Source organism: Pholis gunnellus (assembly GCF_910591455.1).
Source record: "Pholis gunnellus genome assembly, chromosome: 7".
NCBI classification, from domain to species: Eukaryota; Metazoa; Chordata; class Actinopteri; order Perciformes; family Pholidae; genus Pholis; species Pholis gunnellus.
In genome coordinates this window covers 25,016,729-25,157,103 of record NC_136533.1, presented here as the reverse complement: position 1 = coordinate 25,157,103, position 140,375 = coordinate 25,016,729, and the positions used below count along the sequence as shown (strand labels likewise).

Below are 140,375 nucleotides of genomic sequence, written 5' to 3'. Positions count from 1 at the left end.
TGCTTGGTCCAAAAGCCTCTCATCTGCATCTTTGACTTCTTATGAACACACACACACACACACACACACACACACACACACACACACATCGCTGAACACTGGCCACCTAAGGTGCCCACCTGAAAGCTAAAGTAACTTCAGAGCTTCACACCACCAACAGATGAATCTGGCAGTTAGAGCCTCTAGGCTGCCTCTTTCATCTTTGTCTTTCATCCACTGCTTTACCAATCACACACACACACTTGAGCAGATACACACATGCATGCCCATGAATCAAAAACTCTCCATTCAGCCAAGAGCACTCTGGCAGTTTCAGCCGACTCGTCTAAGATATAAATAATGCATTGGATCTGAAATATTAAGGCTCTCAGTTCTATGCTGCTTTCAATCTTGTCTAACTCACTGTCTGTACGTCTCACTTCCATCTTTCATCTCTCTCATTTTGGCCCAAAAAGGAGGCAGTCGGTTGTTTTTTTGTTTTTTCAAAGATGCAACATGGGGATACACTTTATTTTAAAGGAGAAAAAGTTCATACTCGGTTCGTGGTTTATTATTCAGAAAAGGACATTATTTTGCTCATACAGTCTGGAACACCTGTGTCACCTTGAAGTTTGTCTCCTGGGAAAAGATTCTATCGATTTGTCTCTGTCACGTATTGCTAGCTTAGTATTTGTGTATAAACTCTGTGAACTGTAAACATACACTGTGTTTTACATTTGTCTTCACAGAGACATTTGTGAGAATCGAGCTGCAGAGCCCAGACTAGAAGAAAGTATCTGCTTTGAGAGGTACAGAGAGAAAGTGTTAGCATGTTGAACTACATGTACATGTGACTCCTTAGATTTGACGGGGTTGCCGCTGTGTTACCACAGTGATCGCGTGGCAGTAAAAGCGTGGGTTGCACTTGATAACTGTAGATGCAATGTGGCAGAAATTTAAATCCTGATGACAGGATGTTATTATATACTCCCTTGGACCACTATGTGGTCAGCAATAGAGTGGCGCTGTCCGTAATTCTGCTCGTTGACTCCACGGAAAGTGAAGTATATGCAGATCATAGGCGCTGGAATGTTGGAATATTCACCGGTCAGGACTGTATGAGGATATGCTGATTGCCAGGTACTGTGGTACTGTGGTACTGTGGTACTATGGTACTACGGATGTGTGGTCAGACAAAATGAAACACCGAAGGAGTCCACTTCAATTGTGATTCATTGTAGACAGCAGGTGGTAGGCAGAGATGGCGTGTACAGCTGCCATATTCTCAAGGCTTTATTTTGACCAAACCAGAGTAGGCCATTGTTGGAAGTGGAAAGACTCGTATAACTAAGACAATTTGGTGGAGTTTTATTTTGTTTCGGTCGAGTTTGAATGAAATTACAATCAGCGAGATAAAATTACTGTTTTTCAATGGTTTGGTAGGTTTCAGGAGAGCATAACAGCTGTTTCTTTTCCCACATAACTCAGTGAATTACTGCTTTATTTGGACCAAACCAGAGTAAGTGATTGTTGGAACAGTGGAAAGAGCTAGAGACAGTTTTGATGAGTTTTATTTTGTTTCTGTTGAGTTTCAATGAAGTGAGTCTTTGTCAGGTAAAATTGCTGTCTTTAAATCGAGTCTGGTGGCTTTGAGGAGAGCATATTAATTATGTTTGTAAACATTATGATTTTATTGATTCTGTTTATAAACTGATAGGGCTACATGCTTTGAATCTGTGTATAATGTTTTGAGGAATGCAACATCAATACTTGTAATGTAATGGATCTAAATAAAGTCTGTAGACCAGCACAAGGCTGTTCCAATGCGTGATCTCGGAATGTTAGAAAGGAGTCTTGCCTTGTCTCTATAGGACCCGACTTCAAAGCACCCATCCTACCAAGAAAGGATCCTTGACATTGAGAGACACCCGAACAATACTGGATGCCCTTTCTTCTTGCATCATTAAAACCTTGATAATGCTTCATTGTGAAGATTGTAAGAAGTTATCGAAGGGCGGCGACGTGGCGGCTCGGCGAATTTCGATCCTTCGCAATGAACGAATTAACTGATGTAACTCAACTCCACAACATCAGATCTTTACCAGATTTCACATGTTTGATTATACTGCAGGCCTGAAGACATCTGCAGGCCAATTTTTAATCATAATCATAGCGCCACCTATTCGTAGCAGTAAGTTAAAGTCTTTATACTTTGCCTTGTTTCTCTTACTAGGTAAACCAAATCAACATCAAACTACTTCCACACAAATGTAAGAAGTTCATAATGCCAGTTCATGAAGCTTTTGATGTTTTGTCAAACGCCGTTGCCGTGGCGACGCAGTCTTCGGCGTGAAAAATGAAGGTCATTTTGAGAGGCTAAAAAAGCTCGAAACATAAACAAACTCTGCACGCAGATTACAAGCCCAAAATGTAGATATATAGTATCATTTTATTGCTTCAGAGGGGCAAATCGGCTCAATAGCGCCCCCTACAAAATTTCGAAGAAGCAGCCCTCGCAGTACGTTTCACATAGACTTACACAATTTGGTGGGCACATGTATCACATGTGGACTTAAAAGAAAGTCTATTGGGACCATGCTCTAAACCCAACCGGAAGTCAGACATTTTGAATTTGTTATGAATTTCTAGTGTCGTTTTTGTCATTTCCAGGCGCTGCACTTTAACGAACTCCTCCTAGGGAACTAATCGAATCAACTTCAAAATTGGTCAGTACAATCTAAAGACCTTTGTGATGAAAAGTGACTCAAAGCTTGTTGTTTCGTGAAAAGCTGTTGCCGTGGCGACGCATTCTTCGCCATGAAAAATGCTCAAAACATAACAAAACTTGCCAAACGCATTTAAAATCCCGAATGTAGTTATCTGATGTGACTTTAATGTTTCACAGTGGCAAGTCGCTGCTGGTCGACACAGGAAATATCATCTAACTCTTGCACGCAGGGTTTGATGGTCACAGAAATGCATGGCCACGTCAACCAGAGCCCTGCCAGTACCCTCAACGTGCGTGAACGTGCGAGGGCCCGACCAATGCTGCTCGCAGCTTTAATGTTGTGTGTATTCCTGGCTATCCATAGCAGCTTGGTATCCCAGGATGCACAAAATTCTCATCTTTGGGTTAGGTTGAGGTGGGGACGTGACCTCCTGGTGAAGGTCACGGGGGGCATGGGCACAAGGGGAACATTGATCTAAAAGATATACGAGTGTTCTTTAATTTGGAGCATAGTTTTTGCTAAAAGTCCGCCCATGATAAACGACATTCTAAAAGAATAAAAGTTTAAAAATGGGGTAACATTAAAAAAAATGTTAAAAGGATTAAAATCTCATAAAACAATAAAATAATAAGTAAATTATTAAAAGGGTTTAAAAAGAGCATCAGAGCAGACGCAAGCCGGGCATCGGGAGTAGACCCTTAAAAGAAACCCCGGGATCTACAAAGTCCGCCCCCCGGTGGAGGTTCCTATAAAAGTCAGACAAATTAAAGGCACCATCCAACAAATTAATACAGTGTTTCCTTTATAAATATATAAATAAAACAATGATATAAATGAATAAATAAAATAACAAAGTATAAAAAGATAAATACACATAGTATATATATACACACACCACATCTAAAACGTTAAAGGTAAGTGCTTTAAAGGGGTAAAACATGTAAATAAAACAACAACAAGATGAGGAAACACTGGGTTAAGAGAAATAGTTAAAATGGACGGTCCTTTATTTAAAATATTTTCCGTCTGCGTGCGAGAACTAAGAATATTGTAGTTAAATATGTGGCAACCCCACCACCGTATATGTCTAAAAGAATAAATAAAGGAATATAAATTAATTAAACCATGCAAATATATATATATATATATATAAAATAGGAACATGCAAAAAGCTAAGTTTGTGCTAGACTCCTGAAATTTTGTGTGTGTATTCCTGGCTATCCATAGCAGCTTTGTGTCAGGTTTGGTGGCTCTAGCTTGTTCTTTTGGTATTGCTGTCATAGACTCCCATTGCCTTGGGCTGGGGGCGTGGCCTCGATGGGGGCGTGGCTTCGACCCCCTCCCCTTATATTCTTATGGCTTGCTTACGAAAATTACGTCACAAAACATGGCCGTGTTTGGTGTCCCAGGATGCGCAAAATTCTCATGTTTGGGTTAGGGTTAGGGTCAGGGTTAGGATCAGGGTAAGGGTTAGGTTAGGGTGGGGTCGTGACCTCCTGGTGAAGGTCATGGGGGGCACGGGCACAAGGGGAGCATTAATCTAAAAGATCTTGAAGTGTTCTTCCATTTGGAGCATAGATCTTGCTAAAAGTCCCCCCATGATAAACAATCTACTAAAAGAATAAAACAATAAAATAAATAAATTATTAAAGACAGAACATCAGAGCAGACGCAAGCCGGGCAACGGGAGTAGACTCTTAAAAGAAACCCCAGGATCTCCAAAGTCCGCCCCCCGGTGGCGGTTCCTGTAAAAATCAGACAAATTAAAGGCACCGTCCAACAAATTAATACAGTGTTTCCTTTATAAATATATAAATAAAACAATAAAATAAATAAATAAATAAAATAAGATAAAAAAGGATAAATATACATAGTATATATATATTATATATATATATATATATATATATATATATATATATATATATATACACACATGCACACCACATCGAAAACTTTAAGATAAGTGCTTGAAAACAAGAGGGGGGTCAAACATATAAAACAACAACAAGGTGAGGAAACACTGGGTTAAGAGAGATAGTTAAAATGGACGGTCCTTTATTTAAACTATTTTCCGTCTGCGTGCGAGAACTAAGAAAAGCTATAGTTAAATATGTGGCAACCCCCCCACCGGATATATCTAAGGAATAAATAAATAAATAATAATTAATTAATAAAAGAAATGAAATAAAAGAAATATAAATTAATTGAATCATGCCATATATACAGTGGCTTGCAAAAGTATTCATACCCCTTGAACTTTTCCACATTTTGTCACATTACACGCCACAAACATAAATATATTTTATTGGAATTTTATGTGAAAGACCAACACAAAGTGTCACACAATTGTGAAGTACAAAGAAAATGATACTTGTTTTTAAATTTTTTTCACAAATAAAAAACTGAAAAGTGCAGTGTGCAAAATTATTCAGCCCCCTTTTCTCTGAGTGCAACCAATTGCCTTCAGAAGTTGCCTGATGACTGCTGAATGATTGAATGTTGACCTTATGACTAAATAGAGTCCACCTGTGTGTAATCTAATCTCAGTACAAATACAGCTGTTCTGTGACGGCCTCAGAGGTTTGTTAAGAGAATATTGGGGAGCAAACAGGACCATGAAGTCCAAGGAACACACCAGACAGGTCAGAGATAAAGTTGTGGAGAAGTTTAAAGCAGGATTAGGCTATAAAAAGATTTCCCAAGCTTTGAACATGTCACGGAGCACTGTTCAATCCATTATCCGGAAATGGAAAGAATATGGCACAACTGCAAACCTACCAAGACACGGCCGTCCACCTAAACTTACAGGCCGAACAAGGAGAGCACTGACAAGAGATGCAGCCAAGAGGCCCATGGTGACTCTGGACGAACTGCAGAGATCCACAGCTCAGGTGGGGGAATCTGTCCACAGGACAACTATTGGGCGTGCACTCCACAAATCTGGCCTTTATGGAAGGGTGGCAAGAAGAAAGCCATTGTTAAAAGAAAACCATAAGAAGTCCCGTTTGCAGTTTGCCAGAAACCATGTGGGGGACACAGCAAACATGTGGAAGAAGGTGCTCTGGTCAGATGAGACCAAAATTGAACTTTTTGGCCTAAATGCAAAACGTTATGTGTGGCGGAAACCTAACACTGCACATCACCCTGAACACACCATCCCCACTGTCAAACATGGTGGTGGTAGCATGATGCTCTGGGGGTGCTTCTCTTCAGCAGGGACAGGGAAGTTGGTCAGAGTTGATGGGAAGATGGATGGAGCCAAATACAGGGCAATCTTGGAAGAAAACCTGTTGGAGTCTGCAAAAGACTTGAGACTGGGGCGGAGGTTCACCTTCCAGCAGGACAACGAGCCTAAACATACAGCCAGGGCTACAATGGAATGGTTTAAAACAAAACATATTCATGTGTTAGAATGGCCCAGTCAAAGTCCAGACCTAAATCCCATCGAGAATCTGTGGCAAGATCTGAAAACCGCCGTTCACAAACGCTCTCCATCTAATCTGACTGAGCTTGAGCTGTTTTGCAAAGAAGAATGGGCAAAAATCTCAGTCTCTAGATGTGCAACGCTGGTAGAGACATACCCCAAAAGACTTGCAGCTGTAATTGCAGCAAAAGGCGGTTCCACAAAGTATTGACTCAGGGGGGCTGAATAATTTTGCACACTGCACTTTTCAGTTTTTTATTTGTGAAAAAAATTTAAAAACATGTATAATGTTCTTTGTACTTCACAATTGTGTGACACTTTGTGTTGGTCTTTCACATAAAATTCCAATAAAATATATTTATGTTTGTGGCGTGTAATGTGACAAAATGTGGAAAAGTTCAAGGGGTATGAATACTTTTGCAAGCCACTGTATATATATATATATATATATAGTAAACCATGCAAGAGTTTAAAAGCACACAATATTGGTAAAATGAATATTATATACAATAACATAATTAATTAAATAAATAAATAAAATAAATATTGAAAAAATATAATTTAAATATTACATATGACTGCACGGTGGAGGGGTACCTAAAATAGTAAGGGGGGAAAAAAAAGGAAACAGACATAAATAGGAAAAGAAAAATAGTTGCACAGCAGAAGGAATTGCCGGTAAAAGGACCAGTGAGGGTGGGACCATGGAGATCCGGAAATGGTTTATTTCCTAAAAAAGGTTTTAAAAAACCTGGTTAAAAAATGGACACACGGTTAGTATTTTTCATTTAGACCTTCAGGTTCTATTGTTCTTAGTCTGTGCATCCATTTCCTCTCCACTGCTCGCCGCTGCGCCACACTCCAATGTCTGTTGCTCTCAAGGCCCACACTTTGTACATTGTGTGAGCCATGGAGTTTAAAATGTGTGTACAGGACGCTCGTGCCATTACCACTATTGATCATGTAGATGTGTTGTTTGATTCTAAGCTGTAACTCGTTACCTGTCTCCCCCACGTACAGTTTGTGGCAGGCCCCGCACCTGACAGCGTAGACTGCGTTTGTAGCCGTAGGCTGCAGGGCCTGCTCCAGATTAAAACCAATCCTCGCATGAGGGTTAAAAACATGGGGGAGACGAATAAAACCGATCTCCGAGCCTCGAAGCGCCTCCTTCCTGGTCCTCTCTTTATTGAGATCCGTGTGGACCAGGATATCTTTCAAGTTTTTATTCCTACGGAAGGCGGAGATCTTTCGGGACACCCACTCAGGGCGGCACAGTCCTCCCTCATCCCCTGAAAACTGTTTCTCAGTATCTTTAAAAAGTTCTGTGTGCAGTCTGAGAATGTTAAAATGAAGGGGACAAGGGATAGGTCGGACGGCCGCACCGGGGTGTCGTTGTTGTTAAAGGTGCCGGTGACCTCCGCCTTGGTACTTCTGAGGAAGCGCTTCGAGTACCCCCTGAGCCTCAACGCACCAAAGAGGGTGCTGGTAGCCTCCTCCACATGCTCCGGGAAGAGGCAGATTCTGTGGAAGTGGATCAGCTGGGACTTGATGAGACCTCTGTACGTGTGCTTGGGATGGTAGCTAGACTTGTGGAGGAGTGCGTGGCGGTCAGTCTCCTTGAAAAATACTTTCGTAGCCAGTGTTTTCTGCTGGTCGCCGGAGTCACGGAAGAAGGAACTCGACCGTGTGTTCCTGAATATTGTGTTGAAGTTTGATTCTGGGATGGTGTGAGTTGAGGGTGTCCAGAAATGTATGAAAGTCCTGTTCTGTGTGATCCCAGAGGCCGAAGATGTCATCCAGGTACCGGAAGTACAGAAGGGGTTTGTGTTGGATTTTGGTGAATACTTCCTCCTGCCAATGGGCCAGGTAGATGTCGGCATACGATGGTGAGTATTTCCGGCCCATTGCACAACCGCACGGCTGGAGATAGTGCTTATTGTTGAATTTGAAGTCATTCCTGGTGAGGGTGATTTGTAATAACTGTATGATTTCTTTGTCAGGTCTGGCTGGCTCTGGGTGCTTATTGAAGATGTTTTGAATGGCAGCAAGGCCGAGTGGTGTTTCAATGTTCGTGTAAAGGGAAACTATATCTATGGAAAAAAGGAATGTGTGACCGGGTACTTGAAGGTTTTTTATTTTATTAACAAACTGGTAGGTGTCTTTGAGGTAGCTGGGATGAAGTCTTGAAAGTGGGTTAATGAAATGATCTATGTATTCTGTTATTCTATATGATTCGGAGTTACAGTCACTGACAATGGGGCGGCCGACCGGAACAACAGAGGGGACCGTCCAAGTCACAGGAGGCTTATGGATCTTGGGGAGAAGGTAGAAGAGGCGAGGCCTGGGTTCATCTGGACCGTCCAGGTATTGCTTTTGTTTTGCGGTTATATGTTTGTTATGGTGTAGACTATGTGTAATGTTCCTTACAAGTTGTTGTGTTTCTAGTTGTATAGAATGTGTAAGTGGTTTATAGTATGTGTTGTCATTTAACTGTCTTTCGGCTTCTAAAATGTAGTTATGTGTGTCCTGTAAAACTATTTGTCCCCCTATGTCTGCTGGTTTAATGACTATGTGTTTGTTGTTACATAGTGTTTTAATGATATGTTAATGTTCCTGGCTAATGTTGGATTGCGTGTGTGTAGATGGACGCCATTGTGTGAGTGTTTGTAAGTTAGTGTGAATTAATTGTGTGATAACTGGTGAGATGGTGTCCGAGCGTGGTTCCCAGGTGGACGGTCCAGTGAAGGGCACAGGCTCCCGCCTCTGTGCTCCCCAGAAGTGGTCGATCAGTTTAAGCCTCCTGTGAAAGGTGTGGAGAATGTGCGGCCGTGAGGGAGAAGGTGGAACAGAGGTTGGTGATGTTGGAGGTGTGGGGAGATGTATGATTACATTCCTCCCCAGTTACATGTTTAAATGCTATTTCCAGTACCTGAGCAACATCCCGGCCGTCTCTGCTGTCCAATGAATGCCGTCCTTTGGGTTGACGTGAAACAGAAGTGGGTTGATTTCTGGAATGAAGTTGTATTTGTTGCTAATGAAGGTGTTCAATTGGGTGAGAAGTGCTTGTTTTCTAGGTGCCAGTGTGTCCGAAAAGTTGATGATTGGAATGTAGATGGTGGCGTTGGGGAAAGTGAGTTCGCTGGTGCGCCACAGGTGTCCGAGTTGTTTTTGAATGGTGAGGAGATGGTTCTCTGCCAAACAGTTGTTGAGGCCTATTGAAAGAATGATGTATACTGGGTCTAACTGAGGGGGGGAGTTTCTTAAGGATTGCTGTGATATGGTAAAGGGGTAACTGTCTATCTGTATGTGTGGATGTCTGAATGTTGGAATGCGTGGGAGGTTCGAGTCCCCAACAATCAGGGTCATCTTCCGCACGTCCAGCGAGTCTTGTAACTTTCTGTGGGTGTGGGGTTGTTTGTGGGGTTCTAGCCGTCCTGGGGAGCCAGGTGGCACCGTCGAGCCACTGCTGTGGTTTGAGGTGGACAACTCAGGTGTTGGGGATGAGGTCAGCTTTTCGCTTTTTGTTGTTCCCTTCATCATCATGGATTTGTTGTCCACCTCAGTGCTTGCCTTCGTATTAGCAGGCCCGACGGCACACAGCACTGGCTCCCTCTGCTGTTGGGGTGTTATTTCTGTAGATGGAGAGGATGAGATTGTGTTTCTACATGGTAGAGCAACATTACTGAGTGAGTGTGTGTGTGAGGAAGAAAGGGGGAAGGAGGGGAGTACGGGTGGGCCGACAGAACGGACAGCCCGTGGACCCAGTAGACGTTGGAGCTGTCTCTGGGGGAGGGGATGGATTTGCACTTTAACCTCTCGTCCAGGGTTGCGTCTGGGTTGCTGGGCTGTCACCACATCAGTCCCACCCGTGGCCCCTCCAGGCGTACAGAGGTCTCGGGGAGTTGAAGTGGGATTGGATTGAGGGAGAGGAGGTGAGGAAGTATGAGGTGGGTGGGGGGAGGAGGGGGCAGTGAGTAAAGTGGTGGAGGAGGGAGTGTGAGATAAGGAGGTGGAGGGAGAAGATGGGGGAGAAGGTTGAAGAAGGTGGGGTTGCTGGAAGAGTGGGTTGGCTGGTGTTGAAAGTGGAGGAAAGTCCTGGAGGGAGAGCGAACCAGGGGAATCGGGCTCCTCCGTTAGCGGGACCTTGGATGTGATGTCCCGCAGTGTGTTGATGGAGGAGGGGGTAAGCTTCCTCCTGTATCTCGCTCTCCCCCACTGGATCGCCTTGTCAAAAATGACTTGGTTAAACAGAGGGATTGCTTCCAGTCCCACAGCAATCACCGTATCGTAGTGTTCCCGTATTGTCATGTTTGTGTGCATCCAGTTATCTGTGTTCTGTTGAACCTTAAGATATGTTATTTCATTTGGTGATGCAGGCTTGATGAAAGAGGTAAGTATATTCACCTTCCTCATCATGCCCTGTGGAAATGTGTTGGTGTTAAATGTGTTGTTAAGAATTTCTGAATGATGGATGGCTTGAAGTATTTTAAAGTAGGTTTTGGTATGTGTGTGAATGTCTGAGGGTGTCTTGTGTGTGTGAGAGAGAAGGCTGTTGGTTCCAACATGTCATAGTGCATTTTGAGTTGTTGGTCTGCACGTGTCATAGTACATTTTGAATTGTTGGTCTACACATGTCATAGTGCATTTTGCATTGTTGGTCTACACATATCATAGTACATTTTGAGTTGTTGGTCTACACATGTCATAGTGCATTTTGAGTTGTTGGTCTACACATGTCATAGTGCATTTTGAGTTGTTGGTCTACACATGTCATATTGCATTTTGAGTTGTTGGTCTACACATGTCATAGTGCATTTTGAGTTGTTGGTCTACACGTGTCAGTGCATTTTGCATTGTTGGTCTACACATGTCATAGTGCATTTTGAGTTGTTGGTCTACACATGTCATGGTGCATTTTGAGTTGTTGGTCTACACATGTCATAGTGCATTTTGATTTGTTGGTTTACACGTTGCATAGTGCATTTTGATTTGTTGGTCTACACGTGGCATAGTGCATTTTGATTTGTTGGTCTACACGTGTCAGTACATTTTGAACTGTTGGTCTACACATGTCATAGTGCATTTTGCATTGTTGGTCTACACATGTCATAGTGCATTTTGAGTTGTTGGTCTACACATGTCATAGTACATTTTGAGTTGTTGGTCTACACATGTCATAGTGCATTTTGAACTGTTGGTCTACACATGTCATAGTGCATTTTGCATTGTTGGTCTACACATGTCATAGTGCATTTTGAGTTGTTGGTCTACATATGTTATAGTGCATTTTGCATTGTTGGTCTACACATGTCATAGTGCACTTTGAACTGTTGGTCTACACATGTCATAGTGCATTTTGAGTTGTTGGTCTACACATGTCATAGTGCATTTTTATTTGTTGGTTTACACGTTTCATAGTGCATTTTGCATTGTTGGTCTACACATGTCATAGTGCATTTTGAGTTGTTGGTCTACTCATGTCATAGTTCATTTTGAGTTTTTGGTCTACATATGTCAGTGCATTTTGCATTGTTGGTCTACACATGTCATAGTGCATTTTGAGTTGTTGGTCTACACATGTCATAGTGCATTTTGCATTGTTGGTCTACACATGTTATAGTGCACTTTGAACTGTTGGTCTACACATGTCATAGTGCATTTTTATTTGTTGGTTTACACGTTTCATAGTGCATTTTGCATTGTTGGTCTACACATGTCATAGTGCATTTTGAGTTGTTGGTCTACACATGTTATAGTGCATTTTGAACTGTTGGTCTACACATGTCATAGTGCATTTTGAGTTGTTGGTCTACACATGTTATAGTGCATTTTGAACTGTTGGTCTACACATGTCAGTGCATTTTGAGTTGTTGGTCTACACACGTCATAGTGCATTTTCCATTGTTGGTCTACACAAGTCATAGTGCATTTTGAGTTGTTGGTCTACACATGTCATAGTGCATTTTGAGTTGTTGGTCTACACATGTCATAGTGCATTTTGAACTGTTGGTCTACACATGTCATAGTGCATTTTGAGTTGTTGGTCTACACATGTCATAGTGCATTTTGAGTTGTTGGTCTACACATGTCATAGTGCATTTTGCATTGTTGGTCTACACATGTCATAGTGCATTTTGAGTTGTTGGTCTACACATGTTATAGTGCATTTTGAACTGTTGGTCTACACATGTCATAGTGCATTTTGAGTTGTTGGTCTACACATGTTATAGTGCATTTTGAACTGTTGGTCTACACATGTCATAGTGCATTTTGAGTTGTTGGTCTACACATGTTATAGTGCATTTTGAACTGTTGGTCTACACATGTCATAGTGCATTTTGAGTTGTTGGTCTACACACGTCATAGTGCATTTTGCATTGTTGGTCTACACAAGTCATAGTGCATTTTGAGTTGTTGGTCTACACATGTCATAGTGCATTTTGAGTTGTTGGTCTACTCATGTCATAGTGCATTTTGAGTTGTTGGTCTACTCATGTCATAGTGCATTTTGAGTTGTTGGTCTACATATGTCAGTGCATTTTGCATTGTTGGTCTACACATGTCATAGTGCATTTTGAGTTGTTGGTCTACACATGTCATAGTGCATTTTGCATTGTTGGTCTACACATGTTATAGTGCACTTTGAACTGTTGGTCTACACATGTCATAGTGCATTTTGAGTTGTTGGTCTACACATGTCATAGTGCATTTTTATTTGTTGGTTTACACGTTTCATAGTGCATTTTGCATTGTTGGTCTACACATGTCATAGTGCATTTTGATTTGTTGGTCTACACGTGTCATAGTGCATTTTGAACTGTTGGTTTACACGTTTCATAGTGCATTTTGCATTGTTGGTCTACACATGTCATAGTGCATTTTGATTTGTTGGTCTACACGTGTCATAGTGCATTTTGAACTGTTGGTCTACATATGTCATAGTACATTTTGAGTTGTTGGTCTACACATGTCATAGTGCATTTTGCATTGTTGGTCTACACATGTCATAGTGCATTTTGAGTTGTTGGTCTACACATGTCATAGTGCATTTTGAGTTGTTGGTCTGCACGTGTCATAGTACATTTTGAATTGTTGGTCTACACATGTCATAGTGCATTTTGCATTGTTGGTCTACACATATCATAGTACATTTTGAGTTGTTGGTCTACACATGTCATAGTGCATTTTGAGTTGTTGGTCTACACATGTCATAGTGCATTTTGAGTTGTTGGTCTACACATGTCATATTGCATTTTGAGTTGTTGGTCTACACATGTCATAGTGCATTTTGAGTTGTTGGTCTACACGTGTCAGTGCATTTTGCATTGTTGGTCTACACATGTCATAGTGCATTTTGAGTTGTTGGTCTACACATGTCATGGTGCATTTTGAGTTGTTGGTCTACACATGTCATAGTGCATTTTGATTTGTTGGTTTACACGTTGCATAGTGCATTTTGATTTGTTGGTCTACACGTGGCATAGTGCATTTTGATTTGTTGGTCTACACGTGTCAGTACATTTTGAACTGTTGGTCTACACATGTCATAGTGCATTTTGCATTGTTGGTCTACACATGTCATAGTGCATTTTGAGTTGTTGGTCTACACATGTCATAGTACATTTTGAGTTGTTGGTCTACACATGTCATAGTACATTTTGAACTGTTGGTCTACACATGTCATAGTGCATTTTGCATTGTTGGTCTACACATGTCATAGTGCATTTTGAGTTGTTGGTCTACATATGTTATAGTGCATTTTGCATTGTTGGTCTACACATGTCATAGTGCACTTTGAACTGTTGGTCTACACATGTCATAGTGCATTTTGAGTTGTTGGTCTACACATGTCATAGTGCATTTTTATTTGTTGGTTTACACGTTTCATAGTGCATTTTGCATTGTTGGTCTACACATGTCATAGTGCATTTTGAGTTGTTGGTCTACTCATGTCATAGTTCATTTTGAGTTTTTGGTCTACATATGTCAGTGCATTTTGCATTGTTGGTCTACACATGTCATAGTGCATTTTGAGTTGTTGGTCTACACATGTCATAGTGCATTTTGCATTGTTGGTCTACACATGTTATAGTGCACTTTGAACTGTTGGTCTACACATGTCATAGTGCATTTTTATTTGTTGGTTTACACGTTTCATAGTGCATTTTGCATTGTTGGTCTACACATGTCATAGTGCATTTTGAGTTGTTGGTCTACACATGTTATAGTGCATTTTGAACTGTTGGTCTACACATGTCATAGTGCATTTTGAGTTGTTGGTCTACACATGTTATAGTGCATTTTGAACTGTTGGTCTACACATGTCAGTGCATTTTGAGTTGTTGGTCTACACACGTCATAGTGCATTTTGCATTGTTGGTCTACACAAGTCATAGTGCATTTTGAGTTGTTGGTCTACACATGTCATAGTGCATTTTGAGTTGTTGGTCTACACATGTCATAGTGCATTTTGAACTGTTGGTCTACACATGTCATAGTGCATTTTGAGTTGTTGGTCTACACATGTCATAGTGCATTTTGAGTTGTTGGTCTACACATGTCATAGTGCATTTTGCATTGTTGGTCTACACATGTCATAGTGCATTTTGAGTTGTTGGTCTACACATGTTATAGTGCATTTTGAACTGTTGGTCTACACATGTCATAGTGCATTTTGAGTTGTTGGTCTACACATGTTATAGTGCATTTTGAACTGTTGGTCTACACATGTCATAGTGCATTTTGAGTTGTTGGTCTACACATGTTATAGTGCATTTTGAACTGTTGGTCTACACATGTCATAGTGCATTTTGAGTTGTTGGTCTACACACGTCATAGTGCATTTTGCATTGTTGGTCTACACAAGTCATAGTGCATTTTGAGTTGTTGGTCTACACATGTCATAGTGCATTTTGAGTTGTTGGTCTACTCATGTCATAGTGCATTTTGAGTTGTTGGTCTACATATGTCAGTGCATTTTGCATTGTTGGTCTACACATGTCATAGTGCATTTTGAGTTGTTGGTCTACACATGTCATAGTGCATTTTGCATTGTTGGTCTACACATGTTATAGTGCACTTTGAACTGTTGGTCTACACATGTCATAGTGCATTTTGAGTTGTTGGTCTACACATGTCATAGTGCATTTTTATTTGTTGGTTTACACGTTTCATAGTGCATTTTGCATTGTTGGTCTACACATGTCATAGTGCATTTTGATCTGTTGGTCTACACGTGTCATAGTGCATTTTGAACTGTTGGTTTACACGTTTCATAGTGCATTTTGCATTGTTGGTCTACACATGTCATAGTGCATTTTGATTTGTTGGTCTACACGTGTCATAGTGCATTTTGAACTGTTGGTCTACATATGTCATAGTACATTTTGAGTTGTTGGTCTACACATGTCATAGTGCATTTTGCATTGTTGGTCTACACATGTCATAGTGCATTTTGAGTTGTTGGTCTACACATGTCATAGTGCAATTTGCATTGTTGGTCTACACATGTCATAGTGCACTTTGAACTGTTGGTCTACACATGTCATAGTGCATTTTGAGTTGTTGGTCTACACATGTCATAGTGCATTTTGAGTTGTTGGTCTACACATGTCATAGTGCATTTTGTACTGTTGGTCTACACATGTCATAGTGCATTTTGCATTGTTGGTCTACACATGTCATAGTGCATTTTGAGTTCTTGGTCTACACATGTCATAGTGCATTTTGAGTTGTTGGTCTACACATGTCATAGTGCATTTTGCGTTGTTGGTCTACACACGTCATAGTGCATTTTGAGTTGTTGGTCTACACATGTCATAGTGCATTTTGAACTGTTGGTCTACACATGTCATAGTGCATTTTGAGTTGTTGGTCTACACATGTTAAAGTGCATTTTGAACTGTTGGTCTACACATGTCATAGTGCATTTTGCATTGTTGGTCTACACATGTCATAGTGCATTTTGAGTTGTTGGTCTACACATGTCATAGTGCATTTTGAGTTGTTGGTCTACACATGTCATAGTGCATTTTGAGTTGTTGGTCTACACATGTCATAGTGCATTTTGCATTGTTGGTCTACACATGTCATAGTGCATTTTGCATTGTTGGTCTACACATGTCATAGTGCATTTTGCATTGTTGGTCTACACATGTCATAGTGCATTTTGAGTTGTTGGTCTACACATGTCATAGTGCATTTTGCATTGTTGGTCTACACATGTTATAGTGCATTTTGAACTGTTGGTCTACACATGTCATAGTGCATTTTGAGTTGTTGGTCTACACATGTCATAGTGCATTTTGAGTTGTTGGTCTACACATGTCATAGTGCATTTTGCATTGTTGGTCTACACATGTCATAGTGCATTTTGAGTTGTTGGTCTACACATGTTATTTTATACATTTTAATGTATCCGGCAATAAAGCCTTCAGAACTGTTTTCAAACATTTAGTGATTTATTACAAATACTTGAATTAATACATAAGGGGTGACCGTGGCTAAGTGGAGAGCAGGGCCGTCCTTCAATCAGAGAATCGGCGGTTCGATCCCTGGCTCCGCTTGTTGCATGTCAATGTGTCCTTGAGCAAGACATTTAACCCCAAATTGCTCCCGTAGATGTGCCTATGGTGTATAGATAGACACTGAATTGTAAGTCGCTTTGGATAAAAGCGTCTGCTAAATGATTGTAATGTAAGGTTGTAAAAGTTCACTTTAACTTCATATGTAATACTTGAATTAATACATAAGGTTTATATAAAAGTGTGCATTCATTTTATTTAATCAAATCACATAAGGATTAGTCAATTTATTCAGACTGACTCAACGTGATAGAAAAGCATAGTGTTTAACGGGACCCTTTACATTGAAGTTATGTCATATAATTATTGCTTCAAAATACACAGTCTCATTAGTTTTAAAGATGATTTCAAGTATTCAAGTTGTTCAACAAAAACGTACTCACATAAAATACTTGTTTTATACGGGTTTTCTCTTTCCTTTACACTTTTTCTACCAACTTTCCAAGAACTTACAGCACACAAACTGTCATTACAACATTCATCCAGTAGGCGTCACTTTGTGGCTGAAGTAAGAAGGAGCTGCCCCACACCATCCTTCCATCAGAAATACATGTGATACATGTTTCTTCAACTACTTCTATCCTAGTGTTGATGAGACCTCTACCACTTCTATAGCACTGTTGGTTTTTTTCTTAATCCTGTTGTGAAACTGCCACACACATTACACATTATATCGATAATGTCACTGCTTTCTTTGCTACGTTTATCACTTGTGACATCCGAAGCAAGGCATAAGAGGAGAAGTGAATTAGTCCGTGAACAAAGGTTCTTTGTCTTTTCAATTTGTACTCGCATACATTTCTGTGCACGAACTATAACTCATTTTCCATTGTTCACGTTGTATAATGAACAATGTCAGTTTAGGGGCATTAATAATCTCATTAGTCTGCTTGTGTTAATGTAAATGTATGTGCTACGTGTGAGGTCGTTGTCAGTGACGTGTGACGTGCGGTGATGTTCGTGACTGGTGAGGAATTTACAAATATATGAACCCAATATAGAGTAGCTTAAATCACCATTCAATTGGCAGCTTGCACATTGACTACTGGTTGGTAGGTACGGTAAATATTTGATTGCACCAGCAGCGTGTGAGCCGCGATCTGCGACCTGTCCCACCGACCTGTTTCAGAATCGGAGCGCTCGCGGGCGCCACCTGCAAAAATCGCGAGCGCCAACTGCAAAAATCGCGAGATCCCACAATAATCTGTGTAACAACCATGGATTTATAAAGAGAACAACAAGTGAACAACAAAAGGTTACTTTACCTGTCCGACGTTGGATTGCTGTTGATTTGGTCATATTTCCCTGTTTTTTGAGAATTGTTAAAGCTTAGATATTTAATCTTCAATGTTTGCAGTCAAAGCTAAATATAAGAAGAAGAGAAGTGTAGAAGAAAAGTAACGGAACTACAAGCATGAACCCGACCCGTGGGCTCTCGCACGCCCCCTTCATTGAGGCAGAGGTACTGTGCTTCTTCACTGCTGTTTCTGTCAGATCAGCAAAACTAAATATGTTCTACACATACATGAAATACATGACCTATTCTATGGAAAGAAAGGACATATAATACAAGTGTCAACAAATGTTACAATGGTGACAAACAATGAGAAAGCAAAAGGCGCTCAACCCAGTTTGTGAGGGATTGCGCAATCTGAGATGAGGCACAGCTCGTCGCTGCCTCACCTCGCGTGTCTCCTCTCTGTGTGAACAGGACATGCGTGAATTCAGCGATTTTGACTATAAAAATGCTTATTTGTTTTTTACTTTTTATGACGACAGGTGAGGCTCTGCCTCCCCTGCCTCCCCTGACGGCACGTCCCTGGTCGTTGTTCATAGCCGATGCTGCCTAAACGCGGTTAACGCTCTGTTATTGTCGCATTGAATGAACACGTGTAGCAAAACATCAAAACATCAAATCTGTTTGTTTAGGTTTTTTACATGAATGAATGGCTGAGAAGTTTGTATTTACAAGGATATTGTTTGCATCTTGCAATAAATATTGATATGTTCTTGATCACTTTGTGTTGTGTCTATTTGCCTTTTCTGTTGAAAAACTATGGGGTTTGAGGCAATGATGTCACGATTAGGCTTTGCCTCTGTGTTCTTTGTTTCTCTACCCTCCTCACTCTACCTGTCAGTCACTCCCTCAGCCTATTCCCTTCACCTGCCTCTGATCACTAATCAAGCACTTCCCCCTCATCAGCACAACTCCTCTCACCTGTTCTTCCCCCTACATAAACTCCTGCCCCTCAGTCACTCCTTGCCAGATTCTTGTATTGTCTACCCGCCCGTTCGGCTTGTCCTGTTCCCGGTTTTCCCGTCTGTCTTCCCTGTCCTGCTGGAATTTCCTCCCTCGTCTCTTGTCTGTTCTGTGGATCCCCTGCTGATTCCTGTATGGTCTGCTATTGGTTTGTTTTGTTCATTAAATATACCCTTTTCACACTACTCTGCCTGGTCTGCGCTTGAGTCCTCCACTATGCCCCGTGACAAATGATGGTCTTTCATTGTCATTAATAAATGCTTTGTAAGGCATAAATAGTCCTCACTTTAGATGAGGTCACACAAAATACTTTACTAATGATTAGTACTAATTAATCATGAATTGCACTATTAATACGCGTTTATAAAGCATATTCCCTAAACATTAGTGCATATCTAAATCATTATAAACACATGAATAATGTACATCTAAATAAATTCTTAATCCTTAACTTGCACTTTAAAAATGATCTTATTAATCATCTACAACTCCTCAATAATTGGTTTGTAATATATACAATACTTCATTTACAAATGGGGAATCCATCATTTATAAAGTATGAAAACACAATCATGAAACATAATAGACAAGCTTATTAATCAAGAATAAAACATTTATAACTGTTATGAATTGCATACTAATGAGTGTGTAATGTAGGAACAATGCTTTATAAATGATGAATTAAATGTTTACTCATACTTAACTAATGCTTCATAGTGTGTAGTTATTATAAAGTGTTACCAATTATTTGTATGTAATGATTCATTAAAGCAGTGGTTCTCAAACGTTTTCTGTCACGCCCCACTTTGGAGGAAGAAAAATGTTCATGCCTCACCGCCCCAACAAAATGGTCCATGTTGAACTATTATTGAAATAACATTTTGTGACGCCATATGCTCACACATACCAGGAGCATTTTATTTTAAATGAGCTTTAAAATGTAGCATTCTGCTGTACTCTGAGAAGAAAATTAAGTTATAAGACATTTACTTTAAGCAAAAAACTCATTTATTATTCAGTTATTAATCAGTATTTCAGCTCTATTATTATTAACCTTTAAAAGTTTTAGTCATATAAAAACAAAGATAGCAAGAGTAGCGAGAACCATCGCCTGTACAAATAAAGTGATTAGTTTTCATTACTGTATGTCTTCATATTAACTTCTACTGTTATTGTACAGCTGTTAGGATTGTGGCCAATCTTCTATTTGCAATTAATATGCATTCAATCCAGTTCAATTATTTAAATGACAATGATAATCTACTCTGGCTAAAGTAGCTTATCAAGAGTAAAATAATAGCTGTGATTTAACTGCACGTGGGACTGTTGGGACTGGAAGTCCACTGGCTGTGGTCATTACAGTGAACAGTGTCTGCAGTGTGATGAGAGGACATGTGAGCCCTTGTTGCTGTACTTTATCTCCTTGGAGCAGAGGCTGTATTCAGCATACCCTGCCTTATCAATGTGTTTAAAACACTGTGACAGAAGGAAGCTGTACTCACGTCTGTTTAGACCTCCACCTTTATCCAGGCCCAGCTCCTTCACATCTCAGCCCTGCGTCAAGCTGCGCTACACAAACAGCGTCCTCTTCCTGAAGCTCTTTGACCTCATCATCTCATCAGTATCTGGGCCTTTCATTCTACTTTGAGTTAAAACAAACAACCTGCAACCAGATCCGCCGGTGTTCGGGTTTAACGTTAACGAGTGACCGCGTGAACTGAACCGGAACACGGGGGGCGGCATGTTTGATCACGTTATGTTTTTTCCTCCTAAATCGCGATAATGACGAACATTAACAGTCCACAAAGTTCCGCATGCAGTGAACGTTAACTTAACCCAGCAAGTCTGAACTGTAACGGAACATGACGTAACTTAAACTTTAACGGAGGGAAAGACGCTGTAGACATCTTAACGCTGATTGGCCAAGACTCGACACGTCACATCAAAGATGTTTTATTGTGAAGATCACAAGGTCACCTTTTCTCCTCGTCTCACTCCAATCTGAGAAACGCTGGCTGGCCAGTTGAACCCCCCCCCCCAAAAAAACAACTCTACGGATCTACACGATTCACGTGGATGATATATTTTGATTCAAAACGGCGAATTTCACCGAAAAGCGACAAGTTTGCAGGTATGAATAAAATTCAGCATTTCCCCTCACGCCACACCTGCAATACCGCTGCGCCCGACTAGAGGGGCGCGCCCCACAGTTTGAGAACCACTGCATTAAAGCATCAATTTATTTATTTAAGCAAGGCTTCTTAAATTATTTGGGTGAATGTTTCAGGCTGTAGTGTTGATACGTGGGATGAGTCTGACTGTAAAAAGTGCTGACGGGACTCCGGTCTACGTGGCCGAGAACGTCTGTGACCATCGGACAACGTGTCCGCGAGTCCAAGGTTTTTTCCCCCACATGGACCGTGTGACGCTGGAAATGATGCTTTGCAAATAGTGCACCGCTTCCTGTATCCGCTGTGTGGTGCTACAGAACACGCGCAAACATGCATTATGTTGCTCTATATCAAGTGGAAACCACATTGTGTGAAATTCATGCGAATCAGATGCTGTTTGTCACAAAAACACAGATTTCCTTTCTCCAGTAGGTGGCGCTGTGAGTATTAGTGAAAATGAGCTTGTAGACATCCTCAGGCCATGAGTGTTATTAAGCATGGGAAGTTTGGGACCATTTAGAACAAGTCCAGTTGAGTTATATTAGCTTTTTGATGGGGAATCACGTAAAGTAGTCGCCCGCTACGGCTAAGCCATTCAACCAAACTTAAAGCTTTGAATACTTTTTAATCACAAAGGTCTTTAGATTGTACTGACCAAATTTGAAGAGGCTCAGAGAAATTCCCGAAGAGGAGTTCGTTAAAGTATAGCGACTACAAGTGGGCAAAAATCTATTGAACAATGACACAAAAATGTAAATGGTTTAGAGGTTTAGAGCATGGTCCCAAGAGACTTATTTTTAAGTCTTAATGGAATACATGTGCCTACCAAGTTTCATACATAGCTGAAACGTAGCACTGGGGCTGCTCTTTAGAAATATTGTAGGGGGTGCTATTTAAAAAGGTAAAAAGCCATATCAAATATGTGTTTGCGTCACCTATAACACATGTACAAAGTTGAGTTTTTGAGCATCCCAAATCACAGAACCATCAGCCTACATTCATGGCGAATGATGCGTTGCCACAGCAACAGTGTTGAACAAAAAGTCACAATATTCATGATGATGTGATATTGTGTCAAAGCTGCCATTTCAAATTGATCTGGTCAACTGGCTAGGAGTAAATGTAAGTATAAAAAGTCCAGCAGGGGTCCTGTGATGTCCTTCAGGTGGGTCAATACCAGTCTCTCAAAGGATTTCATGACCACAGACGTGGTCATTTAATCCTGTTCTTGGGGACCAGGCTGATTGTGGAGCGTTTGAAGCAGGAGGGGACTTCATCCAGGTTCAGAGATCGGTTGAAGATCTGCATGAAGATGGGGGCCAGCTGGTCACAGACTTTCAGGCAGGAGGGGGGGACACCGTCTTGGCCCGGTGTCTTCCTGATCTTCTGTCTGTGGAAGAGCCAACTCACATCCTCTTCACAGATCCTCAGTGCCAGTGGGGGGTTGGTTGGGAGAAGGAGGCAGGGGGTGTAGGTGGTTGTTTGATGATGGGGCAGTTGGGGAGTTGGGGGGTGTTGAAGTGGGCTTATCAAACCTGCAGTAGAAGGTATTCAGGTCGTCAGCCAGTTGGTGATTGTCCTCAGTGGGGGGAATGGTCTCCTGTAGGTGGTGAGTACTTGCAGGCCTCTCCACACTGACGAGGGGTCGTTGGCTGAAAACTTTTTCTCCAGCTTTTCAGTGTAGGTCCTCTTTGCTACCTTGATCTCCTTTGTCAGTATGTTTCTGGCCTGGTTGTACCGGATCCTGTCCCCACTTCTGTAGGCCTCTTTAGGCCAAAGCTGCCTGAGTCTTGCAGTAAACCAGGTTTATTGTTGTTATATGTGCAGAAGGTTTTAGTCGGCACAAATATGTCCTCACAAAAACTGATGTATGATGTCACAGTGTCAGTGAGCTCATCCAGGTCTGTAGCAGCAGCCTCAAAAACACTCCAATCAGTGCAGACAAAGCAAGACTGTAACTCCAGCTTTGCCTCGTTGGTCCATATCCTCACAGTCTTCACCACAGGCTTTGCAGATATTACTTCCTGTCTGTAGGTCGGGAGAAGATGAACCAGACAATGATCAGAGTGTCCCAAAGTGTAGCAGTGGTCCAGCGTGTTTTTGTCCCTGGTGCTACACTTAATATGCTGTCTGTATTTTCTTTGCTGAGGTTTGCTCTGTTAAAGTCCCCAAGAACAATGAACAGGGAGTCTGGATGTTTGTGCTCCATGTTGGTGATCTGCTCAGCCAGGTGTTGGAGCGCCTCACTCACACAGGCCTGAGGTGGGATGTAAACACCAACCAGAATGAACGAGGAAAACTCCAGCGGGGAATAAAATGGTTTACAGTTGATGAAAAGTGTTTCTAAGTGAGGGCTGCATGATTCCTTCAACACTGTGACATCCGTACGCCCACCTTCGTTAATATAGAAGCAGATTCCGCCTCCCCTCGTTTATCCCGATAGACCCGTTACACGTTCCAGTCAGTGGAATTGGAGGCCCGGCAGATGTAGTGTGTGCGCTGGACGTTCGCCAGATGGATTGATGGCAGCGCAGTTCGGAATCCCCGCTGATGCAGTTTAACGAGTGCTCCTGCTCGCTTCCCCCATCGACGTCTCCGGCAAATCCCGAGGAGAGACGCTGCTCCTCCAACCAAAACCTCTGTAAAATGTTCCAGTTCAATGAAAAACACTAAAAAGGTTTGAGTACTGGATTGATGGGTGTTTAAAAGTTCCTCCCTGCTGAATGTGATCAGAGAGGGAGAGCTGAAAACGAGACAAATAAACCAAAACAGAAGCAGCACCGAGGCTGCCATCTTGCTGTAAGTATGTAAATAATATAAATATTATTGTTGATAATGTCAATTGCTGCTCCTTTAAGGCCACTTCTCCAATTGTTGTTGTTTAGCACAAAATACAACTACAAGAACCATACACTGCTCTTTGAACCTGAAGGAAAGGTATTTTGTCATATTCTCTTCATTTCTATTTTCCCCTGATCATTTTACTTGTAATCATTTACTTAAAATCATTTAGTTTAGCAAATATTCATTTTTATATTCTGTTGTACTCATTGGGACCGCCCGGGTAAAAACCCGAATGAATGGGGGGAGAAACAAATCCAGATTTTAACAAATGGACACAAAGGCTCACTGAATGGTTTGATTAGTATTACATTAATGTGATTCATATTCTTTGGCCTTCACACTAACCAGATCTCAACCTATGGGAGATTCTGGCCCAACATGTTTGAATGTCATTCATCACCATCACAAAATTCCTGAAAGAATGTCCAGTAGAGTTCCACAGACTTGAAGCAGCATTGAAGCTGTTCTGGGGGCTCAGCACCTTACGCCCTTTACACATCTTGGGTGTTTTTTGTGTGTGTGATTAATTCAATATATTTTTTCTCGAGGTTGTTTCTGTCATAAGTACATACATAGATATAAAACAGTTCATGTGACATGTTGTAATGACTTTCCATCCCGGGATGGAACCCTATGGCGGCCATCTTACCTGGGTCCAGTATTGAACTTGCTTAAAATGGAACCTATGAAAGAGGCTTATATTGTCTCTATAATCCTTGTATTTTTCTACCAACACACAATACAATACATCACAACTGTAAAGCATCGTAATTGTTTTCTAAAATACTTTTTTTTTTAGCTTTCTTCATGCCTCAAGTTCTCTGACTAATACATGTTAATAATTGATTCTTTGTTTAGTTTACTTTGAACAACTTGCACCCAGGCATTGGGAACCACTGGTGTAGCCGAGGGTTATGACTTGTTCCCCTTATTTGTTGTTTAATAGGTCTCATATTACATTCGTAATATCTGTTAATATGTGTTCATTTTAGTACATCACGCTGCCTTCTCATGGAAAGCAATAATTAGATGAATAGTGACCTTGGCCCCTCTTTGTACACACTGTTACATTTATATTCTGAAAACTTGCCATGCGTGTGTGTGTTGGTATGGGTATGTGCACACCCTTACCTGGAAGCGGTGGCTTTGTATTCAGTGCTGTGATAAAATGCACTGTGTGTGAGAGAGTTAAACATAGTTGTAAATGACTGTACACAAAGGTCTCGGACAATGAAGCAGCTGGTATTGCATTAATTAAAGTTTGAACCTGCATTACATTGTAGCTGAACATGAAAGGACACAGTTGTGATCAAACATTTGCAGAGTTGGAGGTTTTCAAAGTGTGGTGGCTCTAGAAATGGGACGTGAGCTTCTGATGTTTTATGGTGGTTACATTCTAAAGCAGAGATAAACAAGCCCCGACCTCCGCACAACCCTGAGGGAAAGCGCTGCATTGCTGGATTTTGAATAAATGCAGCCGAGGCTCTCCCCTTCATTCTGTCAGTTCAACTCCGCCGTGGCCTCTCTGCTCTGCCTGTGTGTGTGTGTGTGTGTGTGTGTGTGTGTGTGTGTGTGTGTGTGTGTGTTTGGGGGGGGGGGGGGGTCTTGGTCAAATAGACACACAAACCTACAGCTCTTCATAAATCCATGACATGACAACATGACAAGAGAAGAGTAACCTGGTTAAAGTCCCAACCTAACCTGCGCACTGTTATTGGCCTGGGGCTACACACTGCCCGAACGCTGAAGGCCAGAAACGGCCTGAAAGACAAAAATCAAACAAGTTATTACAATAACTTTGTTCAATGCTTAAAATCCTTTCAAGGGTGCGTTTGCACAATCCCACATGAAGTATTTCATGTGTTGTAAAGCCACGTTTAAAGTAGTCTTCAATGTACTCACAATACATTTCCATTTCAAATGTGGAGTAACCAGCCAAAGAGCTGCTTCTATGACTGTTTAAGTATCTCATAATTATGACTTTCTATCTCATAACGTCTAGTTTCTATCTCATAATTTCGACTATGGGGATATTTTTATTATCAAGTCTAACTTTTAATTATTATTATTATGTTTTTACTTTTTTTTTTTTTTGCTGGCAGATTCGCGGGCCACATAAAATGACGGGGCCCGTGGGCCTTGAGTTTGAGACCCCTGCTTTACACAGTAGCAGTTAAAATACAGTTAATGTTCTGATAATAGATATTCAGCCGGTGTTCATGTGTGTAAGAGATGCAATTTGAAATATACACCTTGAAAACTGCAAACCTATCTACGTCGGGTTTTTCGTTCTTTCCTTTTGAACTCTAAAAAGATAATTTAAATTAATCATTTATTTTTTTGGTATTTTGGTATGGGCAACGCTGATTACCGTAATATGTGTGGTATTTGTTATAAATGTACGTTGGTACATAGAGGGTGATAAGAAGCTGTACATGAGGGACTTAGGACTCAGGGGAATGTAGGTGAAGGAAACAGGAAAAGACGGAAGAGACGCCACACAAACAGCTGTTCAGCACTCGCTGTCGGTTCTTGTGTTAAAAATGTTCGCTTAATAATAAAAAACTGCGTTAACGCGAGACAAAATAATTGTCGGCGTTAATTAATGAATGCGTTAACGCCAGCACTAATTAGAATATATAATTTTCTATAGGTAGACATTGTTTTATGACAACAAATATATATTGTTCTTGTTTTAAGGAGAAACAGATATAAGCTCCTGGAGTACAATTATAAATACAATAATTATACTGACAATAAAATAAAATATTTTCCTAACAAGAATACATTGTTGCCATTGTGTTCTCAGTCAAGGTTATTTTACAGGTTGGTTTGTGTGCACTGATCTCCTCTGGAAATTAAAGATGAATCATTTTGATTGTATAACTAGAAACAAAATGCAACTTCATGCAAACTGATCTAAACTCAACATAGATGTGCACAACAACAAAGACACATGCCTAACATAATATAAAGAGGAGATAAGTGGAAATAAGAAATCAATACTTTTGCTATGATTCATCAAATCGGATAGTTCTGCACTATTTGAGCTTCTGGAAAAGGAAAATGTTTTAGACTCTTCAGACACAATATTTAATAAATACTTCTTTATTTGAATTATCCGTGGAACGTTTTTTTTCCTGGGCCAGCTCTGTCCAGAAGGATTTTTTGGTTGATCCTGATATGGGATTTTCCATGCCATGCTTAATAGTTCCTGTAAATAGTCTTGTTTAACTGTTCAGTGAACTAGTCTTCTGACATTGCCTCGAGCTCTTCCTTCTTGGTAAAGGTCAAACACAGCATAAAACCACCCCTAGCAATAACGCCTCCTTCATACAGCTCAAATAACAGAATGGCCTCACCTCGACAGCTGTTGAAGAAAAGATTTGACACAAAACTTACTGTCTTAGCTGTCTTTGCAGTTGCAATCCACTTAAATACAGAAAACACAAATCTGCCATTCTGAATGGAGTTACCAGAAACCAGCGACAGTGTTCACCTGGCTGCATACAGACCCAGACTTCCTATGTCAGTAGTCAATGCGAAGGCAACACCTGGAGGGTTTGATGAGTCGGGCTACTATCACTGCTATGGTGATGGGAGCAGTGTAGCATCTCTTGGATCTGATGCTCTAACTGGCTATGAGACTCTGGACGCCCCGCCACACTATGACTTCTACGCCAACACAGAGGTGTTCGGCCGACAGAGGCGCTTCAGGCCATCTCTGTACCAGCTGCATGCCAACCCTGAGGTGAGGAGTCTCTGCATTTCTCTGCTCTTCTCAAATTACTAAAGTTAAGAAAAAGAATAACAGAAATGCAGGTTGAATAGTCAGTAATAATATAGTATTTTTGTTCACAATTTTAGTGTCTAATTTCCACGGAATATACTTCAAATGGTCTAAAACAAATTCTGTTCTAGTGATACATTATTTAGGTTTCAGGTCATCTATCTCTCCTTGACCTGACAATACTGCCTCCATTACTATAAACAAAGATGATTTTAGCCCAAGTTTCTGTTGTAAAATAGAATTGTGGGTACAAGATTACAACTTGCTACTAACTGGTTACTAGAAATCATTTAGAAAAGTTTGTAATTCATAAATCTAGTGTGAGACGAACTGAGGAAAGGTGTCAGTGTAGTCCTAGTCCTGCTACCACAGTACCTTCTGTTTGTATGTGATAGCATTTTAAGTTTGGACATTTCTGTGTTCAACCAGTTTAATATACTTTATATATTTTATTATTGTCTGCCAATAGCAACAGACACTTTTCTTCAAACACCATGAAAAACTAATTAAATATTAACTCAAGTTTGGGATGAACTCTAGCTTCGACCCACAGCCCTTTGCTGCATGTCATCCCCTCTTTCCTGTCATTCTCCCTGCTGCACTATAGTAAAGAAAGTACAAAAGTCACCACAAATATTAACAGATAACTATATATCTTTAACTAATTTGTGTCATTGTTGATTTCTGTGACAATGTCTACTTTCTCGAGTGTTGGTTATCAACTAAATCTCAATGCAGAATTGTGCTCTATTCACAAGGAATTTATTCTTTCCTGTTTTTTGGGGGGGTTGTGTGTTATTATCTGAATTTGGGTTCAAGATAAAGGATGTTACTTGTAAATGTGTGATTCATGATTTTAGACTATAAAGATAAAAATGTATTTGACTTTGCTTGACTAGGTTGATTCCAGACCTCCGTTGTATGAGGAGACAACAGCTGAACAGATGAGAGGAGAAGACAGCTCAGAGGAAGACGAGGAGGAGCAGAAGGAGCCACCACCTGAACCTACTCGCTTTGGCTGGGTACAGGGAGTCATGGTAGGCCGGGGTAGACTAGTATGGGATCTTTGGATTTCTGCAGTTGTGCACGATTGACTCACTGGCAATCATTTTGCACAATCATTAGATCCGCTTCCGTTCAACTTGCACATCAGGTAATTCATGAAACAAACATTAACGCCATATTTCTGTCATATTTTTCACATTTTTTCCACTATTGTAAGTTTCCTGCTATCCTTGTAATATTAATAGGCTACGTCTTCTCGTTGCACCCTCCTTTTAATGGGGCCAGACTGAATAATTGGCACCACCTGTTGATCATTTCGAGACACTTAAATTCTAATATTCGCATAGCGGCAATGGATGGAAAAGCAGTTTATCTGTAAATGGTGTTGAAACTTGCTCTGCATTTGAATTGAAACCTGTCTAGTCTTAGAGATGTGAATTCGGAATTCGGTGCAGTTTCATCAGCTGAAATTTAATCTGAGCACAATTCTCCTTTGACAGGAGAAAAAAAAACATGGAAAAAGGGGCAATATGTAACTTGTTGTGGATAGATTACAGTAATACTATTCCTAAACCATTTACAATAAAATGAAGACCTCTGAATAAATCAGTGTCTCACCAGGAAGGTTCAAATATAATTTATTGTCATTGTACAACACAGCGTTGCCCAACAAAATGCAGTTGTAGTCCCATTTATTAGAAATGTATTATTATATATTATGTTCAGTCTATAGTCTTGTGGTAGGGCAGCTCATTCTGTATTGCTTGCCACCACCACCCATCCTCTCCCAGTGCAGACTTCAGGTATATTGTCGTGGTCTCAAATTATTATATATTTTTTGAATGTGCTGATGACAGCTAAAAGAGATACAAACCACAGGTTAGAGCAATGTCAAAAATTCTTTGTGTGAAAAAACCTGTGTAGTGTACATTGTTGCCGACAATTTCCTGATCCTGGACCAAATTTGTTTATGTAGAATCACATTTTAATCACACTTTGTATGTTACCAAACGCTAAGTGTGCAAACTCTTATGAATTTCTCTGCAAAAAAAGTATTTGCAAAGTAATCACACTTCACCCAAGTATGTCACTTGGCTAGCATCTCCAACCGCCTTTTTAGCCAACTCGAAGAACACTTTGATCTATAATTGGTCCAAAACATGGATGGGCCGATAGACAACAGCTGATGTAGTGTCAAAACATTTGCAGTTTCCGATGACACTTTTGTCCTCTAGGCGTAAAAGAAAAACAACAATGAATTCAAAGACAGCCAATTGTATTTTGAAGCAATTTGGGACTACTTGGTGAAACTTCATGTCATTTGGATAAGCACAGTCTGAATTATCACACTCACAAATACATTCCATTTACATTCATCTTGGTCATCATGGCAATTTGGGAGACTTCTGAAAAACACAAACAGATTTAAGTTTAAATATTGAATGCTGTATTTTGGTTTGAAAATCACAATTATCATAATTTATCAATTATCAAGTATCATTAATATAATTTACAATGGGTAAAAAAGAGACATGGGACAAGTTATCCAAGCTACATACAAGGGGGGCAGAGTTGAGCATCCAGAAAGACTTAACATCTCGCCACATTAATCCGTCGCACTTCTTCAAAACAGGCAGGGGTCTGGCTGTGAAACCAGAAGAGTAGCCTGTCCACCTGTCCCTTATGAACATGCCCACCTGTCCCTTATGAACATGCCCACCTGTCCCTTATGAACATGCCATCTACACATGACACAACCTACAGTATGTGTCATGTACATGATTTCTGTCATAGCCCTGCCACTGCATAATCATGCTCCACTCTCATATCAACCATTTGTCATACAGAGTCAGTCTAATGACAGAAGGAAGTTTAACCATTTAAATGAAAATGTTTTTACATAATGGCATTGTTAATTAATAATAATGACCTACCATTAACTACTACTAAAATAGTTGATGTATACTAAGAGCTGGGTTCATTTTTATTTTCTTATAATATGATGATGAGATATGTCAATAATTAGCAAAAGCTAAGATTTTGATGCATTGTTATTTTTTCTGCAATGTAGAACTTAAACATTTAGTGGTAAGGTCTTGGTACTTTAAAAGACAGATACCCCTAAAATACTATATACTGAATGATTGTTTTTTGAGGTGATGACACTATGTTTTTAGATAAATAAAAAGCACCAATAAAATTTATTTTCTGTATGCCTAATTTTTTTAATTTTATTACAGTTTGATATAAGTCAGTGATTAGCAACAATATTGATTTTAATGCATTTTCTGTGCAGCATTAGACTAAGAATCTTTTTCTTTAAAGCATTTAAAAAAATGTTCACTATTGCTTTTTTAAATTCTTCCAATTACCCTCCAAAGTTTTTACCTTCTAATAGCCCATTGCCGTAATTTATAAACAGAAATGTACTGCACCTCAAAGGTATAATCTATTCTATTGTGTTGAGTTTGAAGTCCTTCATGTGCATTCATGTGTGAGTGGGTGGTCGAAGGTGTGTGTGTGTATGAGTGAGTGAGTGAGACAGACAGACAGACAGACAGACAGACAGACAGAGGCACCATGAGACTTGCAGTACAATAACATTTCTCTTTCTCTGGCTCACACACAATGTTAGAGGGAGTCGTCCTTCAATCAGAAGATTGGCGGTTCAATCCTCGGCTTCTCCAGTCCATGTTGTGTCATTACTTTAATTTTTCAATTGTCTTTAATCCCTTATATTGTTTATATCTATACAACAGAAAAATTCTGTTTGACAACTATTTTGGTGTGGATTAAAGAAGATTCTTCAAAGCTTATTACCAAGCAAGAAAGTAGATCCACCACCATGTTATACTGTCTCTACCTTGTACCTCTACTGATCAAGCTGCTTGCCTGTTCAGTCGGCTATAATTTCCATATTTAAGAAAGCACCATTTCCGCCAAATTAGGTTAGGCTACACTACAGTCGTCATAGTGTGTTAGAGCTCAGGCTGGAGAACCTTTTGTTTTTTTAACACTAATGTATGTGGCCATCTTGAGAAAAGGGTCTTTTTTCAGAGCGACTTTTTCGTGTAGCCGCTCTGACTTGTGCCAGAGAAAAACACTATAAAGACATTCAGGCTAGAAAGAGTCGCTTCCTCTTGAGGAACCCCTGGCATGCTTTATTGGTGTTGGTGTTGCACTTCAAATGCTGTCTTGGTTTAACCAGATCTTGTGTATTTGTTAAATTCTGTCCATAACTGTCTGATTGTAGATCCGTTGCATGTTAAACATCTGGGGGGTGATCTTGTACTTGAGGTTGTCTTGGATCACTGCTCAAGCTGGTATAGGTATGTCCAACAAAACCTGTTTGTGTGCTTGGTCCATTGTAGATGCAAATTTCACCAAAACATTTCTTTGATATGTCAGTCTATGAGAGAGTCAGTCTGGCTCATTGTCATCCTTTCTCTCTTTCTCTGTGTCTTCATGTCAGGTCTGACCTGGGTGATTATCCTGCTGTCCTCCTGTATAACTGGGATCACTGGTCTCTCAACCTCAGCCATCGCTACCAATGGCAAGGTCAAAGGAGGTCTGTTCCCTCAGTGACTCAAGTGTGACACAACAAACTACTTAATAAATTACAAATATTTCAAAAATACAAAGGATATTAATAATGATCAATATGAGAAAAACAAAACATGTGGGCTGTATCGGACATATACAATTTCAAATGCCAGTGATTCCTTACACGATGAACACGTTTCCCATGCGCACACTTTTTCCTCCAGGTGGGACTTACTTTCTGATCAGTCGCAGCCTTGGTCCAGAGCTGGGTGGGTCCATTGGTCTGATCTTTGCTTTTGCCAATGCTGTAGCTGTGGCCATGCACACTGTGGGCTTTGCTGAGACCGTTACAGACCTCATGTATGTAAGTAGGATGTGTGTTAATATGTACGTGGAGCAACTTTTACAATGATACTGTACAGCAGTGGCGGGCCATGCATTTTATACCTGGGCCTTCACTTCTGAAATACCACCTTATAACCACATGATGGGGCCACAGCTTTGGTTATTATTCGTTTCTTGGGCTGTAACTATATAACGTTACGTATTACAATTACAATTAAACCGTTCGGTACGAGGCTTACAAACCGAACAATACGTTTGAATAATACTAGTGCATTTGGAAAATGCAGAAGCTTAAATTGTAGGAAATATAATGTTTTCTGCGCTCACTAGGAGACAGCGGTCTGTGTGACCTCTGAACCGGAACAAAAACAGCTGGGGCTCTGCAAGTGTTCCGGGAGGCTAGGCTAACTAGATTAACGGAAAAACAACAGCAGTAACACGCATTCTGCTACACACTCAAGGGCCATTCAGATGTTAGATGTAAAAAAACGAACCAGTTGACTTACCAAATGCTGATCACATCCTCTTTTCTTTGTTGACAAAGAGTTTAATCCCACAGTTAAATCCCAACTCACAAATCCGTTTCTCTTCCAATTTCAGCCATTTAGTGTTAAAAAACAAAGCTAGGTAAAAAAAAAAAATCTACACCAAGCAAAATGCAAAAAATATAATTTCATCCATATCTTTCAATTTGAACTATACTACTCCGACGAAGCCTCTGCTGTAAGTTTCGTTTCACAATAGTCACGTGCTCGCCCACTGACCAATCACAGCACACGCTGCACCTCACTGCAGAGCTGCTGCTAATGCTGACGTAGTTGTAGGCCTGCAGGCCACTCTGGCACATCAAAGAATTTCAAACTAAAGATCTGATTGGTTGAAGACTATGACAATCAACAATATCGTCCCCATTCACTTAAACTGCACATGGATTCACTTGTGAGTCTGCAGGCCTGGGGCCTCTCTTCTTACCTAGAGATACAGAGGTGAAATCTGATTGGATAAAAGCTCTACTTAAAACAAGCTGCACTGGAAGCAGAGCAACTGAGGAAGACAGTAGCTGTGCAATGAGAAAATAAGATAATGGGGAAAATATTTGTATAAATTATAATATATGTAGTGTATTTAAGAAAAATTATTAAATTATAAAATAGCTTTAACTTTGTGATTCTGTTTAGGCCAGCAGAGAAGGCTTTGCAGGCCCTGACGGCCCACCACTGCTGTACAGTAATCACAGTTTTCTTTCTCTTTAAACACACCTGGAATTTCTCTGAAACACACTGACATTTTTTCTTTCTCAGGAAAATGGAGCCGTCATGGTGGACCGAATCAATGACATCCGCATCATTGGCATCATTACAGTCACATGTCTACTCGGCATCTCAATGGCTGGCATGACGTGGGAGTCAAAGGTTAGCTCAACCAAATATATGAGACCATTGTGAATTGCCATCGTGATTAATGACAAATTGTTGGGATTTTAAAATGTACATGAAAAGACTTATCTGATGTGCTGAATGTTTTATCGCTGCAGAAGTTACAGAATTAATTATTTCTTCTATTTCTTGCAGAGAATCAGATGAGTAGATCAATACCACTTATACCTTTATAAAGCTGGAGCCAGCAGTCAATACTTAAGTTAGCATCAGTAGACACATCAGAATGTTCATTATGTTTATTTCAAGCATGCTTGGTAGCTAGCATGTTCATCCTATGATAAGACCAAGGTTATTTATTAGTGTGGTGAGATACATTAGCTTGTTCTTGCATGTAAATGTCTGTCTGCATATGTTTACCGTATATTGTGCCCTCCACAGGCGCAGGTTTTGTTCTTCCTGGTCATCATGGTGTCATTTGTCAGTTACATTGTTGGAACGATCACTCCTGCTTCACCACAGAAACAAGCCAAGGGTTTCTTCAGCTACAGAGGTGACTGTTTAGTCCTTGTTCAGAGTATGATATTGCTGCAAGCCAGTGCAACGTTTCCTCTTTCAGTGCAGAGCAATTTAATATGTGTATGGTGGTTTATACAAAAATCAAGGATAACCAATCTTCGAGTCTTTCCCTTTAGGAGCTCTTCGATAAACTAACTATTTCACCTTCAACAGCTGATATCTTTGCTGCCAACTTTGTACCCGGCTGGCGGGGACCAGAGGGCAGTTTCTTTGGCATGTTCTCCATTTTCTTCCCCTCCGCCACGGGCATTCTGGCAGGAGCTAACATCTCAGGAGATCTGAAGGTATGCTCATTTGTTTCTTTCTCTCTGTTTATTTATTTTCTTGTAAAATCCTGAATTTAGAAAACACCATGCATTGTTGTCAGTGGTATATAACATGCCCTGCCCTGACATCATCTTGTTCCTGCACATACATACACACAAACCTCAATATGTATGTAGTAATCCGCCCAACCACTTTTTCAGCTGAAAACTGTTGTTGATGGATTCAGATCCCAGACTTTAGTGCAACATATGTGAATTCTACATAATGTATCTTAAAGATGCAGTTCATTACTGACTTCTACTGGTTAAATCCCGGCTATCGCAATACATTTGAGCTTTTGGTTGATCTGGAGGTTATGTACATGAAGGCAGCTTTCATATGAGAAGTGGAAGTAGTCATCATGACATCACCCATTAGTTTGCCAACCACAAGCGACACGACTGAGTGGAGTACAACACTGAATAAGACATTTTTAGGAAATCAAAAAGGTTACAGGTAACTTAAAACCCACTGTGAAAGAATTTACGCATCAACAACACCCAGACCGGACAACACCGTGGTAGTGACCTGTCAATTACAAGCTAGCTACGCCCTAAAGTGTATTTTACTCTAAATGGGGCCATCATTTTCTGTTTTGAAGAAGACTTAAATCTAGCAATTACAACTTCAAACTCCTGTATAAAATGTTTACTGAGGTAATGAATCAATTGAACAGTAGGGTCAAGAGTATCATGAACGCTCATTTACAAACAGTCCTACTAAATGTTAAAGTAACAGACCAATCCCAGCAGTTCATGTGGTGCTTTCATGTTCTGTAAGTGTAGCATTTGAAATCATGGCAGAATTAACAAGTTAGCTAGCTTTCAAGCCAGCTGCTAAATTAGTAAAAATGTAACAACTTGTAAAATGTTTAATGTTAAGCTGCAGGCCATATTATATGGCCAGAGAATTGTTTGTTGCTGCTGTTGACGTTACTCGTGATGCAAATTTAAAAAACACAAGGCGCACTACCTTTTTTCTTGTGTTGTGTGTTTCTTGTGGAGCAAATGGGCTGCTGTGTTTCACTGAGCAGTCTTAGCTGTGTTGCATAATGACAATAAATTAGGAATAGGATGATGGCAAAAATTCAAGTCTACAGGAAAAGAGAAAAAGGTTTGTGCTGTGCAGTGATGGAATGCTACACTTGCTACACACTACAGAAAATAAGCCGAGGATAGGATAGACGCAACTGCAAATGTATCTTACCTCGTAGACCGCAAACATCATGTCAACGCCGCACTAGCTCTTCAACAGCATTTACTTCACTGCTTCTGTCTTGTTCGTGAATTTCCAAGCGTCGAGCAGCAAATCTTTCTGTGGACTGTGATATGTGAGTATTCCTGATCTATTTCTCCATCAATATTGATGCATATAATTCATCATTTTGCACTGAATCTGTACTCAAACTATAGGCCATTTTCATATTTTAAGTAAGGTTATCATGGTAATGTAACATTTTATAACTGTTTACAAAAGGAATGTGTTTGTCTTAGCTATAACAAAAAGCTAATGTTAAAATGTTCCCATATCTGTTTTTGTTGCTTAAGTTTCCATTTTAGGAAGCATGCAGTATAGTAACGTTACATTGTTTTTATGTGTCATGACAGCACCAGCTGTAAAGGTAAGAAGAGCACTACAGCTTTGAATCTAAAGACGCATGCTATTTTTAACCACCTGGGGGCAGAACTGGGACTGGACAATGAGTGACACTATTCATTTTTTTGCCGGAATCTATTATCCATTATTGGCAGACAACTCCAGAGGCAAACCACAAACTACAGGCAGCCCATCGAAACCAAGCAAAGGTTTGCTGCTGCAATCAGGTAAGATGATGTTCAAAGCATATATTCATTTCCTCTCCAAATAACTGTGATGTAGGAACATTAATTAAAATAATCATAATTTCCTTTTTTCAAGTTATATGGTTCTCAACCAAAAACACATTACTCATAAAGATGCTAAATTTAGACCAGATATGAAACTGCATCTAATATATATATATCTTTTATATATATGTACACAGTCATGTAATTAATTTAGAAAAAAGATGAAGGCATCATAAAAGCACAAAATAACTCCTTACACGGCTAAATAATTATTTACATGGAAAACATTTACATCAAAGGGAACCACGCAAAGGACAATTCGCAGAGCCTTTAGAATTTCCCACAGTCTTTGCTCAAGTCATTTATGTTCCAGTTAGGCTGATTTGGGTTTAGCAGTTGGCTTGTCATGGGTCCTATCAGAGCAGATGGGTAGCTGACCGAGGAGGTACTGGGAATTTGCTGGACGTTATACTGTTGCCACTGTTGTGGTGGTAGGCAGGAACTTGAACAAGGGTGTGGGAGGATGACTCACTTTCATCCAGCAGCTTCATCCTGGTCTCGCCTCCTGTTTCCCGTTTCTTTTAAGTGGTTCTTGAACAATTGTAGGCAACCTTTGCTCCATTGTTTCCAGTGCTTTACCTGCCGTGCAGAAGTGGAAGGAATTCACAAAAAGTGCTTTGGTGGCCTGCTTCAGCTCAGATGGTTTTGATGCAGATGATGTGCTTTCCTCATCGACATCCTCTTGTCCACCGGGGCCTGTAGAGTTTATGGAGGCTGTAGGATTCTTATTGAGCTACAACAAAATGTTGATATAGGATTACTACCAATTCATAAATACATACAAAGATGGAGAGACAGAGTGAGCGAGAAGTGTGTTTATATATTTCAGGATGTTATAATCAGTGTTGGGAGGGTTACCTTTGAAATATAAAAGGTAACAGATTACTAGTTGAAGTTCGAGTGGAGCAATAATTCATTACACATGCATGATGAGATGAATAGTAAAGAGTCTTTGGAGATAAAACTATAAAGTACATAAAATGAGGTAGCGATGCTGTGGTTAGATCCGGAATGTTCCCCCCGGAGTCTGGACACTGGTGGTGGTGAAGGGAGTTGCTGAAGATCAGATGATGGGATGAGGAGCAGGACACTGGATATGATGGAGACTGGAGATGAATTGGGTGGAGGGTTGCATCGGCTCTTACTGAAATGTGAACTGACAGCAGCAGAGGGTTAAACAGTTTTAAAATTGACAGCAACTATGTCAACGGTCGTGGCTGAATATAGTTGGTCAACTTAGAATCGAACGGCCATAATCAGCTGATTAGAATTAAAGCGGAAGAGAGAGACAGAGAGACAGAGAGACTTCCCTCTGTCGGGGTGTGGGGGGGGAGGGACAGACAAATAGTATGATTTATAACATAAACCAGCACAAAACTGACAATTACCCACATAAAGCACTACGTTCTAAAGAGACACAATTCAAACTAACACTGATAAAAAGTAACATTTGCCTTTTAGTACATAAAACAGCAAACTTCACAATAATCAGTCAAGCACTGCATGTTTGGAATTGTAGGCTGTCGCTACACAGCAGCACCGGCCACCAAATAGCCCTTTTCCTGGCTGCAGACTGACTCGGTGATGTGCCATCACTGAGACCGTACCCTGGCCATGTCTTTAAAAAGCCATATCTTTTACCACAGTCACAAATAGTGGTTGAGAATGAATTTGGCACCTTGTCTTCAAGGTGGAGAGCATTCTACCAAGGAATCAAGATGGGACATAATAGAGTGATCACACTTGTTATGGCTGCTTGCCTCCTCCATAGCTTCTCGCTGACACCAACTGACTCACAGAGTCAAGACTATTGAACGAGGGACAGGGACATCTGGAGATGCAGATGCACACTGTCAGGAACGAGGGGGGAAACTGGGGCAGCCTTTGATGTAAGGGAGATCTTTAGTGCTTCCATTAACTCACCACAGTACAGTGTGTCATGGCAGGATCGCATCTTATAATAAGTGGAATGTATTGGCAGAGGGATTGATGACTGCTGTAAATATTTAATGGGACTGTTTATAAGTATAGTGTTTGTAATGTGATTGTCTTGCCTTTTGTAATCATCCATATTGTTTTCTGATTTATTGCCATAATAAAGTTGTTTTTTGATATTTATCTGAGGTATTTTCTTTCTTCGCTATACGTCAACAAATTGTCATTTGCAAAGGTTGGACATCTAGTGCTATTTTGTTTCAATGCTGTTTGTTGCTTTGCTTAACTATTATTAAATCGACTATAACAAAATGACAGGTAGTCTCTTCACTGAGCTTCTTTCTTGGTATTGTCTTTGTAGAATGTGTTCCTTGGGTCAACAACACTTTGAAGATCAATTTCATACAATTCCATAGTAGCTTATTTTTTAGAGATTGTTAGTTTTCTCTGAAGTCCTGCACTAATTATTTTGATGGCAATCTCACATTTCTCACAATAGTCACACTTTTAAGAAATGTATTTGTATATCACTATTCAAAATGCTCTGCATTAATAAATAGACAGCAATACATGAGAAAACATGCCGAGGGAAACAATCAAATCAAAGAACAATACAAGTTTACAAAAAATAAAGATTATACTCTAAATGTTAAATTAATATGATTAAATAATGATTAAATCCTAAAATATGTAGTAAATTGTAGTATTGGGAGTGTAGTGGTTCGCACTGCCCATCACAGCAAGAGCAAGAGGTGCATGGGTTCAATCCAACGACATGCAGCTCAGGTTAGTTATGACTCTAAATTGCCTGTAGGTGTGAATGTGTGCGTGAATGGGGTTAAGTTACTCTTTAAAAGTGTTATGTTTGTGTCTTTTGTCCTTACCTTCCCAGAATCCAACAGTGGCAATCCCCAGAGGAACACTAATGGCAATATTCTGGACCACCATTTCTTACCTCATCATCTCTGCAACCATAGGTACTGTATGTCCCAACATCTATAGCTTAGACTGCCTTCCATCCATAGAGGGAGTTGGACTTTGAATCACCGTGTGGATGTGATTTTGCAAAAATGATTAACTCTTTGTACATTTTTCCTCTTAATTAATGTCTTCTTATCAAAAGCTTTAGAAGATTTAGAGTTTGAATCAGTGTGAAATAACTGCAACATGGTGCAGCATGACCAAACACAAGAACATCTTACAATCACATCTAGTTAACAAGTAGAGTAATGTTCCTTATTAACCAACTAACTGACTAATGTTAAGTGATCACTCCGTCGTGGCTGAATCTGAGCTGATAACCTCAAAATGAATCTGCAAGGCAAGAAATGCACGCTTGAATCCAGACAGACCAAAGCTCTGGAAGTCTCTCTTTATTCTCTCACTTTCAGTAGTGGCTGCCTACCGCTGTCTAATGCTTTGTTTAGGCCTTTGCAGATGGCACGCAAGCTCTGAGCATGCACGGAGGCTTTAATGCTCAATGTGCCGTTTGTTGTATTATTCTAAAACACGTCAGAGGACGGATAAACTAAATGTTTGTACTTCCTCTGACTGTTGAGAATCAAAAGTACAAGTGTAACCAACAAAATGCCATAAACTAACCTTCACAACGCAGAGGATGGATTGTAATTATCTGTAAACTCATATCTCATTTCTATGGACTACTTTACTGCCTTTGTACAAGCCCTGTGAGGAAAGAAGTTGAATATTAAATGCATTATGAAAAAAGGAAGATTTAATATCCTGTAAACAATTCGATTTTTAAGACCTCCTGTTTCTAAAGCATCTAAAAACAAGTTGGCCTTCTTTGTAAAATCCCTAGACATGGAAATAGTGTTTTCATCAGTGAACTATTTGTGATAGTCAAGTGATAGCGGGAGCCAAGTTGCACAACCAAGCGCAATGTAGCGTAGGGCTTTCTCTCAATTATTCACAGTAGAAGTTGGGCTCCAGACGGGAGAATAATAGAAATTCTACCGTCAATTTAATAAAAATATGACTTTGAACAGTTGGAGAGCTAACCCGACTAGCCTGCTAACCTGGCTACAAAATGCAACGTGAGCAAAACCCAAACAACTAATCACGTTTTTCATTCGAGGCAATTGTATTTTACGCAAACATCATAAATCAAATCAAAAACGGATGTTTTCTTTTTAAATACAGCATTAAACACAAAAGGTTCATTAAATCAAATAAAGCACATTACCGAGTCCAGATATACAAATCAAACATCCATTGAGTAATCTCAAAGGAAACGAGGACTCGTTGGTTAGGTCTGTTCCAAAGCTAAAGGAGTAGATGGCAGTTCACTGGGTGTAGTGCGGAGGAAGGCCGTTCATTTCAGGGTCTGTGGGTGTTTCAGGGAGAACAGAAGGAGAAGCCTGGAGAGTTGCATTTAAAGGGACTTATCTTGATGAATCCCCGAAGTCAAGGAGGCCCAAGCTGGTCCAAGCTGTAGCAGAACACGATTCCTCTTCAACCACCTGCTCCCCGGATCAGCACACTAAGGCCTTGTCCTCCAAGAAAGCTCCGTGTATCCAGCCGGTTCATGGATACTTGCTGCTCCGATTTAGTTTAATCTACTTCAACTATTTCTTAGTTTGAACGTAACAGGTCCTGAAACCGAATAATACTTTCAGTAGTCCTTCTTCGTTGTAGTTTCGCCACGGCAGACCTACGTCACAGCGTTAGAAAACCCTCTAGTGACCTGAAAGAAGTTCACACAATGTAAATTTAATAAGGATTTAAAAAAGCACGACTTGTGTTTAGGGTTTTGCAAAAAGAGTGTGAAAAAGGTGAATTGTGCTTTACATTGGTCAAATGAGTCTGTGTTGATAGCTAATGCTATGATTTGGGGTGTTTTCATATGTACAGTTTTAGTCTGCAGGGATTGTGAACAAAACAAACTAACTGCTTGAAGTTGAAGAAGTTGGGAATCATTTCAATATATTTTGGGGTTCTTCTTCATGAAGTTACTTTACCTTCTGGCAGATCTGGGAATAAACTTAATTAGTATTATTTTCCTGGAAATGTATTAAATAGATTACCAGCTATTTATTATTGCATATTGGGAAATAGCAGAATATGATTATTAAATAATATTGGCGTTAAAAAGTAATTTCAAAGAAATTTGAATGACATTACTTGCTAATTATCACCTACTAAACAAGAAGTTTGCAGACCTGTAAATTAAATGTTACCCAAAAGTTGAATTTAGTCATTTGAATAGAATGTGGATATGGATTGTTTGTTTGGACATAGATTTTATTTCTACCATTAACCAGTTCCAATAATTACATACAATATCCAAAATATATTTACGTTCAGGATTTACAACATTCATTTAATTATTTTGGGGATTTGTGGTTAAATAATCTTGTGTATGCATATTCTTTCATGCGTTCTTGTGTCCTCGTGTGTTTATTCCCTCCCAGGATCTTGTGTGTTGCGGGATGCGTCTGGCCTGTTAAACGACACCCTGTTGCCATCCTCATCTAGTCAGGATTGTGTTGGTTTAGCTTGTCAATATGGATGGGACTTCACTGAGTGTATCAATAACACATGCACCTACGGCATCAGTAATTACTATCAGGTCAGCACAAGCCCACTCACAGGACACACACATGAGTTAACTGTGGCTTTATTCTGCACTGTTTCAGCGTAAAACCCTGTTAGATATGGTCTATAATTATCCACAAGGTTTACAGTCTGCAAAGCACAAGACAACTCTTTACATGTTTTCTGGCTGAGGAATTCCTTCAGAATGTCAAACAAGCAACCTTTACATTTACCTTGTGAAGCTACTTGGGGTCGCCAAAAAATGAAGCTTTCATGTCAGTTCTCTGACATTTATTTGACTTTTCGTTCCATGAAAGAAAAAGCTGAAAATATATGATGATTACACTGACAGCAACAAGCCAACAATAATGTCGTTCTGCATACATCGAGTCCCCCTCTGTAATAATCAGTAACTGTAGATCACCTTTCTCCTCTGGTGAGAGAGATGAGACCAATAAGTAAACAGTACATTTCTGTTTCTAGTCGATGAGCCTGGTGTCAGCTTTCGCCCCTCTCATCACCGCTGGTATATTTGGAGCGACACTCTCTTCTGCTTTGGCCTGCCTGGTGTCTGCTCCCAAGGTCTTCCAGGTACACTCACTCACTCACACACACACACACACACACACACACACACACACACACACTTTCCTTTGAGGGTGACTGTGGCTCAGTGGTCGACCCCAGGCTCCACTAGTCAATGTCGATGTGTCCCTATAGGTAAGACACTTAAGCCCAAATTGCACCCGAATGCTGTGCCTGTGTATGTGATGAATGGTTAGATCGTCCTGATGGGCAGGTGGCATTTTGCATGGTAGCCATGGGTGAATGACATGAAGTGTTAAAGCACTTTGAGTGGTTAGAAGACTAGAAAAGCGCTATACAAGTACACACACACACACATACACACAAATACACCAGATTAAATAAATGGTAAATGGACTGTGCTTGTATAACACTTTTCTAGTCTTCCGACCACTCAAAGCTCTTTAACACTACATGTCGTCATTCACCCATTCACACGCTGATGGCAGAGGCTAACATGCAAGGTGCCACCTGCCTATCAGAAGTAACTAACATTCATACACTGTAGGAACAGCCTATGGGAGCAATTTGGGATTATGTGTCTTGCCCAAGAACACATGGACATGGACTAGCGGAGCCGGGGCTCAAACCGCCGATCCTCTGATTGAAGGATGACCCTGCTCTACCACTGAGCCACAGTCGCCAAAATACCTTTTGTGAATGCTATTTCTTTTCAAATGTCAGTGCAACCGTTTCCATATTCCTGCGCATGTTTAAACACAAGCTTTTATTCATTATTTTCTCTGCTGTGACTGAGAAATAGGATTTGTCTTGTAGTGTCTGTGTAAGGACAAACTCTACCCTCTCATCGGCATCTTTGGAAAAGGTTACGGACAGAATGATGAACCGCTCAGAGGCTACCTGCTAGCGTACATCATCGCTGCCTGCTTCATTCTCATTGGTGAGGCTTTGATGAGAACCTCTGAACACAGGAGAAATTGTAGCAATCATAGTCTTATTGGAAATGGGAATGTCCTGAAATGTCTGAATGAGAATGTGAACTGGAAAATAAGTAAACCAGAACTTCAAATGGGAAAACTTGCTCCAAGACAGCAATAACAACTGTATATTGTATGCTGATGAGATGGAAGCTCTTTATCCAACAGCTACTGTTGCTGCTTGTTCGACCTTGCAAAAATAAAAACACGATGCCCCATATCGCCAAGTCTTTTGGCAAAAACATTCGTGACATATACATTACATTTCTTTTGAATGCTTCACAATATAAGTCACATTAGGTTTCACCAGTATTATGAAGCAGCAGTAGTAACAATATTGGGTTTGCATTAACATTAACTTAATACAACTCTGATACAGTGTCAGGAGAATGAACAGTAAAAACCGAGGCTCAAATCAATCAGATACATTTACAGCCATCCTGGATTACATGCTGCGTTGTTTCCTGTCAGTCCCTTGTGTGTAGGTAGGCAATTTAAATTCAGTGTGGGAATGGAGGACAAACAATGAAAGCTATTGTATAAACAGTGATTGTGTTTGGGCCAGCAGAGAAGGCTTTGCTGGCCCTGACGGCCCTCCACTGAATTACAGCATGTAGATACATTAAACTGCTATTGCATAAGAAAGCGTCAAAATTGTGTTTCACTTTCTGAAAATCTTTTGGGTAATAACTGCGATTTTCCTAAATTCTGTCGTTCCTCTCCATCAGCCGAGTTGAACACCATCGCTCCCATCATCTCCAACTTCTTCCTCTGCTCATACTCTCTGATCAACTTCAGCTGCTTCCATGCCTCAATCACCAACTCACCAGGTAAGAGACTCCTGCCTGATTTATATTTCTGCAGTACGCATATACATTCTGAGTGGGCTAGTGCGGGCACCTCCAGCACACGCCAGGCATATATGGTACTGCGGTGGATTGCGTATAGCATGTCATTTATTTTTTAACCACGCTTGCGGTCTTGAAATCCTTTGTCATGTGGTCATTGATATACTTGATAGGTGTGATTCAATAGTTCCATATAAGTTTGTTCCAACACAACTCCGTGGCTGAAAAAAGATTCTGGAGAAGTTGGATGATGAGGAGGAGCTCCTGTGCATAGAATAATAAAGGTGAACGTTGTAACAGGATATGAGAGGGAAACCCATCTCCCTGCTCTGATGTTCAATCAAACCTCTGCTTTGTCCGCAGAGGATGTATTCAAAGGCCCAATCCCATCGTCACAGCGTTACCAGGGGAAGCCCAGAGGCGTAAATGTGTTCAGCCTAGTATATTACATTTATACAGAAACAATAACAATGAAGATTTAAGATGGTACTTAAAAACACATGAAAGCGGAGGAATGCAAGCAAAGATTATATTACCACCTGGTTTATCATCAACTGTTTCTTTTCATTGAGCTTAATGAAACTGTTTTGACAAAAACAAGTAAATAGATTAACCTCTCCTCTAGTAATGCAAGAGCCTGGAGGATGTTCAAATCAGGACGTAAAAGTGTGAAATTGTGCAGCCCCTGCAACCTCTCACACTCACCCATTAGCCAGGTGACATCAGAGGGTTCAGGGCTGGAGGCTGTACAGAGGACTTTGGGTTAGGGTCACATTTTCAGGAGGCCTTTGCAGTTCTCTGAGAGCTCCGCAAACTATCTCTGCAGTTCTGCTGGTGCTCCGAGCAAGCTTTTCTGCAGAAGTATAAATTAGGCATTGCTGCTTGATCGGGAGAGTGTGTCGACATTGTTGTTTGTACGCATGTGTGTGTGTGTGTATCTACAGGTTGGCGTCCGTCCTTCAGGTTCTACAGTAAGTGGCTGTCGTTGCTGGGCGCTGTGGTTTGTGTAGTGATCATGTTCTTGCTGACTTGGTGGGCAGCCCTCATTGCCTTTGGCGTTGTATTCTTCCTTTTGGGATACACACTCTACAAGAAGCCTGGTAAAGTCAAACACAAAGCCTACAGTTATACAAACCACAAACAGTGTGCTGTCAGAAACTCCATTCTCCAACTCTGCTGCTCTTCTCTGTGCTTAGCTGTAAACTGGGGCTCCTCAGTTCAGGCAAGCTCCTACAACATTGCTCTGAGCCAGTGTGTAGGTCTCAACCATGTGGAGGACCATGTCAAGAACTACAGGTCAGTGACAGAACCACACTATATAGATTGTCTTCTCTAGCCTACATTTTGAACAGAAATGTTGGTTTTGTTGCATTGTATTTGGAATTAGGGTGGGGGGGGGAATGTGATTGTCGTACTTAAACTGAGCATGATAGCTCAATATCTGGTGATGAAGAAAACAGCTTCAGTCAAACGTGCTTAGGCCTACGTAGACCTTCTAAGTAGTGTCTTTCAAATGAAACTATCAATTCCATTATCTTCATAAAACCTTGCATTTTGAGGATAATTCCCCGTAGTGTTTGCGAATTGTGATCTTATTCCAAGGAATTTAAATGTTTCTTGGAAAAACACTTAATAGCTTGTTTGCAATCATGTGACTATTATAATGCGCAAAAACCAGATGGAGGGCAGGAAGTGAAGAACCTATGTACTGCGCAAATTGGAACTGGAGGAAAGTGAAAATATAAAAGGGTTGGTTGAACCTGCACACAACAGTTATTGTCACAAAATAAAAACACATATTGGATGTGATCCCTGCAAAACGAAGAAGAGCGATTTTTCCCACAACTTTGGCCAATGTGGAGGTGATCAACATTACAAATGACCTCGTCCTCCAGACCTAAACACAATGACAAAAACACAGAGAACGCTAGTTAGCTATCTACCGGGAGATTTGTTTTTAGCGATGCTAGTGGGGGAAAGCTAGTTAGCTATCTACCGGGGGATTTGTTTTTAGCGATGCTAGTGGGGGAAAGCTAGTTAGCTATCTACCGGGGGATTTGTTTTTAGCGATGCTAGCTACCCGGGCAAAAACAAGACAGCAGTCGTTCAATGATACTTTGGTTCCGAGGTCGTGGACAAAAGCGCTCAAAAAATAGTTGTAAGCCTTCATCATGGCGTACCACCATGGTCTGTGTTTTTCGTCAGCTTTAGCTAGCTATGTAATTAGAAAATGACTCCACTCCTCCAGACTTTAGACGGAGGTTTTGATCTATGTCTGTCACTGTTTCTTATGAGTTTTTTAAACTTCTCACCTTTTGTTGTACAACTATTTTCGGTAAACAGCGCAAACCATAGGCATTACTGCTGCAGTGCTGAACATGCCTCCAGTTGCACGCAGATGTGTGACGTCATCAGCAAATAACCTATTGCTTTGCTGTCTGAAGTTAGATGAGAAGATCCATCCTCATTCCTGTGATCAACAATGTCATTTCTTGGATCAACAAAAGTGTACATGTGTGTCCAGGAGCTCTGCACTAAACTGCTCAACATCTACACTTTTCAGACCCCAGTGTTTGGTGCTAACAGGTCCTCCCAGCAGTCGTCCAGCTCTGGTGGATCTCGTCACCTGTTTCACAAAGGATCTTAGTCTCATGATTTGTGGCAATATAGTCACTGTGAGTCCAACTAAAAATGCACAGATATACACACCAGCCAGTGAAGTTTACATTTTGGATAAACTAAAACACTACAAAACTTCTACAGTTGATGACTGACATTATTATTTGTTTGACCCTGTATTTGTCAGGCTGGTTCTTCCCAATCAGTAGTGGAAAAGGTGAGCAGCGACAGTTATGTGACCTGGCTGAACCAACGGAGGGTCAAGTCATTCTACAGAGGTGTGGTGGCTACAGAGCTTCGATCAGGAGTTAACATGCTGCTACAGGTCAGATTTACAAGGTTTAAAGGTTTGTTTATTGCTATTATACAACCCAGGGTTGTTGTCACATATCCTACATAAGAAAAAAGAGCAACAACAACATTCTATAGTGGAGGGTGGAAGATGAATTAGAAAGACGGCAGCATGAACAGGCTGGGGCTGTGTGGGTATCGTCTTTTCGTTTTCTTTGGGCTCTTCGCACACATTTCAACTCACTTCAATGATGTTCTGGGCAGTTCTAGTCCCCCGAGGTAGAGCCCTCCTGTCCTGGGCCGTGCACAACTCATGCCAGTGTTAAGGTCAAGTTATATATTTGAGTTAATGGGAGTTAAGTTTGCAGAGTTAATTGTTAACATATTGCAGGTGTAAATACAATCATCACTGACTGAAAAACAGTTACAATAATCTGCTGAATCTACCTCTGTGGATGTCCTCCCAGCTTCTGATTGGTTAGTTCAGTCATATGTGAGTTGGGAACAAGGAAGTGTTCCTGCTGTTAAGCTGATCTGGGGCCTATACTACAGAGTAGGATTTGAGGTTAGCAAAGTAACATCAGTGCAAACCCTGGGTTGTCATACCTGCAACGGAGGTTCACTTTTTATAGTGACTTCTGCTCCAGAGCACATTATGTTCGAGATAAGAGATCAACTCGTATAAAAGCACCTCCTACTGACCAATCAAAGCTCTGTACAGCGATCATTAGATATTATTACACAAATACAAAGAGGTCATAATCCATACTAAAAGCAATACAGTTTAAACTGACAAATACAGACAGGACAGCTGGCAGTAAATCGCCCACTGTGTGAATGTGTAAATGAATAGATTTATAATATCCCTGTCTCATCTAGAGCACGATAGATCTGAATATAGTAGATTTCTCAGTTCAAACTGTGCTACTTTCAGCTTGAATTATGTGTTGAACCTCTTCATATTTGTTTACTATTTCAGTTTTCTATTGTACATTTTTGCAATCGATCATATGCTGCAAACACCGCCCGTTTTGTGTGATTACACTCACAACCAGATTGAGAAACCCTGGGTTGATTTATCAAGATACTCACCGACGTAGCACAGCTCAGCACAGCTTACCATGATCGCGGTTGTTAGGGTTAATTGAGCCACATAACCAAAAGATATCCAGGGTATGTTTAACTCAATACGTAGTACAGGGCAGCAGTGTGAAGGAAGTTTCTTCTCCACAAGATTGATCCAATCCCCAAGCGTTGAACCTCACGTTGCACCAGTTTGTAATGTTTCCGGTCAGGATGCTTATATTGTTCCTCTGCAAATGTAACAGGAACTTTCTCTTTCTTACACCTCTTCCTTTCAATTCTAATGAACTGTCTCCATCAGCTGAACTGTGTTGGGGCCTGTCTCACAAAGCCAGCTGACTTTGGAGTGAACCCTGGCTGTCATGCTGAGTTCAGTTGTCGTGGTAACTAGGACAAACGATTTCTGGCGACCAACACATAGAAAAGAGCTACCTCCTGAAGAATCAGCATTCGTTGAAAAATGTTGTCACAACTCCCAAAAGGGTTTAGAATGGACAAAAAGTTGCATTCCCATTAAAGTGAGCAGACAATGCAGCATTGTTACACAGTAAAGGTGTCCAGTCTAATCAGTGTGCTTCTATGCTCAACACATACCCTCTGTTGCAGATCAATAGTTTGAAGTAGTCAATGTTAAGAATTGACTTTTCTGAAAATAAATGTTTTTCTAGACTAGATTATATAAAGTACAGTGCGTGATGACAGGTAGTGGTCACCTTTTTACCCACAAAAGAAAGAATGTCTGCACACGAATAAGCTCTGTTAGTCACATACTGCTTCATCATACCTGTTGATCTTTCCAATATCTGTATTACTACATCAACAGACATGACAGTTCAAAGTTTAATCTTAGGTTAATACTCATTAAAGTAGAGTTAAATAAAATGAAGACTGTCCCATACCAGCTACTTAACATGTGGCAATGGCTTTCCTCGTGTGCTCACATTTGCAGTTAGATTAAAGCCAGATTTAATAGTGCCAGATGGTAACCAGCCAAGTGAGATCAGTTATCCAGGATTGTCGATGTCAGGTTCTGTGAGGATGTCTCAAAGAGAGCCTGAGGGAGTTGAACTCATCTCTTCTTCTTGTCCTGTTGTTAACTGTCCACCAGGGGGCAGGGTTGGGTCGTATTAAGCCAAATGTTTTACTGATGGGTTTCAAGAACGGCTGCTGCAGTGAAACACCTCAGGCTGCACACAACTACATAGGAATACTACAGTGAGTACAGTGGGGAATAATAAACCTCATCCTGTGTACTTTTGAACCATTCTATAAGCACTGATAATGATATTTTGCAATAAAGCTGTCCATGTATTTCAGTGATGCATTCGACCTGCAGTATGGCGTGTGCATACTGAGATTGAAGGAGGGACTGGATGTCTCTCATTCATCTCAATCAGATGGTGAGAGCCTGATTTGAAATGAGAGTGGAGCACACGGAGCTGCTGCAGCTAGAATAACAACGTGCATGGTGTTCACATTCATCATCATCATTTGAGTTACTGACTGCAAATGAATCCGTATACATTGCAAATCCCTGTGTTTTTATTTCACTTAATCCAGGATTAGATGGACCACAAGAGAGCATAAACACCATTGCTGCCCCTTCCCGCTTACAAACAACAAATACATGTACGTATATGCATATACATGTCGTGGCTCACTGGTAGAGTGAGGTTGTCTTTCAATCAGAGGATCAGAGGTTTGATACCCGGCTCCACTACATGTCAATGTGCCCTTGGGCAAAACACTTAACTGCAAATAGCTCTCACAGGCTGTGAGTGGGTGTGATTGGTTAGTTAGAGTCCTGATTGGCAGGTGACACCTTGCATGGCAGACCCTGTCATCAGTGTATGAATGGTTGTGAATGGGTGATGACATGTAGTGTTAAAGTGCTTTGAGTGGTCAGAAGACACTCTGACCAATTTTAAAACATCTTGAGTAAACCTTGCCATTTACCAATAAACTAAAAATAATATTACAAACAAAAAAACGATAATAATGCAGTTCACGTGATCATGAAAGCGTAGATTGCGTAGTTATTATTTAACATAGGAAAATGTATTTCTCTGTTTTGTCAATCAAACTGATTGATTGGTTACTGCGGGGGAATGTGCAACATATTTGTAACGCATGTAAATGAATATAATGCTTGTAGAACTACCAATGTGAACCCTTTGCCAGGCTACTGAAACAGAGAAGGAAAGAAGGGTTAAAGTGAGGGTTATAAACTACTCAGCGAGGCTGGAAGGGAGCGGGGAATGGTTGAAGCTTGTTTGTAAAATATGTGCTTTTGTGCTGTGCCTGTGTAAACACAGCGGTGGTGAATGAGAGATTGCAGATTGGGTTTCGCTTTCGTTTACATTCGTATGCTTATTATAGGTATATTGATAAAGTGTTGGCTTTTTACTCGCAAATATTATACTGCACATACACAGAGATGGGCAGTATTTCTATTACTTGTATTTGAAATACGTATTTCAATTACTTTTGAGTATTTTGTAATTTGTATTTGATAGGGCTGATTAAAAATCTAACGTAATTTGTAACAAAATACTTTAGAGTGGAGTAATTTTGTATTTAAAATACTCAAAATACTTTCTCCACGAATCAAAAAACAGTTCACAAGTTAAATATTTTATCTGAGTGTGACAGATGTCAACTAGCTTGATGTATAATTTATGTCTGGGTCTGGCTACACAGCCTATTGTATATACATGGTGATGGTTATAATATCAAGCTAGCGATCGATGCTAACATGCTAGCGATCGATGCTAACATGCTAATGACGCTAGCATGCTGTCTAGGCTAGTGCATAGCCAGTGTTTAGCAAGTTAACTTATCAGTTGCTTAGTTAGACTGACATTCTGTGACTGTTCATCCTTTTTGTGGGGTTCACCAGAGCCTTATGTACATTATAGCCCAAACCTGAAAGCTCTGCTATACCAAATTGTGAGAAAACAGAAAATCCAGAAAAAAGTATTTCCTATATTTTAAATACAAAATACATGTATTTTGTTACATTTTCTGGCACCAGTATTTTGTATTTTGTATTTTGTTGTAATACATTTATTTGGGGGTATTTTGTATTTTGTATCAAAATACATTTTGATGTATTTTTGCCCATCTCTGCACATACAGTCACAAGCGACGTTTGTCCTCTACTGAGTATTGGAGTCTCCACTGCGGCTCCTTTGCGCACTTGTGTGTATGTGTGTGTGTCTGTGTGTAGATGGAGAGCTCAGTCCGACAGAGAGCAGAAGAGTGCAGCTTTTTCTAAGCTAACAAAACATAAAGATTCTTAGTTTTAGGTGATTGTACACTGATTAAAACATAGTTATGAATATTATATTCCATTTCTACCAATTAATCCCGCTAAATGTTACACACCTTGTCCTTTGAATACACAGAAGTTCAATAAATTGATGTCATCAAAATGTAAAAAAATAACATTTTTTTGTGTATACAAAATTGTTTGTAGCTTCGGTCCCCATTGAGGCAGAGCCTCAGCATAGTACGGTGTTCCAGAAAAAACAAGGAAAGAAAACCATCGATGTGTACTGGCTGTCTGATGATGGAGGTCTGATCATCTCTCTATCCATCTATCACCTTCTTCTCTTCTCTGAAGAGCGTTTCCTTATCATGTGTGTGTGGTTTACCAGGTCTGACCCTGCTGCTGCCTTACCTGCTGACTCGGAGGAAGCGCTGGGCCAGATGCAAGGTCCGCGTGTTTGTGGGGGGAGATGCAGACAAAAGGGAAGAGCAGAGAGAGGAGTAAGCACTTGGATTACTTTGGTATCATTCAGATTACTGTGGGCTGTTTGCACCTACGTCTGATTTCTTCAGCACATTTGCCAAAAAAGTGTCAGAATAAATTGCATGAATGAAATTAAATGGAAGGAAATACAGAATTGCATATGGGATGAATTATCTAGCCAGTTATCAAAGACTCATATTGCCCAGCATAGCAGGACGTAGAGAGAAAACAACATGTGCAACTGAAACCATGAATCATAGATACAGTCTGTTTCAACCTGGAATAACTCACTTTGTGGCCACATGGTGGTGATAGAAACAGCTATAAAAACATGTTAGCAAACTGTTGTCTGTTTACCCATCCAGCAGCTTTTCCTGCTCAGAAAGATGGTTAAAAGAGTACTGTGAGTAAATGTCAAACGTTAAATTGCATGATATGTTTACATTCTCTTCCCAGGGTGTTGGCACTGATCAAGAAGTTCCGTCTTGGTTTCCATGATGTTGAAGTGCTTCCTGACATCTACCAGAACCCTCAGCCTGGAAGGTACCCGAGTCACGCTGCTGTTCGTCTCTGCTGTGACTATGGTCTGTGATGGCTGGCGTGCACACCTCTCGTGCACGCCAGCCATACATAGCACTGCTGCGGATGACACGTAGCACGTCATTTGTTTTTGATTTGAATCTGCATTTTTCTAATTCTTTGTCAGCCGGTCTGTGATTTATTTGATATGATAGACGTGATTCAATAGTAATAATAATAATAACATTATTAAATAATAATAGAAAGAAAATATGGAATAGTTGGATGATGAGGAGGAGCTCCTGTGCCTGGAAGTTAATAAGGTTTTGGTTGTTTTTGTAACTGATGTGAGGTACTGGCCTCTTCACAGCCGGGACCTTCGTCACATTTTTCAGGATGTGCGCGGCGCATTTCTGCGGCTCTCTGCCGGAGCTCTGTGCAAGCTATTATTAGAAAGAAGCAAAGCCCAAACAACAGGGAAAATCATCTAACATCATGCAATTCCACATGTGATCCGGGTTGAGCTGGGTTTACCAACTGGACCAGAATGGGGGTCAGTAGCTCATTTTTGCCCCAGGGCCAGCTAGCAGGTTGATAGTGCCATTGTTGCCCTCCCAGCAGTGTATGAAAGCACCAAAGAACGGCAGCAGACACCTTGAATACAGTTTGAAAACATGTTTTATTGAGGGTGCCTGTTCTCTAGTTACACTCTTCTCTTGCTGTTCTTCTTCTGAGAAACTTTACAAGGAAGCTCAAACCCCCCTAGTGGTGAGATGGCGACACATGCTGGCTGTTTTAACTATAACTCACTCCATATATCTCACACCGTGCATGTGTACATGCTTTCATGGAATAACAGAGGTTTCCAGATATACAAAAAACAGTCATCATAGTAAAAGAGTAATGAATTCATCCATACTTGATTTACTGTATTAAGTATTGTATTACCCATGATCCCTTTTTGTCTTGTTGTGCTTTAGTGTTCATCAGTTTGAGAACATGGTGGGTCGCTTCAGACTGGATACAAATCCCAAACAGGACTCTGACTCTGGGCCACCAAGACAGCAGGAGGAGCAGTGGATGATCACTGAGCAGGATTTAGAGAGGAACAAGGCCAAGGTCTGACACACACACACACAAACACACACACTGATGAAACCTGAAGCACACACATTTTTATACAGTCAATATAGAATTTAGGAGTAAGAAATAATCAATCGGAAACCTTTTTTCTTGCTTGACTACATCTTTTACTTTCTCTGTGCGATTCAGTCTCTCCGTCAAATTCGTCTAAATGAGGTTGTGCAGGATTACTCCAGAGAAGCTGCTCTGATTGTAATGTGAGTATAAGAATGCTTCTTGTTAGATCATAGGAGTGCTTCTTTATTAAAAGGGGTGTGTAACTACTCGACAAGCTAATTGCATCATTCCACTCTGAGTGAATGGCTCTTGGATCATGGTTGTGACTTTTAAAGCCTGTCGGCGTGCACAGACCAGATACAACCATTTTGCCTTTGAAAGTAATCACTTGTGGATGTGGACTTACTAGCAGTCCAACACGAACTGTTCCCTTGTTGAACCTTCTTTGTCTCCTGACAGCACCATGCCGGTGGGGATGAGAGGAGTGTGTCCCAATACTCTCTACCTGGCGTGGTTGGACTTCTTGTCACATGATCTGAGACCTCCAGTCCTGTTGGTCAGAGGAAACCAGGAAAATGTCCTCACCTTCTACTGCCAATGATGTCTCCTTGAGACCAATAAACAGATACTGACTCACTAACTCACCAACATGACATCTTGATTTAGACATGTCAATGCCTTGATGGCTGTTGATCATCTAATCCTGTAATTAATGTATGATTCATGTATCATGTAATTACAACGTTCTGGGCCTTTAATTCAACAAATGAATGATGAACACAAGAAGTCCTGCAAATGTAAACCGCTGTATGGAATACATTTTAAACTGAAGCCCTTATTGATTGTAATTGGTTAATCAAAATGATTTGTAATGATTTACAATTATAAGCAATTATGAGAAAAATGTATCGCACAGGAGTGAGTTACTGTAGACTGAAAGATAACAGCTCAACAATGTTCCTCATGTTATATGAAGATGTTTGTGTCTAAAAGGGACAATAAAGATTGCTATTGCAGTAGAATATACGTTTATACATCGTATAAGACTATACAGACATAACCTTCATCAATATGCCGTACCAAATAGTATAATCCCTAAATGTTTTTGACATGCTGCAATGACAGTAGGCCTACTGTAGTGAGTATGACACACTGGTTCAACTCAATTCATTTGTACAGCCCGATATCACAAATGTGCCTCAGGTGGCCTCAGTAAAATCAGAACAGAGAAAACTCCCCAAAAAAGCTTTTACAGGGAAAAGGAAGAAACCTCCGAGAGAGCAACAGAGGAGGGTGTCACGATTAGGCTTTGCCTCTGTGTTCTGTGTTTGTCTACCCTCCTCACTCTACCTGTCAGTCACTCCCTCAGCTTATTCCCTTCACCTGCCTCTGATCACTAATCAAGCACTTCCCCCTCATCAGCACAACTCCTCTCACCTGTTCTTCCCCCTACATAAACTCTTGCCCCTCAGTCACTCCTTGCCAGATTCTTGCTATGTCTACCCGCCCGTTCGGCTTGTCCTGTTACTGGTTTCCCTGTCTGCCTGCCCTGTTTCCTGTCCTGCTGGATTTCCTCCCCTCTTCCCTTGTCTCTTCCGTGGATGCCCCATTGTGCCTGTAAGTCTGCTGTTTGTTTTGAATTGTTTATTAAAACAACTTCTACACGCTACTCTGCCTGGTCTGCGCTTGAGTCCTCCACCATGCCCCGTGACAGAAGAATCTGGCCAAGAAGGGACTCAGCAGACCACCAGTTTGAGTGGTATGAACAATTCATGGGTTACCGCCTTATCCAGAAGGCAGACCCGGACGTGTTGGCCGCAGCGGACCAACGCTTTGAGCGCTTCTCCCCGGGGTGGTACGAACACTTTTCGGGAACCTGCCAGGCTTTTGGAGGGCCTCGGAGCGTCCAGAAGGCGAACCGTGACCTAGGTTTGAAGCCATCCCCCGAGTGGGATGAACAGTTTGAGGGTACCCGCTTGGCCTATGGAGGGCCTCTGAGCATCCAGAGGGCTAACAGAGAACTAAGCCGCTCTGTTACCCCAAAGAAAAGGCAGCGGCAGAGAAAGGGTCAGTCTTCCATTCCCGCTGGGCCGCAGCGATCCCCCGTTCCCGCTGGGCCGCAGCTATCCCCCGTTCCCGCTGGGCCGCAGCGATCCCCCGTTTCCGCTGAGCCGCAGCGATCCCCCGTTTCCGCTGAGCCGCAGCGATCCCCTGCTCCCGCTAGGCCGCAGCTAACTCCAGCTCCCCGTGTCCTGTCGACGGTCCGACCGACTCCAGCTCCCCGTGTCCTGTCGACGGTCCGACCGACTCCAGCTCCCCGTGTCCTGTCGACGGTCCGACCGACTCCAGCTGTCGCCTCGGCAGCGCAACCTCTCCCGGACCCGGCCGCCGCAGCCTCGGCGCCTCAGCCTCTCCCGGACCCAGCCGCCGACGTCTTGTCGCCACAGCGGTTCCCGGCCGCCGCCTCAGCGCCGCAGCCTCTCCCGGACCTGACCGCCGCCGCCTCGGCACCGCAGCCTATCCCGAACCCGGCCGCAGGCGCCTCAGCGACTCAGTCACTCCCGCACTCGGTCGCCGCCGATGAGGTGAGCCTATTCCTAGCAGGCTTTGCCATTTGGTTGAGCCTCGCCGCCTCAGAGCCGCAGCGACCTCCTGTGCCTGACGCTGCCGCCTTCATGCCGCAGCGATCCCTTGTGCCTGCCGCTGCCGCCTCCGTGCCGCAGCGATCCCTTGTGCCTGCCCCTGCCGCCTCCGTGTCGCAGCGACCTCCTGTGCCTGCCCCTGCCGCCTCCGTGTCGCAGCGACCTCCTGTGCCTGCCGCCTCCGTGCCGCAGCGACCTCCTGTGCCAGCTTCTGCCGCCTCCGAGGAGCAGCGACCTCCAGCTTCTGCCGCCTCCGAGGAGCAGCGACCTCCAGCTTCTGCCGCCTCCGAGGAGCAGCGACCTCCAGCTTCTGCCGCATCCGAGGAGCAGCGACCTCCAGCTTCTGCCGTCTCCGAGGAGCAGCGACCTCCAGCCCCTGCCGCCGCCGTCTCCGAGGAGCAGCGATCACCAGCCCCTGCTGCCGCCGTCTCCGAGGAGCAGCGATCACCAGCCCCTGCCGCCGTCTCCGAGGAGCAGCGATCACCAGCCCCCGAGCTCCAGCCGGACCCCCAGTCCGGCTCTCCCGAGCTCCAGCCGGAGCCCCAGTGTTCCCAGTCCGGTTCCTCCGAGCTCCAGCCGGAGCCCCAGTCCGCCCAGCCCGGCTCTCCCGAGCTCCAGCCGGAGCCCCAGTCCGCCCAGCCCGGCTCTCCCGAGCTCCAGCCGGAGTCCCAGTCCGCCCAGCCCAGTTCTCCCGAGCTCCAGCCGGAGCCCCAGTCCACCCAGCCCGGCTCTCCCGAGCTCCAGCCGGAGTCCCAGTCCGCCCAGTCCGCCCAGCCCGGCTCTCCCGAGCTCCAGCCGGAGCCCCAGTCCGCCCAGCCCGGCTCTCCCGAGCTCCAGCCGGAGCCCCAGTCCGCCCAGCCCGGCTCTCCCGAGCTCCAGCCGGAGCCCCAGTCCGCCCAGCCCGGCTCTCCCGAGCTCCAGCCGGAGCCCCAGTCCGCCCAGCCCGGCTCTCCCGAGCTCCAGCCGGAGCCCCAGTCCGCCCAGCCCGGCTCTCCCGAGCTCCAGCCGGAGCCCCAGTCCGCCCAGCCCGGCTCTCCCGAGCTCCAGCCGGAGCCCCAGTCCGGCTCTCCCGAGTCCCAGTCCACCCAGCCCGGCGCTCCCGAGCTCCAGCCGGAGCCCCAGTCCGCCCAGCCTGGCTCTCCCGAGCTCCAGCCGGAGCCCCAGTCCGGCTCTCCCGAGTCCCAGTCTTTCCAGTCCGGCTCTCCCGAGTCCCAGTCTTTCCAGTCCGGCTCTCCCGAGCCCCAGTCTTCCCAGTCCGGCTCTCCCGAGCCCCAGTCTTCCCAGTCCGGCTCTCCCGAGCCCCAGTCTTCCCAGTCCGGCTCTCCCGAGCCCCAGTCTTCCCAGTCCGGCTCTCCCGAGCCCCAGTCTTCCCAGTCCGGCTCTCCCGAGCCCCAGTCTTCCCAGTCCGGCTCTCCCGAGCCCCAGTCTTCCCAGTCCGGCTCTCCCGAGCCCCAGTGTTCCCAGTCTGGCTCTCCCGAGCCCCAGTGTTCCCAGTCCGGCTCCCCTGAGCCCCAGTGTTCCCCGTCCGGCTCCCCTGAGCCCCAGTGTTCCCAGTCCGGCTCCCCTGAGCCCCAGTGTTCCCAGTCCGGCTCCCCCGAGCCTCAGCCCGTCCAGTCCGGCTCCCCCGAGCCTCAGCCCGCCCAGTCCGGCTCCCCCGAGCCTCAGCCCGTCCAGTCCGGCTCCCCCGAGCCTCAGCCCGTCCAGTCCGGCTCCCCCGAGCCTCAGCCCGTCCAGTCCGGCTCCCCCGAGCCTCAGCCCGTCCAGTCCGGCTCCCCCGAGCCTCAGCCCGTCCAGTCCGGCTTCCCCGAGCCTGTCCAGCCCGGCCGTCCGCCGGAGCCCCCGCTTCGGAAGCAAGTCCCGCAGCCCGGCCGTCCGCCGGAGCCCCCGCTTCGGAAGCAAGTCCCGCAGCCCGGCCGTCCGCCGGAGCCCCCGCTTCGGAAGCAAGTCCCGCAGCCCGGCCGTCCGCCGGAGCCCCCGCTTCGGAAGCAAGTCCCGCAGTCCGGCCGTCCGCCGGAGCCCCCGCTTCGGAAGCAAGTCCCGCAGTCCGGCCGTCCGCCGGAGCCCCCGCTTCGGAAGCAAGTCCTGCAGTCCGGTCGACCGCCCGAGATCCAGCCTCTAGAGCCCTGTCCCCCGTCTGACTTCCGGCCTCCAGAGCCCTGTTCCCCGTCTGACTTCCGGCCTCCAGAGCCCTGTTCCCCGTCTGATTTCCGGCCTCCAGAGCCCTGTTCCCCGTCTGATTTCCGGCCTCCAGAGCCCTGTTCCCCATCTGATTTCCGGCCTCTAGAGCCCTGTTCCCCGTCTGATTTCCGGCCTCCAGAGCCCTGTTCCCCATCTGATTTCCAGCCTCTAGAGCCCTGGCCCTCCTCCGGGCCCCCTCCACCCACCCGGTTTTGGACTCTGACTCTCGGCCTCGGCGGAGTGCTAACCCTCCTCCGGGCCCCCACCGCCCTCCCTTGGGAGGCGTTTTTTTTTTTTTTTTTTTTTTTTTGAGACGTCTGGAATCCGTCCCTTGGGGGGGGTACTGTCACGATTAGGCTTTGCCTCTGTGTTCTGTGTTTGTCTACCCTCCTCACTCTACCTGTCAGTCACTCCCTCAGCTTATTCCCTTCACCTGCCTCTGATCACTAATCAAGCACTTCCCCCTCATCAGCACAACTCCTCTCACCTGTTCTTCCCCCTACATAAACTCCTGCCCCTCAGTCACTCCTTGCCAGATTCTTGCTATGTCTACCCGCCCGTTCGGCTTGTCCTGTTACTGGTTTCCCTGTCTGCCTGCCCTGTTTCCTGTCCTGCTGGATTTCCTCCCCTCTTCCCTTGTCTCTTCCGTGGATGCCCCATTGTGCCTGTAAGTCTGCTGTTTGTTTTGAATTGTTTATTAAAACAACTTCTACACGCTACTCTGCCTGGTCTGCGCTTGAGTCCTCCACCATGCCCCGTGACAGAGGGATCCTCGCCAGGATGGACAGAAGTGCAACAGAGAGATGTGTACAGAATGAACAACAGTCAATCCATGTGACATAAATAACATACAAGAGTAGCAATAGCAGTAGAAGAGTCAATAATAGCAGAATAATAACAGAAAAATGATGACTAACAATAACAGCAGTGGTGGATATACTAGAATAATAATAATGTGTATGTGCAACACAGGGAGTACATCACAGCTGTAAACACCCCTTATGGGCGTGTTAGTTGATATGTATCATATGTTAGTACCATCTTAGTTTAGAGTGTTAGCATGCTATCATTTGCTAATTAGTACTAAATACAGCTGAGGCTCGCAGGAATGCCTTTAGTTTTTCAGATATTTGGTCATAAACCAAAATATCAGAAAAACTAGGGTTTAGAGGTGTGACATGGGCTGGTGAAAACTTAGAGGATCACCAAAGTGACAATTTCAATTCATCCTGAGGAAGAACATGAATTTAATGAGAATCCATCCAATAGTTGTTGAGATATTTGTAAATAATATACATTAAGGCCTTTGTTCTAGTGGCTGGCAAACAATAATTTTCCTCCAAATGTTTGGTCAGTGCTAAGAGACGAACCCGAAGCAAGAAGCAAGAAGGGTAGAGGAGAAATTGTAGACTTTGGTCCAAGTGGAAAAAAAACAACTAAATCATTTGGGATTTTTCCAAATGAGAAGGAAGGGTAAGAAGTTAGTCAAACCTTTTTGACTTCCTTATTCGCAAGTGCCAGTTTAGCTGTTGGGTTAAGCCAGAATCATACTGGCCATCAGCAGCAGCCTCTCAGTTCCTTGTGTGTCCCGCTTTTTTTTTTGTGGTATTGCTATGTGAGCAACACATGTTTTCATTTACAGACCACATTTTTTTTTCCATTGGGGAGGAAACCGGAGGGCAGTTCCTGACTGTGAGTCACTACCGGTGCCCAGACTGCTAACACAGCCTCAAAGTTGCACACAAAAGCAGAGACTTCTCAGTAAAGTTTTACCCGTAAATTGCACTGGATGATAAAGATGGATTCAAAAGTCTGAGGCTCGTTTAAAACCGAAAAAAATCTCAAACTTATTGTTTCCTATTTATTTCCCTTTTCATGCTCTGCCTGCAGCCTGACAGTCCTGTAAACGAAACTCATAGCTCTTCAGTGTTATCCTCAGTAAAGACACAACATCCAAACATGGCTGCTGCAGCACTCGTCACAGAGAACTTTAAGTTTGTGTCCCTCTTCTTCAAGAGTAAAGATGTGATGATCTTCAACGGTCTGATTGCACTGGGCACTGTGGCCAGCCAGACTGCATACAACGTTTTCGCCTTTGAATGTCCTTGTTCGTCTGGGAGGAACTATCTCTACGGCCTGGCTGCCATCGGTGTTCCGGCGCTGGCGTTTTTCCTCGTTGGAATAATGATGAACAAGAGCACGTGGGACCTAGTGTCTGAGTGTCGGACTCGGCTCAGAAGGTGCCGGAAGCTGTCGGGAGCCTCTGCCTTTGCGCTGCTGGGAACCATCATCGGTCGAGGTGTGGTGGCGCCGATAACATGGGTAGTTTTCTCTTTGCTGCAGGGCCAGGCGTACATGTGTGCCCTCAGCGAGTTCATTGACCCCGGCACACTGGAGGGCTTCCCCTCAGGTCAGGGGTTGATGGTAATGGCAAAATTCCCATGTCAAGACAGTGTTCCAACAGAGCTGCAACGCTTCTGGGCCGAAGTTGAGCGACGACTGAAATATGAATCTCAGGTAATGTACTTTATTTTATTTTTTTGCAGGTTTAGTGTAGCTATTACAGGTGCACACAAGTAAGGGATGTTAAATATCAATCAAAAATAAATGCCAGCTGCTACTTTCGATCTTATTTGCCATCAAATCCCATGAAAGGAATACTTACACATTTTGGGAGGCATTTATTTGCTTTCTTTCCAAAAAAATAAGCAAGAGGCTTGAAACAAATCTTGTTTTTTTTCATTACACTCTTTTCCGGAGTGTGGACATAGTTAGCCTAGCTTAGCATAAAGACTGGAGGCAGATGGAAACAGCAAAATTCAAAAATACACCTACATCCTTACTGCTGGAACTATTTATTGATGCACAACAGCTGTATCCATCTGCCTCGTGCTTCTGTGCAGCATCCCCGTCTACGGTGCAGGTTGCCAGATACAGTGCGGTCACTCAGTAAAGGTTTTGGGCATAATAGCACCAAACCTGGCAATCTCACTGTGAAGACGAGACTTCAGGAGGCTGCACACAGTCACTGAACACTGTGACAAGAATAGTTTCATTATGTAGCTTGTTTTTTGAAGCTACATTAATGGAACAATTGAAACTTTTTGGCACATGTGGAGCAATGACTTATGTTTGTCCACTTATTTTAGTATATAGTCACTACGATAAAATGTTTAGCTTTATGGCTAAAATGAAAGACATCTCATTCCAAATGTAAGTCTATGGGGAAAAAATGTCTTTGGGCACAGTGGCATCACATGAAGGTCCCCGGAAATTGTAATTCCATCGTTTTTGGCCACTATATAAAATTTGCTTCAAGGCCCAGCGATCTTCCTGCAGGGTTGTTAGAGAGGGGAAGAGTAGACAAAGGTAAAAATATTAACCAGCAAACACAAATGTAACTGATCCATTACCTCAAAACCTACTAATGGTGTTGACCTCGATGCTCTCTGTTCTTTTCAGCTGATAGGCTGGCTGCTGGTGGCAGTAATGTCATTGACGGTGTTCCTGATGCTGTGCATGAAGCGCTGCTTCTCTCCACTTGGCTACCAGCAGGAGAATTACTGGTCCCAGTACCGCTCTAACGAAAAGACCCTCTTCCAGCGCACTGCGGCTGTCCACGCCCGCCTGCTGGCGGCGGAGAACGTTAAGAGCTTCTTTGGCTTTGTGGCACTGGAGACGGAGGAGAAGGAGCAGCTGGCTGAGCACCAGAGTGCCGGTCCCATCTGTAGCACCAACTGGAACAGGGTGACTGGTGTCTACCTCTACAGGGAGAATAAAGGACTGCCTCTTTACAGCAGGCTCAACAAATGGGCCACGTACAGTCTGGAGAATAACATGGAGGCTATGGAGAAAGAGATGGACATGCTCAGCTGACCGGATCCTTCTGGAAGGTGGTCCAGTGACTGCTATCATAAAGGCCTCACTATGTTTCAAACAGAGTGGGTCATCAAATAACAAATACACTTTACACCCCTTCCCTCTTCTCCTTTCCTATTTCATAACTTTCTCTGACAATTGTCATAACTTTCTGAAACAGACAATCTTGACGGTCACACACTATTTCTGCCACATTGCCTTTTCGATGATACCTCATAAGACCAATTTAGTTTGAAACATACTGAACCCTTTAGTTCACTATCAATACAGCTTTGGTTATGCTCCCAGATGGACACTTGGACAGCTGTGGACACCATTTGGAAGACAAGTGTGGATGGTGGGTTCCACCAATGCACGGTAGATTGCTATGCTACCACTTGTAGCGTAGTGGCGGCGTGGACACGTCTGGACAAGTCTGCTTGGTCACACACATAAATATGTGTTTATATATGTTAGTTTTTGCCATTCAAATTCTCTGAAAAGTATCCTTTTGACTTAGTGTTTCAATGTGATCCAAAAATATAACATTTTAAATAATCCGAGCGTACAGGGCACTGAGGTACGTTTACCCCTGGTATTAACATGTGGTCTGTGTCTTGGGCCCTATTCCTCGTACGTGGTTCAACTAAGTCGATCAAATGTCCTATTATCCAGCTTAAATTAACTCGATGATTGACATCAGGCTATCTCGGTTCCTCAAAGGCTGATCCGCGCTCAAACAGTCTCGTTAATTCGAGCCAGATGTCAGACAACAGGATCGTTGCGCGTGCCTGTCCTACTTCAAAAGGGGGAAGCGTGGATCACCGAAACCATGATTTTCTAACAGTACAACGGCAAATAAACGCAAAGAAAGAGCCTCTTTTTTCTCCGCTGACGAGCAGGAGATGATCATGAACACAGACGAAGAATTCAAGACCATAATCATGGCGAAATCTAACGCTGCGAGGGCGAGACGAGAAGCATGGCAAAATATCGCAGACGTCGTTAAATGCGCAAGTATTTGGAAAATGTATAGGTTAATTTTAAGTGCCTCATCACCCCAATCAATCAGATGATATTTCTTTAAGTAGGCTTAATGGAATGTATCATCCAATGAGATCTTATAGCGAAATCAACTCTTTCAGAATAAGTAGATAAAAACAAGCCCAAAGAGTATCTAACTGATACGAATTAATAGATACTTATGAGGATATATGTACTGTATGCGCTTATGTATCATGTATATATATATATATATGTGTGTGTGTGTGTGTGTATATACATGTATGTGTAGATTACCATATAGAATAGGAGTTTGAATATGTGTGTGTGAATCTGTGTATGGGCGGATCAGTGTGTGTGTATTATTCATAATAAGCAGTGAAAATAAATTGTGTGTAATTCTCTCTATTCTTATCATGAGTCCACCTTCATCATGTTCTACAATAATGATATCTATGGTGTACTAATAACACTGTCGTATCATTGAGTGCTTTCAACCATCATGTAGTTCAACCAGCCATCAAGAGGACACGGGAGCAAGTAAACACTAAGCACACGAACATTATTTAGAATGGTGATCAATACAACATGTGCCATGGTGATGTAATGAACACATCCATAAGTTTCTTAAGCGCCAAATAAACTTCATGAACAGCACGGCATGCAGCGGCTTTCCCGATGTTCTCCGCATCACCGACACTGTACAAACATGAACCACTCGCAAAACAGCGCGAGGCTGCATCCAGTATGTGAGACAGTAGATGGCGTGTGGTGTTCAATGTACGGCTCGAGAAGGTCTTTAAATAAATGATTCCTTGTCGGTAGAATCGATAGCGCTCGTACAGGAAGTCATCATGATGTGATAACGGATCTTGGCGATCTCGAAGAACTCTCTCCCTATAAAACGCTAATCTGACTAATATCGCTTCCTCATCGATGGATCTCTGAGGAAGGGAGCTGACACTTGTTTCCGGGGGAGTGGCAGCTTATCCAGCGGATCTAGCTCAAGCCTGCTCTGGAGCAGGTTCAGGCTTATGGATGTGTTGCTATGGTGATTTTTCCAAACTTGCTTCGAGGAACCGAAAAGCCTCACTTATGTAATCTCATCCTGAAAATTATCCGGCTAACTCAGTTAGCCACGTACGAGGAATAGGGCCTTGATATGTTTGTTGTTTGTTGACAAGCCCGCCTGCTCTGCCCACCTAATTTGCAAATCAAATTTGATCACAACACGGGCTGAAACTAGTCAAGGGAAAAGCTTATTACCAGGCGTAAATGTGGCGCTAGATAAAGGATTTGACTGTAATTAAGTCAGATTCCTCATTAAAAGATTCTGATTATTTCTAGTTCCATTTGCAATGTTCCTTTTAAAAGTTAACTTTGTTCATTAATATACTCAAAACTATTAAGTGTGGCAGTTTACTGTCTCTATGGGCTGAATCTGTCAGAGTACTCCAGTCCAGCCATCCCTTGATGTGACATTGTATGTGGTCCTGATTAAGTCACATAGTCATCTTTATGGGTTATGTAAAGCTCATGATTTATAACGCGAACGTTATTTTTTAAACGTTTTCATCTCTTTCATTAGGCTGATTACAATGAGGCGTGGTCTTTTTTCATTAGGTATTAAATCCCCAACATCCAACTTGGGATGGTACCTGTGTTTCTGTACTGATGCTTAATTCAACAAAAAGAATCTGGTCAGACAGATTCCAATGCTTCAGTCTGCAAGCCAATAGTGTAGCGGACCCCAGCCGGACAATAGTGAAGAGTACTGTTGTTTCCAGAGGCCTTTATATGTCAGGGCCAAAAGTCTAAACTGAAAAAAATAAGATTTGAATCTGAAAATATCAGACCTCAAATATCAAAATATATATGAAAGTGAAAAATTAAAATAAATATTTTATTCAAAACAATTCCAGAACTGAATCAAAATGATATTCAACCCCAAAAAACTAGTCATTCACTTATTTTTATTTTGAATACATTGCTGTATTTTTCAATGTTCAAGACCACAACTTCAACTTTCAGGTTCACATTTTTTTTCAAATGATCAAAGCTATTGGCCTGGATTTGGCTCCATTGTCAGGTTTTGAAGGCCAAAACGGTAACAGGGGATGGACCCAAATGCAGGGAGACACAGTGAAACAGAGGGTTGAATTATGGTGGCTTTAATTACTAAGAAAAATATTTATAACAAAAACAATCCAAGAAAACAAAACTACTAAACAGAAAACATGGCAGAGAAGAGCAGGGATCACATCAGAGACATACCAGGAATTATTGTCCAAAAAAAATCAGGGTGCAGAGCAGGAATCACAACAGGAAACACCACAGACCAACCCACAATGAGACAGGGGACACACAGGGTTTAAATACACGGGAAGGTGCACAGCGTTGCTGAGTAAGCAGAGCAAACCGTTTTTGACCGTGCAATATTTAATGCATGTAAATGTTATGATTTATTTGGTCTATGTAGAGGAAATGGATAACGACAGAGAAAGTGGTTGGCCTCTGATTATGTGAGAAATAAAATGCCTATATTGGAAACTGGACTTCGTTATTTATGGCACGTGTCAGAACAAACATCAGCAACCGTGGTGACTTTTTTGATAAGCAACGAGGTCACTACAATCCCAATATCTAAATGTTCACATACAGTATATATATATATACATGTATATATAAAATCATTAATCTCCTCTCTCTCCCATTGTACTAGAAATGATATCATATCATGGAGGACAACAATTTCTGTTCAATACTTGAATTTATTCTAGGTTCATTTTTTATCCATGAATGTATTAAGAAACAAACCTTATTGGTGTTTATTTTTATTTTTTTATGAGAGAAGTCTATTGGAAATCACTGACTTATTTCAAAAAGAGCAAAACGGCAAAAAAAGCTGAACGGTGTTTTGTCTTTTATTAGGTAATAGTTATGTTGGTGTGCTCTGTTTGCTAAATAGCTACTAATGATGTATCTTGTCATTCTGTATATTCTTGTTTTAGGCTACATTCTCTACTACAACTAAAAACAAACAAACAGGCCATACTCCTGACCAAAAGATGGCGGTAATGAAGCTGAAAGAAGTTAACCTGTAAAATTCGTCAGTGACGAAGAAATCTTTACTGCAGGCTGTGAAAGTGGTAGAAAGATGGTCTTATTCATGGGGATTCAAATGTTCTGTGGGGAAAACTAAAACAATCATGTTTACTAGGAAGAGAGGAGTTGATGCTCAGATAAAGATGAACGGACAAAAGATTGAACAAGTGAACGTTTTTAGGTGTCTTGGTGTGTGGCTCGATGATAAATTAACATGGAATGAGCATATTCAGAGGATAGCTATGAAATGTAAAAACATTCTAAACGTAATGAGGTGTCTAACAGGGTCAGAATGGGGAGCCAGCAGGTCTGCAATTAAAAATATTTATATCGCTCTGATGAGGTCAGTCCTTGATTATGGCTGTGTAGTATTTGGATCAGCTGCAAAAACTTCACTAAAGAAGCTGGAAGTGGTGCAATCCTAAACTCTGAGACTGTGTTGTGGTGCTTTTAAGACAAGTCCTGTGGCTGCTCTGCAGGTGGAGGTGGAGGTGGGTGAAATGCCGCTGTATTTGAGACGCAAGCTCTTAATTATGAATTACTGGGCCAATCTGCAAGGACATTCTGGAGATAACCATCCAACCGCAAAGGTGCTTCTGCCATGTTGGGAAAGAGACAGGGCCAAACAGGAGTGTTTTGCATGGAGCAGTGGGAAATTAGCAAAAGATATGTCATTGGATCGGATAACATTCACTCCTACAGTACCGTTATCAACTACACCACCATGGCTATTTCCCTCAGTGTCAGTTGATAATTATTTTTTGGACAAAACCCAAGCATTTAAAGACATTGATAACATGGCAGGAATGGTGGCGCATAGACTGCAGACAACATATCAATCATTTATTCCAGCATTCACAGATGATCTAAAGACCCTGATACAGGTAGAACTGGGTTTGCGGTCACCATACCAACCTTGCAATATGAAGTCAAAAGGAGAGCATCTGATCATCTGTCTGTTTATACAGTTGAGACGTTGGCTATTTTAACAGCACAGCAGTGGGTAGAGGAGGTTCGGGTCGAAAAGGTCATTGTCTGTTCAGATTCTAGTTCAGCACTATCCTCATTACAATCATTCACATCACATAGCAGGCAGGATTTAATTAATGAAATATACGAAACACTGTTCCGACTTAAGAATATGGGTATTTTAGTAGCATTTATGTGGGTACCAGCACATAGAGGGGTAAAAGGAAACGAAAGAGCAGATGAATTAACAAAACAAGCTTTAGAAAGGCAGCACTAGACAGATATTTTACTCAGCAAAGCAGAAGTTAAATCAATTATCAAAAGAAACATTATTAAGGAATGGCAGCATAGTTGGGATGTAGGAGAAACAGGAAGACATCTGTATGCTGTTCAGAGAGAAGTTGGCAAAGGGAGGCCATCTAGAAGAAGCACCACAGAAGAAAACATATTAACCAGACTGAGGATTGGGCACACAAGGCTGAACAAAACAATGCATCTAATAAATAAACACCCAACAGGACTATGTGAGCACTGTCAAGTACTAGAATCAGTAGAGCATATCATTTGTCATTGCCAGAAATACACACTCGAGCGAGACAGGTTGAAGAGGAAGCTGGGAGTGGAGGAACTAAATCTAACAGATGCATTAAACTTGGGGGCAGGACAGTTATTACAATATATGAAAGAAACAGGATTGAGCAATAGAATTTAAATCACTGAAATGATGAATCTCCCTTTTGTTTTGTTTTGTTTTGTTGTTTTTATTTTGTTTTGTTTTGTTGTTTTTATTTTGTTTGGTTTTGTTTGGTTTTGTAAGGGGATAGGGTACTCTGGTCCACACTCCACTACAGTAGGTGGCGGGAATGCACCTTTCACTGGATGCCATCCGCCATAAAATTTAAAAGAAGAAGAAGAAGAAGAAATCTTTACTGCGCATGTGTGAAAGTCTGTATTTAAGTGTCGAGCGGGCTGATTCAAAATATAACGTTAACCAAGATGTCTCTGATATCTGCGCTGCAGTTTCTGAGGTTAAATGAAATTCCCGAAGGTAAAATTGTATATGTGTGTATGTTATAAACGACCTTTTCTATTATATTGTAGATAGAGACCACGCTTAATTGAATTTCCCGGCTGTTTGTCAAGCAATGTTGACAGCTAACGTAACTTAGCTATTTCCCGGGTTATGTGCCCCGTCCTGTGTAGAGGAAGAATAAGGCTACTAACTCCATTCACATATCTTGCAAATTAGACAATTTCGGCTACTTTGGAAGTAAAACACAGTTAAAACGATAGATTTAAGTCGCGACGAGCCACTGGCGTTGTCGGCAAACAACTGTCTAATCACTGTAATTTTGTGCAGCTGTCGTGTAACACGTTAATCACAGCGTTTGTAGCGTTAAGTAAGCCCAGTTTAGTTTAGCTAGCATTAACTAGTAATCTGTTTGCCGAAATAGGTTAAAGAATACAGGTTTATAGTTACTGCTAAACGTGTTAAAGCCATGTTGTAAGGTTATTAAGACGCATCGACTGCTGATAACGTTAGTACTCTTTAGTGTTAGCAGCTCCTTCAACAGATCTAAAGTTTGTTTAATTAAAAAGGCACACACGTCATCGTTCCGATTGGAGGAAATATCATCATTTTGGTTCATATAAATCGTTACATTTAATATTATTTTTCATACATTTAGTTTTTACCCTAAACATTTACCAGCTTTTAATTTCCCTCAGAAAACAAGTTCCGAAATACTGTCTGTCGTGTTTTTGTATCACTTGGGGGGGGTAATGTGATAACTGGTGTGATTTCCAGCCTGGGTGGATGCAGTGTGGGACTTAGAGTTCACAGAGAGAGAACCACTGGATGACACCATAGAGGACGAACTCGCAGTCAGTGGAGACAAGGCCTTCAGAACTTTGTACCAGTGTTTACTTGCCCATGCTGCTGACCAACAAGATGGAGCTTCACAGGTAAACCTGATCCAGCGCTGAAACACTCTGTCCTCCGCTCCATGGAAAACAAATAGAAATGTGTATGTATGTATGTATGTATGTATGTATGTATGTATATGTGTGTACATGCATATACACAATAAAATGTACCTTCTAGTGGCTCTTCCCAAAATGCTGTGTGCTCTGCTGTTGATGCAAAACACCAGTGTTCTTTTTCTTTTGGTAGCAGCAGTAAGCATTGTCTTGTCTTGCTGTAGAGCATCTGGGCGATTCTGGGGGAGAACGAGGTGTCGATTAAGTCCCTGGTGGCTGTGCTGTCCTTCTTTGTCCTGGCGGGAAAAGCCAAAACAGCCAATGTCCAGCAGAGGGTGAGCAGTCTGCACGCAGCCTCACTCTACCTGCTGCTGCTGAGAATCCCAGGTGAGGAAATCTTGTCCTTTCACTTAACTGCTTGTGTGTGAGAAACGGATCCCATTTGTATTTTTTAACAGTTGAGGAATAAACAATTCTGTGGAATAGTGTGAAACCATGGGCAGGAATGTGTACTGCGTTACTGGTATACACATGCATCTTTGTGTGTGCGTGACACAAACAAAACTGTGGATGTCCTGAGAACCAAAACTTCAACACCAAATCTATGCCATAATTCTGAAAACGTGATTGTACTTTTTCTACTGTCCCGCTATGGTACATGCCATACGAACCTGGGATCAGGGCTTGAGACTAATGCTAATCTATGGAGGTGGCATTGAGTTACATTATGATGCGTTCAAGCTCTATTCAGTAAAAATGACTTGAAAGAAATACTTAATGACCTTGTTGAAGTTCAGTCCAGGGCCCTATTCCTCGTACGTGGTTGAACTAAGTCGATCAAATGTCCTATTATCCAGCTTAAATTAACTCGATGATTGACATCAGGCTATCTCGGTTCCTCAAAGGCTGATCCGCGCTCAAACAGTCTCGTTAATTTGAACCAGATGTCAGACAACAGGATCGTTGCGCGTGCCCGTCCTACTTCAAAAGGGGGAAGCGTCGATCACCGAAACCATGATTTTCTAACAGTACAACGGCAAATAAACGCAAAGAAAGAGCCTCTTTTTTCTCCGCTGACGAGCAGGAGATGATCATGAACACATTTGAGGAATTCAAGACCATAATCATGGCGAAATCTAACGCTGCGAGGGCTAGACATGGCAAACTATCGCAGACGTCATTAAATGCGCAAGTGTTGGGAAAATGTATAGGCTAATTTTAAGTGCCTCATCACCTCAATCAATCAGATGATATTTCTTTAAGTAGGCTTAATGGAATGCATCATCCAATGAGATCTATAGCGAAAATAATTATATCAACTCGTTCAGAATAAGTAGATAAAAACAAGCCCAAAGAGTATCTAACTGATACGAATTAATAGATACTTATGAGGATATATGTAGGTGTATGCACGTATGTATCATGTACTATATATATATACACATGTGTATATACATGTATGTGTAGATTACCATATAGAATAGGAGTTTGAATATGTGTGTGTGAATCTGTGTATGGGCGGATCAGTATGTATGTATTATTCATAATAAGCAGTAAAACTAAATTGGGTGTAATTATCTCTATTCTTATCATGAGTCCACCTTAATCATGTTCTACAATAATGATATCTATGGTGTACTAATAACACTGTCGTATCATTGAGTGCTTTCAACCATCATGTAGTCCAACCAGCCATCAAGAGGACACGGGAGCAAGTAAACACTAAGCACACACACATTATTCAGAATGGTGAGTCGATACAACATGTACCATGGTGATGTAATGAACACATCCATAAGTTTCTTAATCGCCCAAATAAACTTTATGAACAGCACGGCATGCAGCGGCTTTCCCGATGTTCTCCGCGTCACCGACACTGTACAAACATGAACCACTCGCAAAACAGCGCGAGGCTGTGATACAGTCTGTGAGACAGTAGATGGCGTGTGGTGTTCAATGTACGGCTCGAGAAGGTCTTTAAATAAATGATTCCTTGTCGGTAGAATCGATAGCGCTCGTACAGGAAGTCATCATGATGTGATAACGGATCTTGGCGATCTCGAAGAACTCTCTCCCTATAAAACGCTAATCTGACTAATATCGCTTCCTCATCGATGGATCTCTGAGGAAGGGAGCTGACACTTGTTTCCGGGGGAGTGGCAGCTTATCCAGCGGATCTAGCTCAAGCCTGCTCTGGAGCAGGTTCAGGCTTATGGATGTGTTGCTATGGTGATTTTTCCAAACTTGCTTCGAGGAACCGAAAAGCCTCACTTATGTAATCTCATCCTGAAAATTATCCGGCTAACTCAGTTAGCCACGTACGAGAAATAGGGCCCAGGTGATTGTTTTTAGTTTGTTGGAGAAGCTAACGTTTATGTTAGCCCTATAGAACCATGTGAAAAGGGTTGTAATATACGCTCTGCAATCCAACTGAAAACATGAACCGCTCTTGTGTCATTAGCGTCAGTATTTAATTTTGGTGAATTATGTGTGCCAAAACTCATACTGCTTCAATAGTTGTACATCAAATCTAAAAACCAAATATAACATCATTTTCCAGTATCTCTTATTAAAGCAGCGGTCCCCAACCCTTTTCCACCACAGACCGGTTTGATGTCAGACAATATTTTCACGGACCGGCCTTCAAGGTGTGGTGGATAAACATGATGAAATAAAATGATACGACCGGCATGAAAACAAATATAAAATGCATAAATAAATACATACAACTCGCAATACCGCTGAATCAGTAGGAGCCCTGAGCTTGTTTCTCTGCAACGAGACGGTCCCATCTGGGGGTGATGGTAGACAATGACACCCTAAGTCTGTTCCTCGTGTCCAGTCTATTTTGTAATTTTGTTTTGATTGCTGTCACTGCAGAACATCCCGCTTCACAAAGAGGATGTGTGAAATGGAAGCAGGGTTTTAGTGGTGATCTCAGGATATTCAGCCTTGATTTGAATCAAAACACCAGCAGAGTTGTTGTCTCAAACATACATTAAGGCCACCGTCATTTACAATCTCCAGCAGCTGATCTTCCTCTGTCACCACATATTCTGCAGAGCGGGCTTGGCGCGTCAGAATTACTCCTGATATTTAATTAGACTCCTGATATTGTCCGTGGTGGTTGGGGACCACTGCCTTAAAGGGTCAGTGTGTAACCTTTTGGGGGAGCTATTTGCAAAAATGGATAGATCCAACCACCACCAAAAATGGATAGATCCAGCACTGCAACACTCTGAATGGATAGATAGATATTTCTATCTCTCACTTGCAATCTACATAGGGCGCTGGGTCTCTGCCATGTGTTCAAATGTGATCTTGGAAGATTTAGTTTTTGGCAAGAAACTTCAGGCAGATAATCGGGGATTAATAATAAATTTGCAAATAAACCAACCTGTTTTCAAACTTCCATAAGGTGAGATAAGACTCTACTATGATACGTAACATATGTATTGCTTCCAGGGAGCATCGCCACCAAGGTTTTCCATGAGGTTTTGATGGATACGTGTTCAGACTTGACCTCTTACTGCTGGCCTCAGGACTCTGGAAAGAAGCGCAAGAAGGAAGGCCTGAAGAGCTCTCAGGCAGACAGCAAACGCTCCAAACCACAGCGTAAAGGAACTTCAGGGGTAAAGTCCTCTATCTGAAATCACTCAAACCTGCCAACAGTGCCGTGGTAATATGACGGCACAATCATTTTTCTTCAGACTTTCATACACAAACCTCACATGTTGTGCCACCAAGCAGGTTAAATTTTCTTAGTTCAGGTTGAAATGTCCTAAAACCTTGTGGATGGATTGTCATGATGTGAGAGTTGCCATGAATGTCTACAAAGGGTGAATTTTCAAAATAGCCCTTTCTTTTTTATGGGGAACTACAGCCAATGAGAGCGCAAGACATGGGTTGAGGGGGACACCTGGAGGAACAGGAACGCCTGTTAGTTCGACAATTTGACATCCGCTAAATTTAGGACACTTTATTTTACAAAAGGTGACAAGTGTTTCTTTATAACTATTGAAGCACTTATTTAACACAAAATAGTGCAATGTTCTGGTACAAAGAATAATTGACATTCATAACACTTTTAAATATATTCAAAAAAAAATAAATAATTGTAACAAATGACAACATGCTTGAATTGTAAAAGACTAAATCAGAAGTAATACAACTGAAAAAATCAGGGGGGGGAGGAATAAAATGGAATCTGTAAAAAATTGTAAGCGGATTTCTTAGTACCCTCTACACGCCCTAACAGAGTGTAGAGGGTACTGGAAAATAAAAGTTCCTCTCTCTGTTATTCTCAGATGGAAGTGGATGAGGCAGCGGAAGGAGAGGAGGAAGAAGAGCTTCATTTCTCAGCCCAGGACTTGGTAAAGATCAGAAACGCTGTGGTTCTCCTGGTTCAAAGCCTCCTCCAACTCCTGCAGACATTTCCACTCAAAGACAGACCACAGAGTGCCAGCAACTTCACGCGGGTAGCTCTTGATTCCATCGTCCCACCCGCTCTGTACCACATTGCATTGTTTTCATGTGTTTCTGTTTCATTCGCAGATCTTTAGCAAGCTGCTTTACTTTGAGCCGGTTATCGGAGAGATGACCTTTGCGGCTCCACAGTGAGTTGTAACTTTCACTTCTCTCTCCGTCTTGATAAAATAATGTGTGCAGGATTTGCGAGAGCTGACAGTTGTGTTATTTCTGCACAGGGATATCACCAAGCTGAGGAGTGTTCCAGAGATGGCTTTCTACGGCCTGCAGCTGCTCTGCTCGCCAAAACACGGAGACCAGAAAAAAGTAAGATCCAACAATCATGGTCCACGGTGGGCCAATAGTGTATACACACTTGTTGGTTTGGCATGTTAACTTATCTGATTTAAATTTGCAGCTATTCTGAATATTTTGACAAATAGTGTCCCAGGTAATCTGGATAATCCACAGATCTCACTGTCTACTGTCTTCATGATGTTTCTGTAGTAGTGATGTCATATTTTCGGTTTTGGGTCATAGAATTATCATCCTGATAAATAGCGAATGATCTGTTTTATAGCATGGAGCTCTGTGGTTGTATATGCATATTGATCAATAGTAGTTACTATTTCAATCTTTTTGGGAGATTTATGTTTAACCCTCCTGTTATGTTCGTTTTTTAGGTACAGCCATGATGTTCGCGGGTCAATATGATCCGGTGCATGTTTAATCATCCAAAAGTTGTCAGAAACCAAAAAATCCTAATAAATATAGTTTGTACCTCATCACCAACACCCTTACTAACAATTCAATCAGTATTTAGTGGAATTAAGTAATTCACCCCTCCATAGATCATAGTTCAATGAGGATAACTCACTCGTTTTAATGAAAAATACATGTTAAAACAATTTTTTAGGTACATTGGAAAAACCTAGATGTAAATTGCATTAGTCTACCATAACATGTATTTTTCTCTAAATTATTTTTATATTGAAAACTTTATTTTTTTTCATGGGGTGATGTAGATAAATGGAGATGAGACACCTCTGCTGTTCAGGGTCATATTGACCCAGTTCACTCAAAATCAAGCTAAATGAGTCATAAGGATTTGTATTGAAAGTAAACTTTACTTAGGTTTACTTATAGTGTTAAGAAACAGACATTTACAAAAATTAAGTGTGTGTGTGTGTGTGTGTGTGTGTGTGTGTGTGTGTGTGTGTGTGTGTGTGTGTGTGTGTGTGTGTGTGTGTGTCTCTCACTTCACTGCCGGGTCAAATTGACCCGAACATCATCTCTGTTATATAAACCTGCGGGGGGGGTGCAAATACATGATATTTTTTTCACGTTGATTACCCTAATTAAGGCAAGCAGAAGAAGTTTCATACACAAAAAGTACTTTAAAATATTTTTTCAAACTTTGAAATGGGTCAATTTGACCCGCAACATAACAGGAGGGTTAATATGGCTATAAGGAAATAAATAATGTTTTGAAGTAAAACTCTCAGTCAACATGTAAATATTTCCAAAGCACAGAGACCACCTGAGTTTATCTTAATACATTGTATGATACATTTTGTATTTGGTGCCTTTTCAGCAATTTTAGATAATGAAAATAGGTTTAATTACAATGGCTTCATATTTGTTATTATCATACCTGTCAAAGGAGACAAGAAATATGTATATACGCCTTATGGTTGAGGAGCTATTCCTGAATAATTTTGGGTATGTTACTTGAGGTGTTTTTTCCGAGAGCTAGGGTTTAACAGGTCAAACCCATAACAGAGTGATGTTTCTAATATTAACTGATGTGTCTGTTGTCCAGTCCCTGCAGTGTGTCTTTTACCGGCTTCTCTACGTGATCCTGATGATGAATAACGCCAACAAAGGGAAACTCTCCCTCCTCGTACCCAGCCAGGCCATCCTCTCCACCCGTGACCAGGCCATCCATTTTGTTTGGTAAACAGCTGTGTTTTGATCAATTGTAGAATTACTTTGTTCAAATCTCTGTGCGGTATAGTAAGATTTAGACAAGTGACGACGTTCAATATTTTAAATGGTTCCACAGTTTTGTGAAGAATGTTCTGGACTTCATCTCCACCAGACTGCAATGAATGAAAGTCTCCTCAGTAGAGCCCACACATTTCAGCATGAGATGCTTGATCATTGGCCTGTTTTCAAGGGGTTCAAGCCCAGATCCTGATCAACATTTGGTATCTGCTAGAGATGCACCTATGGATTGGCCACTGCCCGGTTTTCAGCTGATAGGTCAGGTGACTGGCCGATCCGTCTCATATCCAATTTTCTTGCTCGTCACATTGACACCCGTGTGATTGTTTCACGTTGTGCACACAGCAGCGGAAGCTGTACGGCACTCACTCACTCACTCACTCACTCACACACTCTCTGTGTCGTCGGTGTGGAAGTTCTTCAACATGAATGAAGAAGACATGAGGCTAGTAAGTGTCAAATAATGCAATTAATTTTCAGTTGGATTTTGTTTGAGAATGAAAGGAAATCTGACAAAGAAATGCAGTTGGTACAGCTCTAGTATTAGTTTCGATCCAATACTTCTATTTACTTTAATGTTGATTAAATATGTATCTGACATATTTAAATAACCGCTTTACAAACTTCTTGATCCAGATACTGGAGATCCTGGTTAAAAGAGTAAGTGAATATGCTTAAAATATTGGATATATGCAAGCTTGACAGAAGAATTGACGTGACCTGATCCACTAGAGAGCAGAGGTGTCACCCTATTGATGGCCAAAACGGATCGATTACAATATGCCTGGAAATTTTTTAATTTACATGTTAAGACCTCCCCCGCTTCTATAATGGTGAAATCAAACTGACTCAGGATCAGAAGCTAAAGGACAGTAGCAACAAAAGTCCGAGGACCTCAAGGGAAAGGGCCAGAACATGTGGCACTAGTCAAGAAGAGAACAAAAAACAGTTACTCTTTGTAAACTTAATGTCAAAATGAAACTAATTAGGGTAATGTTTTTATGACTGTCGGTGCACTTGCTTAGAGAGTCCTGACTGCCATCTACAGGAAATAAAGAGAAGTGAAGCTGGATTTGATTAGTATCTCTCCCATATAGAAATAATCTTTAGATGTATTATAAAAGCCACCAAAATGTCAACATGATGATTTTTATGGTACCTACATCTGTCTTAAATAAGTGGGACAATTGCATCATACATTGCAACTGTAATAAGCATAATGTAAAAATGTGTGACATCAAGCAACAGTCCTTTTGTTTCTGTTGGTAGAAGGAACGCTGCACATCAGGATCTCTTGGTTGTTGATTACTTTCTAGCCATTTAACTGTAGACTGCCAACTGATGTTATGAGTCATATTTGACTTTGATTTATGTGTTTGATTACAGTAATCTTGTGGATGAGCTGAAAGAGTTGGCGCTGCCTTTCTTGCAAATCCTCCTGCAGCATATCTGCTTCCAGGTGAATCCTCCAGCAAACACTCAGCAGTATTACAATTCCTGTTTGTCAACTCTTCATCTCTTAAAGGGGACATATCATGATGTGCATCAGGGTTAATTTCATTGATTTAAAAACGACCTTTTTTCCCCATGACGAGATGGCACCAACGTCATTTAACACTACCGGTGACTATGTCAAATCTGCAATATTGTTGACGGAAAAAAAGCGTAGTTTTACTTTCAAATGTATTTTTCTTCACCTTCTATCTGCTCTTGTCCTCACTCTATCACTCAGTTTCAAACGCACAGCGGCGCTAAGTCTGTCTATATCCTTGTCTCAGTCCTGACAATAGTGCTACTATAATGCGTAATGTTTGCGACTCGTCGATCGGGTGGTTGATTGACAGATTTTTCTCTCCTGTTTATCTCTCTCAATGCTCACAAGTGAGGACAGCTGTGTTCATTGTCATTCAACCTGTGTCATTTATGTAAAATGAAAATTACAAAATGATTGGTTTTGCCTAGACCAAAGTGACTGACTGGAAACATTTGATATAATCTGATTTTTTTTTTTTAAAAGTACTTTTTAATAATTGAGAAAATATGTGACAAAATTTAAGAGAAAAAACATTTGACCAAAAGTAATGGTGAAAAGTTAACTAATATGTAATGACTTTCAGTGGATTAAAACATGAAGGAAGAAATTCAAATGGCCAGCAGGGGCCACTCCTGGTTGCAAAAAATAAATCGGTCGATGAGAAAGTGACCCTGCTTCTCACTTGATGTATTATCTCAGTAAACATGAGTTTATGGTCTCAATCTCTAGTTTAAAGTCTGCTTCAATACAGTATGATGTTCATTTAGTAAATGATGGTCCGTTTAGAGTACAGTCCATAAAGCAGGATATATTTAATTGCGGGCTCACTGATTGACTGGTTGCTGCCGCTACCAGAGCCGTATCACTCCTCCGCATTCCAAATATGGAAACTTCTGTTTATCGGTTGCAAAAAACAACATGGCAATGGCTGTAATCCAAGATGGCGAGAGCAAAATTGTGGAACTCAAGGCCTCAAAATGGAAGTCCACAAACCAATGGGGGACGTCTGGTGACTACGTCCACTATTTGTATACAGTCTATTGGATGAACCTGAAAAAGACCATGATATGTCCCCTTTAAAATTATGAAGGCAGTCACATCACATGCAAGGATATTTACAGACGATTGTAGTGGTAGAATAGTTTGCTTTCAGATTGTTTTTACCAGACTCATTAGTATAGCTGGGATATAATGTTTCTGCTGTGGATGTTTAGATGGTGGAGAAGAGCGAGTTTCGAAGCTATGGAGCCCAGGCTGTGGGTATGTTGACGTCCGAGATGGAAAGTACAGACTATGCCAGCTTCATTAAGTGGCTGTTTATCTTCTCCAGAAGCTCAAAGGTAACACAATTGTCACCTCAGACATTTTATCATGATTCACACTCCAATATATGATGATTGTAGGTTTCTGTTCATACCGATGATTGCACAAGTTGATTTGCAGAACTTCTCCTCTTCATCTGTATTGCAAACTTTCAGAACACAGTTTTTAAACTGTTTTAAGAAACACTGCAGGATATTAACTAAGCCGATCACAAATTACCATCATCACCACCATTACAAGATTATTTTCCTCATCTGACTTGCATGACTTGGTGCTAAATACAATTAAATGTGCTGCTGAAGACACTTTTTTTCTGGAAAGCAATGGAGCTCAAAAACAAAAGGGAAAACCTGAAATACTACTTCCCTTACTTTTCATCGTCATCACTGAAAGATTCCTTTCAGGGTGGGTCATTAAGGATAAAGTTTGGAGCTGGTTCATTGACAATGAATTGGAAACACATTTTGTGGACCCACATAATATTTATTTAATTTTTTATGACCAAATTAATTTTATTCTATTGCAGTTTTGTCAGTTATGAAACAAAAATTGTACCATATACTCAGAACAGTCCCCTGGGTGGTGCTTTCCGTGTCATCTGACATCTTTCCCAATGCATTGTCTATAGAGCAGTTCCACACTTTATACTTGATGACATCACAAATTTGAGTTTTAGCTTTGGCATTTGGGAGAGTTGTTCATGTTTCAAGTGTCTTAGACCATAGGAATAACATGTATGAATTTTGAAGATGGGCGTAGTTCCCCTATAAACTCCTTTTTGACTAGATTATTGCTGTAAATAACTATTTAACAGCCCTGCTTAATAAGTAAGCCACTGGGGGAAATAGGCTGTACTGCTTTTTCTTCCATAGTGCAGTTGTTTCAAATGAACAAACAAAATGTAACCTGTAACCGTTTAATGCCTATAGAAGGGCTGCAAATATCCCCCATTGAGTGTTAGCTATCAGTAGCCATAGTCTAAATATCAGTCAGGCTTCATTACATCCTATCAGTGGGTGTGTACAGTGTGCTGTGCTGCCTTCTGTAGATGGTGTCCCGGCTGTTTTCCGTGGACGTAGTGATGGTTTTGCTGGAGCAGCCAGAGAGGAGACCGGAGGAGTGTCAGGACCCGGAGCTCTCCTGCTTCCTGCCTCACAAGTTCCTGATCCAGGACCTGCTGTTCGCTCGGCGGATGGACTCCTCGCCCACAGTCCAAGGCCACGCCCTAGCCTGCCTCGCCAAATGTCTGGAGCTGCCCTCGCTCAACGTCACCCAGGCAGTCCACAACCTCTTCTCTGCCAGTGAGAAAACACACACCATGGACTGGTAGAAGTTTGAAAATAGACATTTTTTTTCCCCTGTAAAGTCAATGTAGATGTGAGGAATTTGGGCTACTTTTGGATCTGAAACCAGGACCCGTTTCGGTAGACAACGCACTTTGTAGTATGAAACTCTTTTGAATTATTTGAAAATGTAAGGGGATATGTACAGTATATATTTTAAGAGCTGCTGTGTTTGTATCATAAACTGTTTTGTGGACGCATTTTCACTGAAGTAACTTTTCTACTCTCTGTTTAGCTGGAACCCAAACAGTGTTTGAAGGAGAAATCACACAAGGTACACTCTTTTGTGTCATTATTACAGATTTGTTGTTTGACTGACCACAGAGGCTGATGGTGACAAAAATCACCAAGTGTTTCTCAGAATAGAGAAGAGTTTGGTTTGAGACCTGTCGTAGGGTCTTGGAAAGCTAAATCTTACCAGACAGATAAGATTCGCACTATATTTCTGTCAGCCTTGCTTTTGAAGGATAACTCTGGTTCAATATTTCTGTCGTTTTGGTATTAATTACCTTGTTATAGAAAAAAACAAAAAACTAACTAACAAAGCTGCAGCAAATTACAGAAACTCTAAGAGCCGGTCAAAATAGCACGGCTACCTTGTAATCTACATGTGTGGTGTTCGCCTATAGTTAATGTTAGCCAATTATGTGTTAACTATATCCCTAAACGGGGGCTGTGTGGTCCCTGTAAAGTTTAGTTGATCAATTAGATTAAATCCAAAGTGGCAGTAACGAGAAAATATAGCGCAGCTTCGTAGCATCTTCAAAACCATCCTGCCGGGTGGAGAGCAGTCGGCTACTCTGGGAGAAGAAATGTCAGTCAGCGGCTGCAGCAATTTTAATCCAGACAGCACAAAATCCAGCGTTGGGAGTCTCGGCGGGCTGGTGGAGCACTGGGTCTGATCTGTGTAACGGCAGCAACAGAAAGTTTGTAAATCCGGCAGGGAGTCGGGGCAGTCCATTGGAACCAGACCCCTGGTGCTGCGGTTTGCACTGGCAGATTTCTTTCAATGATTTTAACTTAAATTATGGTCAGATCTTACACATTGCACTTTTTAAAAATGTAGTGGAGTTTGATACCCAGGCCTTCATGGTTCACTGTCTTGCACATTGTTTGAAGTGTTGAGGTTTTATAGATGTGTCTGTGTTTCAGGAAGCCTTAGTTCCCAGAAGACTCAAAAAACCTACCGCACTCTGCCGTTTAGGACTGTGGAGATTAGCAGCACAGACGGCTCCGACTGTGACGGTGAGACAAGCTAATCTGATTTAACATACCAAATTATTTTTATTGTATGCATTAGGTGGCATTTTGTAAATAGATGTGCAAGAACTGTTTACACATTTGTGTGGGTTTGTGTGTGTATACACTCAAAGTCGCACATTGACTCAAAGATGTATTTTCAATGCAGCAAAAGAGAACCTGGCTCTCCTCCTGCTGCGAGTAAAAGACTCAAACACGAATTTGAGAAAATCGGCATTGCAGGTACCAGAAAACCTGAGTTTCATCGAATGGCTTCATGTGACAAATTCAAATAATGATGAGCCACCAGTATGTGTTTCACCCTGGCTTTCTGTGCAGATGACTCTTTAACCTCTGCTCTGTCGTCCGTTCACAGACTCTAGTGGGTCTCCTGAAACATAACGTGATCACTTTGAGCTGGGAGAACCTGACTACGCTGTCTGAGCGCAGCAGGGACCCGGCCGTGTCTGTGAAGAAGAAGGCCCTGCAGTGCATAGGAGAGCTGCTCGCTGTGAGTCTCAACCAGCAGCTCGGAGACACAGTACAACATTTTAAAGATAAAATAAAGAGAGAAGAAAATGTGTTGCACGTTTTGCAGTACATATATTTCCTCTGACCACCAGGCTAAACCAGAGTGCAGCTTGGTGCAGAAGGCGTGGCTGCAGGGTATGCTGCCGGCTGTGATGGACTCAGAGAACTCTGTGCAGGACAAGGCCCTGGAGGCTCTGGACCAGGTGCTGCTCAGCCAGGTCAAACCGTACTCTGCCAGCCGCCACCTGGATGCCAGTCAGAGGCTGACCTGGGACCTGCTGGGCCTGCTCTGCAATGAGTGCCGGAACCTCAGGTTGGACCAGCTACGTTCAGGCTACATACACACTAACATACCTGCAAACCCACTGCTTTTCGGCGAAATTCGCAGTTTCAAAATATATCATCCACGTGAATCGTGTAGATCCGTAGAGTTGTTTTTTTTTTGGGGGGGGGGGGGGGGGGGTCAACTGGCCAGCCAGCGTTTCTCAGATTGGAGTGAGATGAGGAGAAAAGGTGATGTTGTGATCTTTACACGTCACATCAAAGATGTTTTATTGTAGAGTCTTGCCCAATCAGCGTTATGAGGTCTACAGCATCTTCATTTCGCTCCATTAAAGTTTAAGTTCCTTTACCGTTCAGACTTGCTGGGTTAAGTTAACGTCCACTGCATGCGGAAATTTGTGGACTGTTAATGTTCGTCATTATCGCGAATTAGGAGAAAAAAAACGTAACGCGATGAAACATCCCCCCCCCCGAGCTTCAGGAAGAGGACGCTGTTTGTGTAGCGCAGCTTGATGCAGAGCTGAGATGTGAAGGAGCTGTGCCTGGATAAAGGTGGAGGAGGTCTAAACTGACGTGAAGGGAGAGCAGTACAGCTTTCTCCTGTCAGTGTTTTAAATACATTGATAAGGCAGGGTATGCTAAATGCAGCCTCTGCTCAAAGTAGATAAAGTACAGCAACAAGGTCTCACATCACACTGCCAGACACTGTTCACTGTAATGACCACAGCCAGAGTAGATTATCATTTTAATTTAAATAATAGAACTGGATTGAATGCATATTAATTGCAAATAGAAGATAGGATTGTGGCCTAACAGCTTTACAGTAACAGTGGAAGTTAATATGAAGCCGTACAGTAACGGGGTTCAATGAAAACTAATCACTTTATTTAGGCGATGGTTCTCACTACTCTTGGTATCTTTGTTTTTATTTGACTAAAACCTTTGAAAATGAGACCTCGGTCTCATTGGATTTTGTCTAAATAAAGGTTAATAATATTGATTGAAAAAAAAAAGGAGCTAACTAGCGAGCTGTTCAACTAGAGCTGAAATACTGATTAATCACTGAATAATAAATTATTATTTTGCTGAAAGTAAATATTGTCTTATCACTTAAATATGAGCTTTAAAATGTCGCATTCTGTACTCTGAGAATAAAATTAAGATAAAATCCATGCCCCTGACAGGGTTTCGGGCTTGTCACCTTTTTCACCTCTTATGAGTTTGCAGGTATGTTATTGGCACAGTGTTGGGTTTTATCAGGAATCATTTCAAAGCAGACTTTACTGACCTTTAAATAGGGCAATTGCTTGGAGAATGAGCACATCGCTGCTGCTGTCGCTGACTTTGTTTCTTGTCCCGGGTCTCCAGCCGGTATTTCAGCAGGGCCTTCACCATCTGGTCCCAACGGAACAAGTTCACACAGACGCTCATCACCAACCTGATCTCGCACACTGAGGCCGATCACGCCGCCGGGGCCTGGCTGCTGCTCTCCAAGGTTGTCTCCTCGTCCCCCAGATTGCACTACGAGAAGATCCTGGACGCCTGGGACAGCATGATCATGTGAGAGGGACACACAATGTTTTTTAACAGCTGAGAACCCAGTGCCACCTCGAGGATGTTTTTTAACTTTACTACTCTATTTTTGTTCTTAGTTCAAACGACGTAACTGCGACAACCTGCTGTCACATTCTGTGTGTGATGGGGGATATTGCTGTGCATTTGAATGAAGACACCAAGGATAGGATAGTTGGTTAGTGAATATGGTGTGGGATGTCGGGAAAATGTACAGGAGGAGTTTGGAACTGTCACAATATCTCTTTCTGTCTCTTCCCTCTCTAGTTGATCTGATGTCTTGGTTAAAGACTTTTACTTTGTCTCTGGAGGTGATCTCTGCTGCCGTGGAGACTCTTTATCAACTCGGCCGCAGCGAAGATGTCAAACAGACTCAGGTTGGAGATCTCGCCTTTTCTCTTTACAACTGCCTGTCATACAGTTTCATAATGCAAAATGTGTAGTTCCATGCCATAGTTCAGAAGACGGACCTTTAATAACAGAGCTAACACTAGACAAAAGGAATGTTATTTACGTTTACTGATGCTGCTTGCATCAGTACTGTGAAAAAGATTATTATAAAAGATTATGTCTCGGTGCAGAAAACTCAATAATCTGAAATTAAAACCTGAATGGACCTCCATTGGCACAGAATCTAGTGTCACCGTAACAGCTCACTTTATCAGTGTCTGTATTGTCATACCACAGGTTCCAGAGAAAGCGTTATTTTTGTGCGAGCTGGTACAGAATGCTCATTGTACCATAACAGGAGGATTTGGTTGAACATAAGTCTATTATCTATTTGTGAATAAGGGCAGCTTTTTATGTCAAGTGATTCAGAACATTCAGATTTTTACAGCAAGAATGTCGCTACAGGCAAAACTGTATTTCTTTTCTTCTTGGTTCTCTTTGCAACGCTGGGAAATATGTTGGAAAATGTAACGCTCCAGTTTACAAGTCTCTTCTATTGTTAATGATATTGTATTAATAAAATATAATGGAAGTAAATTCATCTTTATTTTTCATTATGAATCATTACAAATATGATGTGTTTTAAAAATACCAGATAGTCACAAAAAATAAATCATGTATAGAAATCAAAAGGTTTGATGCTTCAAGATGAATTGCTAATCATTTTATAATCAAATCGTAGCCTTCAGAATCGATTCGTGATCGAAATGATGGCCGAGTGTGTTGTTCCATTACTTGGAACTGTTTTCATGCTTCCCAAAACATTTTTGGTGGCTTTATCTTTGTATTTATTTTGATCATGTACAGAATCTAAACTTTCCAAAGTCACAGCTCATCATCCAGCATTAAACAGATTCTCCCGATATGATGTCCTACATCATGATTTAATCAAAAATATGACTCATCCCTAGTTCCCACTTTCTGTCATTTCATATGTGATTTCTTTTTTCTTCAGGCTTTTCTTAACCAGCACTGTGGTGAGCTGGTGTCGGTGTGTGAGGCGTATTTAGCTGACATTATCCTGAGGGAAAAGGGAGCCCAGAACCTCAATGAGGAGCTGATGGTGAGACTTAACCCTTCGCTTGCTTTTTCTTGGATAAACATTGGCCTGAAAGATGTATCAAGTATGGTTCATTTTATTTGAGATCAACACATACTGTGTACAGCAGTTGTGACACAAGTAATTTCAAAAACCATCTGCTGCTCACACTATTCTCAGAAATAGGAGCAATAAAACAGACAATCTCTCTGGTAGTGTCAAAGCCAGACTTTTAGAATACAGTCTGGGCCACATCGTTAACTGACCAGTTCAGTTCCAACAAACTTTGGCACATCAGGGTGATAAAAACACATGTGCTCAATCATAGGGATGATAAATGTCTGGGTGCTTTGAACATTTAAATATAGCCATGGTGGAACTAATTGAAAGGCTTCACCTCATGCTCAAGTTTTACTTTCTATTTTGTATTTTTGGTTTTTACAGCACAAGAGATGCTTTTCAGTTGTACAGCCTGTTGTGACCTGTTGCTTTTTGGGAAAGTGTTTGTTTAGTGTTCTTAATGCTGGATAGGCTCCACACACACTCAGCCACTCCGCTGAGTATCTACTTGTTATGGCTCGTTTCAGTCTCCTGAAGTGTGATTTATTGCAGCTGGATTCACCATGTAGTTGTTCTCATTTACAAATGTTTCTGTTGCCGAACATGAAATTAAAGTCATTCTCAAGCTGCTGTATTTTATTTTTTTTTATTTTTTTTTTTTTTAGAATCACTGCATCATCTGATAAGATCAAAATAAGTTTAGGCTACTGACAACAGCTCTGCTGTGTAATTGGCTATATTAATATTTAGAATAAGTGATTGCAAGAAATTTAGAGGGGGCTAAATGCTGTTTGCTGCTTTACAGCTGTGATAATGATGGCATAAACCCTCACTGAGCAGTTTTTTTACTATTTTCCCCGTACACACCAAGCTAGCGTTTTAAGATTTGAAGAAGTTTTTAGAAAGCTCAGTGTTTAGGTGAGGAAACTGCATTGAGACTGTACGGAGGGGTGAAAGTAAGAGAAAAAGATTTTTGCAAAATAATGTGGACGATGTGTCTCATTGCTTTTTGTTTTGTCAAAGACCAGGGTGCTGCACCATACCAGGTAAATGTGGAACTGAAAATGCTCTCTTCCAGGTGAAACACCTCCACACTCTGGGTGTGGCGTCACTCCAATGTCCCGGCAAGGTCGGCAAAAGGACGGTGCTGCTTGTGGAGTCCATCCTGACAACACATTCTGACAAATTGGCTGGTAAGGTGCATGGACATCTAGGGAAATGAGATACTGTGGTTTTCAAATCTACATGATCTGAACCATGGTCTTGCCTCCTGCCGTGGTCCTGCCTGACACCCACTGCTACTATCTTTATTATTAGTAGTAGCATTGCTTGCATTTATTTATTTCAGGATTTGTTTCATAGCCATATTTATTCATGTATTTAATTGTTAAATATTGAATGAAATTGCATTCCAAACTACTGACAGATCTCCTCCAAATGAATGGGTCGGCTACATTTCTTCACACGGGGGCTTCTGTCGGTTTGAACGTAGCCTAATACTTAAAAGACCTGCCAGTGTTTACTTTGTATGATAGGTTGAAGAAAATGTTTTGACAGAGTATCGCCCGACTGATATCAATAATGATATTAATATTCGGGAGTTTCAAAAAAATCTGATAACACGCATTGTATTTGTATATATGTGATACTACTTTTGGGAGTAGCCAAAGAACAAACAAAACGAAACCTACACTTATGTGCTTTAAAAATGTAACATCACCTGTATTCAGTGGTAACATGTTCTTTATGTTGGTGACAGAGTGCCAGGAGGAGCTGCCAGCATCACTGCCTCTGTCTCAGTTCAAAGCAAACTCTCTGCCTCGCAAAGTGAGAGCCCATGGAGTCATCACTTTAGGTAAACTGTCCTTCCCTGACTCTATATCAGCCTACTGTCTCTTTTAGTAATGTCTGATGGTACGTGTCCAGAAGGAGTTCTTTTTGTAAGTGAGGGGCCATGCCGCTTCCCAGCATTGGACACCTAATAGGCTGCCACTAGGCAACTGATACAACGAAATGTGTGTCTGAAATCAATTTAGGCGAGAAACAAGCCAAGCAGTTGCTGAATCTGTCTTCATTTTAGATCGATAACGACTAGTTTGTTTAAAAGTTTTTTCGGTAGTTTCCAAAAGTGTCAAGTTGCACTGGGTGCCACTGATTAGTATACGGTTTGCTAGACCTAAACTTTATGCAAATGAGGAGGGAACCAACTCGATGCCCCTGTGTCCTGAAATGCAGCGCTGTGCTACCAGAATGCATTGCACGGCTGCTTACCATCGCCTCAACCATTGGTTTGTTGACTGCGCTTTTGAAACCTCGAGTTTTGCCTTTTGGCCGTCACCATCTTGTTTTTTTGTAAGCAGTGAACGGAAGTGACCATATTTGGACTGAGTGACATAGAGACGCCGTATACGGCTCTGGTAGAGACCTGTCAATCACAAGGTTGCCCTGACCTAAAGCATACCCTGCTTTATGGCCTATTTGACTCTAAATGAAGCATAATTTACTAAATGAACATCATGCTGTTTGAAGAAGACTTGAAACTAGCCATTGAGACCATAAACTCATGTTTACTGAGATAATACATCAAGTGAGAAGCAGGGTCACTTTCTCATCGACTCATTTATTTTTTGCAACCAGAGGAGTGGCTCCTGCTTGCCATTTGAATAAATGCAAATTTAATGCGCTTCCATATTGGCTCTACTTTTCAGGACCGGAGGTTGCCGTCTACCGCTTACATAGACAATGAATAGGAAGCGTGGAAATGATGGAGCCTGTGTACATGTACCGTTAGAAACATTGGTCATAGCCTTAACCTCCATGCATTTCTGCCACCTCATTACACATCTAACGTTCTCCTCGCCGTTGGCGTCCGTCCGGGCTCAGGCAAACTGTGTCTGCAGCACGAGGAACTCGTCCAGAAGTACCTGCCGGTGTTTGCCAGGGAGCTGGAGGTTGGCACAGAGGTTGCTGTGCGCAACAATGTGGTTGTGGTTTTGTGTGATCTGTGTGTTCGATACACCAACATCGTGGATCACTATATCCCCAACATCTCCGCCTGTCTGCGAGACAGTGAAGCTGTCATCCGGGAGCAGACTCTCATCATGCTGACCAACCTGCTGCAGGTAGGAACTGTTTTACACTTTCTTCACTAGGCTACAGTTAGAGAAATGTTTTTTTGTAATTATTCATTGCAGTTTCATAAAAACGAAATGGTGTGACATCTATAATTTTCAAGTGAAGTCAATTAAAAACCACTGACAGACATTTTTTTCATTAATGGCAATAGACAGCATGCTTTTCTTTAAATGGTTTAGCAGAGTTTGAAAATAATGGCTAAAGAAACATCAAATTGCAGATTAAAGGTGCAATGTGTCAGATCTGGCTAGCATTTTTGTTTAAAATGTTTTTAAAAAAAAGAGAGTTTGCAACCAGTGAACGGAAGTGACCATATTTGGACTGTGGGGGAGTGACGTAGAGATGCCATATACGGCTCTGGTAGTGACCTGTCAATCTCACAAGTCCGCCCTAAAGCATACCCTGCTTTATGGTCTACTTGAAACTAGAGATTGAGACCATAAACTTATCTTCACAATGTTTACTGAGGTAAGAAATCAAGTGAGAAGTAGTCATTTTCTCATAGACTTCCATACAATCTGAATTATTTGTGCAACCGGAGTCGTCGCCCTGATGGCCATTAGAAAGAATGGAGGTTGAAGAGACTAACTCATTGACTTCACACACCAGATGGCCAGACGTTACACATTGCACCTTTTTAAAGACTACTAGGGTTCTGCTTATAGATGGACAGCAAAAAGGCTGCTGCATTTTAATCTTATTATCCCTGTATTTTAACTATTGCACTATTTCATGGCTTAGATTCAAATTTATTTTTCTTTGTGTGATGTTTTTTTTTTTTTTCTTTTTTTTACATAATTGGCATTGGTGGAGGTAAACTCTTAAGATTTTCTTTGCCAACGACTGACTACTTCTTTGTAATTGTTGTGCATATCACAACAAATAACAACTACTCTAGGCTTTTCTCTGGGAATCTTGTTACAAGGAGCGTTTTTCAGTATGCCTCTAATTACCTGTCTTTTTGTTCCAGGAGGAATTTGTGAAATGGAAGGGCTCCCTCTTCTTTCGCTTCATGGTGACGTTGGTCGACCCGGTCCCTGCCATCGCCAGGTAAATTCCACTGCACAGATAGATGATGACTCGGTAGATCATTTCTATATATATATATATATATATATATATATATATATATATATATATATATATATATATATATATATATATATATATATATATATATATATATATATATATATATATATATATATATATATATATATATATATATATATATATATATATATATATATATATCATCTAAACATTGATACAGGGTGAGCTGTGTTTTCTTCTCTGACTATGGAAATTAAAACTTGTAACTTGTTTGTACTACATTCATTTGCTACCTATTCTTGCCTTAAAGAAGGACTTTTTTTAATTTTTTTTATTAAGAATATAAGAAAAATTGGAAGCAATGTCCTGTTCTTGAGTCTGTTCGGATCTTAAGTATCCACGTCGACCTGGGCTGCATGATGTATTGTAGGATGTTCCAAAACAAATGCATAGACAGTTTTTTTTTTTTTGGGTATCGATGAAATGTTTTTGGCTCTAGGTACAACAAGCACACAGTGACACTTCATACTAGTATTGTTACTATCTAATATCGCTCTGAACGCCGAAAGAAATCCAACATGATATCAAAACCTGTTTTCTTGTCCCAGTCTGTGCGAATACTGCCTGCTCCACCTGCTGCTGAAGAAGAACCCAGAAATGTTCAGCCAGCACTTCATCGAGTGCATCTTCCACTTCAGCTCGTACAACAAACACAAGTCCTACAACAAGTTCCCTCAAAGTGAGAGGTAGGAAGCTGTGTCGATATTAGTTCTGTCATCCCGTTCACATGTTCATATCCTGTTAAAATACATGCAAGGATTTCTTTTTTTGGTCTATTCATTGGCTTATTTAAAAAAAAATCAATGCAGAGAAAAGGTTCAGTTCTCCCTGAAAGGAGCTCAGCACCGCGAGAAGCGTTTTCGGATCTACCGCTTCCTGTTGGAGCACTTCACAGACGCCCAGCGCTTTAACATCACTGTCAAGATCAACCAGACTATCTTAGGTGAACACGTGTGTGTGTGTGTGTGGATTGAGATGTAAAAAACAACAGTTTCTAGCGCTCGTGCAAAAAGAAATCCCTGGTAACCTCTTACCCTTTCCTATCACAGCATGCTTTGCGGACGAGGAGCTGCCATTGGATGCGGATGGCGCTGAAATTTTGTCAGAGACTTTCAACATCTTGAGTCTAAAGGAGATGAAGCTGCAGGCCATATCTACTCCAGCAGAAAGCGCCGCAGGGGAGGAACCTGAGGAAGAGAACATGGCCACCATGGCGAAGGCTGTCCTGCAGGTTGCGCAGAAGAAGGTGGTGTCTCAGGTGAGCACTGCTGGCCAAGTTAGTCTCCTCAAAGACAAGTTATATTTCTTTATTACTCATAACTCAGCAGCAAGAAGTAGCATTACATGACTAGTTAGTTTACATTCATTTCTAAGCTCAGCTACATCAAAGGCATCTAGTGATGCCCCCCGAAACCCAGTTCTAAAAGGGAACTGGTTCTAAATGAGTAAAACCCGTGGTTTTGATAAGGTCTGCTATCGATGCTTTAAGACAGGGGTATTAAATTACATTTATTCTCAGTTTTCAAATTTAACTGGATGGATTATAAATACTACATAGAAATACATAAATAAATGTTCTTCTCATTTCAAGTAACGTAATGTCTGGATTAATGAATAACTTGCATAATGGAAAGCTTTTGAAAAATGCATCTTAAAAGAAAGTAATTCATTTGAGAAAAATTAATTTCACTGAATTGTCCTGCAGCTTTAAATTCAGTTCATTCAGGGTGAAGTGTTGTCAATCAAAAAAGCCACAATATTATATTTGTCTCATCTTCTATTAAGATAAATTAGTGAGCATGGACTTTATCTGTGATTATTAAACCACTTGTTTCAGCTCTATTCTCTCTGTTAACATCATTGAACAGTGAATTCATGTTAGATTCTGATCATATCGGGCTCTTAGGTTTATTTTCTGTATCTTCATTTCAGATGTGAGTTGGTACGTTTGCTCCAAATGAGACCTACTGTTTTTAAACTGCCCATTAGAAGAATTCATCTAAACGAGTCTGTCCAATATTGGTTAAAGACTCTGATGCCTCTGGCCGGAAATCATCTTGAGAAATAATTTTTTCAGCCAGCGTAAATATTTTCCTGCTCTTCATTCTCTTTCCTCGTCTCTCCCCCGTGTGTCAAGGTGTGTATACATCTGACTGGAGTCAGGAAACTTGTCAGACAACCCAGATTTGATTGGCTGAGCTGCATCACGTGATGTGATTTACTACGCATAAGTCTGCGAGTTTCCTACACTGCTGAACAAGTGCCGTAAATGCTGGAAAAGCTGCGCCGGTTAAAATGGAAGAGCTCCGTCAAAATTTAATCATTCTCAATAATCTATCAGTTTTACAGAGACAGCGGATCATGAGGAAGGATTAGAATCAAAGACTCCGCCTTTAGCCTGTGTCTTATAACTGACTTTCTGCAACCCCTTCTGACGAGAAACGCAAAAACTGCCTATACCACTGTAAAAATTCTGTAGAGCTTTCAGGTTTGCTCCTCTCAGCCTCCTGCTTTTGATCCACAGGTCCAGAAGAAGGCCTTCATAGAGAACACGGTTCCTCTCATCATCGGCTTGAAGAGCCTGCTGGAGCAGAAACGTTCTCCCGTCCTCAGAGACCTCATGGCCTACCTTCAGGTGAGACCACAGCACAGATGCTCTACATATTCATTTGAAGAGGGAATTGATGTGCAGCCTGATGTATGGCCCTGCAGAAACAGGCTTCTCTTGTAAGCCTGCACCTAACCTTTGTTTGGCCCTACTCCAGGTGACGATGCAGGACTACCGTAACGAGGTGAAGGAGTTTTTCTCTGGAGACGAGCAGCTGGCGGCTGAGCTGGAGTTTGCTCTGAAGACGGCTGAGAAGGAGAAGAAGATGTTGGAACAGATGGACAACTGGAGTTTGACAGGAGACGCCAGGACTCCTACTGCACAGGTCAGAAATCCCAGCATCTACAACGAACACAAAGTTTTAGATACTGAGTGCAACTTTAAAATAAACATGTACAGTGGGGAAAAAAAGTATTTAGTCAGCCACCAATTGTTCCACTTAAAAAGATGAGAGGCCTGTAATTTTCATCATAGGTATACCTCAACTATGAGAGACGATTTTTAAAGAATTTATTTGCAAATTATGGTGGAAAATAAGTATTTGGTCACCTATATACAAACAAGATTTCTGGCTTTCACAGACCTGTAACTTCTTCTTTAAGAGGCTCCTCTGTCCTCCACTCGTTACCTGTATTAATGGCACCTATTTTAACTCGTTATCAGTATAAAAGACACCTGTCCACAACCTCAAACAGTCACACTCCAAACTCCACTATGGCCAAGACCAAAGAGCTGTCAAAGGACACCAGAAACAAAATTGTAGACCTGCACCAGGCTGGGAAGACTGAATCTGCAATAGGTAAGCAGCTTGGTGTGAAGAAATCAACTGTGGGAGCAATTATTAGAAAATGGAAGACCTACAAGACCACTGATAATGTCCCTCGATCTGGGGCTCCATGCAAGATCTCACCCCGTGGGGTCAAAATGATCACAAGAACGGTGAGCAAAAATCCCAGAACCACACGGGGGGACCTAGTGAATGACCTGCAGAGAGCTGGGACCAAAGTAACAAAGGCTACCATCAGTAACACACTACGCCGCCAGGGACTCAAATCCTGCAGTGCCAGACGTGTCCCCCTGCTCAAGCCAGTTCAGGTCCAGGCCCGTCTGAAGTTTGCTAGAGAGCATTTGGATGATCCAGAAGAGGATTGGGAGAATGTCATATGGTCAGATGAAACCAAAATAGAACTTTTTGGTAGAAACTCAACTAGTCGTGTTTGGAGGAGAAAGAATGCTGAGTTGCATCCAAAGAACACCATACCTACTGTGAAGCATGGGGGTGGAAACATCATGCTTTGGGGCTGTTTTTCTGCAAAGGGACCAGGACGACTGATCTGTGTAAAGGAAAGAATGAATGGGGCCATGTATCGTGAGATTTTGAGTGAAAACCTCCTTCCATCAGCAAGGGCATTGAAGATGAAACGTGGCTGGGTCTTTCAGCAGGACAATGATCCCAAACACACCGCCCGGGCAACGAAGGAGTGGATTCGTAAGAAGCATTTCAAGGTCCTGGAGTGGCCTAGCCAGTCTCCAGATCTCAACCCCATAGAAAGTCTTTGGAGGGAGTTGAAAGTCCGTGTTGCCCAGCGACAGCCCCAAAACATCACTGCTCTAGAGGAGATCTGCATGGAGGAATGGGCCAAAATACCAGCAACAGTGTGTGAAAACCTTGTGAAGACTTACAGAAAACGTTTGACCTCTGTCATTGCCAACAAAGGGTATATAACAAAGTATTGAGATGAACTTTTGTTATTGACCAAATACTTATTTTCCACCATAATTTGCAAATAAATTCTTTAAAAATCAGACAATGTGATTTTCTGGATTTTTTTTTTTCTCATTCTGTCTCTCATAGTTGAGGTATACCTATGATGAAAATTACAGGCCTCTCATCTTTTTAAGTGGGAGAACTTGCACAATTGGTGGCTGACTAAATACTTTTTTTCCCCACTGTATGTAGGTATGGCTTTTGTTCAGCTTTCATTGACTTATAAAATAATTGCTCTTTCAAATTTAATTTGTTTTTAAAAAAGAAATAAAATGCACGACAATATTACCATTACTATTGTGAGGTTATTTATTTAGTTGTTTAAGAATTATTGATTTGTTTATGTTTTACATTAATAACAAGTACAGGCCAGTGTTTCTGAGTTTTCTACGGTCAGTGAAGGTGTCAAGGTGGTTCTGTTTTCTCCTCAGTGTTCAGTCCAGGGCTCTCCCAGCAGGTCCAGGCCCCTCCTCCCGTTCAGCTTTGCCACGCCACAGCTGCCACGTCGAAACCCCCTGTCTGCCAGACTAGCACACACTGATAGGTAGGTTTTTCTACCGCTGCAGCACATCAACATCATGGTTGTTTTTTAATTGTTAGCTGTGATGAAATAAAAAACACAACTTCATGTAGTCAAGGATAGAAGTTAATTTATTTTACTCACTTTCCTGTAATTTCTACAATATTTTGTTTATGATCACAAAAGAATACAGAAAGGACATGAAAGAAAGTGTCTCTCACTCGCTCGCTAAATCTCACACACTCTCTCTCACTCACATACTCTCTCTCACACTCTCTCTCACATTCACACTCTCTCACACATATAATGGAGGACAGAGTATGACTTAAGTATAAATAAATGTTTAAATACAGAAATGAATTAATGTATAGATAAATAAAAGTTGATAATCAAACAGGACTTAAAGAAATGCATATTTATTTCTAAGTTTCTGTTCACTTACATTTATTCTGTATGCTAATTGGGTGGGAGGTCCTAACCTCTGTCTAAAGCAGGATTGGTCATAGGAGTGTGATGGCTTCTGGTCTACTACTTCTGCCTTTCACAGTAACGTTGAAGTTGGCTATCCCAGTGTTGCCATTTTTATTTTTTTTTGGAGACTCTGACGTGAAAGCACGTACCATTCTGCAGTCACTGTCCTCTACGAGCAGTGGGTGCTGCCGTGAGCCCCTCCACCGTCCCAAAGCACTCACAGGCAGTCAGCCTCACGCAGCAGTCCCAGCTGCAGACTGTGGAAGCCATTAGTGCTGCTGGCTAGTTTTTTGACGTTGCCTACGTCAAAAAACTCATAGGGATGATTTGCTAGGAATCGGTTGCTTCCCTACTTGACAAATCCTGCTTAAGAATGAGGTTTTGGACCGCCTATTAATTTCAGCATTTAAATATTTCTGTATCTATGCATTTATCTATTTATTACTGTATTTATTAATGCATTTATTTATTTATACTTAAGAAATGTTTCGTCCTCCATAGTGTGTGTATGTATATGTCTGTCTGTCTGTCTGTCTGTCTGTCTGTAAATAGAAGATTGGCCACAATTCTAACAGCTATACAGTAACAGTGGAAGTCCATTAATTTTAAGCCATACAGTAACAGGGTTCAATGGAAACTATCACTTTATTTGTACAGGCGACGGGTCTCGCTACTCTTGCTGTCTTTGTTATTTGACTAAAACTTTTGAAAATGAGACCTCGGTCTCAATGGATTTAATCTAAAAGGTTAATAATAGAGCTGAAATACTGATTAATAACTGAATAATAAATTAGTAAATGTCTTGCCGTTTAATTTTCTTCTGAGTAAACCAGAATGCTACATTTCAAAGCTCATATTTAAAATAAAATACTCCAGGTTGCACGTTATTGTTTTGAAAAGATATGTAGTGTAAAACTCTTTATTGCCAAATATTTGAACTTGTTTTGTTTAGTTTTTCACAGGTTGTATTTTATTGCTATTATCTTGAAAAGATCTTCAGTGCAAAACAGGTTAATTGCAGCCTCAATAAGCTATTTTTTGCTAAATATTAGTTATTTTTTGCACAGATAGAACTTAATTTGCATTGTTCTAACTTAGGGATTGCTCAATGTATTTGTTTTTGTCTGATGGAGCAATCTGGTTTACTTGAAAGTGATTGCAATTTTCTTTATTCTATTTGAAAAAGCACAGATGGAGGAGTCACAAAATGTTATTTCAATAATAGTTCAACATGGACCATTTTGTTACAGTGTTGATGGGGCGATGGGGCATGAACATTTTTCTTCCTCCAAATTGGGGCGTGACAGAAAAAGTTTGAGAACCATATTACCTCACAACTGAATGGGAGATGAAGAGTTATGTTCTTCAGACATGCCCCCTTAGAGTCTCACCAGCGAGGATTTGGCATTTCTGTTTTTTTGCTGTATTGAAAACGTACCGAACCGTGGCACCACTGTGTCGTATTAAACCGAACCTGAATTATTTGAACTGTTAAACCCCGTGTGTGTGTGTGTGTGTGTGTGTGTGTGTGTGTGTGTCATCAGGCGTGTGCGGGAGGAACATGTCCAGTCTAAGTCAATCACTCTGGAAGGAACAGGTACGGCATGCTGGAGGTTAAAACTACGATTTATGTTTAAGGAAACTCTTCTAAGCTCCACTGAGTGCAGCAGTTGGGGAACTTTTAGTTGGAGGTTGGAGGGTCAGAGGTCACTTCACAAATACAATTCGACAAATAAAATAAAATGAATGTTTTCATCTGGATTATTATTATGAAACCGATGTTCTCATTCTAATCCAGCTGGAATGTTTTAATGGGTTGATTCACATTAAACAAAACACCAGATCAAGATTTCAGAATCTGAAATGTGTAAATAGGTTATTGTTTGCTAACAATTTTGCCATATCAGAGGTGATGATGTCTCATTAAGTTTGTTTCTGCTGAAAAAATAAATCTGTTACCACAGGCTTAATTTCTATTCAAAGGGTACAGACCGCTTCTTACGGAGTTACATCCGTTTTTGAATCTGTGTCTCCTTAAGTCTTGCAAAACTCATTTGAGAAATGGGGCGGGCGGGAAGACGGATGCATTTTATAAGTTGCAGAAACAATCAAAATTTTAGTAAATGTGTAATTAGATTATGAATGATGTGTAATCATTTGATTATCATAGTTTTCATACTTAATCAGACCGACTGAAAGTGGTTTTATTCCAACATCAGTCTTTGACGGGAGTCCCAACGTCCTGATTGTTTTCTTTAACTTTCCAGTGATGCCTAAAGAAGTTGTGATTGACAGAGCCATCAGCACACCAAAGGGTACGAGCCCACCTCCACAACACTTCACAAGTGCCAGTGTTACTGGGAAGAAAACCCAGACTCCGAACAGTATTTCTTCTTCTACACATGGTCGTGTTCTCACAGTCCATATGCCTTTTCCTTTAAAGTGTATCTTTGAAAATCTTAGAAAGAAATGCACTTATTCTTTCCAAGAGTCTGATGTTCAGATGGATATCAATCTCATGTCTGTGTTCGGAGTCGAGACGTAGTTAGCCTAGTTTAGCATAAAGATTGGAAGCAGGGAGCAATTGCTAGCCTGGCTTTGTTTAGACTGTTAACAGACAGAAATCTTAACACACTTGCTGGAGCCATTTGTTAAAATAATTTTAGATTTACCTTTTCAATTGATTAAACATTTCACTCTGTCATCTGTCCTCCCTGTTATCCAGGAGTCCACATCAATTTGACGTTTGACGAAGGAGTCAGCGCGATCTTCAGTGACCAAGGAATAAGTGAGCTACTCTGACTTCTCACTCAATCCCACTAATCAGGTGAAGCATTATGAGAACCTTAATCTGTGTCCCCCACAGGTGTCGTCGGGGAGACCAGTGTTCTTCACATGCGGTCAAATGAGCAGCAGTGAGTGCACTACACAGTCCATGTTTTCTATCACAGTTGTAGTTCTGCGGGCATTTTCACATGTAGTTTGTGACAGTAACAATAGTTTCATCTAAATAAAAGGTTAAAGCTGTAGTCACCTAAACCAGCATTTGTGAAAATATATTTTCACAATATAACCCCAAGACACTGCGCAGGCTATATTTCCAGGTCAAAGCTACGGCTGTAAAATTATGGAAAAACACATTTCACTTCTTATAAATTCTTCACAATAAAAGCATCCACCTTGCCTGTAATTGTTGCAGCTTACTCTTCCTCCCTGCCGTATTGGTAGACTTATTGAAGAACAATCGCTAATGAAGCTCCTTTAATTCCATGATGTTCACATGCTGTCCACACCTCACTGAGTCAGTGCGAGCCATATCACCACATGCATGCATGCATGCATGCATGCATGCATGCATGCATGCATGCATGCATACATACATACATACATACATACATACATACATACATACATACATACATACATACATACATACATACATACATACATACATACATACATACATACATACATACATACATACATACATACAGCGGGTAAAATAAGTATTGAACACGTCACCATTTGTCTTTGTAAATATATTTCTAAAGGTCCTATTGACATGAAATGTTCACCAGATGTCAGTAACAACCCAAGTAATCATTCATACAAAGAAAACCAAACGAATAAGTTCAGAAATGAAGTTATGTGTAATAAAATGGAATGACACAGGGAAAAAGTATTGAACACGCTCACTGAAATGTATTTAATACTTCGTACAAAAGCCTTTGTTGGCAATGACCGCTTCAAGATGGCTCCTGTATGGAGAAACTAGTCTCGTGCATTGCTCAGGTATGATTTTGGCCCATTCTTCCACACAAATCCAATTCAAATCTTGAAGGTTCCGTGGGCCTCTTATGAACTCTGATCTTTAGTTCTTTCCATATTTTTTCAATTGGATTAAAGTCAGGTGATTGGCTGGGCCATTCTCGCAGCTTTTACCATTTAAATCTAAATACAAATGTTTAAGACTAGTAACAGAGGCAGTTCTCCATGACAGGGATTCCCAAATGAAAAAGTTCTGCGAGCACCACGAAACTAAATTCCATTTTGACTTTGTGGAGGCAGTAATCTCATAGACACTTCCGTGCGTGTCGCGACGCTTGTCCAATATTGCATTAATATTTGCTGTCTTATATTTCATGTGTTTTAGAGCTCCTGGACTGAGGCAGTGGAACGTGCAGTCTCCTCTCCGCCAGAAGAAAAAGTCATAAAAAAAAAAAATTAATCTTGTCTTTTCTACAACTACTAGTTACATTGTTCATCTACTGGTTTATATTCTCATCTTTTTCATTGATACACTATCACTTTGTTCTCCTATCTTTTTGGTAATAAAGGTATATAATATATATTTTGTTGCCAAATTCTTGCAGGTGTACACTATGTTGTCAAAACATTTATTTTAATTCCTGATGTTTGTTTAGTTTTTCAGCCCCACAACTTTGGAAGGGAGACATTTACAGCGAGCAGTGAACAGCTGTGTTTGTGTGGCTCCTCTTCCTCCTGTTTTTGTGTCATGTAAGTCCTGGAAGTGCTTGGCCAGGACTTACAATTTGGCCACAGTTTCCTGCTGCCAACCTACTTGCATGTATGTCCATACATGTATGTTAGCCAGTTTAAACTTAGGTCTGAACCTGGAGGTCAGTTATTTATTCTTCCAGGAAGAAATGCAGAGCACAGGCATGTCAGACATACATGGAGATGGTCAGAAAATAAGCATTCAGGACATAGGTCCCTTTTTAGATAAGAGTTGACCCCACTGGGTCAACTAGATACACCTGTTCAACCAGAGTGTGTTCAGTCACAGAGTTCATCTGTGAATACCAGACTGTGTGTGATTTTACAATAGAGTGGAAATATATACTGTGGCTAAGTGGAGAGCAGGGCCGTCTTTCATTCAGAGGATTGGCGGTTCGATCCCCGGCTCTGGCGCCACTTATCACATTTCGATGTGTCCTTGAGCAAAACGCTTAACCACAAATTTGCTCCCGTAACTGTATGTGGCCTAAACAGAATCACAAAGTTATAGCTATTTTATAATTTTTCTGAAATATACTACATCTATCATAATTTATAAAAATATTTTTCCCATTATCTTATTTTCTCATTGCACAGCTACTGTCTTCCTCAGTTGCTCTGCTTCCAGTGCAGCTTGTTTTAAGTAGAGCTTTTATCCAATCAGAGTTCACCTCTGTGTCTCTAGATAAGAAGAGAGGCCCGAGGCCTGCAGACTCACTAGTGATTCCATGTGCAGGTTACGTGAATGGGGACGATATTGTTGATTGTCATAGTCTTCAACCAATCAGATCTTTAGTTTGAGATTCTTAGACGCACCAGAGCGGCCTGCAGGCCTACAACTACGTCAGCATTTCTCAAGAAAGACATTTCAGGAAAAGCTGGACATCTTAAGAAATGGTCAGTCAACGCCAGAGCTGGCAGCCCTGACTGGGCAGGAAAAGGAATTGTTTAAACGGTATTTCTTGCTGACAGCGTCTGAGAGTTGCACATTTTATGGCTGGGTTTGGAGCTATGCTACGCTAACCTGAGGACACCGTAGCATTTGAAAACTTTTGGAGAGACTCGAGTGGCTCTACAACTCAACGAACACTTTCACAGGGAAACATCTCCACAACCGCGACCCGACGTGCGGTCAGCGCCGGTGTGAGAGATTAACTGGTGTTTGAATTAACTGGTTTATGGTCGAGTGCATAATGCAGATGTGTGGTAGGAGTGGCCTTTCAGGACCCATGTTGAATAAACAGGAAATAAATATTTCGATCGTTTCTCCTCTCTTTCACGTAGTTTCTACGGTTTCTTTTGAGAGAATATAAACGGATCACTTTGTTGGAATATGTACTACTCGTTAACGAGGCTGTGGTTGAGATTCCGAGGACGCATGACGAGGACCAGAGTGAATGACAGAGTTGGTGGTAGGTGTCGATGCCTGTTCAAAATACTTGCGTCAATAAATCCTTTAAGAAACGCTCTGTTGTCCGTTTTATATTTGTATCATATATCGTTATTAATCTGATGTCAAGTCGATTTGAGACCTGTCTGTGCATTCATGCAGCCTGAGTTAAACATACTGAGCTCAAACACTGCGTACAGATGACTGTCGGCAGTGGGAAACTGTGATCCACCCAGATTAAGTTGTGATTCAACTTCTGTAGGCTATCTCACATCGCGTATGTTTTATGTTAAAGAGTACGGACATTGATGTTATGTTAACTATACTCTACACTGTGCAGCACACATTAATCCAGATTAGACATGACTATGACTCTTTTTGTTATTAGAGGGACTGAAATTGAATAACTACACGCAGGGGTTAGTGTGTCTGTTGAAACATTACGATGTCTAAGGTGTTCTGGTACCAGCCACCTTATGTTCGAACATGGTGTTCGTTATGGCCAAACCATGGCTAGCACAGAAGTCCAATAATGAGACACCACTCGGGTTCAGATCGGGCAAGCCGTTCCTCCCAATCACCCTCCGCCAGGTTTCTCCGTCATTGCCCACGTGAGCGTTGAAGTACGCCAGGAGAACTATGGAGTCTGCAGGCGCCTCCCATCGACTCCAAGAAGGCCGGATACTCCGAACTGCTGTTTGGTGCATAAGCACAAACCGCAGTCAGAGCCTTGCTCCCCGCAACCCGTAGGCGCATGGTGGCGACCCTCTCGTTCTCCGGGGAGAACTCCAACACAGCGGCGCTCAGCCGGGGGCTTGTGAGTATCCCCACTCCAGCCCGGCGCCTCTCACCTTGGGCAACTCCAGAAAAGGACAAAGTCCAACCCTTCTCCAGGAGCTTGTTTCCCTGGTCCGGGTGAGGTGGCTGAAGACCGTGGGCTGCTTATCATCAGGGTTATATTGAACCGCTCATAGTCTGGGCTCTCCCCTGTTTATCCTCATTGTGTTAATGACTTACTTTTTTATATTAAAACCCTGTGAAGCCTGAACCATCAAATAATATTCAGAAAATTCAGAGTTTTTGATATTGAAGTGTTTATTGGACCTTTAGTCCAAAAAAAAATATATATATATATATATATATTTTTTTATTTTTTTTTATTTATTTACCTATATATCTTTTTATCACATTTGCTACATCAGGCATATTTAGCAATTTATTTATCAACATTTTTTTTTATTTGAGAAACAATAACAAATGATGTTCATTGCTTTTTGAACATTTGGAACAACTGAGAAGCCAACTGAGAATCCAGAATGTGTTTATATTGGGTGCTCTGGCACACAGGGCCAGTGTTGCTAATGGTCTCAGGTGTTTCCACTCTGCCTGACGACTCTCTGCCACACCTGCGAGGAAGGCAGCCAAACAAACAGGCAGACAGGGCAGAGAGGGTCGTCATACATGTCCCACAACACTACCTTTTTGCCATCTAAAAGTAAAAACAAAAAAATTGTTTACTCTGAGTTTCTTTTTTTAAAACAAGCAAAATAACAAGAGATTATGATAGCCAAGGATTTGTTATTATTTATATATATATATCATAAATTTCCACTCATATCTTACTATGACATTTCTACCTTTAATTAGTTTAATTAAATGATCAAAACAGTGTATTTGGCATTGTGATATGGCATAATCCAGATTGCATGATGAAATACAATACAAGGATTTACAGGTGAATTCTTACTTTATAGACCTGCTGTCTCATATTTGATACCTATATTTTCAACATGATTTTACTGTAAAAAAATAATGAAACATTAATTAATTATAGGTTGCTTCAATACAGTAAATATTGATATTGAAATATTAGAAACACTAACTTTTATTCTTACGTAACTGTTTCAAAATTAGCAACGATTACCCTGCCGAAATCGGAACGAGTCACGTCATGACGGCTGCCATTTTGGAAATGGAATTGAAATGCCTGCTACTGCCTGCAGTGCATTGAAAATCCACCAGATGTCAGCAGACATGTATAGGATTGTATACAATAGGTTTTTCCAGGAAAGTATTGCTCATGACATAAAGGTCTCTGAAACTGTTGTAACAAATATGATACAAATGGCTCTACAGGGTTAACTTGCATTTCTACTACATTTTGGTTCTACACAACGCAAGTACATTTAATGGTTATAAACGGCTGGTAAAATAACTATGGATGAGTTTGCACGAGAGTGCAGAACGTACGTGCTTTCACGACAGAGTCAAAACACCAGAAAAGTCGCTAGATTTGTCACTAGTAGCTTTTGACAAAAAAAGTCACCATGAGGGTTTGGAAAGTCGCGAGATTTAGCGAGAAAGTCGCCAAGTTGCCATCACTGGCACCGGCTAAATATGTCCCCAGAGCAACATTGGACGTAACAATGGTTCTTATCACATATTAAACCAAACAAAAATCCATCTTCATAAAAACAAGTTGTACAAATAATAATATATAAACAAGCATCTTAAAGCTACTGCAGATGTACAAACAAAAGCAGTTGACTTACCAAAGCTGCTGTTCACTATTTAGCTGCTGTTCCTCCTTTCTTTGATTACAAAGAGTTTCATCTCACAGTTGTTCAGTACATCCGTGTGTTTTAGTTCCAGTAAGAAGTCCTTCTCGATTCATGGACGCCAGTGAAGACAGTCGAGCCTCCCCAGTTGTATTTCTTAAATACGTTTTAATGCGTTTGAGGCTGAAAATATCCGCTCGACAGAGGCAGTAGATATTGGGATTGTCACCGCCCAACATGTCACGCTAGCCCACTGACCAATCACGTATGGCTAGGCCAGCTAGAAGGCTCTGACACGTCAAAGAATACGCCCAACATGTCAAACTAAAGATCTGATTGGTTGAAGACTATGACAATCAACATCGTCCCCATTCACTTCAACTGAACATGGATTCACTGGTGAGTCTGCAGGCCTGGGGCCTCTCTTCTTACCTAGAGACACAGAGGTGAAATCTGATTGGATAAAAGCTCTACTTAAAACAAGCTGCACTGGAAGCAGAGCAACTGAGGAGCACAGTAGCTGTGCAATGAGAAAATAAGATAATGGGAAAAATATTTGTATAAATTATAATACATGTAGTGTATTTAAGAAAAATTATTGAATTATAAAATAGCTCTAACTTTGTGATTCTGTTTAGGCCAGCAGAGAAGGCTTTGCAGGCCCTGACGGCCCACCACTGATATACATACATTAACTATCGCCTCTTTAACCACTTCAACGCTGGATCTTGAGGAGAAGGAGATTAAGTACTGATTTAAGTTTAGTTTAATGTGCTTTGATTATTAATTTGCAATGTATTTATATTTGTCTTTTTGTCACTATTTGTGTACCAGGGTGTTTACTGAGAGGCCTCCAACATCTGACCCGCATCAGGTGCCTCTCTGTGCATCCCTTGGTGATGAGACTCATTAAATAGCCCTTGCAGTTAAAACGCTCCTTAAAGGGTTGGACTCCGTTGTAAATTAGATGAAAGGACAGTCTATCGTAGCATCAGAACCGGTGTTGGTATCGATCTTAGTAAGCCACCGCAACTAGAGCAGGCAAATCATCAGGGAACATCTGTACGAGCAGGTGCTGCAGTAGAGCAAGTCATAGGTGTGTAACAATTAGTCAATACGATCAGCTGAGAAGCAAAATCAGTGAACTGCATTGTTTCAACCTGAAATGATCAGAGTTAGTGACAGATATATGTAAATCAAATGCTTTGATTAGACAGACACAGAAGACTAGCACTCTGCACTTACAGTTATGTTGTGACCAACATCCTTAACCGGGTCACAAGTCGGTCAGCGCATTTAAAAAGATATTATACTGCTCTAGAAGGGTTTTGGTGTCTTAAAGGGTTGATTACACTGCTTCTCTGAAAACAAGGACATTATGTCTCCACCCAGAAAAATGGAACCCAGTTCATCTTGCAGATCCTTCTTCATCTTTTGTAGATGTTGGAGCCATAATGTGGTTTTGTTGTTTTCTTTTGTTTTTGAGGGTAACACAGGGTGAATTTGTGTGCAGTTCTGGCATGGACCCGTGGGTGGCACATTGCCCTGAAAGTGCATTTAGGTAAGTGCCTGGTAATGAGCCAGGTGTGTGTGTGGACGGGAAGCCAACAGTTTTTGACCGTCTTTAAAGCAACTGGGCGTCTTAGAACAACTAGACGTCTTAGAACAACTAGACGTCTTAGAACAACTAGTCATATCAAGGCAACTTGTCGTGTCAATGTGGTGTCGCAGGTGATATATTATCCAGTCCAGTATCCTGTGTTTCTGTTATGGTGTTATGTAACCGGAATAAATGGATCAACGGATCGAAAGAAAGACAGCGCATTGGACAATGAAATGTTTGTGGAACACGCGTCCGAACAAGTTCTCCCGTTCACCCCCCAGTGGCATTTAGATAGAAAAAATGGATATTGGTTAAAGTCACTACAGTAGATAAGGGCTACACAGACTTGGTTGATGTACTGTTTCACAGCGGCTGCTAGTGCATCTCATGGTTTAAACATTGTAAACGAGGTGCTTCACAGTGAGGGGCTTCAAGCAGTGGATTTCCCTTCTCCATCCTCAGAATGTGTTGATGATGTAAACCTGGTAGATATAGCTGTCCCACAGAAGAGGATGTAGGGTTTTATATCCGAGACAATGGTAACACTCCGACGGCCCGCCCACGGGCCTTTGGTAGGTACTGATGCGACATGTCTTTGGAAAGCTAAGATTCTTATGATTCGATTTATGCAAACCATTGCAAGATACAATCACAACAGCAGGTACAATCAACACCTCTGTCAGACCACCAACCCACAAACAAACAGTTACAAAATCGAGGCATCATAAATGCCTCGAATCGTAAAATACGCGCGCAGCTGTTTGAATTTCGCGCGCGCATGGATCTCATTTGCGCTCTCGGATTTTGACAGTGATTTGCCTTCATACATACACAGTGCAGAAAACCTACTCGGATGTCTTCATACAGTGGCTTGAATATGTGGCTCATACAGAGAAAATTGAGATCAAACATGCGCTCAATCACGGTGAACAGCAGTTCAACCCCTTCTATGTGGACGGGCATAATGCAGCTGCAAACACCTGCTATGAATTTGCAGGGTGTTTTTTTCACAAGGTATCAAATGTCACGTGCAGACTGATGCGAATCCTTTTACCAAAGTCCCCTATGGTAGACAATACAGAGTGTTCAAGTATAAATTAGACCCCTTGCAAAAACTACATGATCTGCAGGTCGTTGTGATGTGTGAGTGTGAGTGGGCATCATTAAAGACAGCCAGCATTGCGGTCCAGACATGCCATGAAGTTATTCCACAAGGTTGATGATGATGATGATGATGAACAAATCAGATACTATGACTTTACAAGTCTGTATCCGACTGTTCAAGCAACAAAACAGTACCCAGTTGGACATCCACAGATTAACTTCAAGGATTTCGATTCTATTGATGATTATTTTGGATTTGTAAAGTGTAGTGTGCTCCCACCAAAAGGCTTGTTCCATCCTGTCCTACCCTATAGATGTCAGGATAAACTCATGTTCTCGCTGTGCAGCAAGTGGGGTGAAGATTTGAACCAGACTAGTGAATGTAAACACAGTGACAGACGTCAGGTGTGTAGGTCTGGTTTGAGCTTCAGAAGGCGGTTGAAAAGGGTTATCAGATTGTGTCTATTGATGAAGTGTGGCATTTTCCCAACAAGACAGATACACGGTTTAGGGATTATGTCAAAGCATTTGTGAAATGTAAGCTAGAGGCTTCAGGCTGCCCGGATCAGGAGAAATATGTCAATGACTATTTAGAAAAGGAGGGCATTCAACTTCATCCAAGTCAAATCAGTTTCAACAATGCAATGAGGAGTTCTTTGATGATGAAGCATGAGGAATAATATGCCATCCTGTGAACTGATCACTGACCCTGACAGATTTACACAGCTGATGTTTAGCAATCATTTCGATGTGCGCCAATTCTGCTTTATTTCAGATGAGGTGGCTATGGTACAATGGCGTCACGCAGATGGCCAAGGTTCCCGAATAAAACATGTAAATGTCTTTGTATAGGAGACAACGGCCCATGCTCAGATGACCTGTGAGATGCACTGCAGGAGCGAGTGTCGTCTTTACATCGAGGGCTGGTGATAGCAAAAGAGTTAACAATGTTGTCACGTATGCAGAAGAATTTGACTCTGGAGTTGATATATAAATCTCCCCTTAGCATGAGGAGGGTCATTGTGAGTAATGCAAACGCCGACTTTATTAATGCTCTGTGTGAGATAGCCCTCAACGTGTTGAGAGGTAATATTGCTTTGACTGACAAACAGTACAATCTCTTAAAGAAGAAAAAAAGACTTTCAACCAGACAAGATTTGTATTACCTCTATTATGGCCTTTTATAGTAGCCTTATCAATAGTAGGAGGTACATGGTAGTGATTCAGACACAGAAGATGAGCTCATAAGCCGCGCAGAAAGCCAGAGAACACATAGAAGGATCCTCACAGTCATAGACGCAGGAGGGAAAGGTTTAAGGAGACCAGGGTTAATAATCATAACATGCAGTGTGGTAGCGCTCAGTATACTTCCTTGCATTAGTTCATACAACAGAGACCCAGAACTAACCCAACACGAAGCCAAAGAGGTGGTGATGGATCTACAAAATTGTTCAAGAAACCAACAAACAACTGCTGAGATGATGACAATGTAAATCAATCAAAGACAACGCACACGTAGAAACCTGCAGAGAAGAGTAAGCGGTAAATGGACTGTACTGTATAGTGCTTTTCTCTTACGACCACTCAAAGCGCTTTAACACTACATGTTCATTCACCAGTTCATACACTGATAGCAGGGGCTACCATGCAAGGTGCCGCCTGCCCATCAGGACTATCTAACATTCATACAACATTCATAACATGGGGTTGGGGTTAAGTGTCTTGCCAAGGACATATTAAACAAATTGCCCAGGGACATATTAAAGAGGACTAGCAGAGCCTGGGATCGAACAGTCGCCCCTAAAACCCATTAGGAAGGCCAAGAACACATAATGGGAAGGAAAACATGTTCTACTAATGGATGCATTTTTCAGCTAAACAAGTAACTAAAGAAGCGTGAAGCGTTTTGATTTCAAAAGAGAGTGAGGATGCAGGATACTGCTTTGCATATTCAATTCAATTCAATTTAATTTATTTTGTATAGCCTAAAATCACAAATTTGCCACAGAGGGCTTTACATTCTGTACACATACGACATCCCCTGTCCCAGGACCCTCACACAGGAAAAACTCCCCCAAAAACCCTTTAACAGGGAGAAAAGGAAGAAACCTCAGGGAGAGCAACAGAGGAGCATCCCTCTATGAGCATTAATGGGACATGAATTCATACGGAAAGAGAGAGAGAAGAGTGGGTGTCAGCAGTGATGCACATGGCAGCAGGCTGCGGGGATGGAGTGAGGATAGGAGAAGGTGTCCACCTGTAAAATGTCAACAGGTGGTTGCAGATGGTTCTTACAAAATAACATGCTTACAATGCCACTGGTCGACGTGTTCTGGTTAAGTGATGATGACGAACAAGTCAAAATAGTATTACCAGCAAATTGGACAGGAATATGTACCCAAGTTATGACGACAGGACAAATAACAGTATTAAGCCCTCCATCAGGTAGTAGCAGGACTGAGGAGTGCCAAACAAGAATGGGCAAAAGATGACCAAGTTTGTCTCATGGACATATACTTGGTCATCTTGCATCACAGGTAAAAAAAAAGATACTTGTATTACATGTGATTTTCATTTTAAACACAGCATATTCAATCAATTAAGCATAGTAGCACATGTCTGTCCTGCTAAAAGTACCTCTCCGGCTTTAACATAATTTGTTCAGCGTTTTCTTTGGCTTCATTGTAAGTGGAAAAAAGTTGTCATTTCTCTATAATATTTATATATATATATATTACGGGACAAGAAATCATTAAGTCAAAGGTTATATACGACAACATTTGTGTAAATTAAAAAGAACAGAGCAGTTGTAAATGCATGCAGTTAAATGGAACAGCTGTTAAAATTCCCACTTGTTATAAACGCAGCACGGTTTACGTACTAGATATGGGCGGGGCTGGACGGTCCAGCTCCCCCTTCTCACGGGCCGCAGCGACTACTACTCCACCACGTCTGAGCACGAGCGGACGGTAACCAATCAGGAGCGGCCACAGTGTGTTTGGAAACAAACCTCCTTCTCCCAAAGACCCGTACGAGAGCCAGCAGAGAGACCCGTCTAGACTTCCACAAGTTTCTCTTTGGACAAGACAATTTGCGTCGTTTCAATCAGATTCTATGTGCTAATTGTATCAAGAAGACTATATATAAATACATATGTATTTTGATGACTATAGTTGTAGGGCGTAAACAGTATCATCCTAAGCACGAGACTACAATTTACGTCAGTGAAACAGGAAAAATGGATGTGAGGGATTCTCAACAAAAGACGATAAATCTTCTTATAAAAACGCCCAATCAGGCTCATGAGGATGAAACCGTCGAAGGCGTCTGTCTGAACTGGACTATTAATGACTTAAAAAGACATTTGTCGACTTTTTATACAACTAAACCGGTGAGTTATTACGAGGCTATGTCCTGGAATGTTGTGACACGAGCCAGCTGACTGTCAGCCTGTTGATGTCAACGCTGCTCACACACCTTCACGAGTATTAACTGTTAATGTTAATGTAGCTTTGTCAGTGTGCTCACACACCTTCACGAGTATTAACTGTTAATGTTAAAGTAGCTTTGTCAGTGTGCTCACACACCTTCACGAGTATTACGAACTTTTGAAGGAGTTCTGTTGGACCTCAGTCATTTACACTAGTTTGTATGTTATCATTTATGAAGCATATATTCCTGTGTGGTCGGGATTAAATAGTTTTCTATAATCTATTGTAAAATTATTATTATTAATTTGTGATGCACGTGCTTGAAATTATCAATATAAACAACTCCTAACATGAGGTTTGGATTCTGAAGCACAACACAGATGCTTGATGATGATGAAAAAGTGAAATGGTAGAATGACCTTATTTTAAGAGAGAGAGAGATTTAGCCAAGCAGCTAAAATCCTCAGCATATGGCTGCCAAGTGTCCTCATGCCTGGAGCACTGCAGCCTTGACAGCACCATGTGCTTCAGGCAGCTGCTGAGAGGACAGGTCACAGAAGAGCAGAGGAGGATTTACCTCACTGCTGATGGAGGTGTACAGATGAGCAGAGGAGGATCTACCTCACTGCTGATGGAGGTGTACAGAAGAGCAGAGGAGGATCTACCTCACTGCTGATGGAGGTGTACAGAAGAGCAGAGGAGGATCTACCTCACTGCTGATGGAGGTGTACAGAAGAGCAGAGGAGGATCTACCTCACTGCTGATGGAGGTGTACAGATGAGCAGAGGAGGATCTACCTCACTGCTGATGGAGGTGTACAGATGAGCAGAGGAGGATCTACCTCACTGCTGATGGAGGTGTACAGATGAGCATAGGAGGATCTACCTCACTGCTGATGGAGGTGTACAGAAGAGCAGAGGAGGATCTACCTCACTGCTGATGGAGGTGTACAGATGAGCAGAGGAGGATCTACCTCACTGCTGATGGAGGTGTACAGATGAGCATAGGAGGATCTACCTCACTGCTGATGGAGGTGTACAGAAGAGCAGAGGAGGATCTACCTCACTGCTGATGGAGGTGTACAGATGAGCATAGGAGGATCTACCTCACTGCTGATGGAGGTGTACAGAAGAGCAGAGGAGGATCTACCTCACTGCTGATGGAGGTGTACAGATGAGCAGAGGAGGATCTACCTCACTGCTGATGGAGGTGTACAGAAGAGCTACAGCCGTGGACGCATTATATTGGGCCAAGTGACGAGACATGTTTCAGAGTAAAGTTAATGATTTCTGATCATGTCTTGGGAAGATCAGCCATGTGCTTAAGCTGACACAAGGCTGAGTCAGCAGTATATTTAAACAGTGGCTCACCTGCTGTTAGACATAATTGAGACAATACAACAATACAATGTATTTGTATTGCTTATATCAAACCCAGAGATTATAACAAAAGGAAAAGGAAAGGACACCTTTAAAAAAAATTTGATTGAGCAGCATAGACAAAGTTTGAAACACAGCACAAATGTTCCACTTAGCAGCTGCTCTTGTCATGCCCTGGCCTCAGGAAAGAATGACTAGAATGGTTTCATTAAAGAATAAAGCTGAAGAAAGATTGGCAAAACCCATGCAGTACACAGATCTACTTTGTTGGTCACTAAAGTTACTTTATCCCAGAAGTTTTGACTAATTGAAACCTACTTCTTTGTTTTCTGTAGGCTGTGAGTGACCAGAGACTGATCTATGCTGGTAAACTGCTGCCCGATCATCTGCACATTAAAGATCTCTTCAGACAGGTAAATGTGACAATATGGGCACATGACTATGCTAACAAACAGTACTGTGGTTTGGGTTTTTAGGTGACTTTTCCCCTATCCAAATATATGGTCTGAGGACAGAGGGTGGTGCATGCTGAACAGATTATAAAGCTCCTTGAGGCAGATTTGTAATATTGAGCTCTGTAAATAATGTTGAGGTGAGATGTTCTTAGACCCTCATGTCAGTGATGTTCATTTCATGCTACAAAAACGATTTAGATCTTTGAAGAACCTTTTGCTCTTGTAAACAATGTTGTGCTCTTGTTTTAAATAAATCATTTTTACATAACAGCTACATTGGCATTTAGCCAAGGTGGAACTAATTGTAACTCTCCTCTTAATGCACATTTGAATGTGCCTTTTATTAGTCAATGTATTTAGTGGTTTCAATTTCATAGCATACGAGATGTGTTTCAGTTTTACAGCCTGTTATGACCTGTTGCCTTCTGGGAAAGTGTTACTTCAGCACAAAGTACACGGTGTCTGTATGGTCTTGGTTCTGTTGTTTTTTGCATTGGTACAGACAGTCAGTGCTCATACTGACACATTTAACAGGTTCAGTTCTGTTGAATGTAAAGGCCTGAATCTATTGATGTTTTTGATCTAATCAGGCATTTATCTCCACTCTCTCAGACGGACTCTCTTCCCACACTGCACCTGGTGTGTGCTTTTAGGAATCCACCGCAAGGGCCCCTGGGAGCTAGACCTAAGGTAAGAGATGATATTTTCTCACATTCAACTTGCCGTCCCTCATTACTCTCCCGCTCTACTGCAACCGCTGCCTGTTGAGTTCTTACTGTGATGAGGCGGAGCTCTACCGCGGCCGCAGCCTGTTAGCCTCTCATTGCGTTACAAGGTGGAGCTCTCAGGTGACACTAATAAACTAACTAACAAACTAATTTATCAAAGAGGTGTCAGTGTTCACTAACGGATCTCTATTCACAGCACCAAAGCCTGTGGAGCTACTTGCCTTGATCATGGACAATATTTGACCTGTTAATTCTTTTAACTTCGTCTTTGATTGTTCTGGACCACATGTGGTCTATTTGTGGAAAGTTTACATTTCTTTTTTTCACCCTGAATTTATACTATAATCTTCAAACGCCACATAGTCCGATTTTATTTAAGGATTCAAGGATCATTTATGCAACACAGGGATGCACAACGACATACAGCTGTGGCCCATTTGCCATGCAAGACAAACACAATGTGAACAAAACCTCAACAGGTTCCTAGAATTTGCATCAGAATGAATGCAAACAGCAGAAAAAAAACTATCTGGGCAGAGTACATGGGCGCCACCAAAGCATAGAGTATTCGATGTTAGGGAAACATTGTCCGTCAACTTTAAAGATGTAATTGATGTAAAACACAACGTCCACCTCCTCCTGTCCCACCGCAGTCCTGCGCTCTGTCCTGAGGTTTGCCCGTCAAGTGCAGCTTGATCAGGAATTCCACAATGGAGCCAGATCTCTGTGAAGATGTGGGACCAACAGTCACATTCTGTCATCTTATTTCATCCATCTTTTTGGTGGGGTTTGGTCTGGCAGGTCTCGTTGGGTGATCAGCTATGGGCAGCAGCATACACAAGTGCTGCCGTTGCCATATAATACTGCCATTATCTTTTTTTAAAGTAGTTCATGTATTCCTCCACATGTATCCTCAGTGAAGCTGGGTAAATGAAAGCGGAGTATTCAGCAAAACTCCTATTCATTTGATTTGTAAATTGTGAGGACGGGTAAGCAAAGTAGTTGGTTTCAGTTTGAGCTTGTGTGAGGCACTGAGCTGGAGATGTGGGGTCACCATTTCCAAAAGAGGGTTTTATTTACCGAAAAATTAAACAAACAATTTAGAAAATAAGCATTTAGGTTCTCGGCCAATAAAAGGTGTACACTAAATAGAACTGTGGCTGCAGGGTGGTGTGGCGGCTAGCTCCAGCCTCCCGCGACCCTGTACAGCAGTGGTCGCCAACCCGTCGATCGCGATCGACAGGTCGATCTCGGAGACTTTCCCTGTCGCTCTCCAAAGTAAAATAAAAATAAATTCCAAAAAAAAAGAAGAAAAATCTTGTGCTTTTATTTTGAAGGGGATTTTGTCTGCAGCCTGTCTGCTCATTATCTCCGCTTGTGTGCACGTCTCAGAACGCGCACTGGTGGCCCCATCGAGGCGGGTCTATGAAGCAGTTTAGCCAATTGCTGATTAAAGATATAAATGAGTGACATACAATTTAGCCAATCAGCGTCCTCAAATATATTCAGAGTGGGGCCAAAACGATTTGGCCCCAAGCTGCGCGTTCTCGTCAGGAGAAGTCTCTACAGGCGAGCGCGAGCACTGCTCCTCCAAGACCCGTTTGAGAGGAGAAGTTTGGCGGAGATTCTGCAGTTAAAGAGCTGATCCCAGATCAGCCTGACCTCACAATCAGACAGCAGACTAGCGGGAAAGGGAAGCAGAACATGAAGCTTCTCTACTAGCTGCACCAGACAGGTTTGGCTAGCTGGATGATGTCATGCTAACAACTTATTTAGCTTTTTAAAACAATGGGGACAGATCCAGCACGGACAGTTAGGGAGTGAGGGAGGAGGAGGTAAGGAAACATGAGAACACCAGAGTAGGGAGTGAGGGAGGAGGAGGTAAGGAAACATGAGAACACCAAGGTAGGGAGTGAGGGAGGAGGAGGTAAGGAAACATGAGAACACCAGGGTAGGGAGTGAGGGATAAGGAGGTAAGGAGACAGACACCTCACAGACTGCCTCAGACTGGCTGTCTGTGCTTATGAACCGAACTACAAGGCACTCACAGACAGTGTTCAGTCACAGCATCACACTGACTTGAGTCACATGACTTCTGATGGCATTGTGATGGGACACAGAGCTGAACTGCACTTACATTAGTTGCACTGACTGAGAATGTTGTCAGTGTTGTGTTGTAACGTCAGTTGATAAATACAACAGTTAATATTGGTAGTTCATCCAGCCTGCTCATTGCAAATGTGTTTTTTCTTGTTCATATTGTGTGCGGTTAACAAATAATTTCCTTTTTATGTTGCACTGAAATTAAGTAATTTAGTGTGTTCTTGGTCACATCAATTTGAAAGCTGGACCAAAGTGTTTGATTTCATTCAATTACAATTAGGCCAAATAAAAAGCCTCAAGTTGTAAGTACAGTCTGGACAGTCTTTTTCTCTCAACGCCTCAATAAGTAGATCTTGCCTGTCACCAAGGCAGAGGTCAGGGATCTTGGGCTTAAAAAGGTTGGTGACCACTGCTGTACAGGATAAACAGAACTAAACTCAGCCTATGCTAACTTAACATAAGCTGAATAAACTGACTCAAAACTATAAATGAAACAGGACAATTATTCTATCAGTATGACTGTTACAGCAAATAACCAAAACAAAATCATCAACGAACTAATATGATGTGGGAAGCACTTAGTACTCGGGATGGTTTTCGTTAGGATTTTGTTGATACTATTGATACTCTATATTGGTTCAGTTCTTTATTGATACTCTTATTGGTTATTTTTCATCACTAAATACATTCTTTTAAAATATATATTATTTAGAAACGGGATTAGATATTTTTTAAAATATCTTAAATGTTATTTCTGGAGCAGCAACAGTAATGTAACTAATCAAACTCAATAATATCTCCCAGGAAACCAATCTTAAATGTCAATAAAAACAAATATATTCCTGAGTGAATTTAATAAAGAATGAAGAACACAGGTGTCAGTTATTCTTCCTCTCTTGTGTCTTCCTCCCACCGCTGATATGAATCACTGCCTGCAGGTACTGCTGGTAGAGGGAGGGAGGGCTGCTTTGTGCTAAACATAGCTAAATAGTAAGACTACATAGACAGCTTTTGTTTTAGCTTGTTTGTAACAATTTGCTATTAGCTGAGCTAGTGCAATGTTGGTATGGAAATTGTGATAATGCAATCCAAACATACCATAGATATATCACATGAGCCATACTCTCACAACCAATAAACTGCACGAGTGAGAGAGGGGAGACACTGCGATTGCTGTGACCAATGTATCACCAACATCAGAGATGAAACGTTCAGCCGAATAATGCCATCTAAAATGACACAATGAGGATCTGGCGACGTATCTCACCATAGCAACATGTAGGACCACCAAAGGACAATGTTCAAGATCTCTCAACATCAAATAGATGACTCATGATCAGAAACGAAAGGTGCCTTTGTCATCTGTTGAGCAACCTCATCCTTGTAAACATTGCACATGCAATCCAAAAGTTAGTTTGAATAATGGCTAAAGTGCCCTTAAAATAGGGTTGAGCATCGTAATGGTTCCTTAGTCTGGAGTCTCACTCACACATAGTCTCAAATATGCATCTTATAAGGCCGGGGTTTAAGGAGCCGGCAGACTCATCATGTCCACGCAAGGCAATGTCACATCACACATTCCTCAAGGTTTCATACAGGTTATATTTCTGCCAAGAACATACCTGTTTTCTCCAGTCTGACGGTTGTATTGTTCAATGCCACATCTGTGTTTTAGCAGCCTTTCAGAAAGATGTTTCAAGTCTTTAAATCCACTTGCTGCCCAGACAGTTCCCCTCCGAAAAGAAGACATGGAAAGCCGAACTGGGCTTTTTTATATATGCTAGCAGTTAACCAAGTTTTCCGTTTGAACCACTTGTGGTTGAATTATCTTTTTTTATGTTATCTTATCTTATAAGAATTCCCTCTAGTGGCAGCAGCACTGGTAACTTTAAAGAAGAAATTAAATAAATTAGAACTAGAAAACTTTAAAGACATTTTGAGAGTGTGGCTGGTACATGGTGCACATCCCATATCCTGGGCTTGCTGTTAGGATAGAGTTACTCAACAAGCCAACAGGCACACTGACTAAAGACAAAATAAAGGGTTACTGTACAGGAGTGAACTAAATGCATCCACTAAAATACAAACAAGAACATGCATTTCCTGCAGAAAATGTGTGTGAACGCTGACAGCTGGAATTGCAAAACATTGCTGAAATACAGAATTATTAAAGCACAGAGACATTGATCTGCTGAAACATCTGGGAACTGAAATGCAAATGTAAAACTGGAAGAATTGGTTGCTGAACTGCATTACACACAGAAGCTAAGAGCTGAATTTATTGCGAGAAAAGCTGGAAGCTAAACTGTAATACTGTCAAAAGGTTGAATTTGAAATGTATTAACTTGAAAGGCTGAAAGAAGAAATGATTTTTATAATAAAGGCATTAAAGGTAGGACAGAAGTTGAATACACATTTCCCAAAAGAGCATAACGTTTGACATTTGAATGGTTTCTTTAGCTGAAACGGAAAAAGTATAATTACTTTTTGACCTGTTTAAAGCTTCAATAAAGTCTGCCTGCAGAAGTAGTAGAATTTAAAAATAGAGTAGGTTAAAGAAGATTTAAAGATGTTGTGCAACTATAGGAAAATATGAAAAAGCTTTACATTTGATCATACTGCCATCTAGTCTCTTTTGTTTAGAAAGTCCAGCCTTGAATCTGACCGATGTCCTTAAGGAGGTTACTCCATAATAATATGATAGGAAAAGGCCTTTTGGTCTGCTGACTTCTTTTTCACTCTAGGAACAGACAAGAGCCCCGTATTCTGAGAGTCCTGATTGGAGTATAAGGTTCAAGGAGATCAGCCAGGTAGGAAGGGGCGTGTCCATTTAATATTTAAAGTCTGATCTGACATGGAAAGGTTGCCAATGACGGAAAGTTTAAACTGGTGTCATTTCAGGGTAAACACAAGTGTAATTTATAACATGAATTATTGCCCTCTTCCATTTAGGCCCTGGAATTGTGCAAATTGGCTCACTTCTTTCGCTTCTTTCAACAAATTCAAACTTGTCTTTGCAGACCAAAGAGACAGAACAGCCACGTCCCTCCAGTCCGAGGCCCATGGCAGCCTTTGCTTTACCCAATCCCAGCAGCCCCTCCTCCACAGTTCAGACTCCCACATCACCGAAGCTGAGGCAGAGGAGGCAGACCTCTTCATCTTCAGCTGCTGCTGCTTCATCTCACACACAAACCCCAGAGTCTCCACCAGGAACTGCATTTGAAATGTAAGTCCTAATGGAATAAATCATGTATTTGCTGAACTGTATTTAATTATATTGGCATAAACAGACATCCAATTGTAACAGTACAAATGTGTTCAGGATATTACTGAAAGAAATAAGATGTAAACACGCAGGTCAAAATTGCTTAAAATTTGCACTTCCCATACTACCATTGTGAGATCTCCATCTTGGGTGATTTCATGTTTTTGGAAGATGAATGAATTCTCGTTTAATAATGTCATTAAATTAAAACCAGGCTGTTTTCTGTTTTCAGTCACATTCACCCCTACCTTAGTCCAGGCCCTCTAACGCAAACTAGCCAATCATAATGTAGCATCGGCCAGCTCCGACCATGGTCCGACAATCTACTTTCTTCATTTTCAGGTTTTTTATTTTGGATTGAAAAGATACAAGTTACAAAGTTATGTTATTGTCATTGTACAACAGGGTTGCACAACGAAATGCTGACAGCAGTCCCATTTTGCTATGCCGCAAAAAACAAAGAAAAACTACATCATCTGTGGATGGTGGAGGATGAATAATAGAAATAATCTGTTCTGAAGTCTGGTGGTAGGGCAGCTTGTGTATCTCTTGCCAGATGGTAGCAGGGTAAACAAGTTGAGGCTGGGATGGGTGGTCATGTAGTTCCCCTAGTCATGGCTAAACGCCTGGGGCATGTCCAGTAGTGATGCTCGTTAGCTGGAGAGGTTGGGAGAAGTTATGAAGATGCAGCCACCTGGAATGTTGCCTCCTTCCATGATTGGGCTCTGGCGGATCTGTGCTAGACCTGGTCTTGGCTGAAGAGAGATCCCCACCATGTGTACAAAGCTCCAACAATTCTGGAGTGTGGTTGAATGTACAATCCTTGCAACTGGAAGGGAAATGTTTTTGCGAACCAAACTTTGTGTGCTGGGAATACACCCTGAACACTTTGCTGTAACTCTGCAGCAGTCACTGTTTATTGAAGTTGGAACAAGACAGAGGGAGATTTGTGCTATTGTGGAAGAACATGAAAATACCTTCTAACTGTAATGTTAGTAAAAGTGGAACTGGCATTCTGCTTAGCTTTGGAGAGACTTATACGGTACAAATGAAAGGCAAAAACCTGCTCACATGTGGAGTTTTTTGAAACTTTATTTTTCAGGATTTGAAGCTGTGCACTGATGTTAATGTTCATGTTCATTGTGTCAAATTTAATAACGGAAAAGAGGAAAGAAAATGTTTTTTTTTAGAAGTCCAATCAGTGTTGATGGTAAATGTAGTCAACTGAAGCAATACCTTTCTGAGTGCATGCAATATTGACCAAGAAAGCTGTGTTATGCTGCTGCAACATCTGTTGTACTTCCTGCATCCTGTGATGTTCCTGGAGGCAAGGAAGAAACTTCATAAACCTGTTGAAAGTTCCATTGTGTATAGAAAAATAAAAAGAACAGAACTGCCTTCTCATTGCTTGTATTGCAAAGTAGTAGTACTGTGGAGGATGTTGGGGACGAGGGTTTTTACAGTGTACATTTTACAGTGTTTTGGCTTTCTTGGCTATTCAGCCAGAGAGAGGCGGCTGCAGCAGAGAGGATCATGAGGGAGGGACCCTCCAGAACCTCCGCTGCTCAGAGAAAACACTGGCAGGCAGTGCCTTGGTTCAAATTGTGCTCCAATGCCAACAGAAATAGAATCATTCTGCTGTAATGTATGTCAACGTGGCCCGAGTGTGCGGTACTATGCGTGGGACGGAGTTGTGCTGGAATCCTCCTTCTTGATCCTGAAGATAATCTGGAAAACACAACCAAGACCAGCAGGGTGATTTTGGGGCGATTTTTGTAATGTAATGGTAATTTGCTAATTCATTGGTCTGCCACTTAGGAAGGAGTGAGAGCCACCCATGAAGCACAGCAGAGAGATAAAGCGGGAGGGAAATGTAAAGTAAAGACAGCATATTTGTATTAGGATTGTTTTAGGTTTTCAGAGTTGCTGACTGTTGAAACAGTTGAAAGACAAACCAAGATGTGCTTGGTGAGTTTAATTTAGTTTCTGTCCAGTTTGAATAAAGTGTGTTTTACGTTGAGTAAAGCAATTAAGCCCGTCTTAGTTCAGTGTAAGAGAATTGCTTAATTTTAGAAGGTGTACGGTTGTATTTCTGTATTTGGGTGTGAAAATATTTCCTTTTTTGACTGTTATTGAGTATATTAAGTTTATTTATCAGACGTAGCAAACTCGCCGCTCGTGCGCAATGCATCCATGTAGGTACGGCTCCACAGCAGGAGAGATCAGCTTCCACAGTGAATATAGCATATAGCACTAGGGAATTCATTTACCATCAGCACTGATTGGACCTTTACATAATGGTGGGGAATTGTCCCTTTATGTGACACTCCATCAGTATGAAAACTCAAGTTGAGATCTACATTAAACATTTCAAAGGCTGAGGGAGCAAGTCGAGAATGATGCACTCTCAAAGGGCCTATACCAAGAACGCAGGTGATAGTTACTGTTAACTGAAGTAAACACATTCATGTATGACTATCAATTATTAGGGCTGCTCAAGAGTGAGTGTGTTTGATTTTGAAACTCTTGGTGTACTTGTGACTACATTAGCATGTGCTAATGGGAAGTGAAAGAGGGCATGTCAAACCACGACTGTTACCCACTTGTTTGCATTTATGTCTCAACTAGCAGGAACCCAAATTTGATATGATAAAAAAGAGCTTTGCAGTCCCGTGTAATATATTTAGAGAAGATAGAATATCAATAAAAAAATGGAGAAAAAAAAATATCTTTTTTGTTCTTAGACTGTAGATATCTGTTCAACACCGTAACCTTTATCCAATGAAATCTGTCCTTGTTCTCTGCAGGCCTGGGGCACCACAGATGACCCAACCAGCCTTTCCCACCTACTCGTTGTACAGCCCTCAACAGCTACTGTGGCTTCAGCATATCTATGCTAGACAGTACTACATGCAGTAGTGAGTTTTTATTCACACACTATAAAGTCATAATACTCCTCTTGTTTTTGTGATCTGACATAGCCACGAATGACTAGTTTGTAATACTCTAGATGTTTTTCCATCAACAGCCATGCAGCGTTGGTGGCAGCTGGCACTGTCCCCTCTGCACCAGCTACCACCGTTGGCCAGTACCCTCCTGTTCCCGCTCATCAAGTACCTGTTCCAGACCCCTTAGCCAATCAGAACCCCATCAACAACCTGCCAGCAAATCAGAACCCAGTGCAGGAAGGCGCATTCATCAACCCTGGGGAGGCTAACCAGAACATGCGGATGAACGCGCAGGGCGGGCCTGTAATGGACGAGGAGGAGGATATGGAGCGTGATTGGCTAGACTGGTTGTACTCTGCTGCAAGATTCAGCGTTCTGCTCATCATTGTGTACTTCAACTCCAGCCTGAGTCGCTTTCTGCTGGTGATGAGCACCCTCCTCCTCATGTACCTGTAAGTTCAATCTATTGATTTCTACTTTGACAAGTCCAACTACCAAACGTTGCTGACAAGCTTCACTGCACTGTTGTGTGTTGAGTATTTAACAGCACTCTACTGTGATGCTTTCCGCCTTACTTACCAGGCATCATTGATGTAAACACACAGTCCGCCTCCCCTCTTCTTTCTGGAGTCTTGTGTTCTGTTGGCACGGTATACAGTCCGCCCGTCAAGTGCAATAGCCTGATCCAGGATGTTATGATATAGCCAGGTTTCTGTAAAGATGTGTGCACAACAGTCTCTGATCTCCGAGTCTCTCTGAGGCTTATTTCATCCATCTTATTTTCCAGCAACCGGACACTAGCTAGGAGAACGCTAGGTAGTAGAATAACCTTAGGTCCAAGCTGTTGAGTCCTTTTTCCGCACTCTCTTCCCCTTTTTCCTCGGCAAGGCAAGGCAAGTAAGCAGCTGTTGGTGTCGTGAAGTCATGAACCTTGGTGTACTTTATTTATTGCCTAACGTTACCTTTTTACTTTTGCCGATTGCATCTATGCTTCAACGCTTGGGCGAGGAAACCAGTGTGAAGTGTAGTTCCGTGTTAGTTTACAATAATACATCATCTCTGCAGCACTATAAAACTTGTGTTTTGCCTCAAAAGATAGTTCCTGAGCTTGCTGTTGACATTGTACGACACGTTTTTGCATTGATAGAAACAAATGTCCTCATCCAGTTTTCTCCTCCACAGACACACTGTAGGTTGGTTTCCCTTCAGAGGGCGAGCACAAGTCCAAGGACCCAACCATCTGCAGCCTCCGGGGGTTCAGCACAACCAGCAGAATGAGAACAGGAATCCAAATCCAGTAAGAAAACATTTCATTTAACTGAAGTGTTAGTGTCGCCACACAACAAGGGAAGAGCCTTAATTCCAGCCATAAAAACCAACAACAGGTGAAACCTCCCGAAACCCACAAGAAATGAAGCTAGCGTAAATTCATGCAGGACACGGAAGTTATACGCCCCAGCTGTAACCAGCTGACAGCCAGCCGATTGAATCATAGCTTCTGATCGGCCACGCACCAATCACAGCCCACTCTCACTTCACGGAGGTTTATTTAAATATGGCTTCCTTCTCACTGATTCATTCTACATCTACGCTGCTACAGACCACACTGCTGGCGAAGCTTAGCCTCCTCCACCCCAGCCTCCACCTCTTTGTTAGTTCATCTTCTGGCAAATGTTTGAAATGTATTTAAAAAATGTACCTCTGTCCTGTAAACCCAGGGGGGTTATTGCTCGTGCTCCCGGTCTTAGCTCAGTAGCTGCTGGCTAATCCGGGGAGCATTCAAAGAGCGGAGCCATTATCGCCAAGTTTAACTGTATTCCATTTGTTGCAATAAATGGTTAAAATCTATAACGAGAGTGTTCCTGACTGAAATAGAGAAGACTTTTGAGATATTTTACAGTCATTTGTATTCTCCCAACCCCTGACCCATCAGAGACACAATCCTGTTTAACAGCCTGGACACTCTTGACTTCTCTTTGGCCTCAGATGAACTCCAAACATGCAAACATGCACACACAGACCCTACTGCCATCTTATCATATCCTCACATCATCGTAACTGCTTTTGTTATTGTCTGTATGTCTATCTTTGTGTGTGTGTGTGTGTCACTATATGTATTATATTTGATCACATTACTTCACCAATAACACAAATTCAATAGGTTGATCCGTGGATTAGAAAAATATACTTTAGCTGAAAACCACTTTCAAAACCAAGGTATTTATATGATGACTGTTTCCTGTCTCTCAGGTCGAAGAGAATGGTGACAGACAAAGGGTCGAGCCTGCTGCTGCAGTGGACGGACCACACGGACCAATGACAGCCGTTTTAGTGCCTCCTCACAGGGTGTCAGTCATGTGGACATTCTGGGTTTTCCTCAAAACCTTTCTTTCCTCCCTCATACCTGAGCTTCCTCAGGGTATTGCCAACTGACCACTGGCAGACGATGGATAGAGACAGCAGACTCTTTATTTTAATTTTTCAGCGGTGAAAAATAATCTCTGGAGATGCCAATTTTAGAAGAAATAAAATCAAGGGCACTATACATGTGCATATCAACAATGACAGGGACCTCCCTATTGACAGTAGTTCAAGGAGCTTTCATCTTTCTTTTGAGTGAAACACAATGACAGCCCCTTGAATTTTCAAGAAACTGAGACAAAGGACTAGAAAACATTCCTAACAATAATGCATTGTTCTGTGGGATCCCAGCTCTCCATCTGACCAAACATATGTCTACTGATTGTGGGTTGTTATCCCACATCAAGGTTTTTTGCTGTGACCATGCCTTAAAACAACCCATCTGTATGGTTTCTTTATCCATGAAACAGTAGGTGGCAGCAAAGGATGGACTGTATTGCCCACATTTCTCTTGCTGTGAGGTGTATATACATGGGCTTTTTGATCCTTCTGGATCCAAAATCAGTCCAGATCTATAGTCTCCGAATTATAAGGATTATATGATGTTCTGTTGGAGTGAAAATCAGGCACAGAAAAAAACCTCAGTATTGTATCTTATTTCTCTCTAAATCTAAATTCAGTTTTTCCAGAGATAGATAGCTTCTCCATGTGTGGAGCCTGGGTTTGATTACAGCTGTAGAAGTAGGTCAGATGTTGTGTTAACTTGTTTGACATACTTTACTCCCGACTATGGAAGCATAGAAAGCCCCAAAGGATATGTGCAGAATGTATAGCATTACAATGTGACTGGTCTCATGGATTGGTTATGATTGTGTTTTGTGTTTTGAAATTCCCCCTTTGGAATTTGAAGGTTATTGAAAGATGTGCAGAACAAAAGCTCTCAACTTTGTTTGTGTCTTAATAAAATACTCACAGTATTCAAAATACCAATACAAGTTGCATGAACTCTTTTGGTCTTTTTACAGTCACTGTAGGAAGATGAAGTTGACATTGTACAGAGTGTTTGTTGCTATTGTTGTGCTTTGGATGATGGTGATTGTGACCAAATTAGACAACAAGCTCCTTTACATCTAGAGGGTTTAAGATTTTGTTCTTCATTGGAAGATTTATAATATAAATAGAATGCCTGGTGGGCTCACAGCTGTTTATTTCTTTACGTTTGTTTTCAGAGATGCGGCTAATTTTAAGTCTAAAATCATATTTATACAAAACAAGTTAAAAATGCCAAATTCATGCTATATCAATCATAATAAATATTGCTTTAGTGAAACAAAAGTGTGAATTGTTTATTCTGTCAGATGCAATCTTTAGAATATTTACAGAATTGGGGCCGTGTTCTCTAATCACCATGGGATGGCCTTCTGTTCTTATTTTGCTCTCTCAGGTCTGAACTTCATTATAGTGAAACATCATTCCTCCTTTCCTGTCTTTTGTTTACTTCATATTGATTAAGAGACCTTCACAGATCAGATGCATTCATGACAACCACTTTTCAATTATGATGTTATGCTGTTCTATGTCTTGACTCCTGATCTGGTGTTGTGTTTAAGTCAACTGATAGCAATCAGTGCATGTTTTGTTGATCCATGCAACAGCAAATAAATGGGTTTTGCATTCTTCTCTCAACACCACCACCACTGTAACGGGGGTGTATTTCACCTTTAAAAGGTGAAACGTACTCTCTGTACTGCATTAGTCCCTGCTGTGAAGTTACCTTTGAGGAATGACAATAGTTTGGGACATTGGTCACCATGTACAGTTAGAATTGTTTCGGCTGTTCTTTTTGGTTTGTCTTTCTGTGATAACTGCTTATGAGTGGATGTCATGACGTGTGTCTTGTGGGAGACTTTCAATAATTGATGCAATAAATGTTCTCAACTGTAAAGGTTTTTGTGTTGATTTGTTGCATATATGGTCTGTAAGGAAAGTGTTTCTACTGATTTCAAAATAAAAAATGTAACCACACTCTCCTATTGACCAGTATGTTTTTCCTGCAACTGTCAAAGTAAGATGAGATACATTTCAGTGGTCTTTTGAACATGCTGTACGCTATACTCTGTGACTACACGGCACCTGAGTTACTCTGTGTCGTGATTTGATCGTACCAAAAGTAGATTGCAGGACTGCCCGTTTGTGCTGTTTTTTTGTAGCACTCGTGTCATAGAAGAGGTTGTACTTTGACCAGTTTACTTTAAGGGGACCCTGTTTTGAAAGACAAATCTGAGTCAGTGTTTGCCATTAAGTGTGAATCGCACACGTTGGCCGTCTCTGATTGGATGAAGGACAAGGTTTCCACTGGATAGTTGCAGTACATAGAGCCCTCCCTGACACAGGACAGAACAAGGTTAGTAGGCTGTAGTGTCCTCTCAGCAAAGACCAAGGAAAGTCAAATAAGGCTGGCTGACATTTTTAAAATCATAGACACAAATGCTTGAGAGCAAAGCAGCCACAGCGTATGGGAGTTGGAGTCTAAAAGGGACCAAAAAGAAGAATTGTCAGGACTCCGGAACTGAGGTGAGATTAGATAAGATACTACTCAGACACTTACACTTACAAACATAACGTGAACTGTAACATGCCCACAGGGTTAAAAACCTCAACAAACTTTCACAGAGGTCAACTATCCAGTTGCACAATGCCTCGTGATGTTTTCCCACCACTGCTGCTCCTGCTGCTGTTCCTTTCTGTGTTTGGGGCGTCCCACGCCTGCCTGCAGGACCCCGCTTCAGCATACAGATTCACTGGAGCTGTATGTCGCCTTACCTACCCTGCAGCTGTTGTGTGTGAGTGGGATTTTGGTGTTCACCTCCAAAGATGTACTTTATTCTATTTAATCAATGTAACATTTCATCCTTTTGTTAAACAACCTACCTACATTGCATTCCAGTGGGTAATCGTGTTTCCCTTATTGCATTTTGACATCTTCTTTGTATTTTGACATGCCTATGAATACCCAGCTGTCTGCCATGTACCGGTCCTTAAGTGTTTTTGACCATATCGTGGTTGTGTGCTTCTGGCAGTGAATGAGAAAACAACTAAAGTGATTGAGGCAGCGTTCCAACATGCCAGATACCCAAGTGTGAAGGGAGAGAAATCGCTGCTCTTTATAGGCAGAGTCATATATGGTCTGGACAAGTAAGTTGACACACACAATCACACACAAATAGACAGGAACAAAATGTCCTTAAACCATGTAATGATTATCTATTGATCCACCCAGTTTGGAGATTCACAACCTGTCAATTGGTCGGAGTGCATTTGAACTGCATCCAGGTGAAGGCATCGCCTTGGAAATAGGCAATGTGTCTGCAGTCTTCAGAGGGAACATCCAGTATGGATACGGCAGCTGGCTGTGAGTCTGAGTTATTGTGTGATCAGCAACAATTCATGTATACTCATTCACATTCAAAATCCTGTGATTGTCTGAGAAAAGCAAAAATAGCACGAAATAATCACAAAAAATGATATCCTACAACGAATATACTGTGGCATGGTGTTATGGTGGTGTTATAATATGACTTGACTAATGCGACTTGTAATTATTCAACTTATTTAGTCCTATTAGTGCCATTTAAGGTCCACATGAATATTCAATTAAGGAAAAACAATTACCTTACCTGTTTTAAGGACTAAAGTTGATGAAGAGTCAGGGAATTCAGATAGAAATTCAGAATACGGACCTTTGGTGAGATACACTATAACAAACGGAATTAGCTGTAATGTTTTCCAGGTTGGTTGTGAAAGACTTTCAAATGATAAGACACAGCTAGGTTTCAGTATGACAAAGAAACTGATATGATTATCTGATATCAAATATTTCTGAATTGATACAGAAAGAGAGAGAGAAGAGGAGAGAGGAGCTCAGTGCATCCTAGGAAGTCCCCCGGCAGTCTAGGCCTATAGCAGCTTATCTAGGGGCTGGTCCAAGGCAAACCTGAGCCAGCCCTAACTATAAACTTGAACCAGCCCTAACTACAAACCTGAGCCAGCTCTAACTATAAACCTGAGCCAGCCCTAACTATAAACCTGAGCCAGCTCTAACTACAAACCTGAGCCAGCCTTAACTATAAACCTGAGCCCTAACTATAAACCTGAGCCAGCCCTAACTATAAACCTGAGCCAGCCCTCACTATAAACCTGAACCAGCCCTAACTATAAACCTGAGCCCTAACTACAAACCTGAGCCAGCCCTAACTATAAACCTGAGCCAGCTCTAACTATAAACCTGAGCCAGCCCTCACTATAAACCTGAACCAGCCCTAACTATAAACCTGAGCCAGCTCTAACTATAAACCTGAGCCAGCCCTAACTATAAGAGTTATCAAAGAGGAAAGTCTTAAGCCTACTCTTAAATGTTGCCCTGAATTTAGGGAGCGGAGCTCTCTAGAGGATTACTGAGGTACTTTGAGCTCCTTAAGACATGATGGTGTCTGACCAATCAGGGCTTTGTAGGTGAGGAGAAGGATTTTAAATTCTATTCTAGATTTTACAGGGAGCCAGTGCAGAGAAGCTAATACAGGAGTGATGTGATTTCTTTTCTTAGTTTTTGTTAGTACACAAGCTGCAGCATTCTGGATCAACTGGAGAGATTTAAGAGACTTACTACAGCAGCCTGATAATAAGGAATTGCAGAAATCTAGTTTAGAAGTAACGAATGCATGAACTAACTTCTCTGCATCGCTTTGAGACAGGATGTGCCTGATTTTTGAAATATTACGTAGGTGAAAAAAGGCAGTCCTTGAAATTTGTTTTATCTGGGAGTTAAAGGACAAATCCTGATCAAAGATAACTCAGAGATTCTTTACGGTGCTGCTGGATGCCAGGCCAATGCCATCTTGAGAAACTACACCATTAGATGACGGATTTCTGAGGTGATCTGGGCCTAGTAGAATAACTTCAGTTTTGTCTGAGATCAGGAAGTTGAAGGTCATCCAGGTTTTTATGTCCTGAAGACATGCTTTAAGTTTAGTGAACTGGTTGGTTTCGTCTGGTTTGATCGATGGATATAATTGAGTATCATCTGCATAACAATGAAAGTTTTCTGATAATATTGCCTAAAGGAAGCATATATAAGGTGAATAAGATGGTCCAAGCACAGAACCTTGTAGAACTCTGTGACTAACGTTGGTGTTCATCGAGGTTTCATCGTTTACAAACTGAGATTGATCTGATAAATAGGATTTAAACCAGTTTACTGTGGTTCCTTTAATGCCAATCAAATGTTGTAGTCTCTGCAACAGGATGTGATGATCAATGGTGTCGAATGCAGCACTAAGGTCTAAAAAGACAAGAACAGAGACAAGTCCTTTGTCTGATGCAATTAGAAGGCCATTAGTTATTTTTACCAGAGCTGTCTCTGTGCTGTGATGCTTTCTAAATCCTGACTGAAAATCCTCAAATAAACTATTGTTATGTAGAAAGTCACTGATTTGCGACTGCTTTCTCAAGGATCTTAGAGAGGAAGGGAAGGTTAGAGATCGGTCTATAGTTAGCCAACACCCCTGGATCGAGAGTGGGCTTCTTTAGAAGAGGTTTAATTACAGCTACTTAGAAGGACTGCGGTACATTTAGACGTAGACATTGTTGAAGTCAATTGGTGAAGGTCGATGGGAGTAAAGCCATCTAAACATATATCAGGGTTACAGCTGTTTCTAAGGTTACTCTATTTGAGGATAGATCGGTACTGGTTGAGGGGAGGAGATTATTAATGTTCTCTCTAATAGTTATAATCTCATCATTAAAGAAGTTCATGAAGTCATTACTACTGAGGTCTGAAGGAATACTCTGTCAGTCTGGCTACAGTGCTGAAGAGAAACCTGGGCTTGTTCTTATTTGTCTCTATTAATGATGAGTAATAAGCTGCTCTGGCATTACAGAGGGCCTTCTTATATGTCTGAAGACTGTCTCACCAGACTAAACGAGATTCTTCCAAATTGGTGGAACACCATGTTCTTTCAAGTTTTCGCGATGTTTGCTTTAATTTGCGTGTTTGAGGGTTATACCATGGAGCGAACCTCCTTTGTTTTACTGTCTTCTTCTTTAAAGGAGCAGTAGAGTCTAGTGTCCTTCTCAGTGAGCTTGTAGCACTATCGACAAGGTGATCAACATGGGACGGACTAAAGTTAGCACAGGAGTCCTCTGTTATATTGAGACATGGTATTGAGTTAAATGCAGATGTAATCACTTCTTTAAATTACAGCACTATCAAATAGAAATCTAGTGTAGAAACTTTTGCCTAATGGCGTACACTCCGTTAGTAGGAATTCTAAAGTTATTAGATAATGGTCCGATAAAAGAGGGTTCTGTGGAAAGACTATTAAATCTTCTATTTTAATGCCATAAGCCAGAACCAGGTCCAGGATGTGGTTAAAACAGTGAGTGGGTTTCTGTACACTCTGACAGAAGCCAATCGAATCCAATAATGAGATAAACGCAGTACTAAGGCTATCATTATCGACATCCACATGAATATTATAGTCACCTAGAACAATTACTTTATCTGAATAAACTTGATAAGAACTCTCAAAATTCAGATAGGAATTCAGAATACGGACCTGGTGCCCAGTACACTATAAAAATACAGGTAAGACAATATAACTTCTGAAAGAAGAAATACAGAAACAGTTGAAAGTTGTTTACATTAGCAACAAAACACATCATTGCTCAATTCAGTACACTCAGGGGTTTTGCTGCTATTTCTTAATTGGTCAGAGCTATTATGGTTTCTGACTGCTGTTATGTTAGCAATCTTTAGATACATACAGCTACATTATTCAGCTATTGTTCGGACTTAATGATTGTTCTCTATTTGTGCTAGTTTTAAATAAAGCTTTAGTATTTCTGGACATTCTTTAATTGCCTTGCAGAAAAGGGGTCACATTTTGGACTAACGTTGCAAGTTGTATTTTACAAGAATTTCAGTTGGTGCTAAAGTGTCAGAGGTCATTGCTGTTGTGTTCAGGCACTGCATTTCCCACAGATTACATCTCAGTCAAACATTGAAATCTTCACTGTTACTCCTCTCCCTGTTTTCCTGTTGATTTAGCTTAACTTTCTGTATGTTGCTCTTTCAACATTTTCCCAGTAAATTGATTTGTATTTATTTGCAATTTGTATTTCTTTTTCATCTAGTGTCAACGTTGCACATTCAATTGACTTTGAAATTGAATCTCAGATTGACCTCGGAATAAACCCCAAACTTTGTGAGTACCTTGTTTTTTGTACGTGTTCATGGATTGAGGCACGATAGCAACTGCACTAAAAACAGTGCTTGAATTGTACCAGTAGTCAATTCACATCTTTGTTAGCATGAGTTCTCATACTTCCTAGTGCATACCATTAACTCCTGGTTGACCCAGGTGCACCTTTGGCAAATCTCTTAACAAAGCCAAAAGGTTAACAGTGGCAAGGTTTTCATTGACATGGATTCAGTCAGATACCAGTGAGAACATGTACTTCATTTAAATGAATTCTAGCGCAACACGTGTTGCTTAATCCTGAACTAAATAGGAAAAGGGATGTAGCTTCATTTATTTGTTTTAGCCCAGCCTCCTTACTGAGTGAGAAGTTAACTAATGTTATGATATTATCACCCTAGTTCTATCAGCACAGACTGAGCCCTCTGCTGGACTCTATGGGTAATACTTTCTTCCAATCACGAGCACCCAATCGCCCCCTGAAAATGTGCAATAGGTGGGGGAGGAGTCTGTGTGAGAAGGAAGTGATGACTTCAGATTTGTTGTCGTGGTATCGTTAGGGAGAGGCATTTTTTATTTCAGCAAACTGCCTTATGTTTATCCATGATTTTTCCCTCTGTGGTGTAGAATCCAAAATACTTCTTCATATTACTTGTTCAGAAGGTAGGCAGCTGCTGGCTCAGTATACTGGAACATTTTTGTTCTACTTCAAGCACTTCATAATATCGACAAATATCAACCAACTGTCTTTATTCTCACCTGATATCTTCTCCCGTCTGTTCTGTTATTTCTGTTTGTCTCCGCTCTCAGACTGCAGAGACGGTAAGGTAGCAGCAGACACATCCGACTGTTATCTTCATTTTCACAAGCTCCAGCTGCATCTGCAGGGCGACAAAGAGTAAGTTATAAAACAGAACCCTGATGGGCTGTCAACAGCACAAAAGAATAAGTATAAGACCATGCTGTGTGTTTGCTATTTTTGGTCAGACCAAACTGGCTGAGGAAGGTCTTCACCGACTTCATTACCTTTACTGTAAAACTGGCCATAAAGGGACAGGTGAGGGCGAGAGAAACAGAACTACATTTTCATGAACACGTTTTCAGCCCTGTAGTGAGAGTAAATGTTGACTAGCATGTTAAGGTTATACTGCAGCAATGATTAGTCTGTTCTCAAATGCAGATTTGTAAGGAGATCAACAAGGTGGCAAACATACTGGCTGACTTCATACAGGACACAGCAGGTGACCATTTGTGTGAATCCATAAGTTAAATAATGATCTGATTCGTAGAAATATTTTCTTTATCTGGAATGTCTCTTAATTAATATTACTGTGTGTGTGTGTGTGTGTGTGTGCTTACAGATCAGTTCCTCAGTTCTGGAGACATCAGTGTAGACATTGGTGTAACTGCTGCTCCTGTCATCAATGCGAACTACATAGAATCGTACCACAAGGTAAATAGAACCTGTATTCAAATAAAATGCACAAACATATCTCATAGCAATTGTCTTGAAATCATCAGACAAGAAAAGTCAAATAAAGGTACTTGGTAAAGACATTAAGAGAAATTGTCAACTTTGTCAAACATTGCTGATACGCAATTGTTTCGGGGAGACTGGACTGTAGTACATCAGATCCAATGGAAGTCCAGCTCTTGGTCAGTCCTCTGCCCACCCCAATCATTTCTATACATCTGATCCCCTCTCTATAATACCTGGAGAGCAGTAATGTTCAGAGTTTAACGGTTCATATTGAAGTGTACATGTAGATCTTTCTTTTAGGTGTAAAAGTTCATATAGTTGTCTTTCTGTTCATCCCTTGGCTTTTTGATGTTTTTTTCATAAATCTTACAGGGGCTGGCCAACTACAACAACGCTTCCGCTGTTATCAATGACTCTGTATTCCACCCCAGTCAGCTGACTGAAGACAGGATGCTCTACTTTTGGATCTCAGGTCAGCAGATGGCGTTACATTGTCTTTTGAGTTTTGAAAGTAGAGGTACATTAGAACGAAAAGACACATTAGTAAGTATCCAATGATGTGTCGAGTCTCAATGCTCTTGTTTATTTAAGGATTTAGGTTCTAGATTCGATGTTAATAACAATGAAAAACTGATACATGTTTGGTCATGACATTTCTTTACAATAGAATCAATTGCATCAAAATAATTCTTTGCATTTATATTTATATTTATATATAGTATCCGTGTAGTCAAGTCTCGTACTGTAGTGCCAGTGCAGGAAGACGTGTAACCTTCAAGTAGCGAGGTGGAGAATGCGGTCAGGGTCGGGGTGGACTTTCACCTGCACTTTGCATTCTGTGACAGACCTGCAATTAACTTTAGCACTTTTATTAACTGTAACCTGAATCTTTCCCTGACCTTAACTAATGTTTTAGTTGCCTAACCTCAAACATACCTTTTACCATTACCATAATCTTCCTTCTTTGTCAAGGATATTGTTTCCATAGCAACTTTTAGTTTGGTTAAATTATGTAGACGCTTGATTTTCAACAGAATATATTTCTATATGTAGTGAACACATGGAATCACTTTTGTGATGCAGTCACCATGTCCACCATGTTTTTTCAGGCATTGCTCTAATGTCAAATTAAGTCTCTGAATTGCTGTTGTTATACCTGTTAATCATTCAAAGTAATCTATGCACATTTTAAAACATAACCTCCATGGAAAAAATATAACTTCAGGAATAAATGTCTAACTTCACGCTACTCCAGTATGGTAGCCAAAGAGCAGAAGCTCACAGGCAGCAGTGTAGGTCAGTGTCTCAGTTATCAAGATGATCTTCTTTCTTTGTTGTTTGTAAAATGGTGTCTGTTACTGCTATATAACTTGTGTTGAACCCCAGACCAGGTCTTAAACCCCATGTTCACTGCTGCCCACCAAGATAGCCGTCTCCAACTCAACATCTCTGGAGCAGAACTCACTGTAAGTACATCACTTTCAAATATGGCGTGTGGTATGTTGGTACTTACTACTGAGACATTATTGGAGCTTGTGCTTTGTGCCTGTACATCTTTCCTAACCAGGACATCTTGTCACAGATGTTTAATGTTACATTGTGGCTGTTTTATCTGTTGTTGGGACTTAAATGATATTGATAAATGTGATTTCAGGAACTTTTCAAGACTAATCTCTCCAGTGCAATGCCTGAATTTATGAGAGAGGTAATATGGAAAACCTGTTTATCTCTACAAATACAAACACATACACCTTTGTAAGGCGAGATGAGACATATGAGACATATTGCCTTTGTGTATTTAGTGTCTGCTGGAATCAGGTTCTCCACAGCTAAGAGTGTGGAGTTCATCTGTTCCCTACCTAAACACCTCCACCTTTGGTACGACTGTCTGGGGGATGGCCTCTGGGGAGCTTCACTGTGGGACTCAAGACACACCAATACTCTTCTTTAAAACGGTATTTTGCTTTACTCTTCCTTGCTTTTTTCTGACAGAACATTTATCAGACATCTGATTGAAAGTCTACCACAAGACATTCTTTCTTCACTACACCATGAAGCTTCCTATCATGTAGTGTGGTACGAAATACTTTATCGAACCCCCTATGCGCAAACTGAGTGCCACCATACATTTCTGAAGGTGAGACAATACATACACATGACATACACATCTCAAGGTAATACACAAATAATGGGAGAGAACAGCACTGAATAAATGGTGTAAACATCAATGTGACTGTACTGGTATATGACATCAACATATTCATGGACACCAGCATTATCTTGATCCTCAGTACAACCATAAACCTGGTCATCAACTGCAGATCACAGTCAGTGACAATCTTCATTCAAAAAATCAACAGCAGCAGGGCCCAATGGCTTCCCCGATCTCTCTGAAGAGCACTTGGGTATAATAAGTTCATTATTGACTGCTCCTTCCACTGACCTGTGTGCTCAGAAGGCAACATGCGGGGCTCCAGCAGAACTTCTTTGTTGTCCTTCTGGTGGGTCGACACCAGTCTTTCGAAAGAGATTTTTGGATGTGCTCACTAAGCCGGGTTTCAGTGAAGCAGAGGAATGCGGATCTGTAATAGTCTGTTTGCTCTGTTCAGAAGCAGAAAGCATCTTGTTTGCCAGAGAGCGGGGTCCGTGTACGTTTTGATAGTCTGTTTTACTGTTCAGTCGAACATACGGAGATACCATGGTTTTCTCATTTTTCATTTCAAACCAAAAACGAGAAAACGGAAATGGGCCGTCGTATTTCTGTTTTTGAATTCAAAAAAGAAAAAAAACAAAGAACCAAAGTCAATAACGAGCCGAATTTCGTTTTTGCAAATCCCTTTTTTTGTTTTTTCCTTTAAAACGAGACGCAGAGCACAACAGGTAACCCGGAAACAAGCATCAAATCATACTGGGATGTTTGCTGAAATTGATTGGATGTGGCACAGCCCCACCAAGAAAATGTTCCACCAACCGCCACTGTCTATCAGTCAAACTCTTTCCAAAGAAAAAAGAAAAAACATGTTTTCCATTATTAAAACATAATCCACTCCAGCAACCTTCCCTGTAACCTGGAGTGAATCTTTGTATACAGAGACCTGCCTATTGAAATGCCATACAACTATTAACCATTCATACACCCATTTATACACTACCCATCAGAAATAACTAACATTCATACCCATTCATACACCCCAGGCACAGCCTGCAGGTGCAATTTTGGGCTAAGTGTCTTGCCCAAGGACACATCATCAAGGACAACCCGCCCTGAGAGGCAACATTTTGGGTTTTGGGCTATATAAATAAATTGAATTGAAATGAATAATAAATAATTGAAAATCAGTTGAAATTATTAGTTGAAATCAATGGATAAATAGTTGAAAGGTGCAGTGTCTACTGAACTAAAAATCAACATTTCAGTAGTCTGACAACTTACTGTTCCACTTCAAAGTCAGCTGAAATGCAAACATTTGGAACATGATGGTGGGTCTTGATGACAGGTTACTTCTCATCTATGCTAGCTTTCTTCAAGCTTAATACTGCCAAAGGCTTTGTTAAAAAGTGAAAATATGACCAGTGAGTGATTTCTCTTTGTCTTTGATGTCTAGGATGTGGCCATTGACATCACAGCTTCCTATGCTGATAAGAAACTCTTCCTGCAGGGTAACCAGTCAGAGTAAGACCTTTCTTGTTACATTTTTCAAGACTTAATGAGCTTTGAATGACCTGCCTGCAAATTCAAGGTTATAAATGTGCATCCCTATTTTTAGTCCATCTGAAATGAAATTCAGCATACATACCCAAAAGGGTCTAAGCCATATTTTTTGGTTTCGTGACAGCTCCCCCCATCTTTGCATTAATCATGCAGAAAACTGCTTGTTCTGCATAAACGTAGATAGAGAACTTGTTTTCACACATAGGCAGATAGTCACACTAAAGATGTCAGCTTTCTCCCAACAAACCATTTCATAAGTGTTTTATTAGTTGTTCTGAATGGCCACACTCGAAGGTGAGGTGAAAAACCTCCAGTCATTGAGAGGGGCGAAATGTAATAATTGTTCAAATGGGAATAAAGGCACAAATGTCCCCAATAGAATTTGTACTTGGTGGTACACACAACTAAGTTATTGTGGAGAACTTGGAACAGACGTTCAAACACTGTTTCTTTCACCTTCACACATCTGGCTCATCTGTGTTAAGTTAATCTGATTGTTTGAGTGCATGATTTAAAAAGTTACAGAAATTCTCGAATGCAACCTTACCAATTCGTAATATATTATGTACACACCATTATATCAGTTCAAATTCCTAGTCCATGTCCTGTACTTGGTGTGTGTGTGTGTGATGGTGGTCCTCATTCCTTTCTAGGGTCTTTGTATTACAAGCTGAGCTGTCCTTACAAAATCAAACGGTAAGACAGTCATTTTCTTGTTGTGGAAAATACTATAGTTAAATTAAAATAAGCTGGACTAAGCATTTTTTCATGAAGGCCCAAAATGGCACAGGAATCAATGCATGAAATTTGACTGATTTAAAACCTTTTGGACCCAAGCGAGCCCCCATGGGGGCTCAGAGCGAGACATTTAATCGAAGAGAGAAATCAAATTTCATAAAGAAATAAAAAAAAGTAATTAATTATTTTTTTTCGAAAAAAGTCTCAGCAACTTAATCATGTAAACCATTTTATACACTGCAAACACCATTATAAACTATTATACTAACTAACTAAGACGATCCGCCACAATATCTTGTATTTTACGCAGCCACCGGCGATCTAAGTACTCAGAAAATGCTTCCGAAATGGGGCCATTGCGTCCCCCCGGGCAAATCACACATCAGGAAGCACGAGCATTCCACACAGATTCCAGCAATAACATCCACATTTCTCTCCATGAAAGCATTCAAAAGTTACATCCATGAAGCCAGACAAAGCTCTTTAGTTATTGTCCTTGGTGACTTTAACAAAGGAAAACTCAGCCATGAACTCCCCAAATACAGACAGTTTATTAAATGCTCAACCAGAGAGGAGAACATTCTAGACCACTGTTACACCACAATAAGCTGGGCCTAGAAACTGCAACACCAGCTCTCAGCAAGTGACTCTGCTACTGTCTGGAGAGGCCTCAGACAGATCACCAACTACAAACCTAAAGCCCCCACTCCATGAACGACCTATGGCTGGCAGACGAGCTGAATGAGTTCTACTGTCGATTTGAAAGACAATGGGTCAGTCCTGACCCCACCCCCCATGGCTCCATCAACCAGCCCCAGACCACCAGGTCCCTCTCCCCCAGCTCAGCAGGGGCCCATGCCTCTGTACCACCCATCCCAGTGTCCCCCCCACCCCCCTCCCCTGTGACGACTCTTTCTATTCTGGAGAGAGACATCAAGAGGCTTTATAAAAAACAGAAGCCCTGCAAAGCAGCCGGCCCGGACTATGTCTCCTCCCCCTCCACCCTGAAGCATTGTGCTGATCAGCTGTCTCCGGTGTTCACAGACATCTTCAACACCTCCCTGGAGACATGCCACGTACCAGCCTGCTTCAAGGCCTCCACCATTATCCCTGTCCCCAAAAAACCAAGGATCACAGGACTGAATGACTACAGGCCCGTCGCCCTGACCTCTGTGGTTATGAAGTCTTTTGAGCACCTTGTCCTGTCTCACCTTAAAACCCTCACTGACCCACTACTGGACCCCCTGCAGCTCGCCTACAGAGCCAACAGAGCAACCCTGAGATTGAGACTTAATTCATTAATTTTGAGTTATAATTATCTTTAGATATTTAGATATTAATTAATTATTAATATTTACATTTGCTACAAGCAATAACCTTTTATAAAGTGGTTTTCTTGCCTTACTTTTGTTTATGTAGTTATTTTAAGCCAGACCGTGATGTTTTTCCTAAACCTTACTAAATACGTTTTAAAGTGCATATTATAGTATTTAATTATTCTGATAACAAAAAATAATCAGTAACACAAAAGAAAGTATTTTCCCCCACCCATTTAAACCATTGTCATTCATGTCACTTGTGTGTTTATGTTTGACTGGACTTGTTGAATCACCTCTGCTTCTTTTTCCAGCTGCTAGATGAGGACCACGTGGAGTTCATAAGAGAGGCTGTGATGAAGATAGGCATTCCCAAGGTCCTGTCTGGTAAGGCTAGAGAGATATGGATAATAAAATAAACCTCAACCTATTGACCCTACCAACATAAAGCATTCTCATAGAAATGACTGTACCAATGTTTTAAATGAGCATGGCAGGATTGCATTTAAACAAATGGTTCCTCGCAGCCGATATTCTCCTCAAATGTATTCATTTTCAATTGTTGACTGTTGCAAAATTGGTAATTATTGTTTTATTTTTGATATAGTAGTACATGACCAATCATTATCAACAGCATTGCTCAGCAACAGCAAGATCAAAATGTAGCTTCACGATATGAAAGTAGAAACTGTAATGGTTACATGTTGCATTGTGTTTTGTTCCAGCTCTGGAGATTGAGCTAACCAGGCTGTTGGACAAACAGGGAGCTAACTTATTTGACATCTTCAACCCAGAGGTGCTTCCTCGGGATGTGAGTGTTCTCTTGACTTTTCATCTCGTCAAGTGTCCTTTTTTGTATTGTACTTCATTGTACTTGGTAGTTACATTGCTACTCTATTTTCCATTCCATCTCTGTGCTGCAGGGCTTTGTGGTGATTCAGATGGATTTTGGTTTCCCTCATCACCTCCTGACTCAGTTCCTTAGGAAGACTCTACAGTGACGATGCAACCCTTAAGCTTGACTTGCCTAACTACTATGCTGCTGTAATCCTGTAAATGTCCCCGCTGTGGGACTAATAAAAGGATTATCTCTCTTAAATGTGTTGTTCATATTAGAAAAAAATATACCCTTCCAAGTGATTATCGATATTTCGCGTAACAAAACACACTGTAGTGCATTTTGATGTACATCTGTTTAGATAAAACCCCTTTCTTTGTGGTTTTTTATTTAACAAAGGTGTAGACAAGCCTGTCACTGATTTTCTCATTACCTGCATGACACAGCATTTGGAAAAAGGTAATACATTTGGAGGTGTTTACGTTTATATGATGTGTAATTCCACTAATTTGATTTAGTTTGTTTTCTATATTTAAAGGTAGCGCAAACGAAGCAGTTTTATATTTATACAGTACATCACATTACCAGAAATTTGTATTTCATTTTGGGGGGGGTTGAGAGAGCGAGTTTTAGAAGTCAAGGGTTGCTTTTTGTTATTGTTTTCAATGACAACGAAGCCTTCTACATGCTGCTTTTGGGTTGACAAGCGGCTCGCATGTTTGTACTGTATGCGCCTCGCTTTGAGTTTAAAAATAATTCAACTCAGAGCATAAAAGCGCCCGACTTCATTAAGGATTTTTATCGTGGACTGTGGATGTTTTTGTTGTATACCCGTAGCTATATGACTTTACCAACCCTAGTTACCATGATCCTAAAAGAATACAGCAGGCCTGGAAGCAAATGACTGCGATACTTTAGATTTTCGGCATGATCTTTTCATTAAGGTGAGACAACCAAGGTAAAAATAATGTTTTTCATGCACTGGTCAATTTTGAGAATTTGGGCTATTTTGCTTCCATCTCCATGGTTTGCGTTAATGTTAGCATTCACCTAAAGTGTCTGGCAAAATGTATGGAATGTAAAAATACATCAAACTATAAAGTAAGGAATATCTGTCTCTTTTTCACATATTCTGAGAACCACTCATGCAAACTACTTCACACTTGGTGGGTCTGGAGACCCCATGAAGTGCTTCTTCGAATTTGGTGCAATTTGGACGTGTGTCAAGTTCAATATGAATAAACTTTGAATAAACAAGCAAACAGCAATCTGTATAGCAACGGGGGTGGAGATTCAGGGGTCTGCTGACTCGTGCATGTCATCTGCAGCGGGCAGACCACGGCTGGCTCATTAACTGCAGTTAATATAAAGAACAATGTCGTGCACCCATTGAATTCAACTCAAACTATTAAAAAAACAGAAGTTATCTCAAAACATATTCTGCCATTCACTGTAAATACATTCAAAAGACCCAGATAGAGAGCGAGCAAGGGACTTTGCGAAGTTAGCGTGTTTTAAGAGCATAAAAGGTTAAAATGCACCTCGAGGCAGTAAAGTGCTGAAAGCAGCAGATATGCATGGAAATGACATGAAACTGTGAAATCAACTGTCCTGAGGCACTTTTTTGAAGAATATCTTTGAAACTATGTTACTTTCACAAAATCAACTTTTGGCCCTCTCTTGGCCTGAAACGTGTTTTGAGCATAAAAAGTGAAAATTCATCTCTGATCCGTGATGAGTGAGGCAGGCAGATAAACAGTCATTTGTACTGAGTGAGTGAGTGAGACAGGCATACAGACAGTGTTATGTACTGAGTGCGTGAGACAGAGAGATAGACACAGAGCCAGTCATACAGTTAGGTGGAGTGAGTGAGGCAGGCAGACAGACAGTTATATGTACTGAG

The 140,375-nt window shown here is 41.4% G+C and overlaps 5 protein-coding genes across 6 annotated transcripts; all 5 read left to right on the top strand.

The window, feature by feature from the left end:
- Positions 1 to 27,459: 27,459 nt before the first annotated feature.
- Positions 27,460 to 54,694, top strand: slc12a3 (solute carrier family 12 member 3; the record flags this gene model as incomplete). Its single annotated transcript, XM_079162379.1, has 26 exons — positions 27,460 to 27,744; positions 28,683 to 28,820; positions 32,042 to 32,117; positions 32,261 to 32,356; positions 32,556 to 32,695; positions 33,978 to 34,088; positions 34,494 to 34,605; positions 34,785 to 34,915; positions 39,651 to 39,735; positions 42,193 to 42,350; positions 42,800 to 42,907; positions 43,679 to 43,802; positions 44,568 to 44,669; positions 45,632 to 45,787; positions 45,884 to 45,983; positions 47,251 to 47,362; positions 47,494 to 47,631; positions 49,789 to 49,895; positions 49,998 to 50,080; positions 50,232 to 50,309; positions 52,159 to 52,257; positions 52,340 to 52,451; positions 52,891 to 52,977; positions 53,934 to 54,072; positions 54,226 to 54,293; positions 54,553 to 54,694. 26 exons carry the CDS (start codon positions 27,460 to 27,462, stop codon positions 54,692 to 54,694), a joined length of 3,087 nt encoding a protein of 1,028 aa, XP_079018505.1.
- A 6,124-nt stretch (positions 54,695 to 60,818) lies between these two features.
- LOC306698818 (calcium homeostasis modulator protein 2-like) lies at positions 60,819 to 62,789 on the top strand (the record flags this gene model as incomplete). Its single annotated transcript, XM_079163299.1, has 2 exons — positions 60,819 to 61,430; positions 62,376 to 62,789. The coding sequence occupies exons 1-2, from the start codon at positions 60,873 to 60,875 to the stop codon at positions 62,787 to 62,789; spliced, it is 972 nt and encodes a 323-aa protein (XP_079019425.1). The 5' UTR covers positions 60,819 to 60,872.
- A 6,032-nt stretch (positions 62,790 to 68,821) lies between these two features.
- Positions 68,822 to 101,047, top strand: ncapd3 (non-SMC condensin II complex, subunit D3). 2 transcript variants are annotated; one of them, XM_079163008.1, is made up of 35 exons: positions 68,822 to 68,895; positions 69,655 to 69,812; positions 70,052 to 70,214; positions 73,293 to 73,459; positions 74,135 to 74,305; positions 74,382 to 74,443; positions 74,534 to 74,621; positions 76,117 to 76,250; positions 77,688 to 77,760; positions 79,050 to 79,175; positions 80,207 to 80,459; positions 80,737 to 80,775; positions 81,654 to 81,746; positions 81,910 to 81,983; positions 82,117 to 82,251; positions 82,364 to 82,584; positions 83,922 to 84,113; positions 84,206 to 84,303; positions 84,393 to 84,502; positions 85,531 to 85,638; positions 86,753 to 86,867; positions 87,434 to 87,529; positions 88,558 to 88,796; positions 89,780 to 89,859; positions 90,471 to 90,608; positions 90,732 to 90,865; positions 90,972 to 91,180; positions 92,447 to 92,557; positions 92,688 to 92,855; positions 94,730 to 94,842; positions 96,834 to 96,886; positions 97,557 to 97,604; positions 98,015 to 98,077; positions 98,156 to 98,204; positions 99,443 to 101,047. In XM_079163008.1, the coding sequence occupies exons 1-35, from the start codon at positions 68,844 to 68,846 to the stop codon at positions 99,501 to 99,503; spliced, it is 4,194 nt and encodes a 1,397-aa protein (XP_079019134.1). In that variant the 5' UTR covers positions 68,822 to 68,843; the 3' UTR covers positions 99,504 to 101,047. The 2 variants fall into 2 exon arrangements, with proteins under 2 accessions (XP_079019134.1, XP_079019135.1); XM_079163009.1 differs by lacking the exon at positions 98,156 to 98,204 and having other exon boundaries at positions 98,015 to 98,116; positions 99,443 to 99,524.
- Positions 101,048 to 109,499: 8,452 nt separating this feature from the next.
- Positions 109,500 to 125,150, top strand: herpud1 (homocysteine-inducible, endoplasmic reticulum stress-inducible, ubiquitin-like domain member 1). Its single transcript, XM_079162195.1, has 8 exons — positions 109,500 to 109,853; positions 111,608 to 111,685; positions 112,340 to 112,417; positions 117,579 to 117,784; positions 120,631 to 120,741; positions 120,852 to 121,223; positions 121,954 to 122,068; positions 123,022 to 125,150. The coding sequence occupies exons 1-8, from the start codon at positions 109,626 to 109,628 to the stop codon at positions 123,202 to 123,204; spliced, it is 1,371 nt and encodes a 456-aa protein (XP_079018321.1). The 5' UTR covers positions 109,500 to 109,625; the 3' UTR covers positions 123,205 to 125,150.
- Positions 125,151 to 125,679: 529 nt separating this feature from the next.
- On the top strand, positions 125,680 to 138,699 carry cetp (cholesteryl ester transfer protein, plasma). The gene is made up of 18 exons (XM_079163351.1): positions 125,680 to 125,706; positions 125,806 to 125,975; positions 126,213 to 126,327; positions 126,413 to 126,544; positions 130,324 to 130,394; positions 131,199 to 131,286; positions 131,376 to 131,445; positions 131,569 to 131,629; positions 131,750 to 131,841; positions 132,241 to 132,340; positions 133,255 to 133,334; positions 133,523 to 133,573; positions 133,671 to 133,823; positions 135,474 to 135,541; positions 136,234 to 136,276; positions 137,949 to 138,021; positions 138,360 to 138,445; positions 138,558 to 138,699. The coding sequence occupies exons 2-18, from the start codon at positions 125,828 to 125,830 to the stop codon at positions 138,633 to 138,635; spliced, it is 1,509 nt and encodes a 502-aa protein (XP_079019477.1). The 5' UTR covers positions 125,680 to 125,706; positions 125,806 to 125,827; the 3' UTR covers positions 138,636 to 138,699.
- The last annotated feature ends 1,676 nt before the right edge of the window (positions 138,700 to 140,375 follow it).

What these genes read in the sequence shown, in the direction of transcription:
- ncapd3 (XM_079163008.1), top strand. Translation starts at nt 68,844, where the DNA reads ATGTCTCTGATATCTGCGCTGCAGTTTCTGAGGTTAAATGAAATTCCC. An exon ending in TGCAGCATATCTGCTTCCAG is followed by an intron (nt 77,761 to 79,049) that starts GTGAATCCTCCA and finishes GTGGATGTTTAG; the next exon opens with ATGGTGGAGAAGAGCGAGTT. An exon ending in CCAGGACTCCTACTGCACAG is followed by an intron (nt 92,856 to 94,729) that starts GTCAGAAATCCC and finishes TTTTCTCCTCAG; the next exon opens with TGTTCAGTCCAGGGCTCTCC.
- herpud1 (XM_079162195.1), top strand. Translation starts at nt 109,626, where the DNA reads ATGACTATAGTTGTAGGGCGTAAACAGTATCATCCTAAGCACGAGACT. An exon ending in TTAAAGATCTCTTCAGACAG is followed by an intron (nt 111,686 to 112,339) that starts GTAAATGTGACA and finishes CCACTCTCTCAG; the next exon opens with ACGGACTCTCTTCCCACACT. An exon ending in CCAGGAACTGCATTTGAAAT is followed by an intron (nt 117,785 to 120,630) that starts GTAAGTCCTAAT and finishes TGTTCTCTGCAG; the next exon opens with GCCTGGGGCACCACAGATGA.
- cetp (XM_079163351.1), top strand. Translation starts at nt 125,828, where the DNA reads ATGCCTCGTGATGTTTTCCCACCACTGCTGCTCCTGCTGCTGTTCCTT. An exon ending in GTCATATATGGTCTGGACAA is followed by an intron (nt 126,328 to 126,412) that starts GTAAGTTGACAC and finishes TGATCCACCCAG; the next exon opens with TTTGGAGATTCACAACCTGT. An exon ending in ACATAGAATCGTACCACAAG is followed by an intron (nt 131,842 to 132,240) that starts GTAAATAGAACC and finishes TAAATCTTACAG; the next exon opens with GGGCTGGCCAACTACAACAA.